The following is a 144,179-nucleotide window of genomic DNA, read 5'->3' as shown; positions in this document are numbered from 1 at the left end:
ACGGCAATGCGTGCAGTTACGCCCCTAAAGAAAAAGGCTGCCTAGACAGAGGAAATACTGGGCCCAGCCTGCTCCCGTAATTACTATAAAGCCGCTCCAGAGGGCGGTTTCTTGCATCGCCGCCATTAAATGCACGCTAGCACGCGGCGCGGCTAATATCATCCGTTATTTTTAGTTTCTGGACTAGCTCTCTTTTGCCTCCCTTCTGGCTCCACAGATCGCGAAGGATAACTGAACTACGCGTGCGTGCGAGAGAAGGGAGTGTACGGCGTGCGAGTATGTTCGTATCGGTTCATACAGCGGCGAAACCCCCTTTTCTGCGGTTTTACGGAGCTTTCCCGTGCGCTCTAGGGTGTCCTCCTTCCCCCTCTCCTCGTTTCCCCAGGCGGAAGGCTCCAGAAAAACCGAAATGTCAAAGGTCGCCGGCGCGACCGTCTGCTACTGCACCGGGAGCTCGCTTCCCCGCATGCCGCGAGCTTCCCCAGTATTTTCCCTATATCATCCCTACGTTTCCGGCCCGCCGATCACCTTTCGTTCCTTCCACATTACGCTGCGCTTTCTTTTTTTCTGGTCTTTTCCCGTTTTAACGAAGTGCACTGTTACCAGCAGCAGGCGTTAGAGTTTCAACACTGCAGTCACCGACGCTCCCAATCCAACAAAACCTCCCCGGAAGTTGTTTCGCAGGCCCCGCTTAAGCATACAACTTCCCGTATGGCCATGCTGCACGTCGTCTGTCGTCTGCAACACCTTCCCCAATCCGCCATTCGCACTAGCAGACGATACAGTGCAACAGCAACGCAAGTAGCAGTCGATCTTCGTTTTGTTCTTCCCTTATGCGTCTTATTACACGAACTTTTCCCTTGTCGACAATCTTTCTATATCACACACACCCGTCCACCTTTCTTTATTCTTACATTTCCCGTTTTCTTTCTCACCCCACAAACGAACCATGCCAGTGGAGAGAAAACCTCACGCTCTTCTTTGACGCCTTTTCCCACTGAAACCCACCCAGCTTCATTCGTTGGCCTATTTTCGTTGTTTGCCTAGTGGGGCGCGCTTGGACCTTTCGCCGATTTGTCACAGTCTCCCTCACCTTCCCTTGTGTCTGGCTGGTTCGATGTTTTATCTTCTATATAACATCTCCTTTCTTTTCGCTTTCGACCCTTTCCCCGAACTACCCGGATGCATTACTTCGCGTCAATCGCTAGACTTTTGTGCCTTCCCTTTTCTCTTTCTCTCGCCCATCGCTTCTGATACAGTGATCCGGCCGTTATTCCCGAACTCCCACGAGAACCGATTCTTCCCTTGCGCGCCGAATAGCTCGTTGTGCATCGAGGCGTTTCTTCCACCTCTATACCTTACCTTACGTATTCCCTAGGCACACATTTATCTCCCCTTAATACCGCTTCCCGCGACCATCCCTTATTATATTTTTCGGGATACCTCATAGTTTGTTGGTTATGCCCGGTGCAACGAGATTATCGTTATTATTTTTTTGTGTGTTTCAGACGACACATTTTGTTCTCGGGTTCTTCCCGCTGCTACTGCTACTGCGTTAACTGCAGATGTTTGCTACGTACGTATCCTTATGTCTGGTCGACCCCGCGACCAAAGGAAGGTCCAATTAGCTTCAACCGGACGTTGGGGAAGTACCAGGAAAGGTGGCATAATTTGTCGCATGCACTCAGCGACTCGCACCTCTGGCATCAACCATCTTTCTTAATTATGCATCGCTACCCTCGTAAACAAACAAGATTTCTCGCATCTGTTTACACCGTTTGTTCGTGTTGCGTTCAACATTCACTCTTTATAGAATCGATCGGTGTAAGTTCGTGTGCAAGTGCGTAATTTTCGTGCTAAAGAGTAATGTTACGCCGACTTATTTATTAATTGTTTTCTTTTTCAAATTTTCTTCTTTTTTCTTTTAACAATGACCTTTCAGTTTAGAAAAGTCTTGGCTGAGCTGGACCAGATTTTTTTATTATAAGATATCTTGGACACGCCGTAAGCAATTATTCCCGTATAGGAAAACGCGTTTCCGTTTGTTTTGCTTCACCGACAGGTCATTGCTCTTGGGAGACAAAGGAGCGCTCTGTATATTACATTAGGTCTCACGTGCATTCACCGGCATTGCGAAATATCTTTCTCGAGATGACGCTGCACAGTTGAATTTGTCAATCTTTCCTCATGACGTACTGTCTGCATTGGTTTTTTTTTTTTCTACGACGTTTATCAAGCCGGCTTCAGGTATATCAAACTTTGAACGCATTAAGGTCATGGCGAAAACAAAGGGAAAGAAATGGCAGAGGAGAGAGAGAAAAGTGTTGTTTTTTTTCTTTCATCTTAAAAGCAGGTGGACCCTAAGGGGAACACCGCGAACTTTCGTGAGATCACGGGAGCAGCATCTTGCTCCGGCGCTTCGTTTCGCAGAGAGTTCGCTCTGCCGAGAAGAGGTGACGACACCATCGCCGTAGCCGGTGAATGCAACGCGCCGTCGCAAATAGACGGAGAGGTCGATTGCAACCTGACGTCTCGTTTGGCGTCATCAATGACGTCACACCAGGCACCGACGAATCGGAGCGAGCGCGCTTAGGAGGAAAGCGATGGATCGCATCCGCGCGCGGCCTGGTCATTTTCCTTCCTCTCCCGCACTTTCGCCCACTTTCGCCGCCGTTCGAGTCGAGAGGGGCGTAATTGCGCCAGATGCCGGGCCTCTTTGGCGGAAACTTGATCGTTCGCTAATTGAAGAAAACTGTATGCAGATGCGTCAGCGATTTGCAGAAGCACTCTCGGCACGCGAACGGCCGGGTTTTCGTTTCCACTTTTGCACGTCTCTGGGTCAGCTCTGGATGTAGCATATACATATGCGCAAGCGTTTTTTTCTTTAATATACTCGGTCACACCTACGAATGGTGTATTTGTAGAGCGCTTCGGATCTCCTGTCTGTTCTCAGTTCTATTTTACCGAAATTAACCTTTTGAATGTTTCGCTGCCAACGCGCAGTACTGTTGAAGGATAATTAGCTGTGGTTAGACGATGCATGTTAATAAATTAAAAACACAATATAGAGGGAGAAACGATTCAGCACATTGTCAGAAACGCGAGAATATTTGCTCTTCAAGCCATTTCATTTCTGCATTTTTTCAAGGATATAACTGAGTGATGGCCCATCGTATAGTCCGAAAGTCAAAAGAAAGCGCGGCAGCTTTGGCTTCAAAAGGCGTTTGGTTGCATGCATCTACGAATGCTTGCTTGGTCGGAAATCCGTAAACAACAGCTGAGAATGCAAGTTTGCGAAAACTCGTTTAGTACTGGAATCGACATGTAACTATCTCCTCCTTTCTTCCGTAAGATGCATTATACTCGATTTCGATGTATAGAGTGCGACTCGCAGGTCAATTGACCACCCGTGCAGGTTCAGGTGAAATGCGTTATAGTGTGATGTAATTTGGAGGAAAAAAACAATCGCGTGCTCAATTGTGTGAAATACTTTTTAAAGCTTTCCGCCACAGTAGTTCAAGGTCAGCGCTTATGATGCTTTCACGCTGTCGGCTCGTGTTTTTTTTTTTTTTTTTCATTTGGGCTTGCCTATGACTATACCTGCTCAAACAAGAAGCAATAGACGCATTCGCTAGACGTGCGCTAGTATAGCTTCTGATTTTGCTGCAGAGCTGTTATTGTCGATGCTTGCCATGTGTCATAGATAGAAAATAATTATTGCCCCGCCACGGTGGTCTAGTGGTTAAGGTACCCGGCTTCTGACCCGCAGGTCGCGGGCTCGAATCCCGGCTGCGGCGGCTGCATTTCCGATGGAGGCGGAAATGTTGTAGGCCCTTGTGTTCATATTAGGGTGCACGTTATAGAACCCCAGGTGGTCGAAATTTCCGGAGCCTTCCAATACGGCGTCTCTCATAATCATATTGTAGCGAAACGTCGGGGTTGTTCAAAGTTAGGCACATCGGACGACCAGGGAGACGAATAAGTGTGGGTGAAACTCCGCGGAGGCAATCGATGAGAAGTCAACACGATGATTTCGGGGAGCACTCATTGGGGGTTTATTTAGCTAACACAACTTCAATGTACAAAATGCACTGGGTCACAAAGACAAAACATAGAAAATGGTGGCATACCCCTCGGCCTGCATAGCTGGTCTCCGGTGGTGAGATCCGCTGTTGACCTCGACTCCGCTCACTTTCAAATTCAAACATCCTCTTTTCAACCCTTGGTCGAACAAAGAGTCTTCACAAAAACCAATCACATGTTGGGACTCGCATCATCACAACCAATCACAGAAACACTTTCATAAAAGGCACTACATTTGTAAAAACTTCGTCACCAAATGAAACACGCAAAGGGATAGGTCCTCCGCACGTGACACTCTCTCCCATGCCAGGCCGTGCTGCCCAACATTACTCGTGCTGCCTCCTTCGGCCGACTTCCGTCGGCGGCCGTTCCTACGCTCGGGCCCCGTCAGTTCTTTCATTAACTGTTGCTTCCTAGAAGCGTCCTTAAGAGCGATGGGTACACCATTGGGCTCTGTGCGCTTACCAGGTGTACATGCGACAGCGAGGCACCCCGAAATCCTAACAACAGCGCGGGAGAATATGGTCGTTTACCTGCCGCCACTATGTCTCGGTCAGGCTAAGTGGTCGCGTCCCCATGTCATTCTCAATGACACGCGTGCCTGCCAACAGTAGCTTAAACTCAGACGGTGGCGCCGGACCTGCCTCTTGCTAGACGCTTTTCCGAGTAAGCTTTCCCCTTCTAATCCCGAACGGGGCCGACTTTGACTGCTCCACTTGTGAGCCGTAAAAGAACAGGGTTTTCCGCGAACCCTTGCTCTCGCGACACCTCCCCCCTACGAAAAAGAGTGTCCCACTCGTTTTATCTGCAAAATACGACAAGAAAAAAATCACAGCATATCCACGAAGTTAATGATGATGAGTGGGCGAAGCTCCGGAGGTAAACCTGGTAAACCATGAATACTCCGTACATTTTGCCCACTCGATTTTATTGCAACGCTCCCCCTAGCGTACGTCGCCGCACTATATCGAACGATGACACGCGCCATATGTGGCATCATTCCTATTTTATAACACCTCGCATCTTTCATAATCAACTACACTGTCTAGTTTATAACATCTTGCATCTTTTGGATGGATGGACGGACGGACGGACGGACGGACGGACGGACGGACGGATGGATGGATGGATGGATGGATGGATGGATGGATGGATGGATGGATGGATGGATGGATGGATGGATGGATGGACGGACGGATGGACGGATGGATATGGCTGTACCCTTTAGATCGGGCGGTGGCTAGCGTAATACTTAATGCCGTCAGCTACAAGTACCGCCATCTAGTGAACACTGCAAGAACTGAACGAGACGTGGCTACATACAGGGGACGCACAGCCCACGCCTTAAGGAGCTTCGCTCCTAATATACTAATTATACAAAAAGGTTTTGCATTCAACAAGTGTGTGAGATGCTTATTTAAATACACTTATGCATGTGTATAAAAGGTGAGAGGCTTTAAAAATTACATTAAAACAACAGATGAAAAAAACAAAACAAAATCATTGGGCACAGAAATATATAGGTTCACTCGTCGGTACTGCAATACAACTCAGTGTCCGTTTCGTAAGCACTGACATTCTGTTGTGCGTTGTTATTACTTGAAAATGTCTTCCAGTCCGAGTAAAGTTCAGTGTCCGTGTCGTAGCTTTCGCACTGCTGTACTGTAACACTGGTCTGTGTCCCGCGCACACAATGTTGCAAACGGAGTTCCTGACCCACTCACGAACCGCACTCGCGCACATCACCATTGGAGCCGCACTCGCGCACAACACTTCGATGCAATCCGTGGTCATCTCTCCTTGCACTTCACTCGCGCACAACACTTCGATGCAATCCGTGGTCATCTCTCCTGGCGCTGCCCTCGCGCACATCACCACCGAGATCGCGCACCTCATGATTATCATCAGACTCATCGTCCGCGTCGTCGGCATCGGAGCCCAATCGAATGTGGCAGGGCTTTAAACGCGCCACATTCACAACGTCACGTTTTTTCCTTGTTTGGTCTACCACCTCCCAGTTGTTCTCGGCTACCCTGCGCAAAAGACGGAAAGGTCCGTGATATTTGTGAAGAAGCTTCGTCGTCTTCCCTTTCGCCCGGGAGAGAGTCCACAAGTACACCAAGTCGCCCTGATGATAAACAACACTTCGTCGCCTAGCATCATAGCTGCGCTTGTTCTTCTCCTGCTGACGCTTCTCCCGTTCATTTACTATTTTTCGAGCCTGCCGCAGCCTGCGGGCCACTTTCATTGCATCCAGGGTGTAGTCGAATCCGCGTTGCGCGCCCGACCCTACATCCACCGGTAGTGTCGGTTCATGTCCGTGAAGAAGAAAGAAGGGAGTGAATCCAGTCGTCTCGTGGGTGGAAGAATTATATGCAAAAAGAACGTACGGTAGGAATTCATCCCAGTCGCGGTGGTGTGAGGAAACGTACATGCTGAGCATGTCAGCCAACGTGTGGTTAAAACGCTCGCACAAGCCGTTGGCCTGTGGGTGGTATGCTGTTGTGGTGGCATGCTCGCTACCCACGAGCCGGAATATTTCTCCGGTCAAGTTGGCGACAAAGTGCTGCCCACGATCGCTTATTACTTTATCCGGGGCACCATGACGTAGGACGATTTGTTCGACGAAAGCTCTTGCTGCTTCTGCGTCAGTGGCCGCTGGACACGCGACAGCCTCGACCCATTTCGTATGGTAGTCGGTAATCACGACGATGTAGCGGTTCCCTGCTTTGGATTTAGTGAAAGGCCCAATGAAGTCCATGCCCACTTGCTGAAAAGGTCGACCTGCAGGTGGGATCGGTTGGAGGAAACCGACCGGCCTCCCCGGTGGTTACTTTCGTGCCTGGCAGTAGGGGCAGGAGAGAACGTACTTGCTTACGTACGAGAACATCTTCGGCCAGAAATATCGGCAATGAACTTTCTCCCATGTGCGCTTGACACCTAAGTGGCCTGCCGTGGTGGCGTCATGGCAGTACCTTAAGATCTCAGATCTCAAGCACTTGGGGACAACGAGCGCAGCACGATCCTCCTGAAACCCTTTCGCCCTTCGATACAGTACACCGTCGATCAACCGAAAGCTCCGTGCCGTTCTTTTAGTTTTCCTGACAACGGGCGCATCCGGGTGCTCGAGGTGCTGCATAATTTCTTTCATCCATGGGTCTGCCCTCTGCTTTTCTCCAACATCCACCTGATCCAGAACCAGCAACGGTAAGGGGTTTTCTTCGCGTACAGGCGCGGGATCACGAGGAAGGCGGGAAAGCGTGTCGGCATTTCCATTCTTGAGGCCAGGGCGGTGTCGCAACGCTATGTCGAATTCCTGAAGCAACAGAGACCATCGCATAAGACGACCGTTCGGATTCCTTACTTTCATTAGCCAAGCCAGGCTGGCTTGGTCAGTCACGACCGTGAACTTAGCACCAAAGACGTTAAAGCCCACATACCAATCAATTATTAGAAAATAATTATCACCGTCAATCAACACGCACCCAGTCACCGCCCAGCCACCCTGCATATATTGTTTAAAAATAAAGGAGCGGGGGGGGGGGGGGATCCTGTGACGGCAATCACACGTCCGTATTCGGGCACCAAAAAAACACAAGAACAGAATATAACAAATTAATTTTGACAACTTCAATAAAAAATAAGATTGCCGTATTATAAACGGCTGATCACCGACAAGCCCATGACCGAGGGATCAACAGTTATCACGCAAAGGCGCATACACGTGACAGGTGAACTTGCAATGCCAACAAGGCTTGCGAGCCGGATTACGGTGTGTGTCACTGACAAGTGGCCAGAATTAAAAGCGTGCGCAGGCTTCTCCTTCGAAGTCTGTAGCACGTTTAATTCATCCCGTCAAGGTTTATGCCCCCTGCGGGACGGCTTTACGCTCTCCCATAGTAGAGTACCTAGTACTCTAAATCGTTAACCACTTTTTCTAAACACACTCCAGTATTGGATAATGGCGATTCACACCGGATGAAGCTCACGGGACGGCTTTGTGCTCTCCCATAGTAGAGTACGAAGTACTCTAAATTGTTAACCACTTTTAGGGGCGAAGCTCCTTATAGCGGCACCCGTTCATCCCTCGTAGTCGTAGCAGTAGTAGTGTGTAAACAGTCTTACATTATATCTCCAAGGTGGCGCCGGTGGGAGATTTCTTTTGTGCATTGTTGAACAATAAAAAATTCGCAGCGTGCGCGTTAACTAAAAGCCGAATTCCTCTGTCTCTCATTTTCCAACAGCAGCCATTGACATTTACATTGAGCACTATCTGACAAAAATGGGTTGCTACGTTATACTCGCTGGGCATAACCTCCTTGGTTTTAGAAAGGTTTAGCGAGCGTCAGTGGGCCGCAGTGCCATGAATACAGTGAACTAGTATATGCCATGAACTCCAGGTGGTTAAAGGGGGGAAGTAGACACGAAGCGTAAGCCGTAAGAAAGTGTGCGTGTGCCTCCTCTCGTTCAGTCCTTGGAATGTCTGCGGGATGGCGGTGCTTCTAATGAGGAATATATGATAAAAAGATGCGAGATGGTGGTACTCGGAGTGTTGAATAGATGGACGAACGGACACACAGACAGATGCATGGACGGACGCACGGATGGCTGCACGGACGGATGGACGCATGGACAATCGCAGGAACGGATGCATGGACGAAAGCAGGCACGGACGCACAGATGGACGTGCGGACGGACGAACAGACGCACGCACGGACGGGCGGATGGACGCACGGGCGGGCACACAGACGCACGCATGGACGGACGGAAGCTAGAACGAATTGACGGACGGATGCTTCGCCCCGCTATCCATGATTCACTTCGTGGATATGCTGCCATTTTTTTCTAAACACAGCCTAGTCAGCAAGTGATGGCTTACTGCTCTCCCATATGTTGAGTACCAAGTACTCAAAATCGTAAACATTTTTTCTAAACACACGCGGATTGGGGGCGATAGTTCATCCCTGCGCCCCTCCCTATTATGTTAATGTATAGAGCTGACTTTGTGCCCCCCCCCCGTGTTTGTGTGACTAGGAGGGCGGGAAGGGGGGGGGGGGTAGTGCCATAGCCGCCTCTCGCCATGCGCATGTCTACGACCAGAGCTCAAGTTTATAGCCAATGTAACCATGACATTTGATTTTAGCATCGTATTTGTAGCCAAATTGAACAGAATTAGTGTTATCATACAGTCTAGTTTTTATTGCGCACAGTGAATAATACTCTTTCGAATGAGGAATAGGCCATCGAAATAAAAGCACAGAGTTTCTCTCTTGCTCGGTCTTCAAGCAATCCTGAAGTTTCAAATAGAATAATGAATTATGAAATAATTCAGTGCTCCATGTACGTAGAATAGTCGCGAGTTAGAGCCTTATGCAGAGTAACCTCGAAACATTCCAGTTAACAAGTCGGTAAGAACATTAACCGTGGCTCCATTCACAGCTGCCCTGTCGCATCGTTTGTGGAAGGCCCACGTACCAAGTACTCTAAATCGTTCACCACTTTTTCTGAATACAGCAGTTCTTACTTGAAGACGCAGATCGAATTTGATTGTAGAACATAACCTGTCCATCTTCAGATAGCCAATTTTTTTATTGAGCAAGGCTGTGAGCCAGTTGGTTCTGAATAGTGAAATTTTCAGCGCGCTACTACGAAACTAAAGGTGATCAGAAAGTTTTGTCACCTTCGGTTCTTTCCCACGTATGTCGTCTTTCGTGTCATATAGCAGCTTAATCTACTTAAGATGAACCGTCCATCTTTTGTTGTCGTCTTCGTCGTCGTTGTCGACGTCGTTGTCGTTGTCGTCGTCGTTGTCATTGTCGTCGTCGTAATTGTTGTTGTTGTCGTCGTCGTCGTTGTCGTCGTCATCATTGTTGTTGTTGTTGTTGTTGTCGTCGTCATTGTTGTTGTTGTTGTTGTTGTTGTTGTTGTTGTCGTTGTCGTCGTCATCGAGGAGCTCTGTTTCTGCCGAATCCACAAGAGAACGCGCTGTGCGTCAGAATTGGGAACTTGCCCGCAGCATATCGGCATAGATGTCTGATAGCGTGAGCAGCGTGCCAGTTACACACACAACATCCACGCACTTCCAGGAGTGCCGTGTGTTGCGTTGGGGTGGTTCGAAGCGCACCCGTTTGCTGGTGGGTCGACTGATACAATAGAACAACTCGAAAGTTGTGTTTTATCTGCCAACCATACGAAAAATGGTTCAACGCCCTACAAAAACACTTAAAAGTAGTCAAAAAGTAGTCTTGGCACCAACGTGAATTTTCGTCGCCAGACGAGGTCGCACAGTAAACCAACACGGTAACCCTGCTTGCGAGTCGAAACTGAATAGAAGATTTGCTTTAAGCCGTCGTACATATGTTAATTTGATTTTGTGGAGACGTATGCACAGCATGTTTAAATTCGGTGTCCATAACCTCTGGTAACGGAACAGCGAGAGAACATTTATAACCTCCCGGTCATTTTCTGAGAGCTATACAATGCTCAAACGGAGATACAGCGTGGGCAAACAGTATAACTGCTAGCGTGCTCAAGAGCAATTCCCTCGCATTCTGTAGGGAAATAGCGGCCATACACGCCGGTTATGTGGCTGGAGTAAAAAGCGAAAACGGAGTGTGGCTGGGAGGGGGTTGTTCCGTTATTCTTTCCTGACGCTTTCCCGCGACATATCGTTCCCCCTTTACCCGCAGGTTTGTATAGTCGCTTCCGTGTCTTGTTGCGACCGCACCGGCAACAAAAGCGCGCGCAGTAACTGAAACGTAATTACGTTTTTGCGGACTGTTACGAACCACTTATAGAAAAGACTTTCAAATGAACTTTTTATTTTCTATGTGGTATACCGTGAATAACCGCCTGTGACGCGAAGTCAAATATGGCATGAGGGGAATCCTTGGCGCAGCGAAAAAAAAAAAAAATTGGCGTATTTTTTTTTCTTTCTGTTTTTTCAAGTATTATGTGATATATAAAAACACAATTAAAAATGCAGTATCTTTTGCACCCAAATGTAAGGCGCGAAGCAAATTTGACATGCAAAAGCTCAGTAAAAGGATCATGTATTAGCGGGCTTCGTCGGAAGTCGCACGTGCGACGAAAACAACTTCGCTATACACTCGATGGTCGTTGTAAACGTTTACAATTTACGTGTGCTTGGGAGACAGTGGACAGTTATTAGTGTGTTTTAAGCATACACGGTGTAATGCATGCGGAAATATGTTCAGATAGGAGCAAGTTCGTCCTGCTTATACACCACTCTCAATCAATATTTTTTTTTTCGAGGAATATAAACTCCCGCGGTCTCAATTCCATGGATGAGTTCGGGTGCCTCTCTAATGAGCTAGAAACCTACATTATTAGTAGTAATACTAAATATTATTGGGGTTTGACATCACAAAATCACCATATGATTATGAGAGACGCCGTATTGAGCGCTCCGCCCCGCCGCGGTGGTCTAGTGTCTATAAGGTACTCGGCTGCTGAGCTGCAGGTCGCGGGATCGAATGCCTGCTGCGGCAACCGCATTTTCGATGGAGGCGAAAATGCTGTAGGCCCACGTGCTCAGATATGGGTGCACGTTAAAGGACCCCAGGTGGTCAAAATTTCGGGAGCCCTGCACTACGGCGTCTCTCATAATCATATGGTGGTTTTGGGACGTTACACCCCACATAAAATAAGTTCATGAGGCCTCCGGAAATCGCGACGGGGGTTTTTTATTGTACACACAAGTTTCCTTTCAGCCTTGCCGTGGCAGGATGATGAGAGACGCCAGAGGGGACGGCTGCAGAAATTTTATCCACCCGCTGTTCTCTATGCACATAAATCTAAGCACGCGGCTCCCAAACATTCTTGCCTCTATTGAAAAATATGGCGGCCGCAGCGGGGGATACGATCCCGCGACCTCTGAAGTGGCAATCGAGCCCCGTAGCCACTAGATTACCAAGGCGGGTTGTTGCAAGAACGCGAGAGTTTCTATAGTTTTACACAGGTAAAAATGCCTGAATTGCCCTATTGTGAATCTTGTTTGCCTAGTAACTATATATTTGCTGGGAGGTTTATAATACTTTACAGCCGCTTTCTCTATAAGACATGTTTAAGCTATTTTACAACAATGGCAAGTGTGAACAAATTATTTGTCCAGAATCAAGTCGCATGCATGCATATGCACGTGCGTTATGTATAGCCGTTCATACCGAACGCAGCAAGATAAGTTACTAATGCCTGCATAAAAAAAGTCATATCATTCAAGTATATTTCACTGTATATGTACGCAATGCCGGCAGGGGCGTATAGGCAGAGATTTTTGGGGGGGAGGGGGGGGGCACGCTCATAATTTTGGGATGGGGGGGGGGGAGAACGTTCTCTATATAATGATTTCTCGTTCTGTATGCAATGACGGAACAAAATACCAAAGAGGGGGGGTGGCATGGTGCGCCACCCCTCGTCTATACGCCATTGAATGCCGGCACACTTCACAGCAATGGCTGCAATTCCAGTTATTTTAATATTTTAGGGTTACTTATCTTCTTGATTTAACTTCGCGGAGACTTTGCCCGCGCACATTTGAGCGAACTGTTCTTTTCGACTTTTCTTTTCCTAGCAGCCAACAACTGCAGAAACTATGACATTTGTGAACTTAATGCGTTTTCTCCCAAATTCTACAGAATAATAGCACTTGCAACGCACTATTTTTTTCAGTCTCCCACCATTCGTTTAAATATAAAACTCAGACTTGTGTTCGATTGAAAGTTGCTGACGTGGTTTTTCACGGTACAACACTTTCATTTTCTCGCCTTTTGCGAGCAGCTATAGCCCCGAGAAATCATCCGCTGGAAATCAGGAGGCACAGAAGACAAGTGCGTGTATACACGTACGTCATCCAGCCTTCTCTGATTGGCTGTCTCTGCGAAAGTGCGCCGGACAATCCGCTCGAGTTCATCGTTATATGCGCTCGCTAATTCCTAAAACCGGTGCCATTTCACGCTCAACTTGCCAAGAAGCCCCCGGCTATTTAATAGCGCACGTCAAAGCGCGCCAAAGGTCAAGGTGTACGAGACCGCCGACGGACGCACGTCCGACGCTGGCGAGACAAGATCGAAGTTGGTGCGTGCGTATGTATTAAGGACGGAGAAGGCATTGTTGACCGCTCTCAATATATCGGAGAGCGAGATGAGAAAGGAAAGAAAGAAGGGCGGCGGGATTCGCGCGATTTGAAAGGCTGCGTTTTGCAGGACCACCCCGTTTCGAATCAAGGTGCGACGGAGGAGGTTGCCCGATAAGAGTGGAGAGAAGGCCTTACTTTTCGATCGATTGTCGGCTACCTGAACAGCACTCAAGGTTTCAATAATTTCGTGCAGTGTCGGGGAGCCCTATAGTGCAGCACGATGTATGGCCATGTATGCATGTGTCATCTATGACCCTCTGTTTTCATGCGTAATACAGAGTCATACATAATATAACGTGTAATGATATAACGGTATAACGTGATAGCAGGATGTACAAGACTGTGTTCATTGGCGGATCATGGGAGAGGCCTTTGCCCTGCAGTTGGTGTTGATGATGATGATGAATGAAGAGCCCTGCATAAGAATGTGCCATATAGGGCCTTGTATAGTCATGCGCCTATATATGGAATATGCGCCACGCCTAATAGGTATGAAGCATATATAGTCGCACAGCTTTTTTTTTTTTGCAGTCGCTTGACAGAGAAAGCGAGGTGCGATTGCTTGAACCGACAAAGAAAGACGTGCATATTTTTGCACGCTTTGTGAACTCGAATATTTGTATTCGATTTGGGGCTGGGGTGGCTCGACTGCAAAGAGGTGGACAGAATCCAAAGAACATTGTCATGCACTACGCTTTAAGTTCGCATCAGTAGGGGAACTCGAATACAGTCGGAACAAGCTCATAGCCGTAAGTATCTCACTATATGTTACTTCGGGAAGTCTATAACTCGTTTGTTCCATCCACCAGACTTCATTGGTTAATCAAACAAAAAAAGAAGTGTATACCTGCCCCGAAAAATATGCATTCCTCGCCTTGAAACCAAAAGAATTGAAAGTCGGGAAAACTTTCGTCAGGACATTCGTAGCTAAGCGCTATCCGGTGACAGTTTGATATTCTTCAGAGCAATACTTGGACGAAAATTATTTGCTTTTAAGCAACAAAACAATGAGAGAGAGAAAGAGAGAGAGTGAGAAAGAAAAGGCCGGGAGGTTAACCAGATATTGGCATCTGGTTTGCTACCCAGCGCTGGGGGCGGGGAAGTAGGGGCAAGAAAGAGGGGTTAGATGTTTTTAACAAAACAATGAAGTTACACTGAGGTAAAGGGAGTGGGGGTGGATGAACATAATGTTTATATTTTCTTTTCTGTAGTGCTGTACTACTTCTCTTATTGCATTAAAACATTTTCTAAAATGATGTACGTGTTTGACGATTGGTACGTATGTGATCCCCTGCTCATTTCCTTTGCTTTTTTTTTTCTCTCGCCTACATTCTTATGAACTACACTTTCGGCATAGCCGTGCAGGTTTGGCAGCGACGAGAGACTCCGGCACAGGACGCAGCCGTGCATCGACGAAAGCACCATCGTCGTCGTTGCGAGATTCTCGGTCGAACGGAGCATCTCGCGCCGCGCGCCACCGGCACTCAATGAGGCCGGGGTCATATTGACGCGCGTGACGTGTTCGGCACAAAGCAGTGACGTCACTCGTGTCCCGTTTTCTGTTCGACGTGCGTGCACACTTCTCGTGCACGGCGGCGGCGTCCCCGGGAAAGTGCGTACGAGGCTCGTTTGTGCTCGGCTTTGTTCTTTCAACCGTCTCGTCTGAATTGAATATCCGCGTGGGGGGGGGGGGGGGGGAAAGGATTGCCAATGAAACCTGCAGCTGCACATGTCAAGCAGTGTTGCATTCAAACCTTGCTGCTCTTTGGATAAATAATTGAATAGAAGAGAAAATGACACAAAAAATAAAGTGGAAATAAATTTGTAGATGGATGCTTAGATTTAAGGCTGTTCAGAAAGAACTATAGGACTAGCATAGGCCGCTCGTGTTGCACTATCCCTTTACCGCCTGTGTTCATGCCCTTCAGCATTTGATAGCTGCATTTTGCATGTATACGTGTGTGAGTGCATGGGTGTCGTGTATGTGAGTCTACACGGAAAGAAAAAAACAACAACTCAATTTTAAACTTCACCGTTAGGAAATGCTGAGTCACAATATATGCAGGAATCGCTCGCTTATGAGTCTTACAAAAACCGACGATGTCAAAACTAATGGAGGACACGTTACAAGCTCAAACCTTATATTCAAACGAATTCACGTTATGCGCGTTTTGTGCATCGTCCTTCTATGGAACCACTAGTAGAGAAGGAAGGAAGTGTACATTTAAGGGCTGGTTTTTTTCTTGCTAGACACAGTATTAATGAAATCTAATGTACAATCGTGCCTAGGAAAGTATAGCATACGTTATTAGAAGTAAATTTAATGTAAATGTGAACAAAGAAAAGTGGACTGAAAGATAACTTGCCATGGGCAGGGACGGGGGAATAGCCGCCGTGCTAGCTCAGTTGGTAGAGCAATCGGACGCGTTATTCGAAGGTCGCAGATTCGTTATCTTTTCATCCACTTTTCTTTCTTCATATTTACATTATATTAACTCCTAATAACATCCCATATACTTTCCTTGGCACGATTGTCTGTTTTATCTCATTAATAATGCCCCTACAGTAGAGAAATAACACGCGAACTTTAATCCACGTGCTCTTACATCTGCGTGACATGTTTCGCTTGGCGATGTTGTGAGAGCTGTATTTCCGTAATGCTAAGCGGAGCAGTGCGAAAGAAGAAAGAACTGTAGTCTCTATTTCCAGCCTTTTCTTCGCTATATCTCGATTTGCGCTGTACCACTTAAGTTGAAGCGATGAAAAAGTCATGGAACATGGGATAGGGTTGCCGTTGAGTGGATTTGAAAAATAGGCACAACCATAAAGCTAAAAAGAGCCAAAAAAGCCATGCCATTGAACTTTATCTCAAGATTTTAGCTGAATAGGACATAAGTGGTATAATGAAAGTGCATTTGTTATCATTGAACGATAAACAATACCATTTTGAATAAACAGGACCACATAAATGAAGCCGCAGTTTTTCTCTCTTTCTTAGTCTCAAGCAGTAGATAACTTCCAAATCACTTCATTGGGAACGGCACCGCCTCTGCGCAAAGCTGCAAATATCCAAAGCAGTACATAAGTTATTGGCTGCAGCGCATCATTGAGGCATTATTGAGGCTCTACATAAGAGCACCTCAATAACGCCTATCGAGTGCACGGTAATGTTCGCTACGTCATCAGTAACGTCATCAATATTTGCAAAATTCTAAATGATTTTCAAAGTATACCGATCATCCGGCTTCCGGGACAGCTTTGTTCTACAGCTTTGTTCTTCATCGCTTTCAGTTCGTTAACATTCGGCTCCATCGATTCCGTTGCCATTAAGGTGCCATCAGGCGTTCTGCTGGACTCCGTGCTTGGCCAGTCACTCTATACCTGTTATACATCGTCAGTCAACTTTCGAAACGTCTCATTTCGCGCGCGCTTATCGGCCGAGGGGTGCGTGCTTTGTGACGTAATCAGATCACCTCAGGGCCATCAACGTCTGCGTGACTCGTTTGCCTCGTGCGACTAGCAAGATGAGCGGGGCTCTAAAGAGAGAGAGAAAAAAATGTTTCCTCGTATTTTTGTAAACTAAGCTTTTACCCCGACAAAGACACGATGTGCGCTTATTGCGAAGAGACGCTTGGTGAGCGATAAAACGCGCAAAAAGAAAATGCGGGTGGTGAGACCATGCTCCCGCACCAGTCGTCGTGACGTCACTGATTTTGACGGCGTCTCCGAGCACCTACGTAGTCGCTGATTGGCGGAAATGGACAGCATTTCTTCCGAGGAAGCTAGACCATTAAAAATAACAAGTTTCGGAGTTCTCTCTCCGAGAAGTATTAGAAAATTTCCTTGAGCCAACGTGGCCGAATTTCGTATTTAGTGGGGAATTATAGATGGGGTATACATTTGACGTTGAATTTCTCATCTATAGGTGAACCTATGGTGATGACATAAACGACACTACAGTTTTAGAAGTGTAAATTAGAACTCTATAGATGATCTGTTGTTTCATTTCAGTCATCCTTCAGCTTTCCTTGGAGATGTTTGGTTTTAGTCTCATATATAAAAGGTTCAGGTGCCTAGGCTTAGGTGCACATAAAATACCCCAGGCGCCACAGATGGTCAAAATTTTCGGAGTCCTCCACTGCGGAATCCGGTTTTGAGACGCAAAACCCCAGCAATTGTACGGTGTTCCCGTTCTTCTGCGCTGTGCAGTCATTTTATCACGAAATTCCCGAAGCCATCGTCATAATGTTTTTTTTTTTGCTAGATAATCAGCTCCTTTAATAATAATATCTGGAATTTTATTCCCCAAAACTACCATTTGATTATGAAAGATGCTGTACTGGATGGCTCCGCAAATTTCGACCATGCCCCGCCGCAGTGGTCTAGTGGCTAAGGTACTCGGCTGCTGACCCGCAGGTCGCGGGATCGAATCCCGGCTGCGGCGGCTGCGTTTCCGATGAAGGCGGAAATGTTGTAGGCCCGTGTGTTCAGATTTGGGTGCACGTTAAGGAACCCCGGGTGGTCGAAATTTCCGGAGCCCTCCACTACGGCGTCTCTCGTAATCATGTGGTGGTTTTGGGACGTTATACCCCACACATCAATCAATCAATCAATCAATCAATCAATCAATCAATCAATCAATCAAATTTCGACCACCTGGTGTTCTTTAAGTGCACTGACATCGCACAGTACACGGTCCTCTGACATTTGACCACCAATCAAATGTGACCGCCGTGCCCGGGATCAAACCCGCAAACGGGATAAAGAAATTGGATTAAGGGAAATAATCCATTGTATCATTTATTCGATTGCATACTTGTGAGCCTGGCGTGTTGAAAGAGCTTGAAACATCACATAATCATGACTGATTTGAAACGAGAACGCACTGCTTAGACGCGGACAGAAAGACAGGGACAAGCGCTTACTATACCAACTGAAAATTTATTCGGAAAAATAGCTCTGTCCGATAAGGAGCTAGCATTTTTAGGGAGTAGCAGATGCCATAGGAGTTAAGTGATCACTCGAAAGCACAGTGGGCGTTGGTAGGGTGGGGCTGACGTACATAGATCTTTTGTCGGTTCTGTTATTTTGGTCCGTGATTTGGTCTTATCGTATGTGCCATGACACTGTTTCATCTGTCACTATATGTTTAATAGTTTTCCGAATAAATTTTTAATTGGTAGTAAGCGCTTGTCCCTGTCTTTCTGTCCGCGTCTAAGCAGTGCGCTCTGATCTCAAAACAGTCATGTATCACAAACTCGCCCAATCAACCATATTGACAAATTACATAATCCCTTGACCAAATTGCTTAAACAGGCTAAACGTGACTATTACTATGCCATGTTAGATGGTATGGTGGATGTAAAGCAGATGTGAAATAAGCTGAATTCTGTCCTGTCACGATCACGGCCCACCGCTGCTGCTAATGAGCTTAAAGTAGAAAGCGAGAGCTTCAAAAAATAAAGTCCTAGCAAGTAATTTTAATGAAGATTTTCTATGACTGGCTGGAAGCACTCATGAACGAGATGCGTTGACTGATCACTCAACAGGAGGAATAACATCTTTTTTTTTGAAACTGTAATCAGAATTAACGCACAGACACCGCCTCCAATCACAATCAAGTTTTCGTACCGAACTCCCGCTCCTTATTTGGCGCGGTGACCTGCATCGGCATCGTTCGATCAGCTCGTCGCTTCGTGGCAGTTGTTTTTGTTCTCGTCTTTCCTCGACGTCACTTTCCAGAGTGTTCCGTTCGGGGACTGAGCGTTTCGAAATCCAGAAAGTTCGCAAAAGGTCGCGAGGCCAGTGCACCACGTGACCTCGCTCCCGCTCGCTCCATCCAGCTCGCTTTCCCGGGGATTTTGTGAAGTGGCTTATGCGAACTATGTAGTTCGTATGTAGTGCTTATATGTGCTTATTGTATGTGTGCTTATAGTGCTTATTGTATGTGTGCTATGTATGTAGTGCTTATAGTTACTATGTAGTTTGTTTTTTTTTCGTCCATAACTAAGCCGTTTTCTTCGATGTGCTGGTTTTAACGTGTAAACCCTATTTGAAAGACTTCAATGGCGATGCCAGGCATGTTTCTGAGTTACTGTGGAAAATGCATGTGTTGTATGCTCGATTCCTCCAAGGGTTAAAAGTCTGCGCCTTCGCCAACGTCTTTTCACGTCATAATCATTAAAGAACAAAAAGTGAACAAAAGGAACAACAACAAAACAAAAAAAGAAATATTCTCACGTTATATTCACGAACGAAAGAAAGATTGATATGATATGTGGGGTTTAACGTCCCAAAACCACCATATGATTATGAGAGACGCCGTAGTGGAGAACTCCGGAAATTTCGACAACCTGGGGTTCTTTAACGTGCACCCAAATCTGAGCACACGGGCCTACAACATTTCCGCCTTCATCGGAAATGCAGCCGCCGCAGCCGGGATTCGATCCCGCGACCTGCGGATCAGCAGCCGAGTACCTTAAGCCCAAACCTCATAAGTGCGAAAATGCACGCGACAGCGACGAGCGACGCGACGTAGATCGGCGTCGCGCGATCAGTCGCTAGCGCAGGCAAACCTCATTCACGCGACGGCTTCGGCGAGCGTACTTCACTGTTGCTGGCATGAGGCCGTCTACTCGCACCAACAAAACCGCGTAGTGAGCGGTATACAATTTAAAAATAAGATATACTGTTGTGTAATAGAACGGAAAGTGTTTATTATTGCCTTGCAGCACTTTTTTATATGCACATGCGTAATAAACATTGCGTTATTTCTTGTTGCGCATACGTGACTCGGGCAGGGTCACGTGCACCTATGTAGTCTTTGTCTTTTCCGGTTTTTCGCTATTGGCTGCTTGAGCCCAGCACTTCCGGGCGATGAGCGACGGTTTCCAAATCTGGAGAACCGAGCGATCGCGCGAAAACGAGCACGCGACACGTCGCGCGAACGCCCTGTTTCGTCGCTCGTCGCTGTCGCGTGCATTTTCGCGCTTATGAGGTTTGCTCTTTAGTCACTAGACCAAACCAGTCACTAAACGAGTTTGTGGAAACCGGTTCGCTGCCCTACACATGGGAACAGCTAGGATAGGGGATAATGAAACATGGAAAGTAAAGAGAGAGAAAGACAGAACTGTGCACATCCCGTGCATAGTCCGTCACTCTTGCTTAGCACGCTACGTCATGCACTCTCACAGTCGGTTGCTTAAGTCCGTTTCCCCTTTTTTTTTTGACACCTCAGTAGTGTCTTCGTCACTACGAGTCGACAACTGGTAAGAAAGGCTTCAAGAGACATTGAAATATTGTCAAAGTGCGACAATAATAATAATAATAATAATAATAATAATAATAATAATAATAATAATAATAATAATAATAATAATAATAATAATAATAATAATAATAATAATAATAATAATAATAATTGGGGTTTAACGTCCCAAAACCACGATTCGGTTCGTGGTTGATCTAGACGTACATTTAAGAGAAGTGGCTACTTGTAACTTTTGAGAAAGGGGTGGGGTCCTAGCTTTTTTTTTATTTTTTTGTATGAAAAAAAACTCAATCAGAGCAGCAATACTATTAATGTGTGTTCACAGTTTTCCCACTCATTTGTTCTAATCGATGATAGGAGGTGGACAACAAGCACTGAAGGGCAAAGGGGGGGGGAGGCGATGACTCCTTCCACCCCCCCCCCTTCCTTCTCTTTGTCAGCCACTGATTTCATAGAGTGGAGCTGTGTTGGAGGGCTCCAGACATTTCGACAACGTGGGGTTCTTTACCGTGCACATAAACCTATAGGTACACAGACTTCCAGCATTTTCCTCTTCGTCGAAAATGCGACTGTCACGGCCGGGATTCGATCCAGCGACCTTTGGGTTAACAGTCGAACACCTTAGACCACCGTGCCCGGTGAGGTGTGCTAGAGCGGACGCCAGATTCTGTCTCTAAATACTATATCCAGGACAGTCGCGCATATTGGGCTGGATTGTCTCCTCGCTACGACAGAGATTGAAAAGAGCGGTTGTCGGTCATTCAAAAAAAACAAACAAAAAACAATGACCTTTTTTTACTTTTGCCACGTTAAACCCAACAATCATTACTAGTAATATTTTTATTACTTCAGAAAGTATTCAGCATGCGTTTTTCTCGGTGAACTGCGTGTGTAAACTAGACGTCACTTTCACAAATAGTAGGTGTACGTTTACTAGGAAATGCCGAAATTTCGGTTGATTGACAGTAGAGCAGTGTGCTGTATTGCATGGAAACCATGCATAGATCGGTATTCTTGTAGCTGGATCAAAATAAGTAGGCGGAGACAGCGTGTTGCTACTGTTCTGAGGAAAGTAAGAAGGGACGGTATAAGAATGACGCATTTACGAATAGTATAGTGCACGACCGTTGCCTTGTGTACACGATGACGTTGCGAGACTTGCTTGACGACGCACTCGACCGAAGGCGCGTAATCCTGGTTCCAGACAGCGGATGCCAATGGCGAAGACAGGCTGCGAAAAAAAAATACTCATGTATGCCTTTTCTAGTAAAAAATACACATACATAATATTGACGTGTTATTATGGTGCCTCAGATATGCGCAATTATTGTTTTTTAATTGCAAATTGTACAAGTATGAACGCTAAACCTTGAGCAATATTGGTGCGTGCTGCGGATGGGGTCGGCCGTTTGGAGCATCATTTGGTCACTTCGGTGCCGTTTAGAATGAACAAACAGATAAATGTACAGACAGACAGACAGAGAGAGAAAGAAAGAAAGAGAGAAAGAGAGAGGGGGGAGGGTAGATCGCGTTGACGACGTCACTGTACGCTTCCTTCGGTGACTATGAGCGCGCCCGTACGGAGCGACAAGCATTTAGGTGCGCTTTGGAAAGGTAGCTTTTCTGTTCGACGCACGTGCTTTGAGGCGATGCGACTTTTCTATTCTCGAAAAAGTTCCTTTGACTCAGGAACGCTTCCCTTTCACATTCTTGTTACTTTTCACATTCAAGAATGCACCAATGACTTCAGTTGATTCTCTTTCTCCATCTCGAACTCTTCATTTTAGTTTCGCTCCCGGCTTATCGAACTACGATCGGCTAATGATGGATCAGCGCTTGCCCTCTCATCTTCTCTCACCGTCGATTGAAGCCTACCAGTTCCCGTTCGGATGACCGAAAAGATGGTACGCGATCCTCGTTGCTATCTTGCGTGACAGAAAATGGCTTCACCGGTCAAACAAGATTTGTCCTTCGCATATACCGTTGCGTCATGTAGTTGCTCCTGTGTTGCGTGTTCGATTGCTCATCGGTAGATGCCCCTTGTGGTCTTAGCTGAACGGGACGCCTTGACTCGATGTAGAAAATATCGTAACTGAACTTCTGAGACTATATATCGACGGTATGTGTGAGCTCAGAATGACGCACTCGAAAACGGAATAATGAATATATGTGTTTATGGGCATATATTCAAGGACAACTGCAATAGTTTAGTTTGTACGTCTTCACAGAGACATGCCATACGAGGTGGCATGTCACCATGCACGCTTAAGCAAGCGCATTTTAAGTAAATTAAGGAACTACGACAATTAATAACAATGAAAAAAAGTCCGCATTATATGCATATTTCACGCACAGGTACAGTGGTATTCACCTATATTTTTTTTTTATTTCACGGTAATGCATTTCCAGTGCAGTCATGGGCGTAAGCAGAGTTGTGGTCTAGTTTTTTTTCCCCTCTTATTTGCAGAGCTGTGTTGCATGGACCTGGGGGTCAATTAGGTGCCCCCTTTGTGCGCCAATTCTCATCAACGTAAAGGTTCCTTTCGCCTCTGGTAACATCTCTCACCATAGAGAAGCCGCTCAAAGGTCTGGCGAACGGACCACTAAAGAGATTTTTAAAGATTATTCTGCAGCATGGAGCGTTGTACTTCATTAGCGTTGTCCCGACACAACATGCGATAGAGAACTCAATTCATTCATCTCAAAAGCGGTGAAGTGGCTTCCAAAAGGGCGCTTTCTTTCGTCTACGGTCCCTGCCTCGAGCCCTTTATATTTTTGATTGATCGTACTTTTCCAAGCCATAGGTGATGCTCCTTATATTAATCAAGAGGACCGGTGCAATAACATGTTTCAAAAGGACGACGTGATGCAGTCGTATAGGTCAAACGCCGCGGTGACGTCTGTGCCAACCCTGCCGCTTCTTCTTTGTGCTGCTAAATTTTCTGCCAGCCCTCGGAAATGTCAGGTGTATGTGCTTCGATACGGACAACACATTCACCTAAGATAGCTTTAGCTGCCGCATATAGTTTTTTTCTCTCTCTTTCTCTTGAGAAGGATGCTCTCGGTCCTCTTCCAAAGAAGTACACGAGGAGAAAAAAAAAAAAAACAGCTGCACAGAAATGAAAGGTGAGCAGGCCTTGTGTCGCTCACGGCTGATGAGAGATAGGAAAAACCAAAACTGGGACCGTACAGGGGCGCGAAATAAACACACTGACGTGCCAGCGCGCATTTGCACGAACCACTTTTTAACTTGGAATCCGGACCGACGTCAGCGTCTACGCGTCGACGACGTCACAACTGTGATAGTGGCTCCATCATGCGGCGTTTTTCGTAAACAAATGTCGCAGCCATCGTAGCAGCAGCAGTGGCGGCGAGCAGCCAAACAAGCTGTACGGCGGTGGTAGCGCGAGCGAGCCAGGCGTCCGTGTTGTACGCTGGCTTGTCGAACTGCTGTGCGGAGTGATGCTTCTTCCGTAGTGTTGGTCTCGGGGGATCATCCGGCCAGCAGCGACGGATATGGACGGCCCGCAGCGCGAGCCGGCAATCGTTTACGGATTCCAGAGGCCGCCTGAACTGGACCCGTGAGCGCGAGAGGCGCCCTTTGACTTCGGGCGCCGCTCGACACCACCGACGTCGGCGGTCGAGCGTGGCGGCCGGAACATGTTGCTCAAAGAGTACAGGATCCCGCTGCCCCTGTCGGTCGAGGAGTACCGGGTAGCGCAGCTCTACATGATCGCCGTGAGTAGTGAAATTCGCTTCTTCTTGCCGACCCAACGTGCGCGCGATGCGACAGGTTATTGAGGGCCCTGCGCCGAAGACATCGCCGACTGCGGTATATCGGGCGCCTCTGTGGTCGCCTAGCTACGGCGGTATAGGTGCGGTGCTACGTACCGCTAGCCGCTATCTCTGATGTAAAAGCTCGTTACGTCTCTGCGATGTGTTTGCATCGATAAAAACAAGGTGCGCCTTGACCGCGATTGCGTGTTCGAAACTGAAGTGCATTACCGGGTTTCGTTATCGCGCCTTCGTCGCTCTATCTCTGCGCTCAGCCGCACATGAGTGATCTCGCGCGTATACTCATGTAAGCTCTCCTTGCGCCATGCTCTGACAGATATGTCGAAGGACGCGCCGGTGTGCCTTTTCGGTTTTGATGCAGTCAGTCGTAACCGGCAGATGGGTGGATAGTACGTGCGTGTGCAGTATGATCGTCTCTGCGCTCCGGTGAAGTTCCTCCCGCTCGAGCTGTCAAAACAGCGGAGAGTGACGTAGCGGCATTTCCTCTCGGCTCGGAACGTGTGTATTCCCCGGTGACAGTGACATCGGCAGCATTTCTGACGTCTTGCTTTAGCCCATCCTCCACTTAAACGCGAAATTAACCTTTTGAAACAGAGGCATACGCGTTTCTACTACGTCGTATATTTAGATGCCAATTAAGAGTATCATGCTGGCGATTAAAAAGAAGGGGGCATTCCAACAGTGTCGTACGTTTGTTTGCGTTTACAGCACGTGTTCGTGCGCTCTCATAGCATGCAGATTAGCCATGTAACACGTCTCTTGTCTGCTCTTTCTGTACCTAGATTCTCTTCCGTGTTTGTTGTCCGGGCGCACTGCAAACTGAATTCCGAGTCCTTGACCTTGGCTGCGTATTAAAGCCACGCTCTACGAGTTCTCTATCTCTTTGGTTGACGCTGGCGTCCGTATATGAAATGCTCAAGGACGCGTACATCTACAGAACGACCTAAAAAAAGTTACCCCTGTTTGTTGCAAAGTGGCTCGTAAGAGACAAGGCCCCTTTTCCTTTGTCGAGTGTACCGGTCGAGACAACGTAAACAGCGCAATCTTTGGACCCATGCGTGGAGCCACCAAAAGGCTCTGTCTGGAAAGGTTTATTTGTCCTTTGCTCTCGCTCGTTTGTGCTTGTTCGCGTGTTCGGCGGTGATGAAACGCGTCGGAACTCGTGGAAGTTTATGCAGGGGAGTTAAATAGAGCGCAGGCTTTGATTGGTCGTTGAATCTAAACAGGCGTATTTTCGGAGAGTGTGATCCAGAAAGTGAGGCCAACCTTCAGCTCTGGCGGGCAGATGTGCCTTCCTTGAGAAATGTCAGCCGTCTTTACAGGAGCTAACATTTGAGCTTTTTCGCGTCGGCGCTGGCTGCGTCAGTAGCAAAGAATGACTTTTAGAGATTGCTACCTTAAATGAACGGGCGAGTACTCCTTGAAGCTATGCTTAACTGATCCTAACACACATCACAGAAGCGTTTTTTATTGCAATATTTGCTTTTATTTATTTGAAACACACATAGGTCCAAAAAAAATGGGGGCTAGTTTTTATGAAAGCACATGGCGAGGCCCAAATGCAAAATTGTAAACATCATCCCAGTAACATGTTTGCAGACACGTTCATGAATCTAAAAAGTTTATAAAAGATACTTCTAAGCATGATGGGCAGTTATGAGGGCTTATAAGAGGTTGTAATGCAGAAGCGATTGGAATGGGTAGCACATCTCGCTTTGCACTATATCTTTTCGAAGCCTGTTGCAGCACACAGACATTGGCAGTAGTATATGGACATTACTTTTTTGGTACCTATCGTCATACTTCATGCTTCTTTTGACACCTGAACTTTTTTACTGTACAAAGTAGCTGACTGGAGCATGCAAGCTCAGGCCAACCTCTCTGATTTTTCCTAATAAACTTTCTTTATAGCTCTGAATGGAAAAAAAAAAAAATACTACTGATCTCATCTACTGATGTCATCTCTGGCGTCAGATCTATGACCGTAACCAGATGCCATATTCACTCGAAGCTGTCGGTTCTTGCCTGTCAAGTCGATGCGGAAATAAAGCAGGCAATAATGCCTGTTCTTCTTTTCATATGCACAAGGAAGATATGCATGCGAGCTGTGTAGAGTACACAGGTACTATTTCATGATTTCTTACATTTCAATTAAAAAAATTAATACCATAGCGAATGAGAATTTACACTTTGTGTTGAGGAACTGACATTGTCCAAGTGCCACTGTACTTTGCAAATGCACTGACCTGCCTGACAAAGTTTACATAAGAAAATGTCTTGTAGGATTATATGCATTATATTCATATTTACAAGCCCTAATTTTGTTTATTGTATCAATTAATGCATATTTGTTACCTGTGCACAGTGTTTAGATATAATAATGGGGCCTCATTGGTGAAGGCAATCTGCTACTAATGATGAACAACGTCGTGGGTTTGTTTATTGGCCACTGACAGCAGCAAGACATGAAAGTGGTGCAGCATTTCAAAATAGGCCTACACTAAAAGAGAAGAAAGTAAGCTGGTTCTTACAGCCAACTGCTCTGTGGATTCAGGACATCAAGGCTCGCTCATTTGTCCTTTGTAAATATTGTAGTAACGTTTATTGCTGGAGGTAATCCTGCTTTTTTTTAGTGCTCAGTGTTTTCACTCTGGAATGCAATGTGGTCACATGCAAATTGTTTTATTGACTTTAATCTAAGAAACTGCCTTAAGGAGGATGGCTAGGATGAGTTATATGTAAGCAACCCATAAAAAAAGACTCTTTCTGGATAATAAATAAATAATAAATAAATAAATAATAATATAGGAGGAATAAAAGAACAGCTATGAAAAGCTAGCTTAATATTTATTAAAATGTCATATTTAGAGCCACATAGCTTTTAAGTTTTTCTGTATTTATGTATCTTTTATTTTTTTCTTCAGATCCAACTTTATTTTGTAACACGCTTTAATTTTCCTTTTCCACTCCAGATGTCTGCTCTTCGCAACATAATACTTGCTTGCTTCATGAAATTGCTCTTTGCAGCATTGATTGCGAGAGCTGCTTATAGATTGAAAAATGCTGTAATGAAATCCATGTGCACATGCATTAGAATAAATTTTACTCTCTACCATGATCAGTGCTTGAGCTGCTATTTCAAATGACTTAACAGACCGAAGAAGTGTCTGTGTATAGTTGTTTTATCATGCCATGTGCATTTGTATATGTAACTTGAGTTTAAAGTTGGTCCTTTTGGGATTATGCTTTATACGACATACAGCAAGTCAGACAAGTGGCATGAATCTCCAAAGCACGCTTCTCCAAAGAAGGATGAAGAAAGGTGCATAGTGAATGCCTTTGTAATCAGCCAGTTTCCTCCTATGAATGTGTTCCATGTGCCGAGGTCAAGGTGGAAACGAAGAATGCTTCCCTACTGCACAAAAATCATGATTTATGACGTTTTTGGGTACCCTGCAAGTGTGCTTGTAGCAGTTACCTAAAGAATGTTTAAAAAAAGGCTCTGAAAGGCTGCTTTTCCAGCTTTCACTGTGACTGTTCTGCACATTCTGCGTAGGCCTGGAGCTTTTTGTTTTGTTTTTTAGATGGTATTTGTTAGAGACAAGCATGTGCATGTACCATGTACTCTTAACAATGGGACATTGGTCTTCCTATGTGGAGAATAATAGTGCGACAGTACAAATTACTCAAGTGAAAAAACGTATGGTTGGAAGTTATTTGAAAAGGTAACTGGTTACTAGTAATGTGCCATCACTAGCTAGTTACTGATGGAAACTGGCTTTTGTAATTTCATGAATGTCTTTCAGGTTTTGCAAAATGTAGATTATATTTGCAAAAATGCTTTAAAGTTGTTGAAGGATATGACACTGCGGGATTTCATCTGCAATTAAGAACGGAAGCAACCCAAGAAGATAAAGTGCAATCAAATGTTAGGGTAATATAATCAATCATGCTCAACATAAGCTGCGTGGCTGGCAATTAATGGCATGCCTGGTGCGTTGTGACATGCAGAAAAAGAGCCGTGAAGAAAGCAAAGGAGTCGGCAGCGGAGTGGAAATTATGGTGAACGAGCCCTACACTGATGGACCGGGAGGTTCGGGCCAGTACACCCACAAGATTTATCACATTGGAAGCCACTTGCCTGGTGAGTCATCACACCTCTCTTTTTTGTGTGTTTATGTGTGTGTTCTTTGCTTTAAGTAATTACCTGATAATTTCAATATATTCTGTGGAAGTATGTGATCTTGATGTTAACCCAAGAAACATTTGTTGTGAGGCTAGTTAATAAGATATTATTTTGAGAACTTGAATTATTTGTCATGTCTTCTTCTATCCTGGTGTCTTGTCCCCAGTGCAGTTAGTTCTCATAATAAAATCTTGATGTTGTGGTAGATTTTAGTTTCAGTATAAGGGTTTGGCCTGGTGATCCAGCTTAGCGATTGCAGCGTATCTTAGAGTACCGCTTGAGTATGTTCATTTAATTTCATTTATTGTACGCTCTGAGAAAAGGCATTACAGTGGACATTGGTAAAGAAAAAGTATGTTCAATGTTTTGTGACAAGATAAACCAATAGAAAAAAAGTATAATGAACAAATACAATAATAATATGATACATTAATATAAATGGGCCCCTACAGAAGTGCAGTAGTTATGGTCTTTGGCTGCTAACCTGAAAGACATCAATTACCTTCGCTGAGAAGTCATGACTGAGATGTTTTGATTTTTCCATCAAGGTAATTATTTGGCTGACTAGCAATTCGGCAATTATGGTGTATCAGGACCTGACAACCACACTTACCTGTCATATGTCTCCCCTTGACATAACCTCTTAAAGAAGGTGCATGACTGAGAAACCATGACTCTTCTTGCACTCAGTGGCCATACAATATTTAATTTTTTCCGCACTGCACTTAGTTTTTTTTCCCTTTAACGGGTGACAAATCTTGTATGCAAGTTTTTTTTTTTTTTTCAGTATACTTTAGTTTGCTTTTTCATTACACTGTCATGCACTTGTGTGAATGTTATGTAATAAGTAATGTCATAATTGTATTGTTTTTTTGAGGGCAATGTAAATTTTTTCTGTGCAAATTTTCATGTCAGTCAACTTCTTCCTATTTTTTTACTTATTTGTTAATTTTTTTCAGTTCTTTTTTCTAACATCTGTATCATTTGGTAACATGGAAATTTCTTCACTCTGTGACACTGTATGAGTTCTGTTATCCATGCAATATATAAACACATGATATATTCAATTGTAGTATCTGACTTACTCACACTATGCCTCTCAGTGTCCTGTAGGGTGTTACTAAATAAAACAAATGAAATGTATTAATATCGGGGGTTTCACATCCCGAAACCACTATATGATTATGAGGGACGCCATAATGGAGGGCTCCGGAAAGTTCGACCATGTGGTGTTCCTGAGCGTGCACTGACATCGCATAGTACACATGCCTTCGTCATTTTGCCTCCATAAAAATGACTGCAGCAGCCGGAATCAAACCCGCGAGCTTCGTGTCAGCAGCCGAGCTCCATAACCGCTACGCCACAAAGGCGGACTAAAACTAAATGTTTATAGTTGCTGAACCTTATATAAAGTTTTTCAACACGCACACATCTTTATTGTCAACATGTTGCGTGCCATCATTTGCAGGCTGGTTCAAGGCCCTGCTGCCAAAGTCTGCCCTGACTGTGGAAGAGGAAGCCTGGAATGCATACCCTTACACCAAGACACGTTACACGTGCCCGTTCATCGAGCGCTTCTACCTTGAGATTGAGACCAAGTACTTTGCCGACGCCGGTGAACAGGAAAATGTGTTTGAGCTGTCCGGGTCAGAACTGCGCAACTTGCAAGTTGGTGAGTGGCCGACAGGCATTTCTGAAATTCCTTGCAGGCTGTAGTGGCGGCGTGTGCCGCCGGTGAATGAACGACTAGACAACTTGGGTGCCTATCAGAACAAAAGCCCCTTTATTCCAACTTGCGCATGCTTATATACATAAACAACACTGGCGCCACCAGCGGCAGTGATCGTGGAACCGAAACCAAACAGACCAATATACAACACATTCCCTTCCTTAAAAACAGCTGTATTTATTAGTGATTTAGTAGTTTAGTGTGTTAGCACATATGCAAAAAAACACTATACCAAAATACAACCTGTACAATGAACGTAACTATTTAGTACTATAAAATCACACAGTTTACAAAAGGAATCCACCGCACTAGATACGTCCGTTTCATTCACTTTAGCACAACTTCTCTTGCTACACCTAGTAGCCATAACGCTCCAGTGGTAGTCTCTTTCTTGGTGGTTGCACCCTGCGTTGTTGTGTGACTGCTCCTTGAGACTTGGCTGACTGCGTCGCAGCAGGCGACCCGTGCGCCTGCGCAGCCGAAGGAGACGTAGGTGCCTGCGCAGCGTACGCAGGAGACGGGGGTGCCTGCGCAGCTGAAGGAGACGTGGATGCCTGTGCAGCGTACTCAGGAGACGTAGGTGCCTGCGCAGCGTACGCAGAAGACGTGGGTGCGTGCGCAGCGCACGCAGAAGACGTGGGTGCCTGCGCAGCCGAAGGAGCAGCAGCTGAAGTCCTGGTAGTTATCTCTGGGGTGGGGCCCCCGCATGTAGGCGGAGATCCTTCCCCCCTAGCTGTACCGTTTCCTCCCCACGTATAAAAGGCGGCAGAGGCTCGTGGCACCTTTGAAAACTTGGATGCATTCCATGTTTTGCCGTCAGCCAGGTGAAAAAAAGATGGTCCCTTCCTGCTGATCACTTCTCTTGGGTGGCTGAATTCCAGGTCGCCTTTAAATCTAGTTGTGGGTTTCTTCTCTCTGACGAAGTCACCAGCGTTAACTCTGGTTTCTCTTGCAGCCCTCCGAGCGTCCAAGTATCGTTTGCTGCTCTGTTGCTTTTGCTTTACCCGCTCACGTAAGCGCCGGAGTTCCGAGTCAGGGTCATCAAAGAAGGTTACCGACGGATGCCCGACGACATCAAACCGAGTTCTTGGCAGCCGCCCGTGTAGCAGAAGAGCTGGAGCCCTTGCCGTTGTAGCATGCGGTTTGCATCGGTAAACACCCAGATACTCTGTTACCGCCTGGTGCAAAGGTCGCTGCTCAAGAACCGCCACTTGAATGAAGCTTTTTAATACTCTGTTAAAGCGCTCCACTTGGCCGTTTCCTTGTGGATAGTATACGGACGAATGTTTGACCTGGATGCCCCGATCTTGAAGAAATACCTCCAACTCCCGAGATGCAAACTATGGACCGTTATCGCAAATAACCTCTTCTGGGTAGCCTTCACGGGCGAACACAGCGACTAAGAAGCGTATTACTGTGCTGGTTGTCGTCTCGCTACAGAAATGCACTTCGGGCCATTTGGAATACCGTATTTACTCGATTCTACCGCGCCCTCGATTGTAACGCGCACCCGATTTCCACCGCGAAAAAAAAAAAAAAACGTAAGACATCGATTGCAACGCGCACCCATTTTTTTTCGCTGGCCCGCACGATCACACCACTCGAAAAAACGATTCCTTTCGGGATTGTCTTCCATCTAAATATGAGGTACGGGCGAAGGTTGTGCCCATCTGACGTGTAACAGAGCATTGCCGTCACTGTAGTTTTACCGTGGACCGATGTCAGCACGCGAACTTGCTTTGCCCCCTTCTTCTCGACAGTTGTGGTGCCAGGCATGTCGAAGTAAAGAGGCGTCTGATCGGCATTCCAGATTTGCCCAAGCAGGTAGCCGTTGTTGCGCCGCAAGTTTAGGACGAACCTTTGAAAACTGTAAAGCTTTTCATCGTACTTCTCCGCAAAAGTTTTCGCATATGCATGTTCCCCTTCGAAGGGAAGAGCCTTTCCTCTTCATATAGTTAATTAGCCAGCACCTGCTCGCTTTAAACTGGCTCCGCATTAGACTTTTTTCTAAGACCAATTGCATAGCCCGCACTTGGAGCAGTTCTGTCGTCACGGGCTGCTGTGCCGCTCGCTCCTCAAGCACATACTCGCGGAGCAGCTCTTTAATTTGCGGAAACCGACCCTGCTGTGGTTCACTGAAGCCTTTGCGTGAAGCTTTGCTGTCGACAATCTGCTTTTGTTTCCGCCGGTCCCGCACGCACGTTTCGGGAACGACCGCGATGCGGCCCGACTTCCGTCCATTTCTGTACACGCGATGACTTTTCTTTTAAAAGCGGCATCGTGGTGCACTTGAGTTTTTGGAGTCGGCCCTTTCACGTCGTCGATGCTAATGCACTACTAGATGACGAACTCCTCAGAACACGTACGAAGTGCCGCACATGGTAAACACATAGGCAGAAATAGCCGACGCACCATGCCGACGCACGTAGGGGGCGGCCATTTTGGATTTGCGATGGCAATAGATTGACCGTAATTTTTTGTTCGTACTCGATTCTAACGCGCATGCGATTTATGAACTCGCTTAACCGGAAAAAAGGTGCGCGTTAGATTCGAGTAATTACGGTAATAATCTAGGGCGCCCTCTCAAATGGGCCTACAATATCCATGGCTGCTCTGGAAAGGGGACTGGTTGCAAGGGTGTAGCTCGCACCTTGACGCTCTTGTCTGCTTCCTGGCATATGCTACACATCTGAATAGCTAGCTCGACTTGGCGGTCCATGCCCGGCCACCAATACTTTTCTCGCAGCCGCGCTTTTGTTCGCACCACTCCGGGATGCGACTCATGTGCTGCAGCGATTACCTGCTGTGTGAGTGACGTGGGAACCACGAGCCATTTGCCACGCAAGATAAGATTGTCTACCACAGAAAGTTCGTCATGTACTTTGAAGAATGGCTGAAGCTCGGCCGATAACGATTTGTGTGCAGGCCACAACGATTGCACATAGCTTTTGCTTTGTTGCAGTGCGCTATCTGCAATTGGGACTGCTCAAACTGTTCTCTGGTAATGCAGGAAGGAATTCCGACAACTGATACAACCTCGTCAAACAGCGTTTCTTCTTCCTGGAAAGAGGACGCGGGCAGGCGTGAGAGTGCGTCTGCCAGTTGGTTTTGTGACCCCTTGCGGTACTCGACTGTATAGTTGTACGGTAGTAGGCGCTCTGTCCATTGCACTACCCGCAAGGGGCGCCTCCCTGTTCCTTGGGTTGAAAGCAATGCCACCAAGGCTTGATGATCAGTGAGCAACGTGAAGTGGCGTCCCCACAAGTGCACGTGTCACCGCTCGCACGCCCTGAGGCCAACGCTTCCCGTTCTCCTACCGAATATTTCCTCTCAGCTGGCGAAAGGACTCGAAACGCGAAAGCAACTGAGCGCCCTAATTGCATCAATACCCAAAAGCGAGGTGCCTTGTTCAACGACATAAAAAAGAAGCTTTGTTGTGCAGTTATTGTACATGACATCGGCAAAGAAGCCACCGCACACTGGAATGGGTTTCTTCGAATAGTTCAGTAGTCTAATTCGAGCAGCTGAAAGCTGCCGACCTGCAAAATGCTGCCTAAATAGGTCATGCGTCAAAATCGATACTGATGACCCTGAATCCACGAGGAAAGTTAACTTCGTTTCCCCAACTGCTACCGATACGTAGATTGCGAGACGAGTGGATGTCGTCACGGCAAGAATGCTCAATACTTCTGTTATCGAACTTTCGTCATCTAGTTCACGAACAGGAGCGGTGTTTCTGTTACAGACTGAGCAAAAATGACCCATAATACCGCAACCATGACACCGCTTGTTTTTGGCGGGGCAGCGGAATGAAGATGCGTTGTGCCAAGGTGGACCGCAGCGGTAACGCTGGCCCTGTTGGCTGCGCGATTGCTTCGAGGGGTCGCTAGCAGAAGATGCGGGCGGAGGGGTGTTTTCGCGAGCATTTATGCTCTGAACACCTGCAGTAGCAAATTCTTTGCAATCATTGGTTGCCTGCTCAAACTGCGTCGCTATTAGTACAGCTCGAGCAAACGAAAGAGAAGACCCTTCAAGCAGCAACCGCTCGCGCAAGTTCCGAGATAATATGCCCGCAACGAACTGGTCACGCAAGGAATCTTCCCGTGAAGGAAAAGAGCATGTAGCAGAAAGCTCACGTCACGCGGTAATGTACTCATTGATTGTTTCACCGACTTGCTGCACGCGCCTACCGAACCGGTGCCGTTCGACCACATAATTTGTTGTTGTCGTGAAGTGCACATGCAGCGCTGCAACAGCGGTATCGTACGATGACGCTTCATGCTGTGTCTGAGAAGTGTACTTGACATTTCCCGAATCCGTATCAGTAGTTGGCTCACCGGACTTTGCGTTGGCCGAAGACTGAAGCGACAGTGTGTGAAATATGCACTGGCCTTCTACGCCGAAGCTGTGGATTAGGAGAGCCTTGCGACGGTCCGGCGCACAGTCCGAAACACCAGCTGCGAGCAGAAAATTCTCGAAGATGCGGATCCATTGTGGCCAGGCAACAGCAGGGCGGCCAGGCATGGGCAGGAACGGGGGCGGTGGTGCCAGTCCGGAGACACTCATGGTGCGGGAAACAGTCGGCGAAAATGACGAAAATCAGCCCCCCTCCTAAACGAGCACCCTCGTTGCCAATGTAGTGGCGGCGTGTGCTGCCGGTGAATGAACGACTAGACAACTTGAGTGCCCATCGGAACAAAAGCTCCTTTATTCCAACTTGCGCATGCTTATATACATAAACAACACTGGCGCCACCAGCGGCAGTGATCGTGGAACCGAAACCAAACAGACCAATATACAACACAGGCGTTTTGCATTCTTTATCCCTTTCAAGTGCAACCTTTGGGGAACTGTCTGTACATAAGTCAAATCTGCACAACATTGTTCTGAGATGCTTGATAACCATGTGCAAGGAAAATCGTGTCATAATGTTTTTATCCATGTGTTTTATAGTAATTAATCTCAAATTTTAGTTATTAAATACCTATTTATACTGTAAAGTACAAGTTCAGGGCCAGATAGTATCATGAAACGGAGAAAAATTGTCGAAACACCCCATGTTCTAAGGATTTATCCTGCTATCATTGATGTTCTATTTGTGTATTAATAGAATCGAATCTCATGCTGAAAACTTAATGCCAATTTGTTTCCATTTCAATTCTCTTTGAGCAAAAAAAAATGGTACTTTTGACGTGGCTCGCATGAGGCGGCAGGTCAAACGACTCGTCGATCATGGTTATGCCTTCAGCAAAATGATAATATGCAACAGTACACTAGTACATTGACGGTAAAATCAATTAAGTTCTCATTAGTGTTTTCTTGTACATAACCTGCACAAAAAAATAAGCCTTTACACTTGGAACTAAAGTCATGATAAAATCGCAAATTCTGGTCCGCAAAGGTGGCTTCATGGCTGTGCTTCTCAACTTTGCAAGGAAGCTAGCTTTGCGGCAATACGCGGCAAAAATTTTTAGAAAATTTTGAGCGAATCGTTGTTGAAAGTGCGGGTGATGCCCGAAAAAATATGTATATACCAATTCATGACTGGTAACGCCATACGGTGATCATGTAACTATGTGGGCCTTTACAGACTAACAAAACGGAGCAAATTTTATGGTGCAGATGTGATTGATGTCGTGAAGGACCAGCTGACTGGTTCAGACTATGTCCGTGAGGAGGACCCAAAGCTCTATATCTCAGCCAAGACATCACGTGGTCCCTTGGATGACGACTGGCTTCAGGCTTACCTTGACCACCGGCAGTTGGGGACGCCGGCGCCTCCTCCTGGTGATGGGATCATCATGTGTGCCTATAAGCTCTGTCGGGTGGAATTCCGCTACTGGGGCATGCAAAGCAAGATTGAGAAGTTCATCCACGATGTAGGTCAGTGCCCACTGTATTCACTACGCTGTTTCCATTACAGATGACCTGCTAGAAAGTTAGCATAAACACACGAATCTGAAGTTCAGTAGTCTCAATGATTCTAACTTCGAGAATTCAAACTTTCTGTTAGTTCAAAGAAATCTCAGATTTTTGGTTAGCCCACTCTATTTTCAATGTATTTTAAAGCTGTTTACTTCAAACTGCCCCATTGCACAAATTCAGTTTGTTCACACTTTTTGCTGTTTCATGTCTGGAAATATCAGCTGCCTTTGTTGCTTCTAACTGAACATTCACGCTTTTGTGTAACAGTCACAAATAACGTTGAATTCTTGTTTATGAAGCGGCCAAACTAGCCAAAACACGTGCACCAGCCATCCCACACTTATTGAGAACGAAAAAAGAAGTTGCATCATCTCCCACTAGAGAGAACCAATGTGTGAATGCGAAGCAGCGATGAGACGGTGAACAGCACCCATCGAAACTCGTCTACGTCGCCTTAAGCAGGTGCACCATCATTCAGAACTTCTACCTGATTTACGCTGCCAGTGACCATCGCTTGATGCCGGTGATCGCTGCTGTTAGCGCTGCCGGTGACCATGACTATAGCTCTGCTAAACAGCCGGTCCCTCAACCAACACGCTAGAGACATTTAACGTGGTCCCGTGCAACCAAAGTAGATGTGTTCCATCTCACAAAAATGTGAAACACATTTTTGGGGGAGCGTAGGACGGAGGGGAGTGTAGGAGAGGGGAGAGGAGAATGCACATGCACAGTGGAGTTGTGGACACCGCTCTGCGGAGGAAGCATTACGTTACCTTTGCCGGTGACTCGGGAGAGAGAGAGAAGCGTAGAAAAGAAGAAATAGGGAGAGACATGCATGCACAGTAAGGGTGGTCACGCCGCACACTGGATTGAATTCTGCCGTAAGCTGTTTCGCATCTAAAAAAAAAGAAAACAAAACAAAAATGCGTCTGAAATGTTTTAATGTCGTTTTTGCCGCGATACAATGGTGTTATGCGGGAAAGTGACCTTAAATTGGCAAGGGGTTTTCATTATTGCAAAAAAACAACACATTTAGCCCTTTAATTACATGCACATCCATGTGTTCATGTAATTAAATGCACACATGCAAGTATGATTGCTGATGTCTGAAAATTTTACTGCCAGTGAAAGAGCTGTCTGCGATGTTTCTGTGGCCCTGAGGAACAATGAACATGACAACGCTAGTCAGTATGTTGTCCTTGGTCTGATAATTCAAACAAAATTCTGAGTCCTCCTTGAGCTTGAGTTAGTGTACAAGGATTTCATGGTACTCCTTGTAGGTTCAACAATGACTTCACAAAGATGGTCTTGTGCTTTTCACTACAGAGAAAAAGAATAAAGTAAAGAGAGAGTGGAATAGCAGAGGAATGCAGATGCAGGAAAATACAATATGACGATCTCTTCGCAGCTGTGGAAGGGTTGGTAGGAGGGCTAGTTGGTACTACATATTTTTAATGAAATATTTGGAGCATGAACTAACGGGATGAAAAGGAGGAGACAAACACGCTTGTTTGTCTCCTCCTCTGTGTCTCGTTAGATTGTGCTCCCAATATTTCATTATGAAATTGAAGCTGCAATCAATGTTTAAACCCTTTCATCTTATGGCCAGCTTAAAAACGCCTTGTGAATTATGTTGTAGCACAGCATAGAATGGGTACTGTACTGTATTTATGTTCGGTAAAAAAAGCCATAGCGTTCTGCATATTTGCAATAAGTTTCCATTAAGACAGTACAGGCAGGAAACAGAATTACCGCTGAGCATGGTAAAAAGGGGGTTACCTATTGTGCTGAGACACATGTGGCGTAAAGGAGGTAAGTCGGTGCATGTCTCAGACTGAATTAACAGCGGCAACATTTGACGAAGAAAAGAAAACATAAGGATGGGTGCTGACATGATCTGACGTGATCTAGTACCTGACGTGGTCTAGCCCAAGCATCAATGGTCGCACGATGTTGCACATGATCTGGTGGGAGTGTCAACAATTATCGACCTGCAATGGTTGTCTTGTGGTTATGGCGCTCGACTGAATGACCAGGAGGTTGCGGTGTCAAACCCATTTGCAATGGAGATGCAATGCTAGAGGCCCGTGTCTTTCGATTTAGGTGCCCGTTAAGAAACCCTAGGAGGCTCGAATTTCCAGAGCCCTCTACTATGGCATCCCTCGTATTTATGTCATGGTTTTGGGATGCAAGACCCCGATTGTTATGTTACATGCGTGCCAACAGTGGTCATGTCACGTGGCAGCCATGCGTTCACTTTCATGTCGCAGCGCTGCGCAAGACCATGCTGCGTGCTCACCGACAGGCGTGGGCCTGGCAGGACGAGTGGGTGGGTCTCACAATGGATGACATCCGGCAGATCGAGCGTGAGACCCAGGAAGCCCTGGCGCGCAAGATGGCTGCCGACAAGGTCAGCGAGGAAGGGGACGAGGAAGAAGCCCTGGCTCACTCCTGCTCTGCCGCCTCCATCCCCAAGGTGGGCGCTGCCTTCTCCTGAGGCGGGAAACATGCGCACACATGGTCGCTGCTGCCCTCCGCACTCCAGCTGCCATCACCCTTTCCTCCCCCTGTCTCACCACAACCCAGCTTCTTCCTCGCGCCTGCCGTGTTCAGAAAGCAACAGTACGAAATCAAATTATTGACATCTTGCGAGATTTATGCGGTTGGTGTTGCTCTTGTTCTTGTTGATGGTTTAGTGGTGTGCCTTTCTTTCATCTCGTGTGTCTTGTTGGTTCTGCAAGCTTGGCTCACTGATTATGAGCAGCTGAAGAGGAGCAAGAAGCACACCGCCACTTTTCCCTTCCCCAAAGTCACCAACCCCACTCCTTCTTCCTCACATCTGGCATGTGCAGAAGGTGCCATTGTTAAACCACACCACAGACATCCCGCGAGCTATGTGCGGCAGGTGTTTTTTTCTTTTTGATGGTTTAGTGGTGTGCCTTTCACCTCATCTGTTCTGTTGGCTCTGCAAGCTTGATTCAGAATCAGAATTCGGATCTAGCCTAGTTGGAGTTTACTGCTTAACATCTCGACCACTACGATAAAGACAAATACTATGAAAGGAGTGACAACACGAGTGTTGTTGTCCTTTCAGTGTCCTTGTCATTTTGTTAGCGGTCAAGCTGTGAAATTAGCCCTGTGGTTACAAGCAGCTGAAGAGGAGGAAGTAGCACCACTTCATTAGTCTATAGCTGTGACTGTGTCTATTGTAGTGGATTTGATATAGGTCGTAGCCGTCTTGCACAACAGCAGATGAAGGGCTCGCTCTTCGTTCAGAAATACAGGCGTGTAGAGTTGCAGCACAGAAAGAAGTGATGCTGGTGACATTGTAGCATTGTTACAGTTGATGTCCAATTTCCCGTACCCTCAAGGGTCCACGAAAACGTCCGGGAAATTGGGCAGTCCGAAAAGTGAATGCAAGCGAGAACGCACTTTTTAATGGGTATTTTTCGCTGACGGAGAGGGTCACGGCAGGAGTACAGGATTCTTATTGCAATTCAGCAAATGTGCCGTTTAGGTCGCTCCAAAAAGAGCTACTTATATTTTTAAACAAAAGAAGAAAGAAAAGAAAAAAAATATCTCATGTAGCTGGGACTACTGCTAACACAAAAAAAACTAGCTTATTTTCGTTTGGACAGTGTTCCACGGTTTCCAGTGTGAAGCTCGCGTGGCAAAAACAGTTCTAAAGGGTCTGTCGCCTCACTGCTTCCCATGATTCTGCAAGCATGCCGAAGGAAGACCTTAGGTCAACTGCATAGCTTTTCCTACTGTCTGAGCACAGGCAGAACACCATGCGGCTGTGGCCACAGGTTTGACTAAGTTACAGCTGGAAACGAATCGGCTTGTGCTGGATTGCGGCATTTGCAGTTTCGAGGGTACGGCAGCCAAGGCGCGGTGGATTTAAGGGTATGAAAACAACCAAAATGGCGGTAATTGAGTGATTTTGAGTCCGCAGTTAGCGGTAAAAAGTCTGGAAAATCAGGTGGTGTAGCGCATCGTGGCGACCGCAGTCTGCGGGTAGCGGGGCCGGTCGCCGTCGCTCCGTCGAGCCAAGGACTAGGGGAGAGCTTTGAGCAAACTCAACGGATTTATTTACATCTTTACAGTGAGTTGTCGAGATGAAGACAGAAGAGAGTTGGGCGAGGCGCTGCACGCCCTTTTTGTTGACCCCCATTCCCTAGGTCCCTAGGTTGGGGATCACTACACAAAACAATGCGGACCAATGGTGATGTGGAAGTTCCTCTCAGTGAAGTACTGCCCTCGGAAATGTATGTTCATAGAGGCACAACACTGGCTTGCACATACACAGACCCTTGCCACTAGTCGCAGAGCTGCCGTAGAACAGGGAGGGGGAGAGTGGAAGACGCACGGGCGCCTCGACCCTTTTGGTGCCGGCCTCGCGCTGCGTTCCCACAGGAAGATTTTAGCGCGCTCTTTCGAGAGGTGCCAGGTTCGTGAAATCCTCTGGGGAGAGCCCTTTGACCAGCGTTGTCGTCGTCTGCTGGTTAACGCGCCAACGTGATGCGGGGCCCAGGCGGGAGATAGAACGGCGGCTCCATAACCCTCTTTTGCAACATTCCACACAGTTGGCGCCGCTGTCAATCAGTGGGCGCCGTCTCGTGTAGTCGGTCCCTGTTGCTTCGTCCGTCCAGCCGTGGCGAGACTATCCTTTTGGCACTGGTCCGGCAGGGCGAATGATCCGCTGGGTCAAGGCATAGCTTGATCGCTACAGCTCCTCCGCCGACGGGAAGATCTCGGACGTCGGGTAGTATCAGCTGCTCGACGGGAGAGATCACAGTAACCGCAGTCTTCCAACACCATTGAAACCACAAAGACCAACCTCTAGAACCAGCAAGCGCCGGCAATGAGTTTTCGGCAACCAGGCCGGTCTTTCAAATGTGCCAGAATGCACCTACGCTTTTTTTTTCTTAAACGGCAACCACACTAATACTTTTGCTCATAGCTAAAAACTTCGATTACTCAAAAGACCACTTAAAACCATTACGGAAAAACGTCCCTCAACTGAACACAAAAGAAAGCAAAAGCAAAAAAAAAGCTAAAAAGCTCTGCTTAATGTGTCAACATTGGCATTCGCGGAACCCTTCTTATACTTCACAGTGAAGTTAAGCTCCTGAAGCGCAAGGCTCCAACGTAGTAGTCGTAGATTCTTTCCCGACATTCGCGATAGCCATGTCAGTGGGCAGTGGTCAGTGACGAAGACAAAAGAAGTTCCGTAGAGGTAACAGGCTAATTTTTGGGTAGCCCACACAATGCAGGCACATTCTTTTTCCGAAGCACTGTAGGCCTCCTCACGAACCGAGAGTTTCCTGCTGGCGTACAACACAGGGTGCTCGTTCCCGTTCTCATCCTCCTGGCAGAGTATTACTCCTAAGCCTCTGTTGCTGGCATCGCATTGCACAATAAAGGGACGATCATAGTTCGGTGCATGCAATACGGGTGAGTTAACAAGAGCCGCTTTGAGCCCCTGGAAGGCGCCCTTCATTTCCGCACTCCAAACTACCTTTTCTGGAGCCTTCTTGCACAGTGCATCCATTAACGGAGCGGCTACCTCTGAGTACTGAGGGATGTAGCACTGATATTACCCTGTCAGCCCTAAAAAGGAGCGGATAGCCGTCTTGTTTTCTGGTTGCGGGAACTCGCTAACCGCCTCTACTTTCAACTCGTCAGGTCGCCTCCTGCCCTGCCCTTCCACGTGCCCTAGGTATCGTACTTCGGCGCGAGCTAGCTGGCACTTAGCCGGCTTCACTGTCAGTCCAGCGTGCGTCAAACGTCTAAGGACATCGCTAAGGTGGTACAGGTGATCTTCCCATGTATTGGAATAAATAGCGATGTCGTCTAAGTAGGGAACAGCTTAGTCTTCAGCCCCCTGCAGAACTCGGTTCATTAGCCTTGAAAAGCAAAATGGGGCGTTCTTAAGGCCAAAGCTCAGAACTAGGGGCCTAAATGTGCTCGTCGGCGCCACAAAGGCCGCATACTCACTAGCTCGTTTAGACATTGGAACTTGCCAATAGCCTCTTACTAAGTCCAAAGTTGAGACGTATTTAGCGGCTCTCACTTTTTCCATCAGCTCCTCTACGTTGGGTATAGGATAGGTTTGGTCCTTCGTGATCGCGTTAAGTTTGCGGTAATCCACGCAAGGCCGTGGATCCTTCCCAGGAACCTCAACAAGAATCATAGGGGACGTGCAGGTGCTTTCGCAAGGTTCGATAAGCTTAACCTCGAGCATTCGATCTACTTCTTTTTTCAAGATCTCCTGCTGTCGCGGGGCTAGCCTATATGGCCTCGACATCACAGTGGTGTCAGAAGTTAGCTCAATGTCATGAGTGATAACCTCAGTTCGCCCTGGCCTTTCCGAGAAAACAGTGATGTGTTCTGACAACAAGTTGCGTAAGTCGACTTTCTGCATCTCAGTCAAGCCCTCGACCGGTGCTACGGCTTTCATGACATCGGTAACCTCCATTGATCTTCCAACCTCCACCAAGCCTGGAATTTCAGGTGTTAGCTCCTCCGTGCTGTTAAGAGCCAAGTTCACTTTCTGCACTTCTCCCACATAACTCTTCATTAAATTGTGGTAATAAATGACAACCTCTCGGCGTCTTCCTTTACGTTATAGTGCGTAATTTGTGTCCAAGAGCTTTTTCACAACCCGAAAGGGCCCCTCCCATTGAAGCTCCAGCTTATTTGCTCGCGAGGGGCGCAAGACCATTACTTGATCGCCTTCCTGATAAGCTCTCAGTTTCGCGTTTCGATCGTAGTAGCTCTTGGCTCTACTTTGCGCCTCTCTCATGTTCGCCTCAGCAATGTCGCGAGCACACCACAGCCTTTCCAGTAATTCCAGAATGTACTCGACCACCGTAGGGTCGGTACTCTTCGGCTCCCAGGTTTCGCGCAAAAGTCGTAGTGGAGACCTGAGCGTCCGTCCGTAAACCAGCTCCGCGGGGCTGAAACGCGTCGCTTCTTGAGTGACTGATCTCAGCGCAAACAGCATTGCCGGAAGACAAGCATCCCACTGACACTTCCTTTCAAAGATAAGGGCTCGCAGAACTCGTTTCATCACGGAATGACACCGCTCTACACTATTGGACTGCGGGTGGTACACGGAACTGTGGATTATTTTCATTCCACACTTTTCCAGGAATCCCGTAGTGAGAACGCTGGTGAATACTGAGCCCTGGTCGCACTGTATCTCCTGAGGAAAGCCCACTCTCGAAAAAATAGACAGTAGTGCGTTGACTACCTCTACGGAGCTTTGCTCCTTCATTGGGATCGCCTCAGGAAATTTGGTTGCTGGACAAACGGCGGTAAGCAAATACCGGTAGCCTGACTTTGTCACTGGGAGTGGTCCCACAACGTCTATTACCAGCCGACGAAATGGCTCCGAAATGAGCGGAACGAGCTTAAATGGTGCCTTTCCCTTCTCGTGCAGTTTTCCCACTCTCTGGCAGGTGTCACATGCTCTTACGTGATTCTCAACTTCTTTGAAGCATCCTGGCCAATAAAACTCCATTAGGAGCCTATCTTTGGTCTTCCGAGCTCCTAAATGCCCCGACCAACCAACTCCGTGACAGAGATCTACAATGTCAGGTCGATACTTAGCCGGCACTACAATCTGGTCGAACGTGCGACCTTTTGCAGTCCAGTAGTGGCGGTACAAGATGCCATTTTTGACAGGAAAACTGACATTCTTCCTCGCCACCCTTTCCCTGACGATGTTCCAAATCTTTTTAAGGCTGGGATCGCTTTTTTGCTGCTCGATGAGCTCGTCTCTTGTCACTTTTCCCAGTACATTGCTTAGTGCTTTTGATACCGGCAACACGAGCAGCCCCTCCTCCGATTTCCTTTCCGCTGTATCAGCGCTAGTCTGCTTCTCTGACCCCTCTCTTTCTTTTTCAGTAGGCGACGGGATAGCAGGCTCCGCTGCGCTGACTCCAGCTGGTGTTGCTGGACTTCCGGTGAAACTCGGTTCTTGCCGCTCTAGTTCGGCTGCTAACGCTCGTGCTTTAGCTTTAGTCAAGGCTTGTACTGTTCCCTCGTGAAAACTTTTCCCTTGTTCTCTCAGCAGACGGTCGGTCCGATTGGAGAACAAATAAGGGTACTGCGGGGGTAGCTTGTCTGACAATGCCGCTTCCGTCTCCACTTCTCCAAATGGCCCTGTGATGATTACTCGAGCTACCGGAAGACAAATGCTTCCATCTTCCAAAACTGTTTTAATCCATGCGCACTTGCCGTTGTAGTCTGCTTGTGCCACATAGTCCGGGTGCACCAGATCCATGGTTGCCCCACTGTCTCGTAAGACACGGCACGGCTTTCCGTTCACTGTTAGGTTAAAAAGGTACGGACTAAGAAGCTCCTCGCTAGTGGCTGAGTCAGAAGTATACGAAAGGGCTGGCCTGGGCCTACGACAGCCTACGGCAATATGCCCTTCCTCCTTGCAGTTGTAGCAAGTAGGTGGTTTCCGAACCTCAAAAGGACTCTTTTTGGAAGAGTCCCCCGAAACCTTTCCCTCCTGTTTGTTTTGTGATCCTTGACCACTTGCAGCGAAGTCCGTCTTTTTCTGTGCAGTCGTAACTGCACCAGCTCCCTGCTTCGCCGTCCAAGGTTTCCCTTTATCTCCCGCTTTTGTTGGAGGAACCTCGTCTCTTTGTCCCCGGCGTGATGCGTACTCGTCAGCCAAGTCGGCCGCTGCCTATACTGTTTCTACGGTGGCTCTATCTTGGATCCAGAGCTTCATTGGCTCGGAAAGTTTTGCAAAAAAACTGTTCGAGAGCCACTACTTCAAGAGCCATTTCAAAGTTCCCAAAAGCGTTGGCTTCTTTCATCCATTCGACTAAGTTGACCTTCAACTCGTAGGCAAACTCAGAATACGTGCTGCCCTGCTTCTTTGTCAGATTGCGAAACCGCTGGCGGAATGCGTCTGGCGAAAGTCGGAATCTTTTTAGAAGGCTATCCTTCACTTTGTCATAGTTGTCTGCATCCTCCACCAAAAGCCGCGCGATCACATCCGCTGCTTTACATGGCAGCAAACTTAACAAATTTCGAGCCCATGTGCTACAACCAAGCTTCGATTTTTCACAGGTTCTCTCAAAGTTCAGAAGAAAAAGGCCCATATCTTGCCCTACTTTGAAGGGTTGCATTAGTTTAGATAAATCACAAAGATTTTGTCTGCCTGCTACCTCCACTCCTTGGACCCCTGCAATCTTCCTCATTTCCACTTCGAGTCACAACTGTTCTATTTCCAGTTCTTTTTGCCTTAGCCGGCACTCCTGTTGCTCCCGTTTTTCTTGGTGTTCCTGTTGCTCTCGCCTTTCCTGACACTCCTGTTCCTCACGCCTTTCCTGACGCTCCTGTTCCTGTCGTCTTCCTGACGCTCCTGTTCCTCACGGTTTTTCTCGCGCTCCTGTTCCTGTTACTTTTGAATCTTGTTCCACGTTTCTTTAATATCTTCACTGCTCGGATTCAAGCCATCGATAGCGCTAACAATTGCGTCTTTCTTCATCCCCGCATCTACTTCTGCTCCCAGCTCTTCCCCCAGAATCAGGAGCTGATTCTTCGACAAACGCTTCCAATCCATGACAGAGAACTAGTGTGGCGCAGCTCACTCTCTACCCAGAAGTTCCGTAAATAACTGTTTCTGTGGTAGTCTCTACCAGCGAAAAGATTGCACTTCTATCTTATCAGCCTGGCAACCAAAAAACCAAAGCCAGCTTTCACCAGTCCACAGCTGCCAGTCTCCATGATCTCGGCGTGTTTTTCATTCTCCGTCCTCCGGGCTCACATCCAACCGCTTGCCATCCAGTTGTAGCGCGTCGTGGCAACCGCAGTCTGCGGGTAGCGGGGCCGGTCGCCGTCGCTCCGTCGAGCCAAGGACTAGGGGAGAGCTTTGAGCAAACTCAACGGATTTATTTACATCTTTACAGTGAGTAGTCGAGATGAAGACAGAAGAGAGTTGGGCGAGGCGCTGCACGCCCTTTTTGTTGACCCCCGTTCCCTAGGTCCCTAGGTTGGGGATCACTACACAAAACAATGCGGACCAATGGTGATGTGGAAGTTCTTCTCAGTGAAGTACCGCCCTTGGAAATGTATGTTCATAGAGGCACAACACTGGCTTGCACATACACGCATACCCTTGCCACTAGTCGCAGCGCTGCCGTAGAACAGGGAGGGGGAGAGCGGAAGACGCAGGAGCGCCTCGACCCCTTTGGTGCCGGCCTCGCGTTCCCACGGGAAGATTTTAGCGTGCCCTTTCAAGAGATGCCAGGTTCGTGGAATCCTCTGGGGAGAGCCCTTTGACCAGCGCCGTCGTCGTCTGCTGGTTAACGCGCCAACGTGATGCGTGGCCCAGGCGGGAGATAGAGGGGCGGCTCCATAACCCTCTTTTGCAACATTCCACACAGTTGGCGCCGCTGTCAATCAGTAAGCGCCGTCTCGTGTAGTCGGCCCCTGTTGCTTCCTCCGTCCAGCCGTGGTGAGACTATCCTTTTAGCACTGGTCCGGCGGGGCGAATCACTCGCTGGGTCAAGGCATAGCTTGATCGCTACAGTGGCGAAAGCTATAATTGCCGTAATTTTGAACTTTTTAATATGTTGACTCTATAGAGAACTTTACGGTGCCACAAATGAGTCCGGGAAACAAGGCATGTCTGGAATTTCAGGCGTCCGAGAAATCGGATGTAAACAGTATATAGATAATGTTATTGGAATTCGGATATGTTTCGCCAGGGAAGTCATTTCACAAATATGAAATGTGATCTTCCATAGTGAAATGTGTGTACTGTGCCAATCTTAGTCTCCTTGAATGTAAATGTGATTTTCCAAAGGGGAAGCCGTGTCGTATATGAGCTGCTGACATTCTCACGTGTTTTGCGTTAAGTAGGAACACGTCCTGGGTCTGATGTAATCATTCTCTTGGAAAGGTCAGAATATTGACTGCAAGATCATTTATTTTCGGAAATATTAAGGCTTCGCTGATCCTAATCACTGGCCGCGCTCAAGGCCAATAAACATCTTCATCTAAAATAGGTATGGCACTTTGTCATAGAAATCTATAATGTAAGGAATCTGTGGCATGATGTTCTTATGTCAGCTAACATGTAGGCAAAGACGTTAGTGTTTGCCTGGATGCAAAGAAGTGAAGGGGAACACGTTCGTCCACCATGTGTTAAGAGGATGTTTTCGCGATGCTATGTATATCATTCTGGCTCTAGTCTGACAAAACGTGTCGGGTAGAACAGCAGCTCAAAATGTTTTCGTACTGGTACGACCTCCATAGCAGAAGATGTGACTTTCTAGTCACAGCACAACATGCTCGAACTTACTGCTGTTCTTATGGTTCAAAACTCGAGTCATATGGGCACTCTTGAATACAATCAAGACTATTGAGCTCGATCGTGATGAACCGCTGGGGCACGGTTGAGCTTCCTGGCACGGTTACTGGTGTGGCTACCGGTGACACTTCAATACTGTTAGCAACTACAGGGTGTCAGTATCGGTGCCAAAGTGCACTCTTGTGCAAATTTTCACATAGGTATAGATAACGTAGGTATAGATATTCCTGGAACATTTTACTCAAGATATTTTCACTTATACAGCCTGTGCATGCATATGATCTCGACTTACGTCTGTGTTGCGACTTGCATAAAAGGGGAGTGAATGTACTTATTTAGAATCGGAAACTGGATCGAGGTAATTGTTCCAACAACATTATGAAACTATTAAGCACACTAAGACGGAAACAAGACGACACACAGAGCACTTTGCGTGTCGTCGTCTTGTTCCCTCTTTTGTGTGCTTAGCAGTATCATAGTGTGCTTATCTTAAGCATCATAAGTAACTGTTAGTAATGTTTTTCATACCCTTATAAAATTTACGCTGTACCATTTTCGGCGTATACCACTCCTGCAACAAGATCACGCTGTTTGTTTAATCCTCACTTCTTTTATCACAACGCTCGTCGGCGATGGGGAGTGTATGCGTTTCTATACGACAATTACCCCTACGGGCTGGCTAATAAGAAAGCCCGTTGTGTTTTGCAAAAGCAGCACCCAATCATAGTTTATATATATTGTTACTGCATATGTGATTTGGGTATGAACTGTTATTTTTTTAATGATAGTTTTTAAGTACTTATTGTATACACATGATCACAGCACCTTGTAGGCTTTCGTTTCTCTTCATTGGCCTTCCTTTTTTTATAACATTCTGGCCCACGAGAACCTTCTCTTACTGCATTTGCATTGACGTTGGAAATTGAAGCTGCCTTTTTTCATTGAAAAATTTTTGTTTTTGTGTTCTTGTTTTAAGAAAATGAACCTTAATTTTCCAGTTGCTGTTCTTGCTGAATGCGGTTATATGACTACATGGAATGCATCAAGCCCTGTATATTACTTGAAGGCTAATTCCTATACTATTTTTTTATCCTACTTACATTAAATTTCTTCCTTTAACTCCACTTTAACATTTTCTATGCAAATAAATCACTTACATGTATTACTTACACTCATTGGGATGTCTGAAGGGAACGAAAAGGCAGCTCAGTCATTTCTACACTTCCTGTTTCGAGTTTGCTGAAATCGGACTCTTCACAGGTGTAAAATTGTAAACGTTTAGCCTGAAAGTATGAAAAGCTCTGAATTTTCAGTGCTGTTATTCAACTTGGAGCCTAAACTTAAATAATAACAGCATTTGTGGTCTAGGTTTTTTCATTTTTTTTAATGTGAAATGATGTGCATTTCATCCAGGGTATTTTCTGCCTCTTGTGACAAGGTATGTGCATATTACGATGTATTTAAATATTAAAGGTATGCAAGTAACAATCTTGTGAACTTGTAATTTTTACAAGAAGCATGGCTGCACCTTTGGCTTGATCCTTCTTTATATGTGACGTGCAATATGCAAAGGTTTTTACAGATTTTTTTATTACATTGTTTTCTATGACTGAGTATTATGAACTCAAATTATGGTCACCTTTATTTGTCCTGGCCTGAAGGACTGCAGACACTAAATTATTGAGTGGCAATTTTTTTTTTACTTACGTACAACATTGAACATCACAATAATGGCCTTATATGCATGGTCAAGTCCCCTGTGATGTGATAACAAAGAGGTTATTTTACATCTCTTTGTCAATGTCATTATTCGCTAGCACTTCTTGCCTTTGTCAAAATAGTGGGGTCTCGAATTTACGAGCAAGCCAGCACCGCCACGCTCTTGGAGTGAACGGACACAGAAGACTCGGTCGGTACAAACCACACAATATTCATACGTTTATTTAACTAATTTACAACGACGATATCGTCTGCCGAATCGATACATCAATCGTTATCAACATGCTAAGTCATCATTACACAAAATTGCCATGCACTCAAACAACATAACACAAGAGCACACAAAAGGCGGCGGCGCCCTTGCCAATCCACTTGCCACTTTCAAGAATCTAAATCGCTCCTTCAATATGTCATAACTCAATGCCACTTCTTGCCAACATGAAAATTGATTGCCACTTTCTTTCAACATCGAAATACGATATCACTTCCTGCCAATGTTAAAATTCCCACCAGCAAGGGTGAGTGATCTTTCTATGGTGTATAGACTCACGGAGGTCGTGTGAGTTCTTTAAGTGTGAACCCACATAAGCAACAAACTCGTCTACAGTCGGCTCTACCTTCATGCTTTACAGCACCGAGACAGGGCAGGTGATGAGTTCATGCACCTCCCGGTGGCACTTCGAGAAACAAAGGTGCTGGTGTTTCAAAGAGGCTATCGCCAACAGCTTCTTTAATGTCACAATATTTTGCTCTAACAAGGACATTGGAGATAGCTACCGAGATTAGCCTGGGAGAAAAAAGCCGTGACATCTAACTTCTTGGCTTTTAAACACCAAGGAAGTTCTGAAATGGCCTTTCAGCCATCTGCTTTTAGTCATTGGTCTTGCAAGCATTCCTTGCAAGCACGCAGGCGCTCTGAAAAGTTAAGGAGTCTAGACGCCGATTTCACATGTAAAATTTACATCTACACTTCTTTGACCCTTCCTGCCAATGATGCGTATAGGCAGGGCTCTGCGTACAGGCGTATGCATGGTGGGGAAAGGGAACAGAGGGCTGTTGCTTTCCTTAGTCACATAAGAGGTGGGGGGGGGGGGGGGGCAAAGTCATCTTCATACATTGACATAATAGAGTGAGGGACAGCGCGTCGGTTAGGGGGAGGGGAGAAAGTGAGCCCCATAAATTGACATAATACTCAGAGGCAGGGTGCTGCGACTAGGGGGAAGAGGCACAGTCAACCCCATACATTGACATAAAAGGGAGAGGGAGGGTGCATCGACTAGGGGGAGGGGTGGACAAAATGAGCTTCATATATTGACATGATAGGCAGAGGAGGAGCTGCTACTAGAGGGGGGGGGGGGGGGCATAAAGTCAGCCCCATATCGTGACATAATAGAGAGGGGAGGCACTGTAATGAATATTTGCCCCTCCTCCCCCCTAAAGGTGCAAATGATGCGAGTGCACTGAAGAGTCAGTATATTAATTTCATTTCATTTGTGGACTTCGCATGTGTTCCTGTTCTGATTTCTGTAATTCCGTATTGGGACGTGATACTCTCAGGGCTTTGGTTGTGGTCGTATTGTGGTATAATGGTCATTTTAAAATATCGGGTGTGTTGTCTTTACATTTTTTTTTTGTGTGTTGTGTGGATTTCATGAACTGCTCTACAGTAATATATCTCGCTGCCTGGTCATAACTTTTATCACTCTTGAGATTGTTGTGTTCCTAAAGGCAGTTTTGTAATGTGATAACGACGCGATGATGGTTGGCTTCAGTTTTCATTTTTTTTTTATTGTACACATTTTCGGGCCTTGTGCAGTCTTTAGCTGCCGCATATCTTTACGGTTGACTCTTGCATGCCGTGGCAGCAATACTTTTTAACTTTCTCACTTATTTCATCTAATCAAAATTGAACTTGCTCTCAAAACTGCAACAAGTTTGTTCATATCAGTCCACTGGATGTCTCATTAAGTTATCTCTGTGTTCTACATGTGTCTGAACCAAGGAAATCGAAGTCATTTCTGAACCAAGGTCTTCTGCCAAGTGTTATTACTTACATCCTTAGCATGAACCCCTAGCATCTTATGCCTTGTTGCATAATATAGCATGACATGTTTTGGTTCTCCGGTCAAGCTGGGAAACCAAGACAGAAATTGTGAGCATCATTAGGATGGTATTTTGTTGAGTAGAGGAGCCGTGTTTAAACTGAATTTTTAAAAATTTCGTTTGTCTAGCTTGTAAAGATAGGGGTACCTTCATAATTTATTGTTGTAGAGCAACAGGTGTTTGAAAAAAAATTCAGCGCACGCAGGCACTCCCAAAAAAGGTGCTTATTTATTGCTCAGGTGCCATTCTTGTTTCCCACCTGGCTCTCCTGGCAGATCCACTGATTTATTCACTCTTGGAGACCACAAATATATGGCATTTTGGGTAGCATGCACAGCTAGCCTGCTTCATACGTAATATACATAACATAATACCTGGCGTGGTTCCTGACAGAAAAAAGTGCAGATTTTGCCGAGAATATAAATGATGAAACTGTTTCTCACAGTGCTGTCTAAACTATGGCTTGGCGCAGCAGCTGTTTTTCTTTTCTCTTTTGCCACTACTGAAATTATGAGCAGTCTCATTCTATCTGTGTTGGCACTTCAAGAAAGCGGCCAATCGAGTTAATTGAAACATCATGCTATCTTTGATATTCTTATTCATGCAACATTCATGCAACAGCACAGTTATATTGTTTCACCCTCGTACCGCCTGCACTATTCCTTATGCTGGACTTGAACTACCATAGCAAACTTATGCCCATTTGTCTACCTGCTTACTCATTGTGTGTGTGTTTTTTTTCCTATATTGGTTATGGACTTTTCTAGAATTTTTTGTTATGGACTTTTGCTGTAATTGGTAGTGGACGAAATGTTAAAAAAAACAACGCCATGGTTCTCTAGTCGTTATGGTGCTCGACTGCTGGCTCGCAGGACGCAGAATCAAATTTTGGCTGTTGCGGCCGCACTTTCAGCGGAGGCGAAAATGGTTGAGGCCCACATGCTTAAATTTAGGCGCACGTCAGATAATCACAGGTAGCCAAGAAATTTCCGGAGCCCTCTGCTACGGTGTCTCGTAATTACATTGGGATTTGGGGACGTTAAGCACCAACAATTATTACATATTATGAATTTAGTTGCTTCTCCCCCTTCTTTAAAAAGTTTATTAAAAAATGCCACAATGGCTGCTTTTACAGCGTGATGTGTTGCACAAAGCTTTGTGGGTGGGCACCCAATTCGATTCCATGGCTTATGGCCTTGTCGTTAGTTTCAAGTTTTTCTTCCTTCATCCTGTCCGCTCCCCGTCATGTTGTCATCCTTATTCCTGTTTTAGAGCCGATCTTCTAAAGCATCCGTATGTTTGTTTTTCTTGTTTATTCCACACATGCCTCTGACATTGATCGAAGCTTTGGTAAACAATTGTCAATGGTCCTGTGGTACTAATGTAAACGTTTCAGATGTGCATGCCTGCTGTTGGGTAGCAGATATGTGGATAAACGTTGTTTATGTTTTGAAATTTCATGGCAATATCTTCTTTTTGTTGTTCTGTAGTTCCTGTTTCCTACTTATGTTTTCTTTTTGTTTGTTTGTTTGCATTCTTTAGGACAAGTTGTCTGCACATATAAGGCTCAAGGCAGCCTCTTACTTTAAGTTAGTATCATAAGAAAAGTTCAAAAAACGTGCAAATAAAGCTGATTCTGTTCGGAGTGTGTTGTTAGAAGTGTCATTTCTTTTCTTTCTTTTTGAACAAAAGAAAGGAATGATTCATCCACCTATTTCACAAAAACAACATCTAGAATGGCACCACCTGTTTTATTCAATGGGTTCGGTAAATGTGGAAGTCTCGGCATTTAATTAAAAAGGTAAGCGATATCATGTGGACGTAAAATTGTGTCTATTTTTAGCTGAGGCTTGGGAGTAGTGCATGAACATCTGGCGTTATCTATCTCATTTATTTGCACTTTTTTTCACTTGATATTTTTTTTTCCTTCTGTTCTTTTTTCTGTTTGTCTAAATGGTGGAATGGTGAATAGAATTGAAATGTCACAGCAACACTTACACCTTGTTTGTTTTTCAACAAACGGGGCTTGCGTTTCAAGATTTTATTGTAGTTCATTCGATATGTGCGTACATTGACAAAGGTGCTCGGGTGACAGTGACGTATAATCTAAAAATATGTGCAGTGTTGTTTATAGTGTCTACCTGGGGAGAGCCGACAAATATTTTGCTATCCACTCGTTTGGCATCCACGTGTCGTTGTACCGTAACTCTACCAAAAAAAAACAAAAGCTTTTGAGAAGTTCAATCCACGGGCTTTTTTTATATTTTGAGGAAAGAGTGCACAATTACAGGCTCCCATAATTTAGACAATTATTTCTTTTGGCAAGGATAATTGTCTCATTTACATCACATCTTAACGATTTCAGTGAAGCATCGCATTTAACTTGTGAAATAATAGGAAAAATTAGCTTTTCTTGCTCATCATATAATTTATATTCGTGGATATTGTAGCTATCAATATCTATTTGCTGATGCTTGTATGAGATTTTGCTAGAAAAGAAATTTTTTTAAAAAACGGCAGTTTATCTGCTTCCTATATCTATAATTTGTATTTCTTGATACTTTCTAGCTTTTAATTTCAGTTTTCCTATATTTCTTAGTTTGTTAACTCTAATTAATTTTAATCTTAGGTTCAAATTAGAAGGAAGAGAACTCTAGTTCATAAGAATTTCATTAGCAGAATCAGTGTACAGTTATGATGACGTGACATTTGACATGGAGGAAGGAAAAGTAGGAGCGAATGCCGCACAACCTGATTAAGGCCAACATGCAATACCCACATCACACTAGCCATTCAGTGCAGTCAAAGGTACAATAACACGCATGCTCAAACGTACTCCTAATGCTTTGCATCTTGGACATCATGTAATGTGCCGATAGTGTGATAAAAAAGTGCCTCATGTAGTGTTTGCTTTCTAAGGCTGTCTACATGATGTAATGGTCTGTGCTATTTTATTTCTTCCTCTGTGACATTTATGAATAGTTCTTCTGTAAAGCACAAATGATTTTTTTCATCCACGCTTGTCATAACCATGCAATATTTCTTGTTCATTGAGGCTCATCGCTCATCACAATGCACTTAGTGGCACACCACTCAATGATGTGCTCTTAATAGCGCCTTACTCGACGCTTTCTTCTATTTTGCTGCAGCTCATATGAAAATTACTACTTTTTTTTACACACGTGGCTGTACCAGGAAGTTTTTATTAATGTCATATTCTAGGAATGTGCAGTTCAATGGCTCTTTTGCCCAGCTAGGAAATTTGCTGCCTTTTTAGTGGCTAATTTTGGGTCTATCGAATGTCAAGGGTTATATGTAGATGTAGTATTGAAAATGTGGCTAATCTGTAACCTAGTCTCTTCATTATTGATACTGTACTTGAGTAGCCAACAGTGCAAATTTTTTTATGTTGCACTGCAGCTTGAACAGTATTGCACATTTGAATTAATGCATATTATTGTGATGAAATTTTTTCAGCTGTGTGCAGTGTAATGGCCTCTTTGCACAGCTGAGAAATTAGCCGAGTCATGTGAGTGGCTAATTACTGACTCGTAGTGAATGTCAACATTTATGTAGCACATTGCACGGCTGCAAATTATGGCTGTGATTTTAAACTTGTCAGTTGCAGCTGCCTTTTGTGGGCAGATACATTGCTGCAGTTCTGTCAGCGAATCATTTGGTGTGTCACAACAAATCTGTAATGTTTGTCTTGATTTGTAAAGTAGAACTCTTATGCTGAAAACTAGCTTCAATTGCTTGATTCAAGCTTTCGGTCACTGTTATTTTCACTTATTTCACATATTATGAGGGACTTTGAGGGTTCATGCTATAGTCCATACGCACAGCCCTTGCACCTTTGTAGTCGGGAGCTTCATCGATATTAACTAGCTCTTTAGCAACTTCGCTGTTGTCAAGCCCTTTCAGCACAGTATTTTGGCTATGAGGATTTCGTGTCCCTCTCGTCTTGTTATGCGAATTTATAGTATTCGCTGTGTATCACTGAACCAAGTGCAATCATGTGTAGCAAGCTGCTGTTTATCAAGGCTTGTACATTTGTAGACATCAGTCATTGAGCTTTTTGACCAAATGTGTAACTATTTAAAGTTGTCATCAATTAGACACACCAAATCAGATACCAGGAACTCTACCCATCCCTCCTCTCCCAAATACACACCTTACCAGCCCGAACTAAAGGCTGCAGTTTATTGTAGAAGCGTAGTATACTGCTAGAATGAACCTTGCATAGGTAAAATTCCAAATATTTATAGCAGTAATGACGTTGATTTCCGGGCCTCCCTTACTGCAAGTTTAATTCAACTTCCCTCTGCTCCCCCATTTGTCTTCCCTGGGAAAGCGGAAAACCTGTACATCCTCTGTGATTAATATAACTGGTAAATTGCAGATTAGTGGAAGTATCAGTACTTGTATGTTATCAAATTAAATCAGCAAACAATGAGGCTAAGGAAGGTACAGGGGATATCACTTGTATCTTTTAACTGTAGCATAGCAATTATGGCATAAATGGAACTGTCTAGATAATGCCCTACAATCTGCTTGAGAATCGGGCATATTACCTGAAGATTGTAGGTTCGGGTCACTATCTAAGGCAAGTTAATGTTTCATTCATTACAATTCCTTTCCATTTATACTATAATTACTGTGCTACAGTTAAGACATGCAAGTAATGTCCCCCATACAATTCTCAGCTTCATTGTTTGTTGGTTTTGTTAGGTCGTGTCTCACAAAAGGAAAGAGTTCTCTAGCGATCTCTGCTCTTTAATTCAAACTTGTGGGTAGAGGCATAATGGGAATAAAACTTGAGAAGTGTCTCTTTTTGACATCGTTAAAGGTTGACCTGAATGTGATAGACAAGGACAAGGAAGTGACGGTCGGCGAGCCCGTAAAGCCTGCCAGCCGGACGCGTTCCAAAAGTCGCAGCCCGCCACGCCTAGCTCGGGAACCCGAGGCCGAGCCCGCTTCAGCCCTGCCCGTAGCCAGTCCCAAGCTGGCGGATGGCAAGGGCCATGCACAGGGACACCGCAAGTCCTGGGTCCGCAGCAACTCAAAGGGCGCCCTCCATTCACCCAGTGAGTTCCATTCACCAACTTGGACAAAAGTGTGTGCTGCTGTTAAATCGACACTGCAGTTGTCTGTTAGTTTAAAGACGCGACAGGTCACTTAACTCTGAATCATGGTCATACGCATGTGCACAAGGGGGTAGGGGGAGGAGTGACAACCCCCTCCCCCAGTGTGTTAAGGAGGACGCGAAGTCTGCCCCATACGTTTACTTTGTCTGACCTGTCCTGTCATTGTTTAAAGAGCAGGATTATTGCCACACAAGCTTATCACGATAATTGCTGCTTATGGCCCTAATATTGCATTGCAAAAACTGTTTACTTGCCATCTTTACTCTCGGACAGTCGGGTTCCAAACAACAGGCTATTGTGAGAAGCATGTTATATCGTTCATTTGCATTTTTTTTTTTACCATAAAAGTGCTCTACGCTGGGGCCCACCATGACTCCACTGATGCATTTCTATTGCAAATGTGACGTTGTAAAATAAATAAATAAATAAATATATATATATATATATATATACAGCATATAATGTTGGAAGTTTTCAGAGCTCTCCAACTTCAGTGCGTTTTCATCATCAGCGAGATGACGTGACCGGCGCGAAGGAGGAGCACAATGGCACCCGCGCCTCTTCTGGACGTGTTCGCTCATGCAGGCATGGCACACACTTAACAGTTTGTACGTCTTGTGCTCCCAAGTTTACGATGAAGTTACAGAGAGAACAAAGCTCACTTAGCTTGCTGCAGCGCCCGCATTTGCAGTAGAAGCGTGCTGCTCACACACAAATAAGTAACAACTGGGGCAGTTATTACATGCTCGTCCTGTGTATACCTGTGTATTCATTTCGCGCATATTTCATTGTGTTGGAGCAGTGCGCTTTAAGCGTGAAGCTGCGACAGTTCTTAGTCTGCGCTCAACCTGTGTATGCTTATTTTATGTACTCTTTCTGCTGGAGGTGTGTGCTGCAAGTTACAAGCTGCTTTCGAAAACTTAATTCTTAAGGGATCACAGCGTCTGGATGTGTTGGATGTCGCAAAGAAGCTATGGGTTATCTCAATCCAGTCTAACCTCTGACAACAGCGATCTGATGTGTACCGCACCAAAGCTTGTAGTATGACTCTCTGCTCCTATCTTAGCCTGTATGAAAATTAATACAGGGAATAGCCCCTTGAAAAACCTTTTAACTGCGGAGCTATTCCAAGTCAAACCTGTGCTGTCTGCATGTCTGTATGGTATCACATGGGGGCAGGCTCCTCTTCTCTCCACCAGGGGCATTGCTGATGATGATATTCTAAATGATAGTGATGGTGGGTAAAATAATAAAGATGATGCGTGTGATAGTGTGCCTCAGTGGCTTAGTGATTGATTGATTGATTTTTTAACGTCCCAAAACCACCATATGATTATGAGATACGCCGTAGTGGAGGGCTCCAAAAATGTTGACCACCTGGGGTTCTTTAACATGCACCCAAATCTGAGTACACAGGCCTACAACATTTGGGCCTCCATCGGAAATGCAGCCGCTGCAGCCGGGATTCGATCCCGCGACCTGCAGGTCAGCAGCCGAGTACCTTAGCCACTACACCACCGCGGCGAGGCTCGGTGGCTTAGTGGTTAATGCCTCGCTTTCAATGGTGCGCATGATTTCGGTATCAAATCACACTGACTCGTGTGCTTACAGCTTTGCTGTTTGACTGTTTTCAATATGTGAAACTGGCTGAATTCAAAATCTTTCTTTTGCCTTCAACAAAACATATTTCCTTCTGTTGGAAATAACAAAACTTCTGTGCAGGTGGAAGCTCCACGCAAAGCTTTGACCTGCAGCTTGCCAACTGGAGGATGGAGAGTATTGTTCGCGAATCGGACAGCAGCTCCAATGATGAGTTCTTCGATGCCGAAGGCACGTGTCTCTAATGCTCAATTGCCTCTGGAATGTTTGAGGTGATTTTAGGGTGGTCGATACTCTAACGTTTTTCCTCGCAACCCTCATCTTTGCAGACATCTGTGGTGCCGAGGACTATGGCTTTAGTCCAATGACAAAGTGGAGCTCCCTAGAAATGGTCTCTTCAGAAAACGAGAAAGGTGGAATTTTTGGTAGTGCATCGACACCTGATGGTGAGTGTAGCAACAACTTGTAGGCTTGGGCGAGTCAGTGCATGATGCGAATAACTTGAAGCATTGTGAAAAATTCACGACATAAAAGAAACACGTGCAACAAAACTAGTGCTGTGTGGCTTTGAAGTGAGGGCACTTTTAAAGACGATTTTTAACGGTCGACCCCATCCGCAGCGCCCACCAATGTTGCTCAAGATTCAGCGTTCATACTTGTGCAGTTGTCAAGTAAAAAGCAATTATTGCGCATGTCTGGGGCACCATAACAACACCTATATATTCTGCATGTGCGTCTTTTACTAGAAAAGGCATACATAAGTAATTTTAAGGACCTAGCACTTATCACACTGCGCTGACCGTGCAACACTTGCACGAAAAGGAAAGTGTTTCCAACGCTTTGCTAAGACGAGACTGTGGTGGCACCTACCCGTCGCCTCGCGTTCTACACCTTATCATCCCTGAGACGAGTGCGCACACCCGTCACAGAGCCACGCGCTTCATTTTACTAGAAAACTGCCACATGGTGCTCATGTCTCACGTGTGACGTGACTTGATGCACTTGTTCGCCTCTGCTGCATGCTCGAGGCATTAACGCAGCACCTCCAGAATACCACTCACCGATTTTCTTGTGCAGAACATCAAATAAATGTTTTGTTCAGTCTCTCCACATGCAAGACTATAGTCTTTCAACGACATTTGCAGATTAACATGCAGATACGGGCCAATTTTTTTCATGACTCTCCACATTAAGAAAAAAAGTGTGTTGAGGTTTCACGGGTGCTCTTACACATGGGTATCTTTCTTATTACTTTGCTAAATTAATTTTTTTATTCACAGTCGCACATCTGGTTAAAGGAGCATTATAGTGAGGTGTTGTTTACACGCATTTTTTGCCACCCTCCTTCCCCCTTCCCCTGTTTTTTTTTTTTTCTAAGAATACATTGTACACAGTGATTAACTAAGCAAACAGGCTTGCAACAAAAATGTATAAAGCAATGAAACACAGAAAAGTATGGCCAAGAAAACATGTGTATTTTTTCAAAAGTAACGCTACACTTAAACCTCATTATAACAAAGTTGCATCTTACACCAAAATAAGTTTGTTAAGTCCAAAAATTTGTTATAAAGGTTTATTTATAACACTGTATCTTTTGCAAGACTATTCTTAATTTGCTTTGTTATAAGCGATATTTTGTTATATTCATTTTTGTTACATCGAGTTTTGAGTATGAACTCGATGTAACAGCTTTGTAAGCTGATGTAACAGCTTTGTAACAGTTTTGTATGAACAAACTAGGCCTTTAATGACATGGCATGTGATTGTGCATGCACGCATTAGCATTTCTGAGCAGCTGTTCGTAAATTTTTAAGACGCACCAGGATGAGTGAAGTAAACAGCAGTCGTCAAGCTAAAGTTGTCCATTTTTAACAGTGAAGCTGTTTTCATTCGACCCTTTGCCATCCATTGGCGTAACGAGGCCATCTCAGTCGTGGTGGAACGCTACTGTGGTGTTCCAGCATGGCTGTAAATGAGCATATTGTCACCTCATAGCTTAACATAGAGTGTCAAATAAATATAAATGACACAAGACACTGACAAAATACCTAAAAAGAGAAAGAAAAAAAAGGATGAAAAGGCGATAACCTGGTGAAGTGAAGCACCTGCTTCACTGTTTCGACGACTTTTACGATGTGAACTGGCTGCTTTTTTTTTTTCTGCAACAAACAGAGGACAGCATATTCAGTGCCTCCCACATCCGGCGAACGCATGCTGTGAGCTTTGGCCGGTCGGCATCCACCACAGGTGCCTCGACCTCCCTGTCGGACTCTCCAACTGCATCACCAGGTCACCAGGGGGGAGGAACGTCTGCGACACCCTGCCCGACCTCTGTCCTCGTGCTGGTCCTCCACGCTGGCAATGTGCTGGACTCTGGTGCCGAGGGCCCCACCCCAAAGACCGCTGACCTGGCCACCTTCCGGGCCGCCATGGATTCGGCCATTCGGCAGCACTACCCGACCATGCTGGGCCGTGTCGCCTTGCGCCTCGTGAGCTGTCCGGCCCCTTGTGCCGAGGCCTTGGCAGTTCTTTCCAAGTGAGTGTGTTTCTAAAGGCTCACTCACATCTGCGACTGGTCGTATCACCTAGTGAGTCCCAAAGCAACTGGCTGCAAACGGTCACAAATGACCACTTCGGTTGCAAAGTGACTGCTTTAACACAGTCGCTCGCTGCTAAATTGTTCAACGGCAGTCACTAAGGTCTGAATCAGTCAAATGCACAGGAACATGGCATGAGCGTATCCTACAGGGCAATGGCAATGTGAGCGATATGCATGCAATTGAATTCTTTGTGACAACGGGTTCAAGTCACACGCAGGTGTAAACATCGTTCACATTGAGTTGCTTTTTGGTCGCCAGTCGCAAATGGTCATGCGACTGTGCTAGTCCATACTAGTGGCATCTTCTAGTGCCACCAGTGCTCGTGCCATCTTCTAAAGTCTGCACTTATGAGCTGTCATCAAAATAAATCTGAATTGAACTTATCCGATACAGGGTTGCAAGGACAGCCAGGCAGTAAGAACTGCAGTTGGCAGCTTTGTAGCGGGTAAATTAAAGAAAAACAAACCTAGCGCATTTCAATATACATTGTTACAGGGATTACAAACACACGGAAGAAAGAAATGAGTGTATTACCAATATTTACAAGTAGGTGAGAACAACCAGGGCTACCAGCCGTTCGAGCGCTCAGTCCGCTTCTTCCTCTTCGATTCGTCTACGACGGTGGGTCCATGCCCACTGCCTCGTAACAATATGTACTAGTTTGTATAAGCAGTTATGGTTGAAACAATAAACAATATTACAAGCATTAGAAAGAAGATTTATGAAACAAAGGGAACTTCTTACACGAATATTTAAAATCATAAAAGTACTATATGGCATGGATCCTTTGAAGGCAGAACTGATACATTTGGGTTGTACTCTCTGTGCATCTCATTTGATAGAACAAGATGGTATAGGGCACATCTTGTTAAACACCTTGGAAGTCTTTATTAGACAGAACAATGCATGAATATGTGGGCTTGAAGTATAAAAAAGTAGAAGTAACTTTTCATTGTACCATACTAAAACATTGGATCTCTTACATGGCTGCACATGATTGGGCTTGCATGAGTTTTGGCCATAAGATCTGCTCATTGTGCATGGTTCTTAAGCACACTGAATGAGTCTGTGTTTCTTTTATTTCTATGTCTATGGTATTGGCAGTACACTGCTTCCCGTAACGTTTGCAAACACATCCATTACACCTGTACTTTCTCTCTCCTCTTTCACAGTCTTAGTCCCTACAGCTTTCAAGCATCACCGTCGGCAGTCGACGGCGGTGCTTTCCGCCATCAGGACTCGATACCTCTCGGTGCCCTACCGCTCTTCGCAGTCTCCTCTCCCGATTACCCAGACCTTGTTTCGCGGACAGTTTGTGCGGCCAACCAAGCCTACCACGACTTCCTCAAGTCTGAGCAAGGGCAGGGATTCGCAGGACAGGTGTGTCTCTTTCGCTCATAATGATTACGTGAAATTTTAGTTCTTTGTGTTGTGCCCTTAACTTAATGTTAATAGTATACAATTGTTGCAGCCGTCCAACTCAACTGCTATGCTTTCTTGCTTTAACAATAAAAGCCTTTACAGTCGGGAGTTGTGGTAAAAGACTCGGGAGCAAGCATATACAGTAGACTCTCATTAAATAGAACCTTAAAGAACCAGCTAAATATGTTCTTAGGAGTTCTGTTTACTGAGCGTTGAATGTTCAGGGACGTAACCAATCATATCGGAGGCAGTTGTTCCATTTCAGCAGCAGTTCCGTTTAACAGATTTTCTTAACTGAGAGTCTAGCCACCATGGTAGCTCAGGGGTAGAGCATCGAACGCGATAATAGAATAACTGAGAATCTACTGTATGCCTTAATGTACCCACTGAAGACCAAAGTGAGGCAAGCAAGGATGGACACAAAGGAAGAGGCTTGTAGACAATTTTGGCAATGTTCTCTTCTCATGGTTTAGCTCTCTTCTCATATCGGTGTTTGCATGTCTTACCTTTTGCCACGATAAATTCGTGCCACCTTTCTCAACTTCCGTTTACTCTAAATATCAAATTTGACATCTTAATGCATCTCAACACAGCTTGGTTTTTAGGTACTCAGAGCCTCTCTCATAGGAACCAACTGTTTAAATGTATGAAAACCACAGCATTAGTGTTTATTCTTCCTTTCTTCATGCACTGTTTTTTGTCAATGTTCAGAGTTGTCATACACATTTTTCGTTTTTCTTTTAGGAGCTTGCTCGGCAAGCTTCTTATGCTCGCGTCTTGTCCGGCAGAAGCTGGCGTGTATGTACACCAGTGTTGTCAGTGTACACTTCTACGGTCGCTGCTCCGGTCGCCTCTATGGTCGCCTCTCCGGTGATTCCCACAATGCTCACTAGATGGCGCGCTGCCACCGAAAGCGTCGGTTTTCGATGACCCACAGGCTCGCCTCCTTGTGACTGAGTCCACTTCGTTCTAGTCGCTTTGTAGGCACGACATCACGTGTTAAGTTTCTACAATGAGTGTTACGAGGGGTACCGATATCTTCCCAAGCCCCCTCACCCGCCTGCTCTCAACGCCGTTGAAGAATGCCTGGTAGCTCCACATCTGCCATTTATGAACGGTTGGCATTTGACTCAGGGCGGCGGCCAGTATGGTATAAAGGGGCAGGTGGTTAATGTGCTGATCAACGTGGCCAATGCTGCTGTGCTGGCTGTGGAATGTGCTTGGCAACACTGCCTTCAATGTACACATCATGCGCCGGCTCTTCAACAAGCCTTCCTACCGAGATGGTCTCACCCGTGCACCTCCGAGCAAGCTCCTCTAACATCATTCACATTGTGGATATGGCGGTGATTTTTTTTTTCTTTAACATATTCTGAGTGTCCCGTGTGCTGTATTTACAAAGTTTTTTTTAATAGACAATGTTCATTTTATGCCTTTGTTTCACACCACGCAGCTTGCATTCATGAACTCATTGGAGACATTAGTGTTGAAAGAGACGACCATCTGTACAACTGTGTTAGAAGTTTTCTGCACAGGGCTTTGGTCAAGCTAAGTCGGAGAAAAGGATGTCACCTGAAGTCAGTATTAGAGATGCAGAAAGAAAGTTCACATTATACTTTGAATAAGTTCTTCAGAATCCTGCAAGGTTGCAGAAATCTTATGAAAGAGACCACCGACAATCACTCATCTTTAGCACAAAGCCACAAATAAACATCTGTGTAGATTTTCCAAAAAGGAAAGCTTCTAGTTGAAAAAGAATTCATCCTGGTCTGGGGATAGAACCTGGGACGGTCGCTGCCCCAATAGACCTAACCAGGTTTTTCTTCAACTAGAAGCTTCAAACAAGTGGTTATCAATTAACGCTTTCATAGAGTTCATGTTGCAGTGACCATGACACTATTCTATGAGGTTTCTGCATATACAGACTTCTACAATGCTGCAGTGCAGGGATGGAAAACGATTTGTTGATGATTTCAACAGCTATATTTTCTCATCCAATTCCAACATACCGGATTTGCTTCCAAAACATAGTATCCAATGTTTGACTGTTTTCTTGGTGTCTTGACTTCGTGCAGGTTGCACTCATTGGCGACAGCGTTGGCTCTATATTGGGATTCGACGCGCTTTGTCGGGCCGCTCAGTTGGGCAGCCGTTACGGCAGCGAGAACAGCATCAATGAGGAAACCCCAGGTGGGGCCCCGCGCCCCAATCCGCTCATCTCCATCAGCGACGGCAGTGGCAACGAAGACGCAGAGGATTCAGGTGGTGCCGCGGCGACGGCAGCTAGCGGTGGCAGTCCCTCTGTTGCTCAGGGGACCCCTTCACGCAACTACCGCAAGTCTGCGTCTCATCCACCCGATGCCGCTGCGGCAGCCGCTACTGCATCTGAAGTGACGGGCATGGGCGAGGGAGCAGCATCGTAAGCCTTTCTTTTTGTTTCAAAGAGTTGAAGCTTGGTCTACCTTGGGCTGGTATCAAGGTTTAGCTGGTACTTAGGTGGGTCTTGCTTGGTCCAGCTGCTATATATCGTACATACATCGGCCAAGTGCTTGAAAGTCTACGTTAAACCTTATACGGTATTTCTTTATGAGCTTAGGCAGCAAAGTGTATAAATATCCTACAAAAAAGAAGAAAGCAGCGCATTATGAAATTCTATAAGATTGATTTAAAGCAAAGGTGTTGTTACTATCAGTTTGTGACTGTGATGGTGTGTGGCGCTCATTGTGTATCTTGGTGCAGTACAAAGTGTCGTGTGTAAAGGTCTGAAAATATCTTTTTACTTGGATGCATTTCAGGTTCCACAGGCTCCTGAGTGCTCCTCCTCCTCGTCGCTCCAGTTCATGCTCCAGTGAACAGGGAGGCCACGGGCGGTTTGACTTCGAGGTGTCCGACTTTTTCATGTTCGGCTCCCCCATGGCATTGGTGCTGGCCTATCGCAAAATGCTCTCGTTCGATGACAAGAATGGTAAGCGGCAATCACTGCTCTAGACAACATTGAGAATTTGGGCTTGTTGGTGTATATGTGGGCAACCTGTTCAGGCGGTGAGGAACTTTGCATCAAATCAGCACAGCGGAGGCCAGATGGTAAATTAGGGAAGTAGGTGTGTGAAAGAGGAGACTTTGACGACATAGGATGAAGATTTTGCGAATAGATGCAAAATGAAATAAATATCATGTTTAGTTTCTACACGCATTTCACAAGGTTGCAATTCACAAACGTAGGTTACAAGTGAAACTTACTTCAGGTAAAAAATGCCATGCCGACCTTCAAGTAGGAAGTGACAATGCAAGGGGGAGAGTTCTGACATCGTGTTGAGGGCGGCATAATACTGCATGCGGCCCGTGGAGCCGTAGGCTGCTTACTCCTGGTGTAAATTATTGATCAAACAGCGCATCTTAACAGCTAGAACACAAAACGGGAGCTTCATGCTCAGTTCTGTCATGAGTTTTTATTCTGAAAGCCCGTTCTGCATGAAAATTAGAGTTATTTCTTCACCCTTATACCTGGCAATGAGATGAAACGAAAAACTGTAACCATGCCCCCATCGTAACATCAAGGTACAAAGCAAATGTTCAGTGCTTTGGGTTTGAATAGCGAACAATTGTTTGTCAGTATGAAAAACTCCCTATTTTCTTTGTATTTATTGTGTATGCATTAACGTCAAGCTTTGTATTCACATAGTGAGAGCTCTATGCACATTTTCTTAGGCTATGTGACAATTTCTTATTAACCTCTGTTAACCTCTGTTAAATTCTGTCACCTCTTCACATCTGGTGACTTTTTGTGGAATACTTAATGTAAGCTCCTAAGTGTGGCTGAGACACTGAACCAAAATAAATCTTAATTAGTATATGTGTCAATCATAAGGCCAATACTCGGAATGTCATCAGACCTTCGGAAGTAGTGCTCTACAGAAATAGCTCCTGACACATTGGGCACTGCATGAGAGCTGTACGAGTCGATGTATCCAGCTGTGCGAATCGGAAGTCCAACCTCTGCAAGATGAACTGTCCTGGGATGTTCCATGTGATGGAAAATGTGCTCCTGTAGCCACATACAGGCAAGATAACTGAAAGTGAGGAGGCAATGAGATATTCTTTGCATTTGTTAGGCTCGTAAATGACTTAGTTTGCTAGCAAAGTTCACAAGTTGTACGTTATTGTTGCTATCTATATGAATATGTTTGTTACCTGCCACATTGGTCAAGGAGTTATGGTGCTCAGTTGCTGAGCTTCAGGCCACGAGATCGAATCCTGGCCATGGCAGCCACATTTTCAATAAAGGCAAGATCGCTTGAGATCCGTGTGCTTAGATTAAAGTGCATGTAAAAGAACTCCAGGTGACCAAAATTTCTGGAACACTTCGCTACTGCATCTTTCGTAATTTATGGTGGTTATAGGCTGTTCAACTCTAACATTTACAGTAGACTCTCATTAAATGGAACCTGAAGGAACCAGAAAACTATGTTACATTTACCAGAAGTTCCATTTACTGACAGATGACCAGGGGCGTAGCATGCAAGAACGAAACCAATCTCGTAAGATGCACTTGTTACATTTAAGCAGCAGTTTTTTTTGTCGGGAGCCTACTGTATTATTATTATTATGAACATGTTCGTTGAAATTCCTGTTAGGTGAATAAATATCCCATCAAGTTCAATACGCACGCCTCTCTGTTTGCTCAAAACGAAATGCTAGCAATAAGAGGTTGAATTGACCTTGTTCATGACGTCACACTGTTGCACTAAGTAAAACACACGATGCCTCTTGGAGAAATCAAATAGAAACAGTTTCTTACATTTCTTTTTTTTTACTTCCAGCTCCCTTGCCACGACCTCAATGTTCTCAGGTGTACAACTTGTTTCACCCCACGGACCCCCTGGCGGCACGCCTCGAACCGTTGCTGAGCGCTCGATTTTCTCAGCTGCCTCCTGTAAATGTACCCCGATATCAAAAGTACCCACTCGGCGATGGTCAACCCGTCCACTTACGTGAGTCTTTCACCTCATTCGTCTCTAGTTTGAGAACCCCACGATAACACTGCATGTACTAATATCTAAGGTATTGTTGAACTTGTAGAAAGCACTCAAACCAAAATAGTGAATTGTGCACAGAGTTTCAGCTTTTCGTGTACTATAGCTTTAACTGCATTCATAAGTGCTTGTGCAATCTGTCACATGTGTGAAAAACGAAAAGACCCACAAATCACTCAAGACAAGCCAGGACGCAGTAATTTTACTCTGTTCAATACATCAGGTGCAAGGCTATGGAAGCAAGCAAGACTTCTTGCAGTAGATGTGTTCGCCCTAAGAAATAGTTCGGTGATTTTAGTACTCATATTGTGACTTTTTTTCTACCGTTTTTAAACTGAGCAATAAATTTAAATGCTTTGTAACTTAGAAATAAACAAACCCCATTATTTATACAGTTGTCAATAGGTTGTTCTGGATTGCTTAGCATTTTGTTTTCGTATTATGGCCTTTGCAATTTGTTTTTCTAGCCCACAGCCAGAGCCAATTGCAGAGGCCATGTTTACAACAACGAAATGCAAGTGCGAGGCGCCCGAACTTGCAAATTTTGCTGACCGAACTTCTTGCAGAGCTTCCACAGCGTTGTGCTTGATGTATGAAGCATAGCATAGTGTTGACATATATCTAAGACTCTCCACTAAGAAATACCTGGGCATGCCTGGAGCTTGCAGTGAAGTTTCAAAACTGGCATGATTGAGCTGTTGGTTTGAACAAGTGAGTAACAATACTACCAAATTTTGGGAAAACTGTAACACAAACTAGGTAATTGTAGTGTGAACTGTGAAAGTGCAAAACTTCACTTGCTATATTAACAGCACTGCCACTGAGTAGCATGCAAGAGATGCAGTGTTTGAATGGGTGAAGAGTGTTTCATTTGATTATTTTTGTACACTTTAGTTGTGTGCATTGTAGATATGCGTTGGTGACTGTGTAGTAAGCTGCCATGCCATGCTGTAGTGTGCTACATATTCTTACCTTGCAGTTCACCTTAACTGCTTTGTTGCTCTGCATAACGCTCATGTGTGGTGGTTACTATACCAAAACCAACAGACTCTTAAAGCAAGAGGGAAGAAAACTTGCTAATAGAAATACTAGTTAGCCTGCTAGTCTGGTCACAGAAATAATCAAGTGGTTTAAATGTCTTTCTCACCACCCTTCCATTTCACGTGTTCGACCCAGAATAGAAGGATTGTCTGTAACAAATCATCATAAAAATAAGAAGTGGAAGCATATCGGTGCATGGTAATTACGGCAGTATGACAGATGGCAATTGTTGCACTAACTTGTGAAGCTTAATCTAAGCTAGTATTTCTATGGAATCACTGTGAGTGATATGAAATTAAGTGGTAGTAATCGTGACATTTTTAGAATGTAGTAATAATCTAGTATTTCATAGGCTGCCATTTCCAGTGACACAACATACTGCAAGTGCAGCTTGCAGAAAATAAAAATAAAAAGGGCACTATGATTATAGTTTCGTAAAAGCAAAGCATTTGATGGCAGTTCAAGATAACATTGTATAAGTTGAAGGAGGAATGCACGAAATGAATGCATGAATATTGAAGAAGTAAATGAGTGCCAGAGTAATTCTACAGGAGCTTCATTTGAATGCAGTGTTAATTATATGTAAGTAGCGCTTCAGAATTCAAACTTTTTCTCTTATTTCCTTGGCCTGAGTGTCTGTTGGCTTGGTGTCTTATAAAAATGCTGTCTTACATTAAATGTCTGTCTCACACTTCTTGGGGATACAGGTACTGTCGTGGAATTCAAGAGCGTTAGAAGTAGAAAGCTCGAATTAGGGAACACAATCTGCCCGAAGTATATATGAGAACACAAATGAAGCTCATAACGGAAAGGTCCTCCAAAAAAAAAATAGGGCCTCTATGCGGCGTAGCCTTTTGGATATGTCATTTCTGAAGCTCTGTATGGCGAGGTGTGAGCAGACGGCCCTCATTTTGCCAGAGTTGCGGCTGCCTATAAACTATGGTGCATCTGGTGCCAGTCGAGCAAAATCTCAGGACAGTGGCCGTATTCCCAAAAGTGATTGGCCGAGAGTATAGAGTTCTTTGCCCGGAGGAAAATGGGGCATCACATGGGGATTGCGAAAGTTTCTTAACGGCCACTGTGTAGTTCACGACACAGAGGTGACTTGGTGGAAGCCAATTTGGTATGAAAGGCCGTTTTATAAATATGCCCATCATTCATACCACTGTGCGGAGTCTACGAAGACTCGTCGACAACGACACTTTCATCGAGGTGCACATTAACGTTTGGTCACCAAGCCCACGTACAAGACCACATCCTCCGCTTTGCAACATGCGCCGTCTCGTCTGGCCTGCTGCATACGCTTGTTATCTCATGCTTTACGAGTAGGCTCCACTTCAGTACAGCATACGTGAAAGGCAGCTAACAAAGACAAAGCTGACATTAATTTCCTAAAAGTGTTTTCTCTTCTAAACATGAATGTGTTACCGCAAAGACGATTTTTCAGGCACAATATATGCTGTCTTACATGAAAATGTGTAGGCTCTGGACCCCCCTTTTTTTAAAAATAATTTTATTAGCTGTTTGCTAATGCCCTGAGGTACAAATGTGTACTGGCTGAGCGTGGATGACTACTGCTATCTCAGGGAGCCTGAGGAAGTAACTTCCGTATCGCGTTGATGCCACACAAAACATCAAATCCTAGCCATGTGAAGATTCTCCATAAAGAGAGAGCAGAAAGGTGAGGCCTCCATTTCAAGGAAAGGGTGCCCACAACACTCAGCTTTATGTCAGGGTACTTCCTTCTCCGTTAAAAAAACTAGTGGGCACTATGTGATGCTGAGAGTAAAACCCAGTTCTGTCCACGTAGGAGCAGACGCTCTGACTACTCGGGCCGCTGCTGAAGGTCTGCCAGTTTTGCCTCTGTGTGATCGTAAAAAACACGATGGTCGAGAGACTATCACCTTTGATTCTTCCTAACCTGTTCCCTCACGCAAAAAACTTGAAGCAGCGCGATGAACGAAGACAAAGAAGTCACACAATGTGTGTTTTCCTGTACTGTTCTCGTTTTTTCACATGCTTCAAGTTATTCTCAAAATGGACACACTTGCCCTTCCCTACAAGTTGCTGCTTTTCTCACCTTGCGGTGTGCTACATGTGCCATGCTTTTTGTCTGTGTTGTCGGGGCGCCCGCAGTGGAATACCTGCAGAGCCATGCTCACATCTTTGTGGAAGGGCTGCCCCCGTCGTCCTCTGGCTATGCCTGCATGGGGCGGCGAACCAGCGAAGCCAGCATCTCGAGCACCGTGTCGGGCGTCTCAGAGGCTCTGCCCCTCAGCACTGTCACTTCATGTGAGCACCTCTGCAGGAGAAAAAAAACTTTGTTGGGGATGACCAGTTTTTGAGCATGTTTTTGATCGTGTTTTCTGTCCTCTGTTTTTTTTTTTTTTTTTTTTTTGCCTTTTCTACTTTTGGGGACAGAGATGCTGCCTGTGGTAAATTTGGTGCCCTGCTTTTTTTCTTTTTTTACTTAACGGCAGTGACAAACAAATGAGCTTTTAAGCTTTTGGGTTATTTCCTCAGCCTTGACTACATAAATTTTCTAAGCATGGAGCATGCTGTGATATTTTCATCTTGCATCTTGCAGAGTTGTTCAATCATACGAGTTGTGAAACCACCCATAGCCTCCATGTATCGAAATCCGGACACGCCATTGGCTTAGACGTCGAGAGCGTGCAGGTTATCGCGCCACCTGTTGATCAGCACACTGACTATTGAATGCATTATTTGCGTTTTGCGTTGTGGCTCTCAGATTGTGCGTTGGTATCCTAATTTCTAGGGTGCCTCGATGTGCTGCCATCTTTTGTACTGTTTTCTCCGCCATTGTAGTGCCTGCAGCGTCTTCGCCCAGCTGTAGGGCTCACATGCCACTTTTTTCAGCCAGGTATGCCTGGATGTCGCGTTTCTCAGTGCAACAACCAACCACGTTAAGCTAGTAAGCCGCAGCCGCGAAACCGGTATACAGCGGGAGCGATAATGGCAGCCGCCGTAGCAGACGATGCAGATGTCTTCACTCTGAGCGGAGAAGCGAGCATCGAGGCACTCTACTAATTCCTAAGGAATCAGCATACTGCCACGCCATCTGGACCCTTAGTCATTACGTATATATTTTATGCTCCTTCAGTACCTAAGGGAGCATGAAATATACGTAATTAACCCAACTGAAGGGTGAAACAGGGGCCTTTCATTGCTACCAAAAACATCAATAATCGTTACGCATCGCTTCATTTTAGACAGTTCATCAATATGTGGCAAAGGCACGCTTAAAGAAAAGTGAGGGTATCGCAGATCATAGGAATTCCTTCGCAGACCCCCTGGGGTTCGCGGACCCCCATTTGAGAACCACTGACTTAAAATAACAGGAATGCAGCTGTATTGAAAAATAAGGAGCTGTGGAACTACAATAGGTATGATGTTGTGAGAGGGATTTGGAAAGGTGTCATGGTCCCGGGTTTGACGTTCGGCAATGTGGTCTTGTGCATGAAATCAGAGGTTCAAGCAAGATTGTAAATTAAACAACGTGGCATAGGTAGACTTGCTTTAAGAGCACACGGGAATACCCCAAATCAGGGAGTACAAGGTGATATGGGATGGTCATCATTTGAGGGCAGGGAAGCTAGCAGCAAGATAAAATTTGAGAAGCGATTGAGAGAAATGGGGGAGGAGCATTGGGCTAGGAAGGTTTTCAGCTACTTGTACGTGAGGAATGTCGATACAAAATGGAGGAAGCGAACCAGAAAATTGATGGGTAAATATTTAGAAAACAGCAGGGGGCCAAACCAAAAGGAAACATTGGTTAGGAAGAAGGTGAAGGAAACAGAGAGGGACATGTGGAAGAGTGGAATGCTTACAAAATCATCACTGGAGACCTACCGAACTTTCAAGCAGGAAATTGCAAAAGAAAAGATCTACGATAATTATTGGGGTAGTTCTCTGCTGTTTGAGGCCAGAACAAGATTATTGCGGACCAAGATGTACCGAGCCAATTACAAAGGCACAGACACATAGTGTAGTGCGTGTGGAGAAGAAAAGGAAACAGCTGAACATTTGGTAATGTTTTGTAAAGGGCTCCGCCCTATAGTCCAAGATAATGGCGCAGAAATTTTTAAAGCATTGTGGTTCAGGGGCAGTGAAGGCGAAAGAGACTTCAAACGGGTAGAAATAACCAGGAGGAGGCTAAGGGATTGGTGGCTGCAATCAAAGCACGAGTGAAATTTAATCCTTCAACACATAGTGATAGTGCTTAACTGAATGGCTAGGTGGCGTGAGCTGCCGCCCGATCTAAAGGGCACAGCCGGATACATCCATCCATCCATCCATCCTGCAAAATAGGCAAATTGCATGTCAGGGGTTTTAGAATGCAGTTTCGCAACTGCTATGATTGAATAACTCTGGCATCATGCACTCTTTTGTGAGGTGCTGATATTTTTAATGACACTGTGCTGTTAAAACTTTACGCATTCCAATGGCAAATCAACAATCTAAGTTGTAAACTTAGTATGTTGCTTCTAATGCAGCACAGCTTCTCGATTTGCGAGCAAGATGACTTTTTTTTTTTCTTTGCTCAACTTCTTTATATCTTTGTCATCCTATTTTCTGCCTTAATTTTTTTGCTTACTCATCACTCCGTGTTGAGTCCTGCGGGCTTCCTTTTTGTGTCGCACACACTCATTTGCATGCCACTTCACATGCGTGTTTCCGTAGCATGTTTTAGTTTTCGTGCACCTTTTCTGTATTTTTTCATTGCCTTCCTTCTTTCTTTTAGGTTGCGCCTTGTTTTCTGCAGCGTTGCATGTACTGTTTCATTCACTTTGGTCTGCACGTGCATACTCATATGTTGAGTGCCTAGCCGTAAGCCCTTTCATGAATGTTCTTCTATGCCTCCTTGACTGCTTGTTTTATTGCAGTGGTTGCTGTTATGTACTCTGTTCTGGCATCGTGTGATGTGTGGATTTTCGACATAACGAATGTAAGAATGGTAATACGTCAATTCTTTTTACACGAGCATTTTAGCGCCAAGTTCTCACTTGGGACGTGGCTGCCACATCTGAGAATTTGGCTCTCTGAACAAGAACAGGGCAGCAGCGATGTTTGCTGCAAGTCGTGGTGTATTACGCAAAATATAGCACTTATGGATGTCTATGTGCAGCTTATTTGAGAGGCGAGAGGCCAAATTTTTTGCTGACACTTAGATAACTCTGTCAGTGTGTTGTCCAAGTGTGGCTTAGGCATGCCTGTCACAGGCATTTGCATGCTTCAGTGTCTCTCCTAACTTAGAGCTCCAGCTTCTTTAGAAGCTTGGTTATATGTAATAGATGTATCATTTTTAGAGTAAGTTCTTTTCTTCAACATTTATGCTTGTGTTACATAAAATTTGGTAAAATTGTTTAAGAGAGACGTACTTAAGGGGAGATGCTACTGGAAGACACTTTTTCTTTAATATTCACCTTTGAGCAATGAAACTTGAGCCGTTTATGGAACTTTTTATGCTGATTTCAAATATATAATTAGTTTTCTTGCAAGTTTCACACTTTTAGCTCTGCAACATGACAAAGTGAAAGCCCTAACCCTTTTGCCCCCCTCTTTTCATCCCTAAAATTCTGTAATTTTTTACCATTCATAGTTAATAATGCTTCAAATAAAGTGTAGACTGCAAATAACTAATTAGGAAACACGTACAAAATATGTAATATGCGTGAAAAATAATAGACGTAAAAAGTCTATATTTCACCTACCCTAGTAAAGGTATACATACAAGATTTTATTATACAATAAAATATAAAATTTAAACTAGATAATTGCATTTGTCATACTTTGGAAAAAAAATTGGGCAAAATTTCATGCAGATCCGAGCACTAGAAGTGCTCCAAAAAAGAGGGGCACATTGGAAAAAATGGCAAAATTTTGGTTTTGAGAAAAGCGAGTTTTAATGTTAAAATTGAGCTTTTATTTATAAAATATATTATTAAATCACATGAAATTTGCACGCCAAAAAGAACAATCCTTCTTGTTGTTGCCACTGCGACTTAAGTACGCCAGCACCATGAGTTGGCCCTCTCGGCATTTTTGAGCCGACTACTCGCAGACATTTCGCTCACAGACAGGGCCTTGAAACGCTTGCCAAACTTCCGCTCCATCTGGTAGAGCCTTGTGCCAACTGCAAGCTAGGAAGAAGTTCGACAGGACTGCTAAATTCAAACTAAGTCCAGTGTCATGCCATTTTGCAGCCATGTTTGTGCGACATATCGTCGTACATAATGGCCATGTCGTCCCTGCTAATTTCTCTCACTGCGAGCTTTTTCGACCTCTCAAGATTGGTGCTGACGTCATTTATTGCCGCATCACGAACTTTCCTGCTAACGGGTGTGAATGACTTTGATGCATCGGCTTTTGCAAGCCAACAACTGCCGCAAGTCGGACCAGCTGCTCGTAGCTTATTCCTACAGAGCGCGCCGCACAACGGCTTTCACTTGTGAGCAATGCATTTTTTCATTCATAACGGAGGTAATTACACGAGAAAAGTATTGTGCAGCTGCGCTGCTCAACAAGGCATGGACTCTGCAAATATGTTTCACAGCACATACAGGCGCGCAGCGTCCAACGGCGGTCCCCGATTCGTACCATGTGATAAGCCAGCCGCGGCGCTCGAAAAACGCGCAGAAGATTTATTCGTTTTATTATTTCTTGCACTGCATCAGCGAGAGAAACTGTTGTTATTTGAAGAGTGAGGCTAGACTCTTCGACTCATGCGATCAACAATGGTTAGTGGCGGCGCATTATCGGCGGCAAGGTGCTCGAAGACTCCACACTTTCAACCTTTTAACAGCCACCTTGTGCTCTTTAGATGTAATTTTAAAGCATTTCCAGTTAAGTCTCGCCCTGTATTATTTCTTTCATAACCGTAGAGGTACTAATCTTATCAAAACAGGCAAAAATGAAAAATCGAAAATTTTGAAAAAAAATCTCGTTTTTCGACCCGCATCTCCCCTTAACCAAGACTGATATGGCCAGAAACAACACTTATTTTTTTCCTGGCAGTTTTTTAGGACTGACAGCGCAAGCAGAAGTAAAGGAGCTGAGAACATTTGCACCACGATAAATCACTGCACTGTTTTATGCAACATTATCATTGTTTTCTCTTTAAATAATAACTTCATAATTTAAAAAAAGTACTCATCAGTCAAGAATGAAATATGTCAGTTAATGCATTGTAGCCCATATGGGCTTGTTGTTACTTCTCCAATAAAACTTCATTTGAGCCTAGTTGGTACGTATTCCTGAGGTAAAAGTAACGACGTAAACTCACAAGACTCCCCGCATCGTTACTCCTTCACCACATGTTTCCATTAAGCACTTGACCTTGCTTTAACTTATCACCACTAGAATTTTAGTGACTAATAAGCACAGCTATTTCGTTTTGCATGCATGCTGTGGGCACTCCTCACTGATTTAAACGCGACAACTAATTTTTCTGTATGACAACTGGTACACACAGTTGCTCGGTATAGCCGAATCACATCACTACGAATCTGGCCATTAAAAATAATGCTTGCTTGCATATAGAAGTTGAGTCGAAATTATGCCATTGTGATGAGACATGGAAGCAGAGGAAGCAAGATTATGTGTATTAATTACGCATTAATTGCATTTAAGGGGAGATGCGAGTTGAAAAACGCAAGTTTTTTTGTTTTCAAAATTAGTTTTTTTTTTTTTCGTTTTTATTTCCTTGTGCAAGTTTAGTTTCTCTGCTTTTGTGACAATAAAACTGAAGATTATAATTAATCTCAAAGTAAGTTAAATCACTTAGTATGCACTAGGTGGCTACTAAAAAACTAAAAAGTGCTCATTGTCTAGAGTACTCTGAAAACTGTCACCCCGCTGCTTGCACTTGCAGTTCGTATGAAGGGTTTACTGAAGCCACATGCTCAAAAGAACCATCGTTGCCAAGCTCTCATGGTGGAAGAAATAATCTAAAAAAACATATCTTTTCTGCATTGACGGGCTTTCACTTACACTATACTAGTACCTTTAAAATGTGTTTTTCTCAAGATTCATTTTTGGGCAACTTCTTGAAATTGGACATCATGATTTCAATACTTCTGATAGTTCGATCTAGATGAAATTTTGGCCACATATTCTTTAACATGTGAAGCGTGCAAGTATATCCTTTAAATCTTGATATCGCCTGTATAATTATTACGAACCTAAAGTAAGCAATCACTATGGTCTGAGGATTTTAAGAATTCTCACATTAAAGTTTTTCTTGACAATAAAAATTGTTTACACACACTTTCTTGATAGTTGTTTGCATTCTGCACTTAATGTGGAGCAATATAAGCCATTAATGGCTCAGGATCAGAAAAGCTTAATGTTATGAAAAGTTTGTCCAAAAGAAACTATACACATCGTCATGGCACAAGACAAAAACTGTGCAACTTACTATAAAACTACTTACATATCTGAAGTTAGCATAAGGGCCTATATATGTGCAGCTAACATTTAATTTCCCTAGGCTACAGATTAATGCAACCTTTTTTTTTTTCCGAATCTCATCTTCCCTTAAGTTTGTGAGGACTATACTACAATGTCATGAATGCTTGACTGGTCTTCTCAACGAAAATAGTCGTATGTGAAGTTGTAAATGCAAGCTGCAATGAAGGGAATGACGATTTTAGTTTGGTGAATAACCATGCCCACAAATGTGTTTAACCTCACAAAGTCTTGCAATAACCTGCGTTTCACCACTTTGATGAGAATATTAATGAGAACTAACAGACAACAATGCCTAATAAAGTACTATAGGGAATGTTATTAGCAGTAATTGTAAAGGTCTCATTCTGGCATACTTGATGTCATCAGGTAGTATGCGAGGGATTACCGCTCAGCTGCCAGGTCGTAGAAAGATCACGTGCTACGTGACGCTAACAGGCAAAAAAAAGAGTGTTTTTTCTTGCCGTCATGGCTACTGGTGGCGCTCACTGACACTCCCCTTTTTAAATGCACATGTATACCTGTTAAAGTGTACAGGGAGACGACCACCACTGTAGCTCAGTTTGCAGGGTATCGGACACGTTATTTTAAGGTTGGCCCTGTCAGCGGCAAGTTATCTTTCCATCCAATCTTCTTTCTTCACATGTATATAATTACTATTAATAACATACCCCTGTTCTTTGGCATGATTGTCTGTTAGTTCTCATTAATAACGGCCTAACAGAGAGAATAAAGCACTTAAAGTCTCATTTACCCCGTTAACCAGTGACGCAAAAGTGGTGGGGCAGCCGACGCCTGGACTTTGCTCTGTACTGCCCTGAAGGCCTGGCCAACTTCCCGCCGCACGTACTGCCACACCTGTTTCATGCCTCCTACTGGGAGTCTATGGATGTGGTAGGCTTGCTGCTGCGGCAACTGCTTCGCGGAGGTTGTGGTGTCGCGGGCGCCCTTGATGGTGGTGGAGGAGACGGGGTTGTTGCCGGCACACTTGATCGAGACCTGGCCCCTTTCGTGCCCGGGCAGCCCCGTGAAAAGTGGCTCCGGAAGCGCACCTCCGTCAAAATCAAGGTACAGTGTATGCCTGTTAAAATTCGCAATCCTAACGAGGTGTACTTTTAAATTAGAGTGTATTATTGTGGCAGATTACCATTCCGCCACAAAAATACACTTTTGCCAAAGGGTTAGTGGCAGATGGTGATCTGCGACTAACCCTCAAGAGTAAGGTATATAACAGCTGCATTTTGCCAATACTTACCTACGGAGCAAAATCCTGGAGGCTTACAAAGAGGGTTCAGCTTAAATTGAGGACGATGCAGTGAGCGGTGGAAAGGAAAATTATAGGTGTAACCTTAAGAAAAAATAGGGCAGAGTGGGTCAGGGAACAAACCGGTGTTAAGGATATCATAGTTGAAATCAAGAAGAAGAAATGAACATGCACCGGCCACGTAGCATGTAAGCAGGATAACCGCTGGTCATTAAGGGTAACTGACAAACTGACTGGATTCCCAGAGAAGGCAAATGCACGAAGGGGAGACAGAAAGTTAGGTGGGTCAGAGATTAAAAAGTTCGCAGGTATGACGTGGCAACGGAGAGCACAAGACCGGGTTGATTGGTGGATCATGGAAAAGGACTTTGCCCTGCAGTGGCCGTAGTCAGGCTGATGACAATGATGATGATGTATCGTTGTGAACATTTCTAGACCAACATGATAGTGTTACTGGGTGCTGTCATGCCAAATACGTAGCTAACTCACAGGATGGCACTCAAGTGGGCTGATATGTTGTTGCCTCGTCTGAACTATTTCTATAGCTATTCTGGTTATCAGATCTTTTTGTCAGTGGAAATATGCAGTAAAAAGCATAGTGTAACTAATTATGATCAGTTTCTCAAACATACGTTATCGAGAGCAAATTTTCTTGAGAAAAGTGTACCCATTTATGCTACATTCATAGCGTTCTTTGATTGTTTAACCCTTTCCTGACCGAAGACAAGCTGAGCTCATCCACATGGTTTGTACCGCTCCTTCTTAAGACAAGCTGGGCTCGTCCACGCAATGAAGCTGCTCTGATTCATTTTGTCGAGTTCTCTTTCACTGGAACAGATGGTGCAGCAAAATATTTCAAAACACGCTCAGAGCATGGATTTCAATATAGAAATGCATGCTTACATTTGCAATGTCTTATTTTTGGCCAGAAAAGCTCGGCAGAAAAATGGCTTAATGGTGATATACTATTCAATTGTTTTCAGGATCAGCCTTCTCTATAGTTGGCATGCTAACAGAGACAGTCATAGTAAAGTGGGCTGATCCTGTATGTAGTATACGTATTGAGGGGTCAGATAGTGGGGATCTCCACAGAACGTCCCGAGTGTTTAAAGCAACTAAATGGAGTAAAAGGAAACAAAGGAAGGCATGGAAGGGAAGACCAGACGACCCCTACTTACGTTTTCTTTTACTGTGTTTGAGTTGAGCTGAACGCCCAGAACGTCATATAAAGATCCCCACCATGTGACCACTTAATATAACACCTCTGAAATCAGCCAAGTCGCCCATACTGCTACTCTTGCGGTCTCTGCGTCTCGTCGTTTTACCTAGTGAGCTATTGCTGTGGTGTGAAACGTTCAAGTTATGGTCACTTGTGTGGCATTTCATTAACCACTTTGTAGAAACTTCGCTTCTCAGATCCCTAGTTATAGTTTGGGTATGCCAGTTTTTGTTTACAGCTGCAACAATCTGCGGTGGATTCCTCCCAGGCTGAAGTTGGTGTGGCATTGAACGCAACTGATACCAGTTCCAAAACGAAAAGCGGTGGATAGTATACTTCTGTCCAATGTAAATGCAAACTTGTGCAATAATAGCTGAGTGTGTGTTTAATATCTGAATGTGCTCAGCAGCCACAACATCACTTTGATAAAACAAGTTTTATTTCCTTCAAGAACCATTAAACTGAGGATGCTCTTGGTTGTTCTAGTCTATTTCTTCTTCTCCGACGACAAAACATTAACCTTGGCCATGCCTTCGCAGAATGTGACGTCCAACCACCGGGCCAACGACGTGATCGTGAAGGAGGGTGAACCACAGGTGCTGACGGCACGTTTCATGTATGGACCTCTGGACATGGTGGCTCTGTCGGGTGAAAAGGTGGACGTGCACTTGATGCGTGACAGTGGCCACTGGACGCTGCTGGGCACTCAGCTGACTGATCGCAATGGACGGCTTTCGTTCAGCATGCCGAAGGACTTGGGACTCGGATATGGGCTCTTCCCCGTCAAGGCCATCGTCAGGTATGCTCCTGTTGGCCCGAATGAATTGGTGGCCTTGGTAGGACAGCAATGCACAAGTGCAATGTTAGGAAACCTGTGCAGCAGCCATGCAGGGCACAATCAATGCCAATCTGCATCTCTCCAGACCATTTCACTTTTAGTGATGGTGTGTGACCTGCAGAGCTGATGTGTGCAAAATCTCCTCTGGCAGTTGTGTAATGGATGCATAAGCGTACAATTTTATTGCGAACTGTGGCCTTCTTGGAATTGTGTTTTCGAGCGGAATTGACACTGCTTCTTCTTTCTAGTGTTCATTGGCTCCTTGAGCAGGTCCCTAATAAGCACACGGCAAAATGTGTTTTGGCACCACATTTCGGTAGCAGCAGATTTTTCCTGATGTGGGCTATTTTCCCTGTCGGCTTTACGTGCTGCCCCGCAGAGTGCTTTTATTCCAGCATCAGTGCGTCTCTGTATAGCTATGGGCTGCCGCCGTAAAAGGTGCGCCGCCACAGCATCGAAGTTTGTTTGTTGTTGAATGGGCTATTATTGTACTTGCCTTTGATTTGTATGCCCTGGTCAAGGAGTGCAAACTACATTTTCTGGCAAAAGGTTGTAACTCGTTAAGTATGTAATCCTGGCAAGGTACTGTTCCTGTGTTGCTTACAGCATGGCTTTCCGATGACATGCCTAATTTTTATCGTTTATACCATTGTGTGGCTGTTGAACATTCTAAAAGGCTTTCGTTTTTTCAAAACTGCAGTGCTTAATTAAAAATTATAGGTAAGGGTGGCTGAATTGTAGTTATATTTACATTGCAGAGGTGACCACACATCCATCGACTTCTTCCTTGCTATTGTGCCTCCAAAAACCGAGTGTGTCGTGTTCAGTATTGACGGCTCCTTCACGGCCAGCGTCTCAGTCTCTGGTCGAGATCCCAAAGTTAGAGCTGGAGCTGTAGACGTAGTCAGGTAAGCCGGGTCAATTTGCTAATGATAATAATTAACCTTGTTGAGTGTGTTGTGGAGTTGTCAAAGAATAACCTCAATAATGGACCCCTGATGCATCATGACTCATTTGATGTGAAAAATTCTCCGCTCCTAGTGAAAGCAGAGTTTCTCCGCAAAATAGATGCTTCTTCTGTTCTTTAATCGCCCTTAGTACTACGAGGGAAGGAAAAGGTGGACATAACAGAGAAGAAAACCCAACAAGGTGCTTATGTGAAACCGCAGATGCTGCCTATGGAGTAGTTGGCTTTCACAGAACTTTTTTGGGTACCTCTAGATGTCGTGCACCCTTATTTCATCATTTTGATGTATTCGAGTTTCACCTGCAAAAACTGCTTGCATTGCTCAGAGCATGCCGCACTGCAATGCCTGGGAAGCTTCGTGATTGCTTCGTATTGCTCTGTTAAGGATGCAAGTTGTAGAAAGATTGCAGCATATCCACAAATTGAATGATGATGAGTGGGGCAAAGCATCTGTGTGTCCGTTCGTCCGTCCGTCTCTGGATGTGCTGGGCTGGCTACGTCGGACGGATGGAGTGCCCTGCCCCATAAGGAGCTTTGCTCCTAAACAATCACTGTTTCACCACCAGGGGAAAGCGATGATTGATTTCTATGTGAGGTTTAACATCCCAAAACCACCATATGATAATGAGAGATGCCGTAGTGGAGGGCTTCGGAAATTTTTACCACCTGGAGGTTCTTTATCGCGCACCCAAATCTGGGCACACGGGCCTACAACATTTCCGCTCCATCGGAAATGCAGCCGCCGCAGCCGCAATTTGATCCCGCGACCTGCGGGTCAGCAGCCGAGTACCTTAGCTACTAGACCACCGCGCTGGGGGGAAGCAATGAATGCAATAGCGACAAATTGTATTGTTATACATGGCAAGGTTGGCAGCACTGCTATAAAAGGGGCTGGTTGGTTCATGTTGGCTTGGCAGTGTGCTTAGGGTAGGGAGACGCTATGAAGGACAGAATAAAAAAGTACACAGGACACAGTGTTTATGCGTGAATAATAAAAATCAGTCAAAGTTTGCACTCGTTCTATTAACACTGTGTCCTGTGTACTTTGTTATCTGTCCTTTGTACCGTCTCACTATTGTAGGTGCATCCAGTCTTGTGTAATTATACGAAATACTCATATAAGAGAATACGGCTGCTCTAGGGATAAAAGCTGTTTTAGCACGGTCTCTTCACATTGAGAATGCAGCACGTAGGAGTGTATATGAGCTGCCTCCTGATGCCTGGCGAGATAGCGCGCCACCACCAACCGCGACCACGCCTTTGTAATCAAAGTTCACAGTAGCTACGTGAGCGAAACATCCCTACCACACCCTCCGCTGCGCTTTTTTGCTACTCCTTCAAGACGGGTGGGGAATTTCCTCTCTTGAGGAGCAATCAACGACAAGCTTCGCAAGGGGGGAAGATCTCATTCATGTACATGCGCCCTATGTACTACAGATATCGGTTAGCTCGTTTCATCTCTGCTCCAGCCACGTTTGTCACCCATGCTTGCACACTTTTACCCGCAGGTAGAAGATACGATGTGTAGGGGTCAAATGCTATAGATTCAAACTCCATGCGGAACACGACAATGACCTGCCGAGAGCGTTCTTATAATTGCTATCGCAATAAAAGCTTAGATTCGGGAGCTTACGCGAGCACCAGCGATATAACACTGGTGCTTAAATGGGCACAAGTCCCAATAAAGTAGGGACCTACTGGGCGAAAGTTAGCCCAATAAAGAGTTTTCATTTGTACCAACTTTGACTTTGCCTTCTCTTGTACATTGTTGCGCTCTGTGCACCTTTTTGCAGGCACTGGCAAGAGCTGGGCTACCTGATCATTTACATCACGGGGCGGCCCGACATGCAACAGCAGCGAGTGGTCTCCTGGCTTGCCCAGCACAACTTTCCCCATGGCCTTGTCTCTTTCGCCGAGGGACTCTCCACTGAACCTCTCAGGCACAAGCTCAGCTACCTTCGACACCTGCAGACACACGTTAGTTGATGCTGCCATTGCTGCTCACGCCCTTCAATAGATGTCTGTGACCACTTGTTCCGAGAGAATAGGGGCCTGTGATACCGGAAATGAAGTACCACCAGTTAAATATGTGGTCGCCTGCACTCAAATATGTGGTCGCCTGCACTTAAGAGAATGTCCACAGTGCTTGCTAGATTTATTTATCGAATAAATTATTAATTAATATATGATGAAATTAGTGGACAATGAAGACAACAAAAGTCCAAGCATAATTTATTAAGTAAGTGTGGTGTAAAAATATATAGCAACAAAAATGAAAGCGGATTAATAGACAATGTACCTCAGGTGCAAGCCAAAACGACATCTTCTGCTTACAGACATGAGTGGCGTTGGCCAACTTCCTCAGGGCTGACCTTGTCATCATCATCATCATCAGCCTGACTACGTCCACTGCAGAACAAAGGCCTGTCCCATGTTCCGCCAGTTAACCCGGTCCTGTGCTTCCTGCTGCCAATTTATACCCGCAAACTTCTTAATCTCATCTGCTTACCTAACCTACTGTCTCCCCCTAACCCGCTTCCCTTCTCTGGGAATCCAGTTAGTTACCCTTAATGACCAGCGGTTATCCTGTCTACGCGCTACATGCCCGGCCCATGTCCATTTCTTCTTCTTTATTTCAACTATGATATCCTTAACCCCCGTTTGTCCCCTAATCCACTCTGCTCTCTTCTTGGCAAGATACAGCTGTTATATACCTTCCTCTTGAGGGATAGTGGCAATCTACCTGTCATAATTTGAGAGTACTTGCCGAATGTGCTCCACCCCATTCTTATTCTTCTAGTTACTTCAATCTCGTGGTTTGGATCTGCGGTTATTACCTGCCCTAAGTAGACATAGTCTTTTACAACTTCAAGTGCACTACTACCTATCTCGAAGCGCTGCTCCTTTCCGAAGTTGTTGTACATTACTTTCGTTTTCTGCAGATTAATTTTCAGACCCACCTTTCTGCTCTCCTTGTCTAACTCTGTAATCATGAGTTGCATTTCGTCCCCTGAGTTACTCAGCAATGCAATGTCATCGGCGAAGCGCAGGTTACTAAGGTATTCTCCATTAACTCTTATCCCTAACTGTTCCCATTCTAGGCTTCTGAAAACCTCCTGTAAGCACGCGGTAAATAGCATTGGGGAGATTGTGTCCCCCTGCCTTACACGCTTCTTGATTGGTATTCTGTTGCTTTCTTTATGAAGCACTATGGTAGCAGTTGATCCCCTGTAGATTTCTTCCAGAATGTTTATATATACTTCATCTACGCCCTGATTCCGCAGTGTCTGCATGACGGCTGATATTTCTACTGAATCAAATGCCTTCTCATAATCTATGGAGGCTATGTATAGTGGCTGGTTATGCTCTGAGCATTTCTCTATTACCTGATTGATAGTATGAATGTGGTCAATTGTTGAGTAGCCTGTTCGAAATCCTGTTTGTTCCTTTGGTTGATTGAATTCTAATGTTTTCTTTACTCTGTTAGCAATTACCTGTGTAAATAGCTTGTACACTACAGAAAGCAAGCTGATCGGCCTGTAATTCTTCAAGTCTTTGTCATCTTCTTTCTTATGTCTTAAGATGATGTTTGCGTTCTTCCAAGACTCTGGTACTCTTCCCGTCAGGAGACACCTCGTAAACAGGGTAGCTAGTTTTTCTAACACAATCTGTCCTCCATCTTTCAGCAGATCTGATGTTACCTGATCCTCACCAGCAGCTTTTCCTATTTGCATGCTCTCTAAAGCTTTTCTGACTTCTTCTATCATTACTGGTGGGGTGTCATCTAAGTTACTGCTAGTTCTTATAGCAGTTCTTATAGTATTAAGGTCGTGGTTGTCTCGGCTTCTGTACAGATCTCTGTAAAACTCCTCCGCTATTTTAACTATCCTATCCATATTGGTGTTTATTTTGCCTTCTTTTTCCCTTAGTGCATACATCCGACTTTTGCCCATCCCAAGTTTCCTCTTCACTGCTTTGACGCCTCCTCCGTTTTTCAGAGCGTGTTCAGTTCTCTCCATGTTATACCTTCTTACATCGCATACCTTACGTCTATTAATCAACTTCAAAAGCTCTGCTAGTTCTATTTTGTCTGTTGTACTTGACACTTTCATGATTTGACGCTTCTTAATTAGGTTCTTCGTTTCCTGGGAAAGCTTGCCAGTGTTCTGTCTAACTACCCTGCCTCCAACTTCCACTGCACACTCCGTAATGATACTCGTCAGATTATCATTCATTGTATCTACGCTAAGGTTGGTTTTCTCACTAAGAGCCGAGTACCTGTTCTGCAGCGACACTCTGAATTCCTGTACTTTCCCTCTCAGTGCTAGCTCATTGATTCGCTTCTTGCGTATCAGTTTCTGTCATTCCTTCTTCAAGTCTAGGCGAATTCGTGACCGTACCATTCTATGGTCACTGCATCGTACCTTGCCAACCACTTCCACATCCTGCACGATGCCTGGGTGTGCACTCATTATAAAGTCTATTTCGTTCTTATTTTCGCCATTAGGGCTCCTCCATGTCCACTTGCGGTTTCCTCGTTTTCGGTAGAAGGTATTCAAAATCTGTAAATTATTGCGTTCTGCGAATTCTACTAGTAGCTCTCCTCTGGCGTTTCTAGTGCCGATGCCATAATCTCCTACTGCCTGGTCTCCAGCCTGCTTCTTCTTTACTTTTGCATTAAAGCCGCCCATCACTATAGTATACAGTGTTTTTACCTTACTCATTGCCGATTCCACGTCTTCATAGAAGCTTTCAACTGAAGCGTCATCATGGCTTGTACCTGTGTTTAAATACTCCAGAAAGGGGATGAATGCATGGGTACTATGGCAGCTTAATTGGCAAGGTACCCACAAGCATTATTAATAACTACGGTCAAACCTGGTCGTATGGAATCTGGATCACAAAAGATTTCTATATATAAGTTGTGTGATAAATACAATATTTCGTGTGTCAAAAATACATTTAAAGGATTTTACAACTGTTTGATATACACTTAAACCTCGATGTAACGAACCCAGATATAAGGAAACACCAGTTATAATAAAGAAATTGAAAGATAGTCTTGCAATAGATTTAGTGTTAGGAATAAACCTCTATAAAGAATTTTTGGGTATGACAAACTTATTTTGTGTAAGATGCAACTCTTTTATAATGAGCTTTGAGTGCACGCAATAATTTGTTATATGTGGGTTCAGCTGTGTTCTTCTAGGATAGCTATCTCAAACATTGTTTTCTGGCTGGATGTACTTTTGACTTCTTGCTAATAGTCGAGAAAGATTCTGACCCGCCCCCACTTTTTTTCTTTTTATCACATCAGGCAGAGATTGTCTACCACGCCGCTTATGGTTCTGCCAAGGACATTGCAGTGTACACTGCACTTGGCCTGACAAAAGAGCAGATCTTCATTGTTGGAAAAGTTTCCAAGAAACAACATTCCCTAGCCACGGTAAGGGTCCGTCTGCTTCTCTGTGGAAAGGAAAGCAAAAGTGGAATAAATCGCTTGAGTTGTAGTCTAGAATAGCTTTATCGTGAGATTTGTAAACACAATTTGATGTAAAGAGCACAGATAACAACACAGGTAGTAAATTCCAACTAATTTATTCAAGGCACAGTTGTGTAAATATATGTTCAAAACAGGTAACAGGCAGAGGGTGCAACATCATGGAACTAAAAGACACTGACTATGGTAACTTCGGCATGCTATGTCATTCCAGTGTTGTTTTCTGTGTACGTTGCCCCTTTGTGTACCACATTCATATACTTGTGCCCTGAATAGCTCAGTTGGAAGTAACCACTTATGGTGTCACTTATGTTACTTGTTGTATTGTTCTGGAAAGTATTTAGCAAGCATGAGCTAGACCAAAAAGAATCTTGGCATTGTTTCTGCTGCTCTAATGATTCACTGGAATGGTAAACTTGGCGCCAGAAACACGACAACACAGGAACACAAGGAACACCCAGACGGGTCTGTCTAAGTGTTCTTCATGTTTCTGTGCCGTCGTGTATTTTAGCACCAGGTTCACTATTCATACTGAGCATGCACTGACCAAACCAACAGCGAGTACTATTCTAGCTCTAATTTTCTTTGCATTGCAGGTGCTCTACGAAGGGTACGCACTTCACTTAACGGATTTGAAGAGTCCTGGCCTGCCTCTTTGTCGGCCGGCCCAGGGCAATGCCCGCATGGTTCTGTCACGCGGATGCTTTGGGCTGCCTGGCCAAGGTCTCTCTGGTGCAGCCGGTGCTCTGCGGCGACGGCGCTCGGCCAAGCGAACAACCTCTTACCCACTGTCAGCCTCGCCGGCATCCCCTGGCCCTTCCTCCACTTCCGGTGGGGGCATCAAGACTGGCTCTGGCAGCAGTAAAGTGTGAGCGCCTTTCGTCACCGCGATACACAGCCCACGACATCTTCCTCGTCACTTCATCTCCGCAGGTCTGAGTGAGACCTCACTTCTCGTGCACCCGAAGAGTTGTGAATCCTCTTGAGCTAGGAAGGACGGCACCCCCGTGCACAAGACCGTCACCCAACACGTCACATCACCGCACCGCCATGGTTGTTTTGCCTTTCCACATGAGCGACATCTGTAGGGTTCACCTTAGCCTTTTCGAGAGAACCTTCCCCTTTTTCAGAAGAAAAATGAGTTTGCTTCTATACTTACTGCAAAGTATCACCCTGTGGAGTGGCTTCTGCGCTGTTACTTGCTCCGAGTCTTGGAAGTATCTCTTGCGAGACTTGGCTGTGTAGTGGGACATTCGTCGGAAAGATTTATGTGTCAGTTTTCAGTGTGATAAAAGCTTGCTTTTGAAGTCATCGACAGATCAGGCAGCTTTAGCTAGCAGGAACGGTATAGTTTGAGCTTCAGCTTCTACAAGCTTTACGGGTAGCTGAGATGTACAGCGAAAAAGACGCTTTGCAAGGGAAATGAGCCCGAGTTTAACGTTGCATTGTCGACTGTGCTGTGACACCAGTAGAGGACTTTACGGGCATGGAAAGCCAAGCATGGATGTATAGCACAGAGTTACTCGTGGCAGCTGCAACGTCAATGACAAGTGTTGCTATACTCGGCCATCATGCTTTGTTCACCATGTGACAGTTCCTCATTGAGAAGATAAAGGGTTTCGGTGTGGTGTGACACCATTTTTCTGCTAACTCTCATCAAGATTTTCAAGTTGGGAACTTTGCATAAACGAAGGTGGCGTGAGACGGAATGCTTACAAATAGCGGCAGTTTACTTGTCAGTGGAACCGTGCACCACTTGTTTTTTTGTGGCTTTCTCAAAAGGCTCGATTCATCTTGACAAGAGTGAGCTTTGTCATCATTCCTGCTTCACCACGTGTCAGCGACGCTTCGCTGGCACCAAGATGCAGGGAGGAGCACATCGCTCCTCGCCGTGTGAAACTGGACAACGGAAGAGAACCCCACCATCTTCAGCGTAGGTTGTGAGATGAGCATCGTTTGATGGCCGAATGTCACAAACAAGAACGCTCCACGAGTGCTCTACGTGTGATGCCTAGTACGAAGCTGTGTCGTTACCTGCGTCGGTGTAGTTGGCAGGGATTGTTTCTTTTTTTGCAGGAAGGTGCTCAGGTCGCACTGTGTTTCTCATCCCCCCTGCCTTTCCGTGTGTGGCCTACTTTTAGTGCAAAACATAGTTGATACGTGAGTATGGTTGTTGACCTTTCGAGAATGTTTTTATTTCTTACCGCGGGAGGTGTGCGTGTCCAGTGTAGCACGTTAAGTTGAACCTTGCTAAGCAGCCGAGGTGTTGCGTGTGGAGGATTGTAGAGAGTGTAGTGTACTGAAGGTGTGGTACGTATCGGTAGCATTTTGAAAAGGATTTCCCAGCTTCCAGCTCTCTTGAAGACATATTTTCTGTTGTTTGTTGTTACAAAGGTTGCCGAAATTTTAGTAATTTAGTTACTTACAGTGTTAGGTTGCTGTAGGTTTTCCCATTCCATCATGCTAGTCAGTAATGGCTGAAGAGATGAAGTGATTAGCATGGGTATGGAAATACATGCGAGAATGTTGGCAGAATAGCTTAGCTCTACGCACCTATCAATGCTGTGCAGTGATTGCAAGTGCTAATGGGCAAGATGGATAGCCTAGATAGACTTGTCTACTCACTTGAAATGTCCACAGCTAACTCTAATGCTTGTACGATCAACTTAGACTGGACCACTGTCAGAGGATTTGGGGAAAAAATGAAACAGTTACTATCTTCAAAGGCTTTCTATATTTATACCCTCATGCTCAAACGCTGTTTATTAAGGTGCAGTGCTGCACAATGCCAAATGCCAAGTGTTAGAAAGGCACATTTTTTTTGCAGGTTGATCTAATGTTGCTTATTTTGCACGTTCAACACCACGAGTTGCTTAGGTGACATGACCTTCATATACTCTAACCCTAAGAAATATGTCTAGTCGCTGCTTCTTATGAGTAAGAAGCTGTTATCACTGCTAACTTTTCATCAACTTCTCGTTACTGCATCTTTAACTTCAGATTCAGCACTTATTGTTACAACCATACACATGCATTCTTCTTGTTTTTAATGTATATGATACAAAGCATTCATGTTTGCATTGCCATATGTGCATCAGTATAGTGTAGATGTAACACCGATATGATGGGCATTTAAATATGGCAATTTGTGGGGGCCTGCGGCAAAGGGTGTTTTCGTGTGTGGTATCACCCACATCAATAAGCACTCGTGAGGTTTGTTGTGTGCACATTATTCACAATTCTCATTTTGTGTCACACTTGAGCTTCAAGGCAAGCTATGCAGCATTGTTCAAAGCTTCACAGCAGCACACTAGTTGTTGCCATGAAGCCCCAGTCCCTTTCTGAAGGTAGCAACATCAAGGGCATCGATTTTTTCTGGTGACTCAGGGTACAAAACAGTTTCGATTTTTTTTTTCATGACTGTGGTGCGCGACCAGTGTCGGGACCCTTTTTTTTTAAACACAGATTATGGGTTATGTACTAGGCTGGGAGAAAACACGGCATTTATGTTTGTCCTAAATATAGCCGAATCGTTTCAGCTCTCAAGCTTGGTACTCGAAGCCAGGTTTCTCAAAAGACGAGTTGGAATAACCATTTGTTTAGGCCAATTGTGTTTTAAATTTTTGTGTATAAGTATTACCGTGGTCCCAAAAGTATGACTAAGCCAGCACCATACTATGGCATGTTTTTGAGGGTTGCCGGCCAGTGGTTCTCAGCCATGGATGTGTTAGGACCCCTTGTGGACTGGTGGTAGTGATGGGGGACACCTTGCAGCAAAGGGGAGGGAGGGGGGTCGTGGTAAGTAGGTAAATTAATACAACGCAGCGTGAAACAGGGGTCTTTTGTTGCTTTCGAAAACATCATTAAACTTGCCACATCGCTTCATTTTGGACAGTTCATCAATACGTGGCATAGTCATGCTTAAAAAAAAGTGAGAGTTTCGGGGATCATAGAAATAGCTTCGCGCACCCTAGGTGGTCCGCGGACCCCCATTTGAGAACCACTGCCGTAAGCAAATAAAGTGATTCATTGAGCATTAATATCAATCAAAGCCAATATCTCTTTGCTCATGAAGGCAGACACATCCCAAATAAATTTATGGTTCAATTGCACTTATTTCTTCGAGGTTGGACTGGTTTATATGCGACCTGGTTATTAACTTCCTTAACTTGGCTTTCAATTTGAAAAGTCGAAAGCTTTTAATAGACTCCAGCCCAGAACATGAGAGATCTGCAGCAGTTTTTCATGAGCGTGGAAATTAAACCTTGTTTGAAGTACCATATCTCTTCCCATATAACCCGCCCACGCATATAACCCACACTCCCAACTAAACTTCGAGGGAAAAAATTTAAAAATGTCCCTGCACACTATTGTAAAGAGCTTACAGCTACCTTCTTTGCCAGCTGTGCAGCATTGACATGAAGCCACATTGCTTGCCAAAATATGTGTATAAGATCACCTCAACTTCTACTCTGATTTTCCTGTACTTCATAGCAAGTCATGCACAAAAAAAGGCAGTATAGTTTCTCTGGGTTTGTATTATTCCTGTACAGTGCTGTGTGCATTTGCATTATAAACTTTGGAAATGTTTTATTTCTTTAATTTACAAGGGCTAAACATCTTTATGAACTCATACATATTGGAAGACAGTCTATAGTCTAATTTAATGGAAAGTTGGGCGAGTTGGTTTGAGGACATTCTTGGTAGCATTTCGGCACGTACACAATGGACGGGAGAACGGAAGGCTAGGAGGCACGCGCTTGTTTGTTTCCTACCCTTCCGTTCTCCCGTCCACTGTGTGCACGCCGAAATGTTACCAAGAAAGTCTATAGTCAATAACCAAGCTACTGTGCTTGTTTATTAGCACTGTCATTACATAATGGCACCACATTCATTGTTGCAACAAATGCGAGCCTGTGTTGAGTATTTGTGTACCTGTTCTGGCAGTAGTATATGTCTTCAGAGCATAATTGGATCTGAGTATCCTTTAATGCAATACACAGTTTTTTTATTTTTAAACACACTTTACACAGCTAATAGGTGAAGGAAAATTCGGGCTGTCTTGAAGTGGTGAATGAGGGGAAGCGTGTTTGTTTTCAACAAAGCCAAAGGGCAGCCCTTCTTTGCACCGTAACAAGAGTGCTTTCATCTTTGTTGGCGTGTTATGTTTCTTTCTTTGTTGCATTCCTTGAGTTTTATTTTTTTAATTTTATGTTCTGTCTTTAAATTCAGAGCGATGAAGTCAACATAGGACTAGTCTTTCACGTCTCACTTTTTTTTTATCACGGTTGTATATACAACCCATGGGTGTTTGTTCCTTTCCCGATAGGGGTGTATATTTGTTTTTGTTTTCTGTTATCTTGTTTTCGCAAAGCCGTGTATTCTTGCATAAGTGAACCCTTACATGCAAGTATTAATAGCAACCTTACTGCCATGACTTTTTAGCCATGCCTTGTGCCACATGTCCAATCAAGAGACCACCAAATGTATAGTCCTTCAAGTTTTTTTTATATTTTTTAAATTGTTATCTTTGAGGTCAACCTTGTCCAAACATTTTAGATTAGTTTATTTTAAACTTGATTACAAAAGGTCCGAGGGCATCTTGAGAAGACTCACGTACAAGCATAATATTTGCAAAACTTGAGACACGTTATGATGCTCTAATTTTTTTTCTTGCTTTTTTGATATGTTGCACGCAGTCATGAAAAGTAATGCAAACAATGTAATATTTTCTTATATTGAGCAATGCCTTCATGGAAAATGCTCGAAGCTGTGAATTCATCATTTTGATTTAATGTGCGAGTCACTCCTTTTTTGTTTTCATCTTTTTTGTTCACTTGCCATATGTCATGGTAAGTGTATTTGTGTGCACTGTGTACATTGACTCCTTTACACTTTTTCATAATATTTTTTGTTTGTTTTTGCTGGTTCAGATATCCGCAATCAACTTTTAAGATGTGTCTTAATAATTAGTTTAATTTAAAGACACATTTGAGGGACATCTATCTTCTTCCTTAATCATGATTTCCACATTTTCTTATTTATAAGCATCTCACCCATCTTCGGCAAGGAAAGACTGGGAGCAACTGGGGTCATTTGGAGGCCGACGTCGTCAGGATGTACTGAGCATAATATACAATCTCAAGGGAACAGAAAAACCATTTCGTTAACAGCGTTCCAAGTGTGGTAGGACCAGTAGTTAGTGCGATTGCGTAAAAGTACAGTGCAGTGGTTTATGGATAGGCTTATCCAAAGTGAATGAAAAAGAAGTGACAGGGCTGGCATCTTATAAAAAGAACGCATGGGCTATGAGAACCCAGCTGCGTAGAAAGGTTGACTACTATGCTGGGTACTAGTAGGTGTTCAACATTAGAAATGAGGATTCTTGAAGAACAAAGGCACTGACGATACTGAAGATCTTTGTTTTTGTATACCCATGTTTTTTTTTCTGTTGGTCTAGGCTGCAAGCATCCAATTCATGTATTGTATGAAGAAGATATTGCCGTCCAATACAATCAAATATAACTTCACCATGATTCATGGGTGTCTACTCAATATGGAAAACTCAAGAGAATATATTCATGTGAGGACTAATTAACACTAATTCTTGGAGGGTAGCAAGTAATTGGAATACACATAATGTTCAGTGCTCCATTTTTTTTTTTTTTCGTCTGAGAAATTGAGGTTCCAACAAATGCCCCGAACTTTCACCTTCAACGTAGATGCCAGTGTCAACTGGGATTAAAAAACATTCAGTGGCATCGAGCATATAGTCACACCTTAGTATGAGCCTTTCACCTCAGTATGAGACATCCATAAGCCACCATATCTAATTGCAACAAACAGATGGTGGAGGTGCCTCTATGAATATTCGTGAAAGCATTATACTGAATCGTAAATAATACCACCCCTGATTTACTCGCACTGCATCACACATCAGGATATAAGGGCTCTTAATTATTAAGAAATCTCCGATAATGAAAAATTCTTAAATACGATCTTTCAATTTGTTTGTGGCAGGTGTAGGTCTCGGCGTTGTTTGCAAGTGCTTCAGGATGAATAAAGTTCTCCCCTGTCCTAGTTACTGGCACTCAAATGACACACAAGTTTAGGGAAATACGAAAGCATGAAATGATGAGGGATCACAGAATGTGAAATGTTGGATTGAGCCATACTCCCTGCTCACTGATTTCTCACCGCTTATGCTGAACATCTCCAGGAGGGAAAAAAGTAAGTGATGGAGTTGAAAACGGCATTAACTGGCCTTATGTCAAAATTTAAGCTCGTCGAATTTACGTTGTGAACTCGCAATCGTTGTACTACTATATTGCTTCATTTTTTTATATATTTATAGAACAGTTGGTTTTTTATATTTTAACTTAACTCATATAAACGGGCTGAGAGCTGCAATTACTAGAAGCTACTCCTGTGCAAAGAAAAAGAAATTGCAATGTTTGCCATATTGTTCAGACATTATGAAAGTTTTTTTGTTGTTACTGAAAACTGCTTTTGCTTGGGACTGCCCCCTCAAGAAGATCACCCCAAATCCATTCCATCATGTTGATTCGAAAACAAAGTGGGCGCTTGAGTTTTTTGCAAGATTTTGTTATTCTATACACAAACGTGTTAGGGACACAGTGAAAGCGATACTGTAGATAATCCTCTGTCAGTTTCTTGACTCTATATTTTCTTTGAGTGCATGTGTGAATTACGGCTCTTCCTTTGTTGATGTTTTTGCAAGTTTTCTTTTTCAGCTTGCCTTGTCTTCTGTGCTAGATGCTTGTATGATATTGTGATATGAAGTTACGATGCCTTTCTTGCTTATGCTAGTTTTAACAACCCATTAAGGGCCACTGCTGAGTGATGTTCTCTTGACACATATGGCCGAACGGTCGTAATTACAAAACCACGACTTAATACAGTCAAACACTGTTGATAGCAGCCTTGCCTCCAGCACAAGTACCATTGTTGTGAATGACGCATGTTACAGTTCAGATTCGCTGTGTTGTATCTGAAACTTTGTTAATTCTACGCTTGTTGTGCTCAAGTTAACTGCATTGCAATAAGTTAACTACACATAACCATGTTGCGATAATGAGAGGCTGTCACACACAGGGCAAGGTCTGCAGATATATTAGCGATAACTTTGTATAGGTAGAGCACAAGTCTGCGTTTTCCTTTTAAACTTTCTGCCACACCTTGTATGATATCAATAAGTTGACTTTTATTTATCTATGTTTTCATTGCCCAAATAATTACAGGGTCTATTTGGTGGTCATGTACAAAAGTGCAGAAAGGTTGCAAAAGCACACTCATCGCCTTTGCAATGTACTAATGGTGGGCTATGTAGCGATTTCTCGCAATGTCTGTATTACATAATAGTGTGGCATTTACCATGTAACGACCACCAAGGATCTGATGTGAATGCTGTCGGCTATTCACTTTGCATGTCTAATTAATTGATTTTGTTGATTGGCTTGCTTGACTGGCCCAGAGCAAAAGTGGCTGAAGTGGTGGGCATTACCTTCCATAGAGCTACCGGCCATGTCAACATGAACGTATGCTGGTGAGGATAGAAGTTATATGTTGCCTTTGTTGGTCTACGTGTGGTTTGCTTGAACGATTCAAGACTGTCACGCGTGTGTTGATTGATGGGCATTCTAAATGTTGCTGCAGTTGCCTAAACGACAGCCTGTCCTTCCACCCCTCACAATGACCCAAGTATGTTACTGGTTAGGTGAGCAAAATCTTTTAGACTGCCTGGTTGAAGGTATGGCAAAAGTTTTTTTATAAATTTTCCGTGCAGGAAGGTCTTGTTGCATGTAGGAAACCATGAGGACAATCGCATAGTGAAGTGAAGCAGACTGTGTGTAAAGCAGTTTGATTTACAGGAACGGCACCATGTCTCAAATTGCATTCAGTATTACATGCGTTGCTTCTTTCGGTTAAATCAGTAACCTGTTGCAAGGGGATGTTCTTGTGGAGAGAGTTTCTGAAGCTGCCTGAACGAGATGGAGCCTGTGGAGCTGCTCCATCTCGTTTGCTGACAGAATGAGTTCATTTGTGAGCAAATACATATGCAAAGTACTTTAGGCACACTGGTGAAAGGCACCAGTCTAGATTGCAGAATAATACTTTAGTGTGGCATGATTAGCACAAGGCAGAAGAATTAGTGCGCATGGATTCTCAAAGGTGCTTCGATAGTATGGTGCAATATACAATGTAACCACCACTGGTAGCCCATATTTGTGCTAGCACTCTGGTAGCAGTGCTAGCCGATTGATGCTGCGGCTGCAAGGGCATATATAGACAGCTGCGCCATGGTTACTCGTAGCACAGGGTGGTCTCCAAGTCAACAGGATGAGTGTGTCGAGTGCAATGATGCTCGACAGCTCTCGTCGCTCCGAGCGACTCGCCGTCTCTAGCGCCAGGTTCTCACGCTGGCTTTCTAACAAGGTATATTTGTTCTGTGCTGTGTTCATCTGTTAGTGTCGAAGCTGTTGCTCGTCGATTTCACTAAAGCCGTTCCCGAAAATGTTTGGGTCGTCTTCGCCAGTTGTTTTGCACGATGCAGGTCAGCGTAGTGTACCGCTGTGGCTTACGACGATAGACACGAACAAAATGCTTGAAGTGCCCACTCCACTAGTCCAAGGACATCAGCTTGGCAGGGTTGCCAGGCACAGATGGCCTTCGTAGTCGTCTATTATGGCCCTTAGGCATGAACACACCATGCGCTGATGTTCATACCCGTAATCGATGTTGCACTGCTCTGATGTTTATAGACAAGGCATCTAACTGTACATATATATGTATAAATATCACGATAAGTCACCGCCTATGTGATTAGCAAGAGAAACCTAGCTTTCTTTCTATTGCAATGGCCAACTAACATTTCACATAGCTGTATTTTTTTGTTATGAAGTTGTACTTTGTATCTGTCATTTAAGTCCAATTAATTTACAATACGAATAATTCAGTGCTCGTTTCTGTTCATTGAGAATTTAGGTAACCTGAGACCACACGTGCACCTTGGATTGTTATGTACTATATAAATTCCCAAGTAGACAGCCACGTGCACGTAGGTATGGAATGCTTGAACAAGCAGTGTCAGGAATTCAAAAACCTTGAACACACTATTACTTTTACCATGTGTTCCAAATGTGTTCCAGCATGACTGTGTTCCTCGGTAATAACAAAAGCGTTTCATTGTCAGTGCGTGTAAGTGTTGTGAACCCTACCTTGTACGTCCCTTGTTCACCCACCTTATCTTTTTTGTTCATGTCTCCAAAATGTGTACTAAATTAAATCACTCTTGCCATAAATGCAAGTTAACATTTGCCTCGGCTTCGCAAGCGTTGAATTTGTTGAACGAGTCGCTATTTTATGTCCACTCTCATTCACCAAACAATTGCATAATGACCTGCGATTCTTCAGGTACGCTCTATACTTCTGGTCTGATGAGGCAGAATGGTGTGATAGAAAGCGAAAAGAAAAAGGAAGCTCGATAGAGCACTAGTATAGTTAATCTCCTCTTGCTAGTGACAGAGGTATCACCGGTCGACTCGACTATCATTTGTACACAGAATTTTGATGAATACAACTGCACAATGAGCAAAACATGTATTGTCACTTGGTTAAGCTATAGCTATCATTCACTGAGCCACGTGTCCCCAACAAAGCAAAGTTGATGCTCTTCCCTGCATGGAAAAAAGTGATGAGTATGCCCCAGACAACACTGTAGTCTTAAACCTGTAAATTTGCTGCTCTAATTTTTCTAAATTGCCACCTTTCATTATTCGTTGTTGCTTTTTGAAGCATTTCATACCGCCCATCCTTCCTTCTCAAATCCTCCAGCCTTACTTGTGCAACATGCATGAGCTTGGCTTAAGAACAACTTCACACTGTCGTTGAATCAAAATTGCTGAAGCTGTACAAGTTTCCCTGTTTCAAACACTGCAGCAGCAGCAAAATCCTGTTGTAATGTATGCTACCGGCTGTATAGCCCTTTTGAAAGAACACCGCTGCTTCTGGAGGCAATAGCGCGTCTCCATGCATCGTGTGTCTGCTTGGGCGCCATTTGTTGCATCCTTCTCAAGAAGAACCTTGTCCTTAGTAAAGTGTTTGTGATGAAGGCCGGAAGAAGGCACTGTCCTAATGTCTTTTCTGTCTGTCATGCTTTCCCTTTTCACGTGCATAATTAATTCTGTGTGTGTGTGTAGATCACCAAACAAGGAGGGAATAGGGGGAGGAGGTGTGCCCTCTCTCGTTGCACTCAATGCGTCTTTTCACATTGCACAGTTGGGCTCCTGCATTTTCCCCCTTTCCCTACCCACCTCCCATGTTGCATAGGCATGATTTGCTGTCAGAAGTGGAAAAGATGATGAAAGTTTAATTTTTTATTTACAAAAATAAAAAAAAGATGTGTCTACTATAGGTTTTCATGTGTCATGCTTATTATGTGTTTGAAATTAACATGCTGTTTCTTAAATAACACCACAGTTTATCGCCTGTTTTTTTTTTCCTGGGGGGGGGCCTTGACTAGAGGCACAAAATTTCCGGAAATTTCGTGCAATTGAGAAAAAAAAGATTTTTTCGCTTTTTTTCCGAAATTTTAGAAAATATGGAAAAGAACAAATTTTCTTTATCATATGGCAATAGTTTATTGCCGAATGTCGAAAGCAGTAACTTTCGTTATGTAAATAACACAAGTGAAATGCCTTCCGTCTTTTCACAAACAAATACTGCATTTAACAGATCGAAGGCAAGCCAGAAGCATCACTACGAACTCATTCAGTTCTCTGTGAACGGGTGCAGCTTCATACAATTGTTACAGCAGTTAGAGGAAAACACAAGAAACGTCCATTTTGTGATGGCTTCAACTACGAAAACAATGTTATAGATGGTAAAAAGGTGATGTTCTACCTCTTACTCACAGTCACTATCACTGGCTTCATCTGTAGCTTTCTTCATCATGTTGAGACGTTGCAGTGGGAAAAGCGTAGCTGCCGTTGCAGTGCTTACAGACAGCGGGTACCCGTTTCTCGCCAATGGTTTTCCCGACTGTGAAGTGCATCCACACTTCGGAAATTGGCCCTACCATCGCATAATCTGCTTGCACACAGCTTTATATGCGGATTTCCACCACAGGTCGCAGACGTGTATGAGGGAAAGTGAAAACTGACTTTCCTTCGTTACGGGTTTCCCAAAAGAAACATCAGGAACCGCCCCCGAAGCCACGCTAGACTCTAGCTACACTGGCACTGACTTTATGTGGTGTCGATGGCGAGCAATCAGTTGTTGTTTCACATTTTCGTATCATATACGACGTTTCAGTCGCGTTCTGCGTTTTGGTTTCATGTGCGACGCTGGGTGTTGCCTAAGCTTCATTTCTGTACGTTATACCCAACGGAAGTTTTAGCCAATTTTTTCAACTGTGCCGGAATAAAGAAACAAAAAAAACCTGTTTTTTTACGCGGAATGTTTTCCCACTTTTTTTTTTCCTGCACTCCCCACCACCTCTGCTGATCAACAATACATGCACATATACACATGCCACGCCCCGCCGCGGTGGTCTAGTGGCTAAGGTACTCGGCTGCTGACTAGCAGGTCGCGGGTTCAAATCCCGGCTGCGGCGGCTGCATTTCCGATGGAGGCGGAAATGTTGTAGGCCCGTGTGCTCAGATTTGGGCGCACGTTAAAGAACCCCAGGAGGTCGAAATTTCCGGAGCCCTCCACTGCGGCGTCTCTCATAATCATATGGTGGTTTTGGGACGTTAAACACCACATATCAATCAACGTATACACATCCCCTTTTCTCACACACACATGCATGCATACATGTCTGCCTCAGTGCCAACTACAGTGGTGACATTTCGGTGGAGGAGCAATGCTAGACATCTGTGTTCTGTGCAATGTCAGTGGTGCTACAGAACACCCGATAGTCGACATTTCTGGAGCCCTCCACTGCAGCGTGCCTCATCATCACATTGTGGTTTTGATGCATGAAATGCCTGGTATTACATATATACATACATACATACTTGCAGACACGCATACACACACATGCATATTATATACATGCATACATATACAGTGGTCCTGGACTGAAATAAGCTAGTTTTGGGCTGCTGCTTTTCAAGATTCTTGGTTAGCACGCAACTTTCTCCTCTATATGTTAACATTGGCAGTAGTATACGATGGTTGTACACTTTCTAGTTCAGGGACAGGAGCGAATTGCCTCTCATTTATTTTGGAATGCCTGCCATAAGCTCAATACTATTCTTTGGTAAATTTCTTTTCTTGTGGGTAGACTACAATGTGCCTGCATATTTTCTGTCCAGTAACATGAATCAGCACCTAGTCATCAGGGTCATAGGCTGGGCTGGTTAGTGGCTGATGATCGTGGGTTACTGTGCAGACAAAAATGGGGACGACAAAAGACGGATACTGTGCTTTTACGTCTTTTTTGTTGTCCTCTCTTTTTTTTTCCTTGCACAGTAAACCCTGATCACCACCAAATCATTAGGAGGGCACTAAAGCGAAGCAACAAATGAGTTGATATTGATCGATTATACTTGGAGTACTCTACTGTCACTAATTTCACCATTATAGGTTCAATAACAGAAGACAAATTCAGGATCAAAGTCTCATTTTTAAAATTCACGCCGATATTGCTGCAGGTAACATCATAGATTTCAGTATGTTTTTTTATATTTTGGCAACATTGGCCCAACAAAATTTTCTGAAACTTTGTATGTTATGTTTCTGACCACCTCAAGAGACAATTATTCTCATTTTTCAGATTGAGAACTACATAAGCCCTATTACATGCCTTCAAAATTTGTGATGTCACAGCAACCGAGGCAGACACTTCCGGGTGGCATCACCGTTTTCCTGCTTACCAACCATCTTCTCACGACAAGCATGGCAACTTCAGTATTGTGAGAGAAGTTTGTTATTACTACAAGAATTTTTTTTCTCTTCAGTGTCCTTTTAAGCTTTCAAAACTTTTCTCACTACAGTGCTTATTTGGTAATCGCACTAGGGTTGACATTTTTTTATACGTGGGCTCTTCGAGGTTCGTTTTTTTTCAATGCAAATGCATTTATTAGTCGGGCTATGTCAGGCATCCGGCGTTCTCCGCTGTGGTGTCTGCGTGCCGTCAGGTGTTATCTCTCCGCTCTCACTCCTTCTCCCATAGCAACAGCTGCAGGCACGCGCTTATCCTCGTCCCTATTAGCCGGAGCATGCGGTGCAAGAGAGTGTTCAAAAGGGTAACTGCAGTCCTTTGCTGCTCTTTCTCTCACCATTCGCTCTCTCTCCTCCCTGTGCCCCACGCCCCTGTCCGCTAGCTTCTCACTCTCAACCGTTTACTGGCTGAGCGCCTCTCAAGGCGATGGCAGAAGTCAGTGAAGGCGAATGTTTGACGGCATTTTTTAATACTTTCATTCGAATGCAGTCGTTGTGGCTGAACTTGCAACCTTCATTTCAGCAGAGTAGAACACCACCACAATACTACTGCTTGAGAGACAGTGCTGTCCCCCCAAGAATTCAGGTAACAACATGTGCTTGATAAAAACTGTGCTTTTATACACACATAATGTACACAGAATATTTACACTGAAGAGCTTCAGTCTTCACTGGTGGCCCTTCACGAATGACTTGCGAAAGTGCAGATAAGTGGTGTCGTGCGAGCGCAGCAACGGATCCGGCGGATCTGTCTCGCGAGGTCGGTCGTACACTGTTGAGATGAACGCTTCGCCTCGGTTGCGCTTTCGCTTGCTCTTCGGAAACTTTCGTACAAGCTTTTCCCCTCGGTAACTGCAAAGGTAAAAAATCCCAAACAGTTCCAAATTTGTACAGGAACATACATTAATATTGCATTAGATGTTTTACAACACAACAAACCGATGAAGCAAGAAAAAGTAAGCTTTGGACCATGACAGCTCATAATAAAATAAAATAGTCTCAGTAAAAGATGAACAATATAGAGTATTTTGATAATAGGCCTCAGTGCCGCCATATGGGGCTGTTGGCCCTGCCTTTTTGTATCTAAATGAACAGTGCTATAGTGGGCATATACACACGAAAATTGTATTTGTGCATTCTGTTTCCTGGCCTTTTCAATACACATCAATATATATGAAAAATAAGAAAAGATTTAGCATGTCAAAATGGCAGCACCCACACATGTCTTACATAAAATTATCTATGAATTACAGAACAAGTGCGAAATAGCTAGGCTATTACAACACATTACTTAAAGGACCCCTAAATCACCCAGAGGATGAAATGTAGTTGTCATGGTGAAGTTGTGCACAAATCTACAACAAAGACATAGTTAGGATTTTTCGAAACAGCACTGTAATAGCGAAGTTAAACGATTGTCGTGTTTGACAATTGAAATACGGCGATCGCTCTTTTCACTCTCTCCTTTGCTACCTTCTGCTGGTCTTCTCTCCCAAAGCTTTCCTCCGTGCCAAGTGCCTCTCCCGTTGACACGTGGCATACGTCATCAATGAAGTGCTTATTTCTTGAAACACCGTCCACTTCCGGTTGCCGCGATTCGGTGAACTCCATACTTGTTGGTGAATCGCTATTGTCATGCTAGCCCGTGCTCTAGCGCGCGGGCCTTCAAAAGATTGTCAACGTGATGGATCCGTAGGGTGGCACGACGTGCCAGAGCACCTCCGCACGAGACGATAAACGAGAAGCACACGCAGCTGCTCGCTGACTAACAAAAGTTGTAGGTTCTTGCTCAACCAATCGCAGCATGACTTGCGCTATGCATCACAAATTCAACTTTGCGACGCCACACGGAAGTGGGAAGGCTTGGAGAAGAAGAGAGATAGTTTTTTGTAATTTGTGGCACTTTCGCAGCTCATAGCCCTGCCACAAGTGGCATCGTCGATAGTGACGGCATTATGGATGCAACACACGTGTTTTATTTGAAATGTGTCTAAAAATATCGCAGCAGGTTTAGGGGCCCTTTAACGAAGACAGCACATATAATAACTAAAAAGGCAATGCTTATAGTATCTGTTTTCATCATGTGTCAAGGTTTATCTGCAAGTCTTTGGCCATGTTACTCATTCATTCAGCTTACCCAAATCCAGACCTGTCCCACGGATGTTGTCCGGCATCATCGATAGGTGTTGCTATACCTTCTTTGGCACGACCAACACCTTCCCCTTCACTCCAGCCTTGCTGCTTCAGGATGCGGCTTCCAAAGCCCTAACCAATGAAAAAGAAAGTAGTAGTGAAAGCGTTATACAGATGGACACAATGCATATTTTTTAGTAGCACTGACTGGTAGGCGAGTTAGTTTCACATTACTGCTAGGTTGATTTAGCACAAATTAAATTAACATAAAAGATCAGCTGATGAGGATGGGCGCTATATTATGCTATCCTTGATTGTCTTGCTCTTCCTTGTTTGTTTAGTTTGCACAAGATCAACAAGTGATGATGCGTGCTAGGGCTGGCCATCGGCATCAAGCAGTCACCAAAGGAGGCCTACAGCATGCATATCAGTCTCCCAAAAACAGTTTTCATAAACAACTTCACCTTTTTTGTGCTGCAAGATTAACTTTCTGTCAAGAAAAAAAAAACAAAAATAATCGGGCATGAAACATTACAAACTGCTGCCAGAGTGGAGCCTCAGTACTCAATGCTGACAGCTATACCTTTTTCCCTGCTTTCAAAACTTGTTTCTCGGCCTCAATATTACGACTTGTCACTACTGTCGAATTGTGGTATGATAAAATTAAGAAATTCGCAAGCATGGGACACCGGTAACTGAACATTACTGCCATGGGCCTTTGACCAGTACTGCACATTAAATTAAGTTGATAATGGGGACTAATAACAATAATGATAACGAAACTGTGTGACCATAGCAAAGCCTAAGAAAAAATTATCAGCTTCACTCACAGAACCGGCTGTTGTGCATCTGTGAAAGAGCTGGTTTCTGCTCGAACTGCAAGTACTTTTTCTCTGATAATTGAAAAACTAGGCATATTAAGAGTTAAAGGTTCTTTAGGCAGTACCGTAAAAACCCACGTATAGCCCGGGGTTTTTTCTAAAATTTAGGGTGCGAAATTTCAGCCCCGTACTATATGCGGATCCCAAAAAAGTTTCGGCCCGAATTCAGTTTTGGTTTCGGCATTGGTTGGTGCTATCATCATTATCAGGTGTCTGCGCACTTCTACGTTAGGTGGCGTGGTAGCATGAGCGGCGTTAGTCCTAGAGACCTACAGGTAGAAGCGTGCATCAGGTGAGCAACAGTGGCCATTGCAATCACTTGGCGCACATCACGACGGCCACGATTTTACTTCCGTGATTTTAAGCCATGTCGAGACCGCGCAGGCAGTACTCGGCTGCCTTTAAGAGGAAAGTTATTTCTGCTGCCGAAACCATCGGCAACTGTGCCGCGGAGCGGCAGTTCGGCGTGAGTGAGCGGAGCATTCGCGGTTGGCGGAAGCAGAAGGAAGCCCTTTTTGCATGCTGCGGGAAGAGAAAAAATTTGCCGGGGACCGAAAAATGGAGCATTTCCAGACGTGGAACGAGAACTGACGGACTTTGTTCGGGAGCAACGAGCTGCACAACTCGCTGTGCACATTGAGCTGCTGCAGGCAAATAAATGCATCTTTTCTGTTTTCCTCGAACAATATTCGCGTGAAAATGTTTTTTCTCGCGTTTGCTATCCCCGAGTTACACCTCGAACTATATGCGGGTCCGAACTATACGCGGGTTTTTACGGTAACAGCTGCAGACATTTGGCTGAGCAACCATGTAAAAAATCTCCGGGAAAGTTTACCAAAATGTTCAAGTTTCTGTGCGATTAACAGCAATGCAAATATGTACGTATCTGTATGGCAAAGTCAATTACCGGAAACACTCGAGGAGTGCTTCAAGTTGGGGAAATGAGCAAGCCCTATATGATGGTGTGTTTCTGCAAATTTTTTTAGTGAGAATCAATGGCTGGGGCGGAACAGTGGCTTTTCATTATTTAAGGGTGTAATGTAACCCAGGAATGCACTGTACTTGCCTTTGTGTATTTTTCAAAAGAAGCCAGCCTGTTCTCATCATCCATCTCCTCGGAGGTCTCCCTCAGCCTCTTGAAGCGCAGCATAGACACATAGTCCCTTGCGTCCTTGTCTCCCGATTCTGCGAGCAGGCAAACCAATGGATCATGAATGCTGCCACATGAAGTCACCTATAAACTTAACGTATTATCTTTTAAGCAACAAAATTGGCTTTAATGCTTGTTTGCTCCATTGAAATTTTTGAAGAAATAATTGACGTCGTTTCAATCGCAATTTAGATGGGCTAGCTGACTTGGAGAACATTACGGCAGTAGAGTGCCAACCCCAGCACTGTGGAACACACAGGTTACAGCATAGTGCACTGTTTCGCTCTCCCCGAGTTTGCACTCTTCGATCACCTTTGCATGTAGAGCGAAACATTGAAATATGGAGGATATGAAAGATACCACACCAGGGAACTCTGACTCATTGGTCATACAAATAAGACTTCTCATCGCACTTATGAGCAACCGAACATTACAATTTCCTTGAAGATCCTGGCCACAAAATAGGACCTTAAACACCGCGGTTTCATGTGACAGTAACCCACAGTGAACTGGTAAATCACAGCAGCACAGTTTTGCTCACCTAAAGAAAAGTTCAACAACTTAAAGAACAGAGTTTACTGTAGATATTCAGTCCTGCTGGGTGAGGGTAAACACAGCACCCAAACACAATCAGAGCCCTGCCGTGGTGGTCTAGTGGCTAAAGTACTCGGTTACAGATGCGCAAGTCGCGGGGTCGTATCCCGGCTGCGGCGGCTGCATTTCCGAGGGAGGCGGAGTTGTTGTAGGCCCGTGTGCTCAGATTTGGGTGCACCTTAAAGAACCCCAGGTGGTCAAAATTTCCGGAGCCCTCCACTATGGGGTCTCTCCTAATCATATGGTGGTTTTGGGACGTTACACCCCAGATATCAATCGATCAAATACGATCAGAAATTATTACACTCAACATCATTGCAGACGGAAAGTGTGTAAAAGAGAGCCGGTAAAATATCGTCTCTGAATAGAAACAATTTGCACAATGCCGCTCTAGCACACACATACCAGGGTTGTAGTAGATACTCATGTCAACATCCCAGTCGTCGGATGTCTTAGCGTCAAAGTCGCCCTCCACTTCATCCCAGAACTGTGCATCGGTATAGAAAACCAGACCGGAACCGCCCTTCTCCCACTGAACTTCAAGTTCCTCTTCGAAAAGACGTTCACGCGTCCGTTCTTGGGATGTGATGTCGTTATGCAGAGCTTCGTGCCGGTCCCACTCCTCGCACTCTTCATCGTCCTGTAAAGACGAAAGAAATTTATTTAGGAACAATGGGTCTTGCTACACTACTGTTAGCCGAATTTCGCCAACATCGTAATCACCTAATTTTTTTCTCTTTTTTTTTTTTGTGAGACGCTGATGTTTTAAGATGTTGTAACACATTGCCAGAAATGTGTATTTTAATTAAAGGCTTGTTTTTGTTTCTTTTAGTTAGACGCAACGTCATTGAGAACTAACAGACAGTAATACGAAGGAAAGTATAGGGGATCTTACTTCTAATAACTGTGGTATAAATGTGAAGATAAAGTGGACAAAACCTGCAACCTTCAAAAGGCAGGTTCAGTTGAATGCTTGGTCCCTGTTACACCTTGCCACGAGATGAAATAATAGCTTGACCAACAAAAGCCATTTTGTATTCCTCTCTCCATGTTGTGCAAGCTTCTTGAGCCTTTCATGAGCATAGGCGTGCACAGGGCTTCATTTCAGGGAAGGGAGGGGGGCAAAGGTTCGTAAAGTGCCCCCCCTTCCTATAATGTTAGTGTATTGGGCTGACTTTGCTCCCCCCCCCCCCCGAGTCACTGCACCGCCCCTTCCTATTATGTTAATGCGTTAATGTGTGGAGTTGACTTTGCACCCCCTCTTTGGTGATCAGGGGAGTTGCCTCCCTCCTTGCCCCCATCGTGCACATTCCTATGTTCATGAGTGTAACAGTGTTTACTCTTCGCTGCATACGAATTAAGGCAATGCATTAATTTTAACTATGTTCAATGCCTGCAAATCCCCTGTACCGTGAACAAAAGAAGGGTCGTTAATACCGTATCGTGAGGCATTAAAATCTAAGGAGCTCTAAACACGTCTTGACACTATTACAGAGTGCATATATGTGCCTTGAATTGCGCAGAATTACTTGGAACAGTTTGTACATCTTGCTACTTGCATCATAGTACTAGTTGCTGGTACTGTCAGAAACTCGGTTATATATTTTTGACGTTGATGACTACGACATTATGATTCAGTTTGGTAGTGCTTCCATGGTACCGAAGAAATATTCGGAGATTCGTTCAAGAAAAAAGAAAAGGATATGCTTGCAGGCTATATCCTCACCTTCCCCCAATCCCCCCCCCCCCAAAAAAAGAAAAAATATGCGCTGGCCAGTGTGCAATTTCGGCAAGCCACTTGAGGGTGCAAGACTATACTTAGCTCGTACCTAAATCATGTTTTACTGTTTATTTTAAACAAAAAGTAATGTAGTACGTGTTCACACTGTTAATTAATGCGCTTAGAAGTCAAGCAGTGATTTTTTTTTTTTTTATCTTCAGAGCAGCGGGAAGACGGGGAAGAGGGTCGTACGAAGAGCACTAACACTTTTATTCAGCGGCTGTTTAGGTAGCACAGATGGCTCCGAGTGCGAAGCAGCGAATTCGCAACGTTTGTCACGAATTAGTTAAAGATATGTAGGTTCGATCGTAAAGTGTTCGCACCAGCACGATGCGACATCAGCTTATACAGACATACCACGAACCTAGACACCGAACAGCGACTACTTACACTCTCTTCCTGATTTTTGGGCTCTGGCTCGGCGTTCAACAAAGCGTCGTCACCGCTCTCCAGTGGGGTCGGGCAAGCACTGGATATTACGCAACCCGTCGCTGTCCGCACAAGAGGAGTTTCCGAGGTACGGGCACCACTTTTCACGTTCCTTTCACCGCGCTCCGAACTTCGTACGGTGTTCCCGTAGTCGAGCGGCACACTTCCGTACAGGCGGCGCGATCTCGACCGTGGAAACACGAGTCCGAGCTTCTTGATCAGGTACGGCGGGAACTTGCAGGCTTGGATGAGTCCAAGAAACACTTTCGTCGGCGTACCCACGTTTCCATTTGGCATAGCGGGAGGCGGACGAAGCTCTATGAGCGTTTTCAAGTCCGCTTCGTTCAGCACAGCGCCTTCTTCGGCTCTGAGAGCCCTTTGCTCCCCTCGCGTAAGATATTGTGAAGGAGTCTGCGGCTCGTTGTTTCGGACTCGAACCTTCCTGATGAAGCATCGGGTCGGCAGCGTTTGTCCGTCACGTCCTATCCAGTGCTTCTTGTCGTACATGCGAAGCAGTTCGTCAACGCGATCGGTCAGGACGCACGCGACGCAGCAAGTCGTAGTTTTACGCGTTGTTGCGGAGTTGTCGTCATCCTTGCGAAGTCGATCGGACTGCGAAGTTGACGCCGACTTCTTTTGCTGAACTTCGGGACGGTGACGGAAGTGGAAGCAGTCAAATCCCGATGTCTCGATGAACTCGGTGAAGAAGTTGCGGAGGTCTGCCGAGCGATACAATACCGGAATGTTGTTAACGATCACGTAAGAGACGTTTCTCTCCCGATCGCCCGCTGTTTCGTCGTTGCTCACAGCTGCCATGTTTGTCGCTGGTAACGCGCGTAGCGTGCCCTTGCGGATGTTCTCGGTAACTATTTCGTGACGGAAATCTCAATGCAGCTAAAAATGGCAGTCATGACGTCACTAAAACCTGCAGTACGTTCATGTTTCGTTTTTGGGCGGCTGTTGTATTCAGAAATAATCTACGGTAACGTTGGTGAATGGTTGCAGCTGTTTCAAGGCACGTTCAATGTGTAACCAAGTCGAATGGAGAAACTCTGCAGATTCGGAGACCCTGACAATACCTTATTGGAAATGAATAAACGTGAAGTAAGTCCTTTTCTCTCTCGGCAACCACCGCATCAATTATGATGAGTTTGTTGCACTTTATAAGAAAAAAAAGTAATGTATGACTACTATACGGAGCAGATATATTGTGGATATTTTTTGTACAAAAGGTGTTGGAGAAACAATAACAATAGCAATGATAAAACAATAACATTGTTTACAGTTCTAACTCTGCAAAGTCAACAAAATCGCAATTCTGTAACCTGCTGATTATACAACGTAGTTAAGCCAGCAGACAAACGAGCGACTGTCCTACCTGTGGCAAGTCGATTTTTCATCCATTTCAATCCCCCCCCCTCCCCATTTTCTGCACTACATGTTCTGTAGGTTTGTTTTATAAGCTTATATGGCTAACAAAGAAATGAGCCTTCTATTAAGCTCCCCTTTTTTTTCGTTGATAATATACTTCATTCACAGCGATAGCCCGCAGTAAAAATAAGTTGGTAGGAGGGGACGGGGAATGGGGAGCACAATACCAGCACCACAGCTATAGTGCCTCGAGTGAGTATATTCTAGGCACTATATCGCAGCTGAAGGAGCACACTACCTACTCGATTTTCTTTTCATGTCCATCTGTGGTGCCAGTTACACACACACAAAAAGAAAAAAAAAGGCAGCTTCGCATTAGTGGTGCCAAGCCTGGAGCAAGTGCGAGGCTGGACGCCCTATTTGTCATCGGTTTCTAATTCTATCCTCCTCTCTTTCTTTCTGTTTCTCTTAACTTTATGTTTTTTAGTCTTTTTTCTCTTTTCTTTCTACTTACTTCTTCCTATATATATATATATATATATATATATATATATTTCTTTCTGTTTTTTCTTGATCGTTCTAGTTTTCTTTCTTTTTTCTTGGTCCTTCTAGTTTTCTTCCTTTTTTTTTCTTTTCTGTCTATCTCTAGCTGGCTTGCTTCCTTTTTTATTTCCATTTTTGTACGTGGCTTTGTCTACTTTACGCCAAGCAATGGCAGCATACACGCCAGCCCTGACCTTTATAATGTTGCACAATCATCATCAAGGCACTCGAAGAACGAGAGGAAGAAGACTTCTCTTTGACGCGCGCTCAACATGCTACAGATGCGCTACCTCCCTAAATTTTTACATGCATAGAACAGGTCAAGCGATTTCCCCCTCTGTGTCTCTTCTGTAATGAGGAGGGAACCATTAGTCATTCATTTTCCATCTGGTCACCGGTTCACGTCATAGAGGAAAAGATTCGTAGTACTACCTCATACAAATCTGGGTCTTGAAATATCAGAATCAGGTGTTCTTTCTTTCGGCGCTTCTACTCTGGGCTACAGTCACAGCGATGTTTTTTTCGCTATTAAGGAATTCATCAATCAGTCCAAAAGAATATCTAGCTAAATTCTTCATCATTCAAACAAAATATCTCGTTCGTACTTAAAATCACTATATTAGTCAATTCTAGCTTACATTAATTGTATAATACTGAAAAAATTCACCTACTACTCGGCCAATCTAATGCATTGGGTATGAGTAGAAGACTCAGAACAAGAAGACGCTACGCTACATATGACGATTTCACTGGAGGTATTGACCGCGTTTATGACAGCACACAGTGACAGCATATGCAGCCGGGACCCCTAAAGTGCCTCAGGGACTTGAAAAATTACACGATGATCAGCTTACTGTCTCCGTTCTCAACAAACTATTTACGCACACACACACACACACACACACACACACACGCGCACACACACGCACACACACACACACAAACAAACAAACAAACAAACAAACAAACAAACAAAAGGCACGCCAGGCCAGCGCGGAAGGCGGAGCACGGTCAACGCGAATGCTAGAAGAGCGGCCTTTCAGAGAGCTTTTTTCTAAACACTCATTGGGTATCTGCTGCAAGCACACTTGCTTGATACCCGTTACGGCATTAATAATAATAATTTCTGGGGAGTAGACAAGCATTCGCTATGCTATTTTTCGTCATTCTTCTGAGAAGCGTTGTATCCGCGAAACACTCGCAAGGAATTTTGTGCCAATTGTTCATGCAGTGGCTGACGACGATGAGAAATTATGCCTGAAGTGGGTATGCACCCCACTTAGTAGGTGATCAAAAACAAGCTTTTGTAATGGGTTTGAGCATAGAATGATCTTCTCGTTACGCTATTTGCATTGTGTGACGCCTCGTTGTTCCTTTGCTGTTCTAAAACGCTTTGTTACTAATATAACCGCGATTCCTTTCCCGACATCAAGCCTGCCTAAGGCAAGTTTGTGAACAAGTCCCAAGCACCAGCGTGGCTCAGTGGTGGAATACTGGGCTGGGAGGCAGTGGACCCGGGCTCGAGCCCTACTGTGTCCTTGGTACTATAGTTTTTATTCTTATTTCGCGATAGTGGTTACGGACACCGGCGGCGGCGGCGGCAGCGGCGGCGGACAACTATATATATACGGCACCGCGCGTAACCCGAGCTTTCATCTCATAATAGCTTTCGCTGTAAGATAATACCTAACAGAGTTAAGGCGACATTAGAACTCAATCAACCAAATGACCAAGTAGGATTCTGTGCAGGCTACTCCTCAATAGACCATATTCATACTATCAATTAGGTACTATAGAAATGGCGAAATACAACAACCCCAGTGCATGGCATTCTTAGATTACAAGAAGGCATTTGACTCAGTCGAGACATGAACAGTAATGCAGACACTACATATACGGAATCTGGACATCAATGAACCTTATATAAACATACAGGACGAAATCCACCGCGCATACACAGCCATCATAGTTCTCCATAACAAAAGCGACAAAATCCCAATGTATAATGGTGCAGGGCAGGGAGAAACAATCTCTCCAATGCTATTCACCGCGTGTTCACATGTTTTCAGAACTATAGATTGGGAAGAGTTGGGGATAAGAGGTAATGCAATGTGTCTTAGTAACCTGCGATTCGCGGATGACATTGTCTTGATGAGTAACTCAGGGACGAATCACAACTCATCATTACTGAACCAGACATGGAAAACTCTCTGGAGTGTGGAATCTGGACTAGCTCGTACAATGTAGTTCACGATTTTGTTGCGCACTTTCCTTGATGATTGTCGTGGGAGCTGCGCCGTAACTTTGGTCTTGTGTGTTTGGCCATGGGTATAGCCATCAGGTCGCTGAAAACCGTATGTCTTTCGAGGTGGTTCTCTTTTTATGAAGCTTCACAAGATATCTTGGGCTACTGGTGGGCCATTTTGTCTTTCTTGAGATGCAATTAAGCCAAGGGGGCGATGTGTGAGAAGCTCGGGAGTCTGGCTTCATCGCCTGAAGCTGTGCACGACTTGCTCAAGACGACGTTTCCGAAGACCAATGCATGTTTCGGGATCTCAATAGTTGAGGAACTTGAGGCAGAGAGTACTCTGGTATACGTCAAGTTTATCCCACACTGGAGGTTCCTTTGCACGCATTCATCGGTCAATCAGTCAACGGAGGGATATAACCGAGGTCCTCTCGCCAATGTCACAGGTCTGTCGGACCTCTTTGAAGAGAATCAACGCTTATCAACTGTAGCAGACTTTAACGGATACTGCATACGCTGCTGTCGCCGAAAAGTGGAGACAGACATCTGAGAGCAACTTGTGCAATCCACTCCAGTACACCAAAGAATCGTTTTGACTCTGTGCTCAAATTGTGAACCCAAATGTGAGGCCTCACTTTCTCTGCACGTTAGAAAAACCTATGCGCCTCTTTTCAACTAGCGCTTCTTGAAACCGACGACTTGAGCCAGTTTCTGAGTGATTTCGCGAACTATCAGTGCTATGAAATAAGTAACATTGTTGAACCCCTGTTGTTCTGGAGCTTCCTGTCTATAGCGCTAACGTGCTTGGATCACTGACAGCGACCTTCCAACATATATGCTTGCGTGTTTTACAATAAGATTTAAGCTAAGACGGTAATAAGCAAAATTAGAGGTGTTCCCTGTTCAGGTATTTCACTTGTGCGCGCGTGTTCTTGTCCATTCAAACATTCTAGAAAAAAATAAAATGTACTTCGCGTGTTTTGATATTTTTAGCGTTTATAGGCATGAATCGAGCTAAGATTTTCGGGATTCGAGAATAATGCAATACTTTGAGTTTTGGAGCGTTGGGTATTTACGGGAAATGAACTCCGATAAACGCCGGATTTCCGCCGTAAACATAAACTCCCATAAACACCCACCAATTTTAAAGAAAAATGAACACCGAAAACACGGAGCCCTAGTTACGGCTAGAGAATGTGTCGAAGAGGAATGTGTAGGGCAGAGTGTTCCAGCTCCACACAAACCCTCAGGGCCAAGCACGCAGTAAGCGCACCGGTGTTTCCCACAGCAGATTCATTACACTTCCTTGCATTTTGTGTTCAGAAAAGTTGGGTTATGATTCAAAGTACTAGGTACTCTACTATGGGAGAGTGTAAAGCCGTCCCGTGGCCCTCACACTTGTGCGTTTAGAAAACCTGACTAACGACTTCGAGTACTTAGTACTTGACTATGGGAGAGCTTAAGGCCGTCCCGCGGGTCTCACAGTAAAAGCTCAGGCATCGTCCGCCTGGTCGCTCTTGTCGCAAGCAACGAAACGGATATTTAAAAACAGTGTGGTTAGAAAAGTTGTTAACGATTTAGAGTACTTGGTACTCTACTTTGGGGGGGGGGGGGGGAGGGGGTTAGAGAAAGTGGGTAACGATTTAGAGTACTTGGTACTCTACTATTTGTGTTTAGAAAAAATGGGTTAACGATTTAGAGTACCATTTCTACTCTACTATGGGAGAGCATAAAGCCGTCCCGTGATAACAATTTGCAGAACATAGTGGCTCTTTCTGTGTTTAGAAAAAGTTTATTTACAGCATGTACAGAACACAAAGGCTTCATACCATTCCAGTGACAGGGCACATATACATCAGCACATCTATATTTCACGACTAACATCACTACGTTACAGTGAAGACATTTGCTCTAATATACATGATTATGTTGGCATACATGTACACAAATATTCAATGTGATATCACGATACAAGGGTTAACGATACAATAGATCCAAATGAAACACAATTTGTAACAAATGAAATCATATATAACAACTCAACGGGCGCTGCTTAGCACCAAGTCGGTCGAAAAATGAGTTGTATCCTTTCGTGTTCCACCTTCACGAAAGGGCACGACCAATGCCGCAGAAACTCTTGCTCCCCGAGGAAGAAAAGCTCTTCGGAGAGGAACGCGAGGATCTCTCGTCTCATTCTCCCCAGTATCGGCCACAAGGCACGCCGGCGGCAATTGGCAGCTACGGCCTCACATCGGTTTCTCCAAAGGCTGAACAGCCCCGCAACTATTAAGAGAGCGGAGAAGCGGCTACGCGGAAATCGGCCGTTGGACACGAAAGTTCGCACACCCTGTCCCCGAAAACCAGTATTAACCGCACGCCAAAAAAGGCGGGAAACCACACATTCAAACGTCGCATGTCGATTGGTCTCTACCATGACGCAGTTAGGGCAAGTGGAAGTGCGAACTACCTGCCATCGCTGCAACCGATCTCGCGTTGGGAGCAAGCCCCAGCCCAACCTCCAGACAAAGTCTCTGAGGTGTCCCGGCAACACTGCGGCAGTTATTGGTTTCCAAGCGCGGTTCAATACAGATTGACAATGTTGGGGCACCAAGGGCCGTAGAAGGGCGGCCATTGTGTCCACCACTTTAGAATCGGCCACCTCTATCTCTGGGCACGTAGCTTCCAAACGTCGGTGAAATGCCAGAAGGGCTCGATACAAAGATGGTAATTCAGTTGATTGGGGACCTTTGTTTATTTGGCTATCCGGCAAGAAGACACGTAGTGATGGCCCCAGATGGTAGCGAGCCAGTGTCTGAGCGGGCATGTCATCATTGCTTAGTATTCGCAATAGAGTGCGGAGGCACAATGTAGAAGCCGCGACGGAAACGTCAGGGAATGCAAAACCGCCTTGATCTCGCGGCTGAGCTAACGCTGGACGCGATAACAATTCTGTGCCACCAGACCAAAAAAATGAACTGATGCAGCTTTGCACTTTCCTGCAGACGTGGAGCGGTGGTTTAACAGAATGGCAAAGGTACCAAAATTTTCCTAGGTACACCGTTTGAGTTAAGTATCGGCGTTCCAAGAGAGGGAATTCGAAGTGCCTGGCTGCTTTGATATCATTTAGAAGAGTTTGTACAACGGATGACCAGATGCTATCCTGTATACCAAATACAGTGAAAGTAACTCCGAGTATTGAAATATCAGGAGACCACTGTAAAGGCGACGTGATGTTGATACGACCGCTGGGGTTGCCAATGAAAAAATACTGGCTTTTAGAAAAGTTTAACTTTGCACCGGAGATAATACCAAAATCATTAAACGTATCAAGAGCATGCTGCAGCGACTGTTCATTATGTACATATAGAGTGATATCATCTGCATATGCAGCGACCTTTACTTGAGTGTTACCGGGTAGAGGTAAGCCACGAATCTGCGGGTGATGTTCAATGGCCCTTAAGAAGGGCTCTAATGCAAGGATAAATAACACTGGGGAGAGGGGACACCCTTGACGGACCCCACGCGTGACTCTAAATGCGTGACTCTCACGGGAATCTAAGTAAAGGGTACTTTCTAAATTAGTGTACATCGCGCTGATAAGGTCAATGAACTTATCCGGGAATCCGTATGCATGTAAAACATTTAGTATGTAGCCATGTTCTATGAAATCAAAAGCTTTCTCTTGATCTAATGAAACCAACAGTCCTTGCGCACATCGGCTAATAGTGTATTGAATGATGTCCCGCGTTAACCACGTATGGGTGTGTATTTCTCGGCCCGGCACAGAACAGACCTGGTGGGGAGCGATTAATGTTGCAAGAAATGGACTGATTCGGCGCACCAAAATGTTAGCCAAGAGCTTGTAATCTACATTGAGCAGGGTAATAGGGCGCCAATCTTCTGGCCGCGTGGACATTGGGTCTTTTTTGGGAACTAGTGTTATACGGCCTTTGTGGAAAGAAGTTGGAAGTGTAATATCTTGGAAACACCTGCGAATGACGCGTGACATAGTTGGACCAATGATAGGCCAGAACTGTACATAAAACTCTGCAGGAAGTCCGTCAGGCCCTGGGGCCGATCCCTTTTTCATTGCGTCTAATGCGCCCTTGATTTCGTCATCGGATGGCGGTGATAGCAGGATGTCATTTGACATGTTGGAATCATGAGGTAAATCTGTTAGCAGAGGGTGCGAAGAAACGGATCCTGGGTAACGGACATTAGCACCAGATTTAGCCATTGACTCAAAGTGTTGAGTGAATTCCTGAAAGTCGCGCGTACCCGCAGCAGCTGGGGTGATGGAGTTCAGCGAGTGGGCAGGCGAGCCTGGTGGACAAAGCAGAGCTCTGCGTGCATACCTTAGCACCTCAGGGTGCGCACAGGGTGCACGTCTACAGCGCCAAGCTGCAGCCGAGAGTGAAGAAGCGCGCATAATACGCTGGTACCGTTCAACGAGCTCCTCTTGCCATGCCCGCATTACAGTGGAAGGACTGGGATCTCGATTGGCAATGCGTATCTTCTGGATTAACAATGACGCATCTTTCGACATACGGGTGCAAAGTCCTCTGCCCGACGCACTGCAATGATGCCGCCACTGTTCTTTGAGGCGATCCCAATCAGCTACATCGGCCCCAATGAGCGATGCGCGTAACGCTCGGGATAATTTCTCCGTAGTCTGAGAGTCCTGGAGGACGCGACAATCGAGACGCCATGGTCTGTGAACCGTGGGCGTCCCCGCTGGCAGGCGGAGAGAGAACATAACCGGCCGATGGTCGCTAATGTATACTGGTGTCGGTGGAAATGACATTACCCCGGTGTCGTGAACGTAGGTAATGAGACCGGGGGATGCATACACGCGATCGATTCGGCTGCTCGACGCTGCTCGACGCCAAGTATAGGCATAATTATTGCCATGCACTCTTTGATGAATGTCACTCAATGCCAATTGCTGCACTAGACGTTCGAGTTCTCGGGCGTTCCAGTTTGACCGGCCGCGACCCGGACCTCGAACGTCTGCGTGTGAGTCTAAGACACAATTGAAATCCCCTAAAAGTACCACATGTCGGGAATTTAAAAGAAACGCATCAAGAGATTGGAAGAACGCGTTTGAGTTCTCGCGTGTTGCTGGGGCATACACGGCAACAAATCTTATTCTTAACGAGAAAAAGGTGCAGTCGAACGCCAGCACGCGTCCGAAGGCATCGAAGGAAACATGCTGGCCACGTAAAAGACCTCGGTTAAAAATAACGACTCCGACGCCAGTCGAATGCGTGCTGGCGTACGAAAAGAAACAATCAATATTGAACGCGCGCTTGAAAGCGAGTACATCGGAAAGCTTGAAAAAATTTGTTTCTTGCACAAACAGCAAATCACAATGCACTGAACGTGCGAAAGCCAATACCTCAGCCTGTTTTTGTGGATTTCGGAAACCTTGAACGTTAAAAGTAATAACTTTTAGAGTAAGAGCCATGGGGAAAGTGAAAACATTCTATAGGATCACGCAAATGCAGGGGTACCTTTATCAGGTGCGGGAGCCAATGCCCCGCAAGTGGCTGAGTCATTTTTTCCGGCCAGGCGATCCACCGGAGGCTCGGGGCTTCCGGGATCGCGTCGAAGTCCGCAGGGGACTTCTGTCTCTGGTGGGGGCTTCTAAGTCACGAGTAGTTATCCGGTGGCGTTTGGTGTCCGGGTTTTTGAGCGAGGATGGTACAAAGACGTCTCCACTGTCCTGGCTTATGTCACTGGAGCTGGCGTCTTCGTCAATTTGTAGGGGCGCCTCACTCGTGGTGCTGTTGGAGTCCTCGTAGATGCAGGCGTCGTCGTCTTGAGGTGTAGACTCCTCGATGACACCTGAACTTGTTGTCGACTGAGCAGCAACGCGAGGAGCCTCAGATGCAATATTCCCATCCGAGACGCCGTCTTCACGAGGCGCTTCGTCTGACGAGGGCTTGGCCTGCGATTCCTCAGAAATGGCCACGGGACGCGGGGAACTTAAGTTTTCAGTACCTGGAGGGATTACCAGGCCCGGAATCGTTGGAAACGCAGTGGGCGTCTGGTGCAGCGTCGCGATTGGCCCGCCTTGGTCGTGGTCGGTTACCACGGCTCGCGTTGACGAATCGTCGCACTTATTCTTAGATGGCGTTCCTGGTTGAAGTGGGGGGAAATCCTTGGATGCCGCCTCGGAATACGATGGCCTGATGGTGCAGGCCACGGTGGCATGCGGGTCCCCACAACGGCGACACGGCAGCGAGCAGCCTTTCCCGTCATGGCCATAAACGCCGCACCTTCCACAAAATGGAGCTGTGCAGTTCATGCGGAAGTGACCACTGTCTCCACATCGACGACACACTCGCTGGATGCCTTTGTAGTCACAGGTTACTCGATGGCCCGCGACTTTGAGGTAGTTGGGCACCGGTGACGAAGCCTTCATTTCCATGCGGACGTATCGCGTCCCAGTGGTCACGGTTGGGCGCGATCCCATGAGTCCTCTGGTGATATGCAGCACCTTCCCGTAGGGAGAGAGTGCTTGTGCGAGGACTTCGCTGGGTACGCGGCACGGCAGGAACAGGACGGTCACTTGGGTCACTTGGGGTCCCAGGGGTACGATGGCGACGCGCTCTCCTCGGATGATGAGGTGCGACGCGTCTACGATTTGGGCCAGTGCGGCCTCACTGTTGACGGTAACTTGGTAGTTCCGGCCTCCAAAGTGCTGAACGCAGTATACTTCTTCGATTCCTACTATTGAAGACGTCGCGTCAACGACGTCTTCGGGACTAGTCCCCTCGGGGACGACTACGTCGAAGGCTAGCGCCTTCTTTGGGGGCTGGCTTGCCATGACGGGCGTCCGCCAGCCCAGAGACGCCGTGAGACGCTAACGACAACTTGAGACGCTAAGACGCTCCTTATGGCGTGGCTTGTGCATCTCTTGTAGTACGGAACCTTTCTGCTCGTTTTTTAACACTTTATTGCTTTGCGTTCACATCCAGCGTGTTATCAATATAGATGACCTCACCGTATAGACTCACGTTTGTGTCGCTAGCTTTAGATGATAAACTTGAGCGTCGTGGTTAATTTCGTCGGTGATTCTGACACAGCTACAGAGCCAAACATCATTGTTGGGGCAGTTACAACGAACCTTTAATTTATAAGGGGCATGTAGTGTAAACTAATGGCGAAAAGTGGGATTTATCCACTTTTCGTTGCGCGAACCCGTTCACGAAGGGGCCGTGATCACATGGCACGAAGACGAACCGAGGCAATGGCAGCGACATGGCTCACCGACCAGCCAAAACCATATGAGGTACTTTTGCCCCCCAAAAGTAATGCGTTACCGGTAACAACGTTACTAGTAACGCATTACCGCAAACACCGTTCCGATCTCTTGTGTCGGAGTCTGCACGCCCACACCGCCTGTTACCCCAACTCGATAGCAAGTGCAGCTCAACTTCTTGTAGAAGACTGAGGCGCAAAAACATATCGTGAAGCAGGAAGAGCAGACGAGAAGAAAGAACAGCGCCAGTTCTTAAAATCGTCTGCTCTTCCTGCTTAACGATGTTTTTTGCGCCTCAGTCTTCTGCATCAAGTATGCACCAACTAGCACAAAAACAAGTCCTCTTGGAACAACTTCTTGTAGTTCTTCGTTGTAATTACCTCGCGAGGAAAAACGAGTGGCTCTCGGTTCACCTGTCGTTTTCGTTCGAGTGCGTCGGAACAAGTCCGGCCAGCGAAACGAGCGGTGAAGGCGCTCGTGCGCGCGCGTGCCAGCGTATAGACAGCGATGGCGATGTACGAGCAAGAAAGAAGGACAGGGGGGCGAGGTTGCAGTGGGCGCACACTGAAGGCCGAGAAGTTCCGCTCATTTTCATCTTCTCTTCCCCGGTCGTGCACACCCCGCAAACTCTCTACATCTCACTCTCTCCGCTACACCGTCTGTCAACGGTTACGCCAGGGATAACGGGGCTCGGCGCAGACTGTCTCACAAACGTGAGCTGGGCCGGACAACTGCCGAGTCGGATGAACGGACTGCCTGCCCCACCGTTCTTTTACAACAGCTCTCTGCTTAATGTATACAGTCATCTCTGAAACGAATCACCGATCGAAAGTGGTGTCTACTCTGTTGGATTGCGCTCCTCGTCGAGTTCGTGTTCCTCCTTATCAATGTGTATATTGGTGTGCGTGTACGTTTTGAGAACTACCGCTCGCAGTTGTGTTCAACGCCCCGTCTCACCTGCGGGGAGAAGCTGAATGTAGGTCTTCGGTGTGTGGGATGCTGGTGCAGGCCTGCGCTGCGGCCAAGTTTATTGTTCCTGGGCTGTGGGCCGGTGAGGCACCTGCGGTGCCAGTGCGATCGACGAGCTCAGACGGCTCGGTCACGAAGACGGCGTCAGGATGCGCTGGGTGAGTCACACAAGGCGGTGGCCCCGATGTACTTGCGTGTTACTTGTTCTTCTTGTTCATTGATTTTGATGCCGGGTCTCTGCGGACTTCCCCGAGACGGGGTCGTCACGATGACCTGTCCGATCGTGTCTGGCGCGCGCGCCTGTCTTGCGTAGGTAAGTGCTTGAAGAAAAAGGTTGGGGGGTGGGGAAGAGAGAGAGAGAGAGTTTGTACTCGAAACGTCAGAAGTGGGGACGAAAGTTTGCATCCTCGTCTCTAGACGCAAATGAAAGATCCGAGTTTTGCTGGTGAGTTCTCTGACTGAAGCTGCTGCAGTGCTAAAAGTTATGGTGCGTCGAGATGCATCCTGACCGAACGGCACAACGGGACAAACACCAACAGTTCGAAATTAGCTCTCGTCTCGTTGTGCTTTTCTCATACACGTCTATCAGCTCTGGGTTACGTTTTGACGCATTTAAACAACTAGCCCAAAAAGCCACTTCGTCATCCTGCAATAGATTTCATACTTGAAAAGCCAGCGCGAAAAGGATGTATGGAGGGCACGTAGAAATGCGTCCCGTATGTGTCATTTATCTTCTGAGTGTTGTGCCTCGTTTTCGCGCGGGTTTTTGAAATATGCATCGATTACAACTTGCCGCATTTATACCTGTACTGCAATAAGTTGCATTAACAAATCTACAGTGGCATCGTGACATCGAATTGATGAAAACAATTCTTCGATAACTGCGCACAAAACACATGCATCAGATGCTTTATGTTACGTGTGCTAAAATGTTCGCAAAATCTCTGTCACACAGCTGGACAGAAAACGAAGGAAATGTTGCTTGACATCGCTTGGAGCGAGCCAGACGATTTTTTTTTAAATTTTGCCTGCACATATAGGTATTCATCTGAGAAGTTTTATACTAGTAGACTTCCCAGACGTTGTAATTAGAGCGAAAGTCAGTGGGAAACTTGTTCGTCATCGCGAAAAAATTTGTCCGACTTCTGTTACCGTTTACGTGTACTACGCGGAAAAAATTTGAAAAGCCCGCAATGCATGTAAAACCGGCGCCTCGGCGAGATTGCAGTCAGCGACGGATCAACAGACGACTCTCGCGCGAGAATTTCATATTAGTCTGAATTATTTCGCAAAAGATAAGATCCCTGTTAAAATCTCGACTGTGCCTTTCCAGGCACGGCGTTACCAATGCACTTGAATAAACGTTTCGCTAGTGATTGCTAACACAAGATAGCATCGCTTAAGAAATATTGATTCGAAGCGACCAACAGTAACGGAACAAGGAATCGATGTGACTGGGGGCCGAGCCTCCGACAAGGTATGATGTCACGTGGTCGTGACGTGGACGGAAGAGCAGTCGACTTGTTCGAACTAATTTTTTTTCTTTATTTGGGTAAGTTTATGCCCGGGCCGCAAAAAGACAGCGTGCGAGAAATTCACTTAGAAAACTGATAGCGGCGTGAAACAATCGTCAGCCGTCGAGGAAAAAAACTGATCATCGTTGCGACGTGCCGCCTTTTTCTACATCACGCATGGAACTTTCCGAGCCTTTTCACTGTGGTCGCGCAAGCTAGGGAATAAGCTTGACTCCCCGCGTCCTGCGCAGTACTTTCAACGAAACGATCTACTACAACCCCGAAGCTTTTCGAACAGTGGCGCGTGTTTGTCTCCTAGCATTGCTGACGGTTTTTGTGGCCGTAAACTGAATACGGCAAAATTGAAACAACGCACGCTGCACGTGGCAACATTATCTGGTTTGATTTGACTGATTTGATATGTGGGGTTTAATGTCCCAAAACCATGATATGATTATGAGAGGCGCCGTAGTGGAGGGCTCCGGAAATTTCGACCACCTGGGATTCTTTAACGTGCGCCCAAATCTGAGCACACGGGCCTAAACAACATTTCCGCCCCCATCGGAAATGCAGCCGCTGAAGCCGGGATTCGATTCGTGCGACCTGCGGGTCAGCAGCCGAATACCTTAGCCACTAGACCCCCGCGGCGGGGCAATATTATCCGGCGGTCTTCGCGTTGACTCAATGAAGTCGCAGTTCTCGTTGCTCCAGAAACGTTCATATATACATATCTCGTTAGTTTGTTTGATAATCGTAATCGGTGTGCCCTGACGGTCCAAAACTGCGACGATTATGAGAGACACTGTTGTGGATGAACCATCAGGGGTTCTTTAACATGAACCTAAATCTAAGCAGACATAGGACTTGGCTTCTAGCATTCGTCCTCCTTCGAAAATGCGGCCGGGATTCAATCCCGTGACCTTCGAATCAACAACAACAACAACAACAACAACAACAACAACAACAACAACAACAACAACAACAACAATAATAATAATAATAATAATAATAATAATAATAATAATAATAATAATAATAATAATAATAATAATAATAATAATAATAATAATAATAATATAGTCTGGTGTTTTAACGTCCCAAAACCACGATATAATTATGAGAGACGCTGTAGTGAAGGGCTCCGGAAATTTGGACCATCTGGTGTTCTTAAACGTGCACTGATATCAAACTGTACACGTGCCTCCGAATCAGCAGCCGAGGCACCACCGAAGCAGTATACCTCCGCGGTAGGTTCCTCTGTTTGGGTCGCGGGATCGAATCCCGGCCGCGGCGGCTGCATTTTCGATGGAGACGAAAATGCTTGAGGCCCGCCGTGTGCTCAGATTTGGGTGCACGTTAAAGAACCCCAAGTGGTCGAAATTTCCGGAGCCCTCAACTACGGCGTCTCTCATAATCATATGGTGGTTTGGGGACGTTAATCACCGCATATCAAGGTTCCTCGGTTTGAAACACGATAGGAGCTAAATGTGCTGTTTTAACAAAACGCGATATTTGAGAAGGGAATTTCGTTTCGTGGGCTACCGTAATAATCAATCGCGTTACCACAACGTCAACATCGAGATGATGTTTGTCGAATTGTCGACGATGATACTCCGTCGAATTGTCTTTAGATCATTCTTACATTCCCTTTACGGAGGAGGTAAGCTAAAAACGGGGAGTTCACTGATCGTCACGCAAACATTGAGAGTTTCTTGGCCGGACCACGTGACGCCATCGGGCTGTGCCAGCGCCTCCTAGAATTTGCCTGTTCTAGGTGGCTTTGGCTGTGCACACGTGCGTGCTTTTTTTTTTTTTTTTTGTCCAGGCTCAGTTTGAAGCGCGCCTCTGAGATGCGATCGTGTTTTGCAAGCTTATGCGCACGGATGCTCGAAGAATGCTCGAAGAATGCAAATTCTGTGCCCCCTCGCGGCGCCTCTCAATGTACCTACACCACAGGCGTAGACGATGCGTTTGTCTCCACCGCAGACTCGAGTGCTCGCTATATATGTAGTTAAGATAGTTACTACGATTGTAGGCGATGAAAGGATGCGAAACTGCGGCGATCGTGCGCGTGACCGGCGAGATAACGTTTTGGTTCATTGTTCCTGTCGACAAGTGTAATTGCTTCCTCACTCTTTATTCATCGTTTGTTTGAACGTGTTTCAGCTGTGCGTTCTTATTATTCTGTTGCCATCCTCCCATCTCTGAGTAGCACGCTTCCGTGGAGCGCGTACAGGCAGAATCCATTACTGTAGTTAGTTTAACCAAAGTCCTTCTGGCCCTGGTTTAACTTTGTTGTTGTTGTTGTTGTTGTTGTTGTTGTTGTTGTTGTTGTTGTTGTTGTTGTTGTTGTTGTTGTTGTTTTCCTCTCCAAATGGCTCGTACCCAAAGGAGGGGATTGGCCGATTATAAGGTGAATTTGCCCGATACTTTCAGCATTGCGTCATTCCTAAAAAAACTTTTGTTGTTTAATTATGATTTGAAGTGCCAATTGCATATTTACAGAAGAAAAAATAAAGAAGAAGTAGTGAGACCGTAATTTAGCAAGAAAATCGTTTAGTCGCAGTGATGTATTCCTGAACGGCCAATAAAACATCCCTGTGGCTGAAACCCATGGTGTAGAGGCTCCAAATGAAAGAAGATCAGGTTGTGCTAATTGCAAGCCCAGTTTTTGAAGAGGTGGTGCTAGTATGCTTTGCCTGAATAAATCGAAATGGCGACCATGTAACTTCCTCAGTCAGATCTGGCTGCTCGGAACTATTTTTCTCTTTCACTAGCACTTACTTATTCTCAGTTTACCACGAGTAGTCATAAAAAAATGGGGGCGGGAAGCTAAAGATGATGGTGTAATAGTAGAGGTTGCATATTATAGCGTATAGTCAACCGAGTGAACACGAGGGAAACGTATATGGGCGAATAAATGCTGCTCAGTTGGTCGAACTTGGGAAGCAACTTGCTTAGAATGTTTTCGTTTATTTTTAACAGCGATATGGCTCTTAGTCGAGCCACGGTGTAAGATATCTCACACCGTGATCGAGCTTTTCGTGTTCGACATGTCATCGTAGGTCGTAGATCACAGTGGGATTTACCCACGCTCTTGGTGGGATCGTAGTGGTACTTACTCACCACTCCCACAGCTCACCACTACTGCCCACTATTTTCCCACTTCACTCAACCCCACTGCACGCTACCAGCTTCGCTATTTCATCAGTGGAGCTGGTTGTATTTTTTTCTCTTATTTTACGTCAGAACTGTTATGTTCGAAGTTTGCTGCGTGTTGAAAATAGTTAACATCATAACTAACCAGCACGCGCTCAATCACCGCTCATTCTGTACAGATGGTTAACGAGAGAAACTGAAACGTGCGAATGGTCTGGTACCGCTAGGTGGCGGAATAAGCGAAGTTAGGGTGTGGAAGAGGGTACGAGGATAGAGAGAAAAATTTAACGGTATAGAGAGAAACAGGCAGAAAGAAAGGGAAAGCAGAGAGACACAGATTGAAGGTGAGAGAGCGACTACACACAGAGAGAGAGAGAAATACATATAAAGAAAAAAATAAGGGTGACAAAGAACCAAATAAACATAGAGAGAACGATACATATGAAGACAGAACAAAAAAGATATGGCCGTATATTTGCGCGCTTCACTGCAAATGTCTTCGAAAGAAATGTTTTCTGTCTGTAGAGAGAGAATAAAAAAAAACGTTTATTTGACGATCTGTTTAAGAAAATCGATCGGTGAATGAAATGCCGAAAACGCTGCGTAAGACATCAGCACCATCTGGCAGCAATCTTGGACAACGAAAGCATCTGTTGAACGCTTAGCCACGGGTTGGTGGTAGCACCGTATCATATTAGCAAATCGTTGGAAACACCCGTCTTTTCGTGCTTAGCGTCACATTGTCCGCGCAGAGTAATAAACACTACTCTTTTCAGAATTACGCATCTATACATTTTCTAGTATGAAAAAATAAACCTTTGAAGAAAACATTGATATGCTGATATTGCGCCTCCGATATATGTGTAATATTTCGATTTTCGACCAACAGTGCACACAAGTATGAATGCAGACACCAGATCAAGATGGCTGGGCATGCAGGAAGGGGTTGAACGTTGGCCTGATAGGTCGATCGTTTCAGTTGACAGGCAAACGGAAAGCCAGACAAAATTTCTGCGTTAGAGTATCCCAGACAAGTCTATCGTCTCTAAAGAAAGACGTAAAAAGATAGAAGAGCAACCATAGCTGTTTACAGTAGTAATACACCTAGAGGTGAGAAACAGGCGGGTGAGAAGGTAAAGGCCTATAACCAAGTCATGATGAGCTGGTTTCCCACCGGCACTGCTGTGACCCAGTCCCGCGCGATTCCGTGCAAGCTGCGGACATCTGTAACTTTAGAAGTCGTCCCACACTGGTCAAACGGATTGATCTCGTTAACTCGGCATGTTCTCTGTTTCGAAAAAAAAAAATAAGTTACACTATGTACAGAGCATAAGTTATGCATGTGTTCAGATGAAATGTTCGACGATTAGAGTACAAGGTACTCTACTACGGGTGTCACACCTGTCCCGTTTATTAGGGAGGCGATCGCCGGGCTAATTCCAAGAGCCGAAGTATCGGCCCCCCGAACCGCACCACGAAAGCGTGGACAATTTAGAAGTGGTCCTTATTGGTGCGCCAGCGGACGCCGGCTGTGGCCCAAAGAACAAGACAGAGCCGAGAGATGATAAACAAACAAAATTATATTCTCATTAACGGCAGATCAAAAACAATACACACGTATGCACACTCCACAATAGTTACATACAATACGTCACCAAACAGACAATGTACTACACAGTACAATCAACCACACTTGAAACAACGGACACAGACAACAATACGCACTACGATGCAGTCACATGCATTGAACAACCAAGACACTTAAGGACTAAAGAGATAGAAAACCTATTCAGTCCAAAGTCCTTGGAACAAAAGTCTGAATGATACTCTTCCGAGAATCACTCACTCAAAGTCCAGCGTTGTTGTCGTTCCGCAGCTCTCTGGAGTTTCTCTTCCAGGAAACCTCCCGTCTTCAATTGGCCACTCTTCAAACTTCAACTTCTTCGCCGGAACCCGTCGGCTTCACACACGCAGCTGTTGCCCGCGTCTTCGCTCGATAGCGGTAAACCCACGCTCTTGCCTGTAGCTCGAGCCGTCCCTACGGACCACAAACTTCGCCGACTATACGGCGGACTCTCTACGCACTCTGGCGCTCACTTCCGTCTCCTCCTGTTCTGTCACTACGGGCAGAACCTTCGCCGACTCCACGGCGGAATTCCTACGCGCTCTGGCGTTAACTTCCGTCACCTCCTGTTCTGTCACTACGGCAGAACCTTCGCCGACTCCACGGCGGAATTCCTACGCGCTCTGGCGTTAACTTCCGTCACCTCCTGTTCTGTCACTACGGGCAGAACCTTCGCCGACTCCACGGCGGAATTCCTACGCGCTCTGGCGTTAACTTCCGTCACCTCCTGCTTTCTCGTCTCGGCCGCTCGATTAAATACCTTCCGCGCCACTTTCCAGAATTTTCTCGTCCTTTCGTCGGCGCGATACGCAGCGAAGGCTGGAGAGAGGCGAGACGGTTTGTCAGCCCTCCGCGTCGGGTGACTCAGCTCGGCGTAGCCACGCCTCCTTCGTTCTGGAAATTTCTAGCGCTTGCCCGGCCGCCGCTGCGGGGTGAGGAGGTTCGTCTGCGAAGCCGTGCTTCTGCGGGGAGAGCGCGCGCCCGGGAGCCTTGGATGTTTGCTTTCTTTTTTTTCTTTTTACCTCGCGGCGTTCCTACCGCCCGTTGTCGCAAGGATTTGGCGGCGCGCTTTCTTTTTAGCGCTCGTTCTGTGACACTGCCCCCCACTTTAAGAATATTATCTCATAATATTCAAAAACCACACAGACGAGCGCGAACAGTTACCACACATTCTCACAGACTGTAACACAATCCGTCGCTCATGACACTTCACATTCACAATATATCACTCAATACAATCGTACATTGTAGTTCAATTCCACAACACATGAAATATAGCCACAGGTACATGCCTACAACACTTCATCACACATTCTAAACAATACAAACGTACAAAGTTCTGTCTATCCAACAATTATACAACACTATACATCACACCATCGCACAGAACACTGACTCACTCGACATACACTTGAGACACAGGATAACAAGAACATTAAAACAACATATGGCACTCAACCCTGCCAAACACAATCTGATTCCACCTCAGCACCTATCTTGAGTACTTCGAACAGCGCTTGCGCCCCTTTTTGCGGTGCTCGCTCGATCTATTCTTGTGTTTCCACGTTCTTTTTCGGCGAGCCCTTTCCCACGATGATATCTGAGGCGTCGTCTCAGCCATCGTTGTCTCTTCCGACACCGTTAACGCGTCATTACATTCGACGGGTCCTGTCTGTTTATTTACCCGCTTGATAATGCCTCTACATTTTGCCCGGCTGGCCAACTCCGTCTCCTTTACACTGTCGGTCGGTTGAGGTCGTGCCGACGTAAGTCCGGTTGCTCGGCCCGCGAACTTATTCGACACGATCGGCTTCTCCTTCGCTGTCTCTTGCGCCGCAGCTTCACCTTGTGCTCTAGTGAGATCCGTCACGGGATGCTCCTCCACTGTATCTCGCGGCCGCTGTGTTGGCGAGGGCTCTATCTTCGGGTCTTCTCCCAAACATTCTGGATCACTTGGCCCTCGCGCCCCGTCGATGTTTCCGATGACAAGGTCATACAGGGGGGTCGTCATGCATAACGCAGTAACCTTCCCGCTGAAGTACGGGGTTTCAACCTCAATTTCTGCTTCGGGAAGCATCCGGACCGTACGGTCAATTAGGCAAACCGGTTTCGTTCTGCCTGTCAACTCTCTTTCCCGTACCAAATTTCTTCTCACGATAACCGTGGAGCTACCGGTGTCTCTTAGAACCGTAATCTTTTTGCCCGCAACTTTTCCAGGCACCGTTGGCATTCCTTTCGTAACACCGGTTGGCTGCTTTGACATTACAGCACCCACAATAGGAATTTTCTCCCCATTCTTCAACTCTACGAATCCATCAGTGACGGCATTATTATCAGATTTCGGTGCTGCTTGCACACAGGATACCTGGTGAGTTTGACTCACTCCGTTCCGACATGCATCTGCTTTGTGCCCAGTCTGACCACACTTAAAACATTTCACTACCGTAGGGCTCGTAAAGATCGTTCGACAGTTTTTCGCGCGATGACCCACTCGGTTACACAGAAAACATCGCTGCATGCTCTCTGGTGCTCGCTTCTTTTCTTCAGGAGCCAATTTCTTCGAATCATCGGGACAATCTTTCTTGACCTTGGCCAAATTAGTGCCACCTTGCGCTTCCAAGAATTGATCAGCTAATTCAAGCATGTCTTCGAGTGACTTAGCTCTCCTCTCTTTCAAGTACAGCGACAGGCTTGGGTGGCAACTAGTAAGAAATTGTTCTCTAATTAGTAGCTCTCTAAGCTCATCGTACTCCTGCGCTGTCCCTGAAAGTTCAATCCACCTGTCGAAATAATGGCAAAGTCGGGCGGCATACTGCGTAGCCGTCTCACCATCAGCTGGCTTTCCTGTCCGAAATCTGTCCCGGAATCCTTCCACAGTGAATCTAAATCGCTTCAACAAAGCAGCTTTCACTTTTGCGTAGTTGGCTGCATCGGTCGGCGTCAGCCTACCGTACACACTGAGCGCTTCACCACTCAAGCAAGTACTCAAAGCAGTTGCCCATTGATGTTCCGGCCAATTCTGGCTCTTCGCAATCGTCTCAAATCGGTGGAGGTACGCGTCTAGGTCGTCCTTCCTTTCATCAAACGCTACGAGCAGCTTGCTTGGGTTCAAGCGGAAGCCGTGATCCTCTCGTTCGCTGCTTTCCACTCTAGCTTGGACCGGAGTTTCACTTCGCTGTTGCAAACGGAGCCGCTCGAGTTCTATCTCGTGCTGTCGCTGCCGTTCCCTTTCCTCTCTTTCTTCTTTCGCCCTTTCAGCTGCCAACCTCTCTCTCTCCAGCTCGGCTGCTTTTTCTTCTTTTTTCCCTCTGGGTGACCCACTTCCGTAGTTCGGCGCCAGAAAGACCCATCTTTTCACCAAGAGCAACTAACTTTTCGAGATCCATGGTGTCTCGCAAATAAAACCTTGCCGCGTGCAAAAAGTATCTGCCTAGATCAGTCTATCGGAGCACTCCCCTGCACTCGTTAACGAGAACACTGAACAACACACCAAGTCGTTCCGATAGCACTATCAACAACTCGAGGCTCTTTCTCACTACTTTGGACACACTGTGCACCAAATGGTCCTGTCGCGGACGCCAGATTAATTGTCACACCTGTCCCGTTTATTAGGGAGGCGATCGCCGGGCTAATTCCAAGAGCCGAAGTATCGGCCCCCCGAACCGCACCACGAAAGCGTGGACAATTTAGAAGTGGTCCTTATTGGTGCGCCAGCGGACGCCGGCTGTGGCCCAAAGAACAAGACAGAGCCGAGAGATGATAAACAAACAAAATTATATTCTCATTAACGGCAGATCAAAAACAATACACACGTATGCACACTCCACAATAGTTACATACAATACGTCACCAAACAGACAATGTACTACACAGTACAATCAACCACACTTGAAACAACGGACACAGACAACAATACGCACTACGATGCAGTCACATGCATTGAACAACCAAGACACTTAAGGACTAAAGAGATAGAAAACCTATTCAGTCCAAAGTCCTTGGAACAAAAGTCTGAATGATACTCTTCCGAGAATCACTCACTCAAAGTCCAGCGTTGTTGTCGTTCCGCAGCTCTCTGGAGTTTCTCTTCCAGGAAACCTCCCGTCTTCAATTGGCCACTCTTCAAACTTCAACTTCTTCGCCGGAACCCGTCGGCTTCACACACGCAGCTGTTGCCCGCGTCTTCGCTCGATAGCGGTAAACCCACGCTCTTGCCTGTAGCTCGAGCCGTCCCTACGGACCACAAACTTCGCCGACTATACGGCGGACTCTCTACGCACTCTGGCGCTCACTTCCGTCTCCTCCTGTTCTGTCACTACGGGCAGAACCTTCGCCGACTCCACGGCGGAATTCCTACGCGCTCTGGCGTTAACTTCCGTCACCTCCTGTTCTGTCACTACGGCAGAACCTTCGCCGACTCCACGGCGGAATTCCTACGCGCTCTGGCGTTAACTTCCGTCACCTCCTGTTCTGTCACTACGGGCAGAACCTTCGCCGACTCCACGGCGGAATTCCTACGCGCTCTGGCGTTAACTTCCGTCACCTCCTGCTTTCTCGTCTCGGCCGCTCGATTAAATACCTTCCGCGCCACTTTCCAGAATTTTCTCGTCCTTTCGTCGGCGCGATACGCAGCGAAGGCTGGAGAGAGGCGAGACGGTTTGTCAGCCCTCCGCGTCGGGTGACTCAGCTCGGCGTAGCCACGCCTCCTTCGTTCTGGAAATTTCTAGCGCTTGCCCGGCCGCCGCTGCGGGGTGAGGAGGTTCGTCTGCGAAGCCGTGCTTCTGCGGGGAGAGCGCGCGCCCGGGAGCCTTGGATGTTTGCTTTCTTTTTTTTCTTTTTACCTCGCGGCGTTCCTACCGCCCGTTGTCGCAAGGATTTGGCGGCGCGCTTTCTTTTTAGCGCTCGTTCTGTGACAACGGGAGAGCATTAAGCTGTCCTGTTATCGTAATCGATTCAAACATTTGCAGCTACGTGCATGTTTAGAAAACCTGTGTTTAACGAATTAGAATACTTGGTACTCTACTATGGGAGAGCAGAATGCACAAACGTGGTGTGTATTTAGAAAAAAGTGGTTAACGAATTAGAGTTCTTTGTACTCCGCTATGGCAGAGCATAAAGCCGTCACGTGGGCCTCACGATTGATGAGGCCCTGACCGAGGTGTGACCGTGCCGCGCACTCTTAATCAGGCTCGGTATTGCTTTTAAACATACGTTCTTCTAATGGAAAACGCATCGAAGCACCCTAAACTTTAGCCACGCTGAAAAGCCGCCCTTCTTTGTCTCAGTTGATCGCAGAACTTGCGTGCATATCTCATAAATTGCACGAGCGACCATGTCTGATGTACGTGTCATGGCGATTACCCTAAAGATTCCCTCATGTCTTTCAATTTTCAAAAGCGAGCAAATTTTATGTCGCGAAGAAAAAGAAACGAGACAGCAGTCTTGCTTCGGCCTGGCTGTTGTTTGTTTGTTTGTTTGTTTGTTTGTTTGTTTGTTTTCCTTCAATATATGGCACGTACTCACGCTGGGGGATTGGTCAAGAATGCGACTGTTTTTATTCTGCCTTCTCTCGCTGGCTGAGTGTGAGAGCCCAGGCTTCCTTGCCGCTCTTTATCATTATATGTGATATATGCCTAAAAATGTGCTCTGTAATTGCCAGTTTCTAAGCTTTCATAGAAAATGTTCTGCTTTTAGATTTATTTTGTACTGCACGGTGCAGCAGTAGTAGTGAGTGAGAGAGAAACGACGCTTACTTCCGCGGGCACAGCGCAACCATATTGCTCAGATGTATTCATATATTGCGCGATAAAATCAATAAACTCGACTGAGCAGAAAAAGACAATCTATGCAGTAGCACTCAACGCGAAAGCTCTAAATGCGGACTAGTGGTTCGCGCGCCCTTCAGCGACACTGCATGGCATTCGCGGGTAAGCTCACGCTGTGGTTCCAAACTTGCGTCCTACTCGGCGTATTTGGTGGGAAAGAAAACCTTCGTTTTTGGCAACTATAAAGTCTCCGAAAAAAAAAATAGCGCAATTCTCGTCAAGTGTAGTAAACGACGCTAGTTTAGGGGCTGTATGGCTCCTGATCTCAATTATGGGCGTGGGCTCATCTTTCCGTTAGAGCTCATTTGGGCGCAGCGGTTCTAGGCGATGCACATAAAGGGGGAATGAGAAAGAAAAAAATATGAAAAGTAACCTTTAATACGATAATGTGACGTGTATATAAGCAAGTGATATGCAGTGGGAAAAAAACATCACCGCAAGTACGCAATACTCAACGCGACAGCCCACCGTTTGCGTGCAGACGCGCTCAGCGGTGACACTCTCGATGGCAGCGCCACTGGGCGGTGCTGAGAATCTGCAGCATGATGCACTACATTTGTCAAGGTATCGCAAACGCCATATTGTTTGTCCACTTTCGCGAACGTGCGGGATAAAGGCCAGACACCCGCCTCTCCTCTCAAGTCGCAGCCACCCTGGCAGAGGCGGGTGTCTAGCCTCTCTCCCTCCTCCTAAAGCAACGTGGGCTTCTACACATTGAGCCCATGCGCCTGATGGATGCCCCCTGCTTGCCAGGCTGCAAGATCAACCAGGATCTCGGATTTGAGGGCTGCTGCAGATCTATCAAGCAGCTGTGGGACCGGTGCCTCCAGCCGTCCCTCTTCCCCCGCCAACAGAAAGACCAGTGGTTATCAACACTGGTCTTGGAGGGCTCTCCAAGCGTCGCTCACCCATTTGCGCCCCCAAGCAGGCATCTGCCTCCAAGATAGAGGAAGAGCTAGCTGGAACGCTTATTGCGTACACGGACGGCTCCGTCATCCCAGGCACAGGCTCGGCAACAGCTTCCTGCGTTATGCCAGCACTTGGTTGGACGGCCTCCCCCCGTCTGCCTTCTGCGGCCTGCTCTACCGCCGCAGAGACGGCTGGTCTCCACCTGGCAGTTGACCTCCTGGCAGCTAACCCCCCCCCCCCCCCACGTGCCCCGTGGCTGTTGCGTGTGACTCAAGAGCTGCGTTGCTGGCCTTGGCAAAGCCGGAACGGGCAGGCTTCGCAACGCAGGTGCTCGTCACCAAACTGCATGTACTCCTTTCCAGTGGCGTCGATGTTTCTCTGCACTGGGTCCCATCATCTCGTGTGGGAATCCAGGGAAACGAGCGGGCTGACACCCTGGCGAAAGAAGCACATAATTCCGCCGTCCCTCTGTGCCGTACCATGGTCGCCTCAGACTTTTCGAGGCTCACATTGAGGAAGCTGTTGCTACGCTGCCACCCTGAAGATCGTGTAGCAAGGATGGAACCACCAACCCACCACCTGACCGGGGTTTCACCAGGAGGGCGAGGTCCCTGCTACTTCGCTTACGCATCGGCTGTTCCTGGCCTGCGGCCCGGCGTCATCGGTTTGGCAGAGCATCACCCGCTGCGTGCACTGCGTGCGGGGCAGATGACACCATCGAGCACCTGTTGTGTGTTTGTCCAGCGCTCCGTACACAACGTGGCGTCTTGCTCGCTGCACTCCACCGCCACGCTCTGCCCGCGGCTACACAGAGGGACCTTCTCTTTCCTGCACGGCACCACACCCAGGTCTTAGAGGTGGTTCTTCGCTTCCTTGAGGACACTGGACTAGACAGCCGGCTACAGAAGCCACCCACCACGTCCTTGGTCATGGACGCTATTTCTCTTCTTCTTCTCTCTTCTTCACATCTTTAATGCCCCCCCCCCCTCCCTAAAGGCGCTGAGCCATGCTCCCAACTAGGGCTGCAGAAGTTGCTTCTTTTCATTTCCTGAACCTCTCTCTCTCCACGAACAGACGCCATCGACGTACCCTTCCAGCACACCCAAGGCACGGCCGCTCGATGAACACACAGCGCAGCAGTGCCCGAGCTGCCCAAGCGTCTGGCACATAGGAAACTCTATGGCACATCCAGTGCGCCCGCGTGCTTTCGCATTCATAGTTTCCTGGTGGACACTCTAGAGGCGCTGCTGTGCTTGCTGAGAGAGGAGGTAGAGGCGAAGGGGTTCAGTTAGTGCTACTTTAGTTTTTCTTCAGAAACTTTAGTGGCAACGCCCTCTCTCCGCCTCCTCCTTTCTCTCCTCTTCACCCTCACTTCCCGTTTTCTCTCCTTGCTATACCATATATACTAGATCATACTATACGTCACTATATATATATATATATATATATATATATATATATATATATATATATATATATATATATATATATATATATATATATATATATATATATATATATATATATATATATATATATATATATATATATATATATATATATATATATATGTTCTCACCGTGCTGCACGTAGAACTTGTGCTTGTGTGCGATGTCACACCTGCTCTGGAATAAGAAGGTTGTCAGTCCGAGTCAGGATCTTTAACAGCAACCTGTTTTCCGTTCCCTTTCTTTTTCCTTTTCTGTTCCTTCGTGATGCATCGGCACAAGCAACGATTCGATATAATAACTCCACTGCAAATGAGAGCTTACCGACTATGGAAACCACTTACTTCGAAACCTTTTCTAAATATTTCAGTTTTGTATGTGCATATACAAACACACAAAGGAGTATACCTAAAAATTGGTTGAACCCCCCCCCCCCCTAGTTCTTCATAAAAAACTTTTTGGCAACGCCACTGGCGTTCATCGATACATGCCGACCTCTTGTGAGTATGTCAGTAGACACCCTAAAAGGGCGTCGTCAAAGAGTCGCATGTACTGAGTTGCACTTCTGCATTTGCCAAGCTCGCACACCTGATCGACGGCTCCTCGCTGCGGGCGTTTCGCGAAATACGCGCATGCGCGCTCGTCTATACGTCTGAACACACGCCGCGCCGGTGAGTTCGCTGGTGTAAAGGTTGCTTCGCACACTCCCTTTCCTGTCAGATTTCTTTCTTCTTGTCTCGTTCTTTTCGAGGCCCTCCTTCAAAACCTTCGCTCCCGTTGTCGCTGCCATCGTATAAAGACGACGCCACGTCCTGTCTCGTGCCACCGGAATCGCGACTCTGACGACAGGATGCGCCACTTCCACCCCACAAACTTGCAGCCACAGCAGAGCGCGCTAGCAGACGACACACATTGCAGACGTCGAAATCGCCCACCCCAGGCAACAACATCCAGCGGATCGTGCGGTTGCAGAAGGATTTCGTTTCGTGTGTTTCGTGCGCGGGAGTCGACGTCGTTGTGACAAAGTGAAGAAAAGAAAAAAAGAAAGCGAATGTTGGCCTGTGAGACCGTGTAGCACGACAAACGGAGTTTACTTGCGTCAGCGGCATCTGCCAACGCAAAGGCCGGACGCACAGAAGAAAGGTCAGTTGGACTACTTACCTTTTTCACTGCCATGTTATTATTACCCACGTGCCCACGAAAACTGTCTCGCAATTAGCTGAGTCCCTCAGGTGATTCCTGCAATGAAACGTGATGCATGGTTGGTTACAACTAAGTCTGTACCCAGGATATTTTTTCGGCGGGTGTTTATGTGTAGAATGGCAAACTTTGGCAACTATAGGGTTCGATGTGAAGGCGTGCGATTACTTCAGTATCGCCCGAAAAGTTAAAGCCCGAAAATATTTCGGGAGATGTTAGAACCCCCTTAACTCTCCCCTAGTTACGGGCTTGGTTACAACCTTATACGCGTGTTTTGGCGCACATTGCGAAAGCTGTATGGTAATTTCGTAATAGAGTATAGCCACTGATATGGCCAACGATATATTATGAGGATAGTGCCTTGACTGCATCAATGGGGATTATTGATTAATTACAGCCGTTTTTTTTTCTCTGCGAGCTCTTGTCGAAGAGAGCAACTTGAAGCTGGTCTCTACAATTCGCTACACTGAGCTTATTCACGCAATTCAAGGGCCGAATTTACGGTTAATTATCCTAAGAAAGATACACTCTTGGTACCTTTTACAAAACAGCATTGGTCTGAAGCCTCTTCATCGGTATATGTAAATGGGGCTTTATGGAAGCTGTCTACTTGTTTCACGGGTTGTGTGTATGTCATTGTTCTATTAATTAGAGTGCTCAATTGCTGACTCGAAGGTCGCGGGATCGAATCCCGGTTGCGGAGCGCGGTTGCATTTTCGATGGAGGCGAGAACGCTGTGGGCCCGTGTGCTAAGATTTGGGTGCACGTTAAAGAGCCCCAGGTGGTCGAAATTTCTGGATCCCTCTCTCGTAATCATGTGGTGGTTTTGGGACATTCAACCCTACATATCAATCAATCATTGAAGGAACGTCAATTTGACCATCTTGGTTTGCCGTTTAAGTCGCTTCACGGGTATGTCTTCGTGTACTAATTGTCCCTGCGTAATTTGTGCTCTACTAAGAATAATCGTAATTGTGCTGTGAGCGATGCTCTGGAGACATGCCGGCACATGTTATACAGTTTCTACCACATAGTTTCCTTTTTCTTTACCACCCCTTCCTTGTGTTCTTTTTTGTATTTATTATTGAAGCGACCTCGACCGTTTTTTCACCCGGGCCATATCGGTACGTAATCAAGTAGCCTCTATCCATATAATCATCTTTTTCTTCTTTTTTATATAGAATGGAATGTCGCTTATACTTTCTTTCACGGGAATCAAAACTTGAAGCGTATCATGCGAGAATTGCACGTTAACCGAAGAGGGATAGGTGGAAAATGTACATACTACGTCAGCAACTTACTTTTATTGAGTGTACTGCCCTTTATTCTTTTTAAAGTCTAGGAGTAAATTCTTTTGAAATGCAAAAAGAAAGCAGCTATATAAACAAACGTACCATTTCTTCATATATCGGACAATATATATATATATATATATATATATATATATATATATATATATATATATATATATATATATATATATATATAAATATATATATATAATTTTGGGTGAAGATGTAACCTTATTATTCACAAGAAAATGCATTCTTTCCTAAAGTCGTTGGCCAAAAAAAAAAGTACTAAATCGATAAGCGCATTTCGCGGAATCGTAACGACGACATTGAATTGTGTATATTCCCTTTTCCCGTCGTTTTATTCGTCCACGGTTATAAGCGCCAGTTTTTGTTATTTTAATTTTATTTTCCTCGTTTCCTACCTTCATCGCTCTTGCTTCCGGTTTCGTCATCGCGACCGACACCACGTCCTTGAACCACTTTTTCTCCCTGTGGTGCTATAATGCGATACGCTGCATTATTCACTGCCCGTTCACCGGCGGATAGCCAGTTTTCCTGCAGAAGCATTAATTGCGACGACCAGGAAAAAGGGACGCACGCGGGGCGATTAAGAGGGGCGCGCTGGCCGAGCGCTGTTTCATTTAGTTGGTATTGTAATTGTTCTCCAGTCGATCTTCCGGACTGGAGAAGGAAGAGTGGTTGTGTAGAAAATGACGGCAATGCATACCGTACTAACCCGACTATAATATCCCGCCGTCGCAAAATGCATGACTGAACGCACGCTGAAACTATAGTATACACTGAACACAGACGAAAAAAAAGGAAGAAAAAAAAGAATGTGTTACAATAGATGGCGATGCCACGTCTACATCCTATTTATACACGTCTCACAAGTGCGCGTTGATTTAGGTGCACGTTAGTTAATCCCGTGGTTGGAAGTCCCCCGTTGTATCCTTGCGGCACGCCTGATTACCATGTCGTGGTTTCGGCCTGCAAAGCACTAAGTTATTTTTATATACATATCGAAAGTACTGCTAACATTGCAGTGGTCTGTACGGTAACATAATCAACTGAATAACTACAACACATTACTTACTTCATTACGACAGTTTGTTCAGCAGTGTTTGAGATCGCTGACAGTGTCGCGGCTTCCTCTGCATGCGGTTTCCACCAACGATAAGCATGCATGAATACTCTGCGTTACGGCCATCCAATGTGATCTACACAGTGTGGAGACACAATGTGAAGACACAATGTAAAGACGCAATGTGAAGACACAATGTGAAGACACAATGATGTGAGGACACACTGTAGAATATATCGATGTGACTATATTGTGCTCTATCCGTGGAAACGTTACAGGAGCGCCCTGGCACTATCACTTGAGTATTCATGAAGACTTTAATTCGATTAGCTGAGTTAGGGGGAAAAGGGCGGCCCCTTAGATTGGGCAGTGGGACGTGGACAGGTGGGTGTAATTCTGGCCAAACTGATAGACCGCAGGAAGTAGAAGGAGTCATAGCGTATATAGCTATATAGCCGACTGAAAGAAGGAACAAAGCGCTCCTTCTTCTGGCCAGCTTGGCCGTTCCTTCTTGCGCCTTACCACTCTAAGAAAGCCGCATAAACTCGCCCTATCCTTAACACCAGTGTCTTGCATTGTTTTAGGTGAAGTATCCTTCGGTGGACAAATGTTCCGGTAGTGGAAGGTGCATGCCCACGCCCGGTGTATATGGTCCCCAGTGGTTATACCGGTGCAGAAGGCAGCAAAGTCTTGCCGTTTGAGTAGGGCTGACCTCTATGAGCTCTCTTGCCGTGCATGATGATTTCTAGTGGCGTTCAAATGTCGACAAGGTGAGGGCTGTGCCTTACTGGGGACAAGTATACGCCCGATCAGGAGTTCAACGTGTAGCGATCTGGCTGTTACATCCTTCACTGTCGCAGGCAAGGGACGATATGGCACGTATATATAGGAATAGTGTTCGCCCGAACAAGGTATATATACAGGCCTCTTCATTGCTTCTTTGCCCATTCATATATATGCGATCCCTGGTTCGGACGAAGTAACGGCTCTGGAGCGCAATCGGCTTGCTAATTAAAGACCTCCTGGCAACACCGTCTCAGCACGCGGCATTGCGTCGCCTCGGGCTTTCCTTGAATTCGCGTGCTTCCGGCGACGGCAACACTCGAGCCCCTTTCTCCGAGCTGGCACACCGACGAGGGGACTTGCAGCGTTGGCGGAAGACACGCGTGCGAGGATACGCGGCCGCATGCAGTCGCCAGCACCGGCTGCAGCCGGTCCTCTTATCTTCCGCCCCCACCAGTTCTCGGTCGCTTGTTTCGTAACTCCATGCGGTTTTGGTGCTTGACATTGAAGGCCACTGATGTAGTAGAGTCGGCGTCGACAGTTTAAAGACCGACAGGCCCGAAAAAAGCTTTGAATTACCCAGCAATTCATCGCTTTATCGTACGGTACAAGTTGTAAGCACGTTTTAGAGCAGGCCGCGAATCTGTATTCAAGGCTGCCTGACCAAGGAGGATTTTTCTTGTTTCTCGTGGTCTCTTAAATTTCTGACGATGACTGTAGATTCATAAAAGGTTCATTTGTCTATATACACGTAAATAAAGTTTTTTCATTCCATTCCATTCTATATACACGTTTTCGGTGTTTGTAAACAAACTGTCTCTCACCGAACGGCCAACCCCAGCAGACTTCCGGTGCGGTACTTCCGGCAATGCTTTTTCCGAGGTCTCGGTGGTGTTTTCATGGTGTGTTTGAGTTTTCTGCTCTATTATTTCTCACGCATTTCTTAGGGTGTGTTTGGGGCGACGTCTAGCGGCTACACGAAGGGGCTCGACGTAGCGCACGGCTCGCGTGGCCGACGGGCGCCTTGCAACATATACGTCGTGGCGTTCCGATGAGCGCGGCCCCCTGCTCCGTGTGGCCTGCTCTGAGAGTGGTCGTGCCTATACAAACATAAAAGGCATAAATTGCAGGAGACGTTTGTCGGTGAACTTCATTGAGCCAGTTGGTTCTGCATGCCGACGATGTGGATGCGCTTTGAAGACGCAAACCGGGAATTGACAGCGCACAGCTGTCTTTTTCCTTGTCCGCGTCTTCAAAGCGCATCCACACCGTCGACATGCAGGAGAAGAGTTGCTCGATTCATTGTGAAGCTGTTCAATTCAGCTTTTGGGTTAGAACATTAAACTTTCCTTCTGTTGAACCCCGAACGTATTTGTGCTTTCGTGAGCACGCAACCACAAGATAAAACGCTTATTTCTGCGTTTGTGTCACACCACACTTTTTAAAGAGATCGGCGGCAATCAGAATCACTCGCAGTCTGACGTGTTCGTGTCACTGAGAAATTAGAAAATGCACTGATGTGAGGAGTCAACTGCGACTGCTGGGTCACACGAACTATTATAGTTTACTCGCGAGTAAGCTACTCATGAATCAAACTTTCACGTTGAACTTACCTAAATCCGCAGTCTATGTTCATACCCAAAATATAAGTTAGCTTGAATGCGGCGATGTTCATTAGTGAAAGAAAGACAGGCGATGAGTCATATTTGCTCGCGCAGATAAGAGCCCACTCGACGGCATCACTTAAAAAAAATCAAATGCAACGACAACGAAACGTGGACACCACGACGTACATGTTGTGCAGCGATTCATGTTAAGCGTGGCCGCTCTGTGTCCCGTGTTGTGTAGAACAGTACACATCATTGATATCGCTCAAACTATAGAATGAACAGCTTTGAGATGGCTTTTTAGTGTTAGCTTTCACGTTTTGCTACCCATTTCAGGCGTCAGTATACACTTAATTGTTTGCCACGGGTGGAAGAGGACAGCGACCGGTGTTTTCCTGGTAACCGGGGGCCTTCAAATAGTCTAACGTATGAGTATCGCCTCTGTGCCATTAGTCTGCGCTGAGCTTTACATTGCCTTTGATGAAGTGGGCAGAACAGGCCTACGTGCTTTTAGCGGAAACGCAGTTTTTTGTCGTAATCGCTGCAATACACGCACTCTTTCTATCGTCATCGGTCAGAAAACACCGTTTTGACTAGCGTATAAAATTAATTCAGGCATGTAGACTCTATCCTGACTTGACACAGGTGTGCTCGAGTTGCCATCGCTTCACCGGGATAATTTTATCTGCATAAAACATCTGAACTCAAGCAGCCACGGCCAACAACAAACGCTAAAACCACGCAATAACAAGCTAAACCGGAAGTTTTCAGGGATGATTTTGCGGTGAACGCACAATGTTGCTAGGGAACGGCAGGCTTTGGCGAAACGATCTGTACACCTGAAGGAACTATAGTAAATGCTAGAGACTTCGGAAATAATGTAATAATAACTTTCTCATGCACTGGTGGGTGCTCCTACCATGATTCGGTGATAGAGAATGTAAAATGTAAGAGCAGAGCGAGCAGTATAAGTGCGGCACGTGGCCTACTCGATGGCGGGGAACACTGCTGATGGGAAGCCCGACCTGTAGATGAGTCTCGTGTTAGTTGGCCCTACGAGTCATTTGATCTTAAACGTGTGAACAGCGGTCGGCGTTCTCATCGAACTGTCAAGTATATCCTGTAAAGCCCTGCTATCCATGGGCGGGCTCAACGGTCCTCCATTAAGGGGACAAATGATAGCGAAAGCATCCCCCACTCTCACCCTACACATTGGTCCAGTCTGGTAGATGTGGATGCAAGCATTCAGATGAAGCGATGACGCGGTCTTCCATAGGTTCCCGGCCTTCGGGTGCTAAAGGTGGGAGGTAAACAGTTCTTGGTGTGCAACATCAGGTATCCTCAGTAGCCATTATCGCCGAAAACTTGTGTAACCAAGGCTTGCGGGAGGGAAGAGGACGCAAAGTCTGCCCGATACATGGACAGAGGTGTGCGCGCTACGATGTACTTTCATCCGAGGAATCCGGTGCACGCCTATATGCGTAAGCCATATTAAACAATTGTGGGCAAATCCGACTGAAGAGCTGTGTGAGTAGACATGGCTCCCACCTACGACCATTGGAAAGAAAAATGGGGCACCCCCTCCCGGTACCAGCTGTGGCGCACTGCCTACGCAATTTGCCTTCCCTCTCACTATCACCGTATTTAACCAAATCAACGTCCGTCGCTGCATATACGTGATCGAGCAGGATCCTTCCAATACACAGAACTGGCAAGGTCGCGACGTGAGTCGTCAGTTGACACGGCGCTTTGACTCGACGCACTGATCCGAGCGCACGCATATAAAAGGAGATTCGGCCATGGCCTCGCCTTCAGACCGGCTAAATCGAAGCCATGCAACGACAGCTAAAAGCGCAAGTCCGTCAAGCGGCAAGGCCGTCTCCTGTTGAGTGCTTTCGAAGAAGAGGGAAAAATCATAAGAAAACGAAAAGGCGAGAGAAGGCAGGGCGCACAACACTTCCCGAAAGCGCCGCGGCCGGATCAAAAGGCATAAAAAACAGAACGCGAAGAGAAAAACCTGCGCAACCCCCGCCGAACTCACGGCGAAGTGCACAAGAAAAGGAAAAGCAGGCTCCGCCCGATCGCAGTTATACCGCAAGCTCGTTTTCGTTGAAACTCCGAGACCTTCGTGTGCATCGGGAGCGCATTCAACACCGCCGGCAAGGCCGACGTTTCGAATGGATTAATAATCGGCTTTCTTTCTTTTCTCTTTCTCTCAAACCCAACAATGGGTCGGGCACCTCTGTTAGCTGCGTGAGCTTTTAGAGACCGACCGGTCGGACGGTGCACGCCGCGCCGGAGATGCGATACAGATAGTGCGGGCAAGTGAGCAAAAAGGTGGGAATCCCCTCCTTCGCGAACCGAGACCGTCCGCGGGTGGCGCTGCTGGCGATTGACTCTTCGAGGTCGTGGATCGCACGAGCCGTTATGGGTGAGCACAGACGGCGATAATCGTTCATTGTCCGTGCGCGGTCCGTGTGTGTATAACGCCACGCACCCTGCCGGCAAGCACGGCTTTTTACGGTCGTGACGGGAAACCGAGCGGCGCGATTCTGGCGAGTCTCGGTGGCCGGGGAGTGGCGTCGAATGTGGCGCCACCCCGGTGGGTTGAAGCGTTGTACTGCCCCATCTGAATAAGTAGTATGTCGATGGCAGTGCGTGTGCACTCGGTGCGTTGTAATTGCGGCGTTGCCTGGATCGGCTGTGCCACGGCAAAATGAATGGGTGTGCGCCGCACCGCAGCTAGCGATGTGCTTCTGTACTTACTTGTTGATACTGCGCTAGAAAAGCGGTGGTGGCAGAAGCGTACTAATGTATTAGTACAACAGCACAAGACACGGACAGTTGCGTTTGTTCCGTTGCAGCAATGAACTAAGCATCACCTTCTAGCCCGCCAGCAAATGTTGCACGAGAACACTAATGGCGTCTTCGGCCGGTCGCTTCGACGTGCATGCATTCTGCAGCAGCGCTGTAATTTTCGCGTGGTAAGTGGGTAGTCAAGCTGTGCACTTAATGCATATAAATGAGCTATGGAGTACCTGATAATCGTGATTTGTACTACGTATAGGAGACTACTTATGGTACTCGTAATGAAAGCTTAGTTACGTGAAACGGTCGCTGCACGCAGATGCCACGCAACGTAAAAAAAAAAAAAAAAACTAACACTTTAATGCTTGAATAATGAGAGTTCCAAAGAAAATAAAAATTGTTTTCATTTTCCTGCTTTAAATAGCAATATTTCAATGATTCCACAGCTACTTTATCGAAATGCACCTTTAACGCATGCTTTTATGTATGTCGCGAATTCTCCGCATGCCGCAGAAGCGAGGACCTTGCAATGAAAAATGCACCTCAAGACTACGCAAGATGTCGTGTGCTTCGTCTTGAGTGCGCACACACATCAAATTATTGTATATATAACGTGTGTCAGCCAGGCGAGAAGGCACAAAATGAGCGCTCTTGCACGTGCTTCGCGCTCTCCTCCATCAGCCACAAAACAATTGGTTCTATCTATAGCATAAAATACATCACGCAAGATGGCGCTTTATTTTTCACGCTGAAAGCTACGTTACCCCGTGAGAACTTGGCAGCCGGCATTAAAGTCGGCACACATTCCGTGACATGCCTGCTCGATGTTTTACGACATGTCTCGAATTCGCGGCGTTAGGCATGTAAAGGGTTAACAGCGGCGAAGCAGGCATGCATATGTTAGGAAATTCCTCCTTTTGGCTACCGTATGCGCACTGGCGGTGGTGGGGGGAGAGGGGAGAGGCAGTTGTTTGTTTATAGGTATAGAAAAAGAAAGCCTATCTTCCGCAGCCTGTAAGGACTTCTCGCATTTCCTTATACTGAGACCGGATTAAGATATGAAAGAAAAAGAAGAGAGCAGGGGGTGAATTTTTCAATGGAACATTGGTGAACAAAAGGATGAGGTCAAGGGGAGAGAAGCAGCGTAGACTTTGAAATG

General features: G+C 45.5%; 3 protein-coding genes across 5 annotated transcripts in view; 2 read left to right on the top strand and 1 right to left on the bottom strand.

Moving 5' to 3' along the window:
• Positions 1 to 23,880: 23,880 nt before the first annotated feature.
• On the top strand, positions 23,881 to 87,506 carry rdgB (retinal degeneration B). 2 transcript variants are annotated; one of them, XM_075889051.1, is made up of 21 exons: positions 23,881 to 24,248; positions 28,317 to 28,449; positions 29,960 to 30,163; positions 35,843 to 36,103; positions 38,416 to 38,621; positions 56,161 to 56,398; positions 58,181 to 58,288; positions 58,387 to 58,503; positions 60,230 to 60,593; positions 61,830 to 62,037; positions 64,155 to 64,498; positions 64,875 to 65,044; positions 66,900 to 67,070; positions 70,290 to 70,445; positions 77,410 to 77,711; positions 79,666 to 79,925; positions 80,723 to 80,872; positions 82,725 to 82,908; positions 86,249 to 86,377; positions 87,028 to 87,299; positions 87,365 to 87,506. In XM_075889051.1, the coding sequence occupies exons 1-21, from the start codon at positions 24,171 to 24,173 to the stop codon at positions 87,372 to 87,374; spliced, it is 4,065 nt and encodes a 1,354-aa protein (XP_075745166.1). In that variant the 5' UTR covers positions 23,881 to 24,170; the 3' UTR covers positions 87,375 to 87,506. The 2 variants fall into 2 exon arrangements, with proteins under 2 accessions (XP_075745166.1, XP_075745167.1); XM_075889052.1 differs by lacking the exon at positions 70,290 to 70,445.
• Positions 87,507 to 100,996: 13,490 nt separating this feature from the next.
• LOC119180828 (G patch domain-containing protein 3-like) lies at positions 100,997 to 108,209 on the bottom strand. Its single transcript, XM_037431969.2, has 5 exons — positions 107,328 to 108,209; positions 105,563 to 105,797; positions 104,480 to 104,598; positions 102,537 to 102,664; positions 100,997 to 101,251 (listed from the first exon to the last, which is right to left on the bottom strand). Exons 1-5 carry the CDS (start codon positions 108,180 to 108,182, stop codon positions 101,068 to 101,070), a joined length of 1,521 nt encoding a protein of 506 aa, XP_037287866.2. The 5' UTR covers positions 108,183 to 108,209; the 3' UTR covers positions 100,997 to 101,067.
• An 11,563-nt stretch (positions 108,210 to 119,772) lies between these two features.
• The window catches only part of Myo61F (unconventional myosin 61F), a 164,144-nt gene continuing 139,737 nt past the window's right edge, over positions 119,773 to 144,179 (top strand). Inside the window, exon 1 of one of the 2 annotated variants that reach the window (XM_075889047.1) lies at positions 119,773 to 119,922. In XM_075889047.1, coding sequence (XP_075745162.1) covers positions 119,914 to 119,922 — 9 coding nt within the window. In that variant the 5' untranslated portion in view covers positions 119,773 to 119,913. Of the gene's footprint in view, positions 119,923 to 135,128; positions 135,387 to 144,179 lie in introns of those variants that run through there. The other variant, XM_075889048.1, reaches the window with a different exon arrangement.

This window comes from Rhipicephalus microplus, chromosome 3 (genome assembly GCF_043290135.1).
Source record: "Rhipicephalus microplus isolate Deutch F79 chromosome 3, USDA_Rmic, whole genome shotgun sequence".
In the NCBI taxonomy this organism is placed as follows: domain Eukaryota; kingdom Metazoa; phylum Arthropoda; class Arachnida; order Ixodida; family Ixodidae; genus Rhipicephalus; species Rhipicephalus microplus.
This window is presented reverse-complemented; position numbering and strand designations above follow the sequence as displayed.

Bases quoted from the DNA above. Each gene is read 5' to 3' on its own strand.
- rdgB (XM_075889051.1), top strand. From the start codon at position 24,171: ATGTTGCTCAAAGAGTACAGGATCCCGCTGCCCCTGTCGGTCGAGGAG. The intron at 58,289-58,386 runs GCACGTGTCTCT...TCATCTTTGCAG, and splicing joins TGAGTTCTTCGATGCCGAAG to ACATCTGTGGTGCCGAGGAC. The intron at 64,499-64,874 runs GTAAGCCTTTCT...GATGCATTTCAG, and splicing joins ATGGGCGAGGGAGCAGCATC to GTTCCACAGGCTCCTGAGTG.
- LOC119180828 (XM_037431969.2), bottom strand. From the start codon at position 108,182: ATGGCAGCTGTGAGCAACGACGAAACAGCGGGCGATCGGGAGAGAAAC. The intron at 105,798-107,327 runs GTAAGTAGTCGC...TCGTCTTTACAG, and splicing joins CCAAAAATCAGGAAGAGAGT to GACGATGAAGAGTGCGAGGA. The intron at 102,665-104,479 runs GCAAGTACAGTG...TTCATTGGTTAG, and splicing joins CTTTTGAAAAATACACAAAG to GGCTTTGGAAGCCGCATCCT.